A 144,179-nucleotide genomic window follows, 5' to 3' on the forward strand; every position below is an offset into this window, starting at 1 on the left:
CCTGAGCACAGGGATTCCAGCCCCTGGAACGCATGCAAGTGTTCCCTTTTTAGGGACTGGAACATAAGACCCCTGTTCTGGTTCTCCTTGTTTTCACAAATAAAACCTTCCCCCACCCACCCACCCCAAGTCATAGTTTTCTCAGGAAGCAGAGATAAGGAATGCTGTCCATTGCAGCCTGGAGACTGCTGATAACTTTCAGGGAAGGCAGGCTGAACACTCTCAGGCAGAGTAGAAAACAAACTACCTTCCTGCATGCTGGTTAAACAGACATAAAAGACAGAGTGCCCTGCTTGTTCTTCAAATAAAGCACCTAAATACTTGTCTTCAGGTAAGTGTGGATGTTGAATCATGGGAACCACACCTTGCAGACCTGCCTGATAGGTGTGAAAACGAGAAAGAGGTGACTATACGTACAAGCCCATCTTCTCCATTGCTGTATCACCTTATGTAACTCATGAGCTACATAACACTAAAATACCCTTCTACTGCAAGAATAGACCATGAAAAGCAGTTGCAGCTTTACCGCATGGCTATTCAGAAGCACTCTTTTGTCCCATGAGAGTTGTTTTTTTCCCTTGTTATCACCACTGGCACCAAAGCGTGTTCATATATAAACACACTTTGTTTCATCTCATTCAGCTTTAAACTCTTTCTTGTGCATTGTTTATAACTGTCTCTGCAAACAACTTAGTTTCCATCATAGCACTGTTCTAAGTCTGTATGACCAGCACTGAAATGAATGGTTACATACATGTACACTGCTGAAGACGGTGGAGTTTCCTCCAGATGCTCACTGTGACCTGTCTGTTTCTTCACTCTATCTCATTAGTAATACGTTGTTCTCAAATACCTTCGAAAACCGTTGACAGATCTTGTGTTTTTATTACTTGGATTTTTTATCAGTTTTAATTAAAAAGCAAAATATTCTAAAATAAAATTATCACCAAATGTTGCAAATATTATACTAAAATTTCCGTTCTTTTTGAGGCACATAGATAGTACATTTTTACCACACCTTAGCAATAAGCATTATAGAAATTGGCTGGATTGAACTGTTCCTGAATAGTTTTTCAAGGTGTTTGCCCAATACAAACACTTCATGTTTGTCTCCTATTAACTGTAAGGAAATATTTTATATCTACCTGAATGAAAAAAGAGGACTTTTCCCAACATTAGAGGAAATGGTGCTATTAAACCAATACAAGTGTAGTTCTTATCCAAGGCATTTCACTTTGCTTATAAAATACTGTATCAGAACATGAGTAATTTGACAAAAAAAACCCTGCCAGGCAAAGAATTAAAACCTATGAGCCAGAGATAACAGGAAAAATAATAGCGGGCGCCATGAATGAGTTCAAGCACAGTCTCATTTCTTTCCCAGCTATCAAAGAGGAGGAGGAAGAAAGGATTCGTAGCATTCTAGTATTGACTTCTGTTATCCAAAGATTACCCCAAGCAGCAAGAATTAGTCCTGTAGGATCCTTATCTGTTTCATTATCACCTTCTGGAGGCAACAGTGAAGCAGTAAAGAAAATCTTCTTAAGCTCATTGGTTGGTAATTGGGAATGCATGAGCCTCAGCTGAAGTGCAGGAGCTGTCTGGGTGGGGACTGCAGTTCACCATCTTCCAGAACACGATTACCAGAGGCATGCAAGTGCTTAGGGCAGCATCGGTTAAAATGAGCAAAAGAACACACTTGTCTCAGATACTGTGTTTGGTGGGTCATAACTGGAATGAGAGCATTGTCCTTAGCTGTGATGGTTTAAAAACACAAGTCAGGCATGGTTTACAGAGAGGTGGCATTCCTATTCCCAAGGAATGTAAAGGATGTCACTGAAAAAACAAGAGGCGCTCATACCTATTCCCACATCTGAAGGAGAAACAGCAAACCATGAACTAGGTACAGATTGGGAACAAGTGCTCTGAGGGAACTGCTCACACTTCGATTCATGTATCAACAATCCTATGAAAGTACACCTAGCAAGCAAAAGCCACGTAGATACAACCACCATACACTTTGCAAGGGCTGTGCTTACATACCAAACTGTGACTTGCTTTTCATAATCTAGGGCAACATTGTGCTTGCATTTGACAGCTTACTTGACTGTTTCCCTCACAGCAGAGCACATGTGCAGCAGCTGACCAAACTTCTTTGAGAAAGCTTCAATTCTACAAATGTGCTCGGGCTAAAAGTAAGTAAATCAGTGGTCTTACTGTCAAGAAGACTTGAAATCAATTGAGTGCAAAAGTGGTTTGCAGAATGGATATGCAGGGTGCCCTGATCATCTGGAAAGAGCAGAGGAGTATAATTAAGTCTCCGTTCACTCTCTGGCAACTGAACGACTAACTAGCGCCAACTCTTACAGACATTTCATATACATACACATATACGTGTGCGGCTTGTCGTGCAGGGAAGAAGTGGGAGGCAAGGTGCGAAGGTGGTTCGGGGAAGGTGAGCCCACAGCCGGCTGCCCACAGCCGGGGCTGGGCCCAGGCCCGGGGGGGAACGCGACGGCTGCAATTCCAGGTGCGGGACGTTCCAGTTCCCCGAGCGAACTTCCCGCCTTCCCGCCTCTGCTCGCCGCTTCAGCTAACCTGGCCGCCAGCCCGCGCTCGCCAGCCCAGGCGGCAATGGCTTGTATTCTGCGGGAGATGAGAGGCTGTGACAGGCGCGCAGGGGAGCGCCGCCGACATGCTCCTCCAGGGGGTCGAAACCGGCCGGGGCAGGGGGCCTCAGCTGCCCGCTGTCGCGACGTGGGCCCCCGTCTGTCGCCGGCTGCCAGCCGCTGGCCGCCCCTGGCGGGCGCCTGTCACTCCCGCCCCCGCCGGGCCGGGGACCCGCCGCCTGTTGCTATTTTTACCCGCACTGGCTGGGCAGCAGGAGGGGGGCGGCGAGCGGTAGCTGGTGGTGCACTGCCCGGCCCTCCCCCGCCTCCGCCCGTCGGCAGGTAGGGGTGGGGCGGCCCGGCCCTAAACAGGAGGCGGCGAGCAGCCCCTTTGCCCGGCCCGGCCGGTGCCCTGAGGCGCTGGTGTGGCCTCCCCGCCTCCGGCCCGGCGTCCGTCAGCGGCTCACTGCCCCGCTCCCCACAGCGGGAGGTGGGCAGGCGGCGCCTGACAGCCCGCGGGCGCTGCCCGCCGAAGGCATTTCCTTGCGGCGAGCACATCCTGCGGCGGCGAGGCGGCGGTAAGCGGCGGCGGCCGGGCACCCCCGGCCCCGGCTCCGGCTCCAGGCCTGGCGGGGGACGGCGGCGGGGGCCGCTGTGCCTCCGCTGCGGGCCGGTCGGCGGGAGCAGCGCTGGTGGGGCCGAGCTGCCTTTCGGGAGGGGAGGAAGGAGGAAGAACGGGGTTTAGCTGTGAGGAAGTGAAAGAGTTGAGGAGAGAAACGAAGCGACCCGCCGCGGGGGGCGGCTGCGGGCCGGCGGGGCTGCTCCGTGCGCCGTATGCGGCCTCCGGGTGGCGGCGGCGCGCGGCCGGCCGAGGGGAGCGGGCTGTGAGGCGGGGGCGGCTCCGGGCCGGGGCGCCGCGCCGTGCCTGTGGCGCGGGTAGGGCGCCGTGCCGCCCTCCCACCTCTCGCGGAAGGGTCGCGCCGTCGGTGGTGAGGGAGCTCCCGGGAAAGTCGCAGCACTTTCTCTGGGGACAGTATTTCTGTGGGGCGGCGGGACGGGAGCGGCCAGCTGTGGCAGGGTCTTGGGAGAGCCTGTGTCTCGTCAGGGTAACAAGACCCGCTTGACTTTAACCGCTGATGCGCCCCGGTCTGCGTTTAGCTCTTTTTTTCACTCTCGCCTGCACTTTCCAGCCATCGGTGCAGAACCGCGCGGTGTAACTCCTCCCGGGACCTGCTCCTTCTTGAAGCGACGCAGCGGCTCTTCCTGTGGGGGTGACACCGGCCTCCCCGCGGCAGCGGTTGGGTTGGACCTTACAATGCCCCACACTGGCGCAGCGTTGTTATGGCCCTTTAAATTCGCCTACTAAATTAACAAGGGAGCGATCTCTCGAAACAGCGCTCATGAGAGGTATGAAACAAATGTGGTTATTTATAGTTCAGTTCGAAAAGATTGAGACCTTTGTATGCTGTGTTGTATTTGGGAGAGAGGATAATATGGCAGATCTGCTGTCGGAGCCTTTAGCAGCGCAGGTGATAGGATTTGTGCCTGCTCTTAAGCCCAGAGAAATCAAGGAACATCGTGGGTCGAAGTTAATAAAAATACACATCTCCTGAATAGCAAATACCTGTGAGCTACCGATGAATATGATTATACTTTTAACACCTGTAAGTGCCGAAATGGAAATTTGTCACAACCTGTTTTATGGAAATGCTGAAAGTCATAGGTAATGTGCAAAAGTAGAAATGCTTGCAGGTGAGAAAAATGACAGGCTAGAAGGAATGTGAAACACATTCAGTGATACGTGGATGACTTGATGCTTTTTTTACTTTATAATTTGATTAACTGAAAAGTTGGATGTAAGTATTTTGGCTGCCGATATGCAATTGAATTAAAAGGAATGGCATTCAGAATGTAATTTACCTAGCAAGCTTTCTTTTACAAAGATTTTCTCAGTGGTAGAACAGCCCAATTTTTTTTTTTCAGGTCTGTATGGGGCTGACATAGAAGACCTCAGTCATCAGCATATTAATTTCTGTGGGCTCTATTAAGGAAATAGCAGCAAGTGTCAAGGGCAGCAAGTGAGCAATTTTCTTCATTTGATAGTTGATTATGAACTTGTATGTTTGTAATCAAGAATATAGTACCATTTTGCTGGACCATTTTTTTATTAATAGCCGATTTAATTTTCTTAACCTATTTGAGAAGTGACATAAATACTGGCTGTATTGGTAAATAATTAGGTGTGATTATTACCACAAAACCAAACTACTTGCTCAGAGTACATGGTGGAACATTATTCAGGGCCATGTCTGAAGCTGCTGACAGAATTGAAAAGTATCTTTTAGAAGTCAGCATTTAATGAATGGAAAATAAGAGTAATTTTGGAGTCAAATTGACTTCTGGACTTGCCCACAGCAAGCCATTGCTCCAGAAGGAAACAGCAGATAATAAGTAGCTATGGGATAAAAAGAATATCCTTGTAACAGAAGGGTGCATCATGATTCCAAGTGCAAGTTTAAGTTAAATTAAAACTATTTGAAAACAGAGAGCAACCTGTGGTATGATATCAAACAATCTTATTTCACAGTAGAAGCCAGGCCAAAAGTGTTGTTTGAAGCCTCAAATTAAAAAAAAAAAAAGATAAAGCTTGCAACTAGCAGCCCTATAGAATGATCTAATGGATGCTGTGTTGTGACACCAGAGCAGAGCAGAGTGTCATTTCATGTATGTTGATGGAAGCATAAAAGGACCAAGAGGTCACTCAGCAGTGACATATCATGACATACCTAACACATATTCTCATTTGTATTTTTCTATATATCCTGCTAGGTGGCTAGAGAAATCTGTTGGCATGAGTGAAGACAATGTAAGTCTTGGTCAGGGGTCAAACAGAGAGGGAGAAGTGGTGTTTAGTTTCGGCTTGCGTTCCAGAGCTTTGGCTGCAGGCCAGGGCTCCTCCTAATCCTTAAGTAGTATGATATTTCTGCTAAAATAATTGGTGGTGAAGTGCAGTCAGTACCAGTGCCCCTGATTCCATTTGCAGGGTTCAGCACTAATGCCACGCACAGAAGAGCTGAACCAGTTGTTTTTCACAAGACCTTGCTGTACAGTTGGAAGTTTTGCTTAGCTTCTTGGAGGGGAGAAGGAAAGCTGATTTACAGAAAAAAACCTTGTTGTCATATCGGCAGCCTGATGTGGAGTAACTGCACCGTTGCCTCTCATAAGAACTGCAAAGGTTGAGGAGGCTGGGGTTTTTCTGTTCAACAGCTCACAAGTCAGACTCATTTAATCATTGCTGTGTGGAAGTTCTGACTGCTTCCTTGCTTGACCCATCTTCTGAACTTGTCAGTTCTGCTGTGGATTCATGCACTCCAACTGCTACCAAACCAGGTGAAGAGCTGAAGGAAAGTGAAGGATTGCTTAGGTCAGTAGTTACCTGTGTTCTGAACAAGAGTCTGAAACTTTTGGCAGCATGTCTGTATTGAATTTAGTCCAGTTCGGAAGAAACAACAGAACAAGGATAACTCTTCAGTATTGTTGTAGTTTCTGCTTTATTTTTATTTGCGTTCTTCTGGCTTAGAACAATCTTTCTCCCTTCTTTGCCTTTTTTTCCTGTATTATTTTCAGTCCATCCCAAATCTGCCTGCTTTTCCCCTAGCTGCCAAAAGCTGTTTTCCAGTGCCCCACACTCCTAGGTTTTTAACACAACTTGTTCTTTGTACCCAACAAGATTTTTGTTCCTAACCTCAAAGCTGACCTGGCCCCATCTAACCAAATGGCACCCAGAGCCTGTGCTTTGTCCTGGTGATAAAGTCTTTGCTCTCATGAGAGTAGGTGAGGTTTGAGGAATGCTGTCTTGCATGATGCACAGATGCTTAGAGATGTACCTTCATACATGGAAGACCTGGAGTCCAGAGTGGCAGAAGTACTAACTTTTGTAGCTGTCCCCTTCATGCTGTCTGGCCATCACCCTGAATTCTCTCTGAAGGCATCCCTTTTAGTTTCTGGTCACGTAAAAAGATGAGAATACAACTTAATTTGGGAGCACAAGAGCCTGATGTGTATATACTTTTATAAAATGCAGTATCAGATTTTGCTAGATTAGGACAATCGGCATAGTGTTACATGCTTTCTAAGAGTGCTCCCCGCTTGTGAGAAGAGGCTTGATTGACCACAGTGAAAGAGCAGTTGAGGACAAAGTGCACATGTATGATCCCATGTGTCTTTCACACTAGTGAGTCTGTCTGGTGTCTCCTAGTTATAGAAGGTGGTGTTACATTTATTTGTGTGGTTTGTGTAAATATCGTATGTGCTGCAGCTTGCCTGGCTGTTCTTACGCTGATGGAGCAAGTACAGCTAAAACAAAGCAAGTTAAACAGTGGCAACATTAAGTACAGTTTGGTGAATATTAACATTTCCCAGACATAACAAAGCTGTTAGCTGGGGAGTGTCACTCAAGTTTGTGCAAAACTCAGCTGTGAGTGCAAAGGTAAAGGAGATCCTTCAGAAGATGCCAGTGGAGAGGAGAAAGAGGATCTGTCCCAGTTATGCCCATGAGCAATGGGAGAATGACTGGAGACATTCAGCCTATGTGCGAAGCAAATCCTGGCAGTCTTCTCGCAGCCCAGATTAACGGAGCTGAATGGCACTTAAAGCTGTCAAGGGAAGTTTAGGTGGAAGAAGACAGTGGGCAGCTTTACTTTTATACCTTTTCTGTTCCCTCTTGGATTAAAGGGGAAATAAGCATTCACTTTGAAGAAGCTGTTTTTGAGTTAGAGGCAGACGCTTGGGAGGAAGAGGAAGCTTGTTAAGCGTACTGTACTAATATGGATGGTAAATGGGTATGGCACTTGCACAGCCAAGTTTTTTAGATGGGATGAACTGAGTGGTGGCAACCAGAGATGGGTGAAGGTGCCAGTGTTGTGAGTGGTGTAGTCAGGGCAGACATGAATGGATTCAGAGCACAGATAATCTTTGGCCACGATGTATGCTTAATTTTATGGCTGGAAATAGGCCTGCTGAGATGAACAGTACTATTTTTAGGTCTAAATTAAGCATGTACATAATACCTCATGGTCATGAAGTAAAACCTAGTCCTTGGTGTAAACTTACAGGATGTTAATGCTGGAAGCATGCAATTGGTATAATTTCTGGTGGGATTTGCATGTAAACTAAGATAAGGATGAAATGGGGGGGAAACAAAGAAAGGATGGCTGGAAAAGGGAGATGAAACGTACAGAATGATATGGGTTAGATAAGAAGATCTTCTGATGGTACTAAACTTGTGCTCTGAGAAACTGCACTTTTAGCCACTCGTAATGTTAGGAAAAAACCCCTAGCTTTCTGACTTCTAGTTAACTGTTTTGATTTAGTATTAACTGTTTTTCTTTAGAAATAACAAATGTGGACATTGGCATATTTATGCTGTTGACTTTGCGAGGTGTTTATTTTGTTAAAATGAGATGAATGCCAAGAAGCTTTGCATTTATATTAAATACATTCCAGCAGTACATTGTTTGTTTAAATATGACAGAGTATCAATCTGGTTTTTTTACATACTGTTCAGTCCTTAGAGTTGGTATGCAAAGTACTGTATTAAATTGTGATATTTATTACTACCTGAGGCTGCAGTGCCTTGAAGGTCTGGGGTAAAAGAGCATGGTAGTGGTGGTAGTCCAAATGAAACTTACTTTCCTTGAAAAGCTGAATTAAATGGGGATGATACTGTTTATTTTTACATGCACTTCATTTAATTCTATTTTTTAAAGAAGAGTTCTGACGAAACAATTGAGAAATATGGTTAGAAAAAACGTGGTCATCATCCATGCAGTAGCTCAGTTTTCCTGTTTTCAACTAAGAATAGAGTTGTCTTAGGCTTTCTTATCCTGATATTATTAAGTATGCCACTAAATGATGAGAATACTAAAAGCTGAAAACTCAATTTTTATGCATTTTGAACTACACACCTTTGTAGTTATGAATGAATCCAGTCTTCCTTGCAGTTGGTGAGCTATTTTTCATTTTTGCAGTTAAGAAGAAAAAATTTGTAATAGTTCAGCAAAGGGACCATTTTGATTCTCTTTTGACACTGACAGATGCAAAACTATAATGGTAATTGTGTTTAGCAGTCTGTGTTGATAAGGTGTAAAAATGCTTCCCGAAGCCACTATCCTATATGATCCAATGCATTTGTATTCATCTTAAAGATGGTTGATTTCTTGTTTGTGAAGCAAAACAAAACACAAAAAAATGGAAAAAGAGCTGCAGTATAATTGAAATGTGGCATACAGATTCTGGATTTTCGTGGCCCTTTTTCCCATACCTCCCACACAGACAACACACACAGATGTTTACAAAAAGGCTTTTAAAAAAATTGTTCTGCACATCTAGAATGCTACTTATGATGTCAAATAGTGTCTTTAAAACCTGCACTATTGGATTCTTTGGCTAAATTTGGCATCCTTAGAACTGGTAGCATTGCTACAGAGTTCATTTGTCAAAAGATGGAAAAGTTTCAAAAAAGTAAATGTACCCAAATGTGGTTTCTGCAGTTCTTTTGTTTTTACAGTTTGCCGGTTACTGCAGAAACATTTTTTCCCACTCAGACATTTGCAAATTGGTTGCATTTTAAACACTTGTTCAGTTAATGAATTTCCATCTTGAAGTTTTTTTAAATCCTAGAATTTCCCTGATTTTTCAACAAGGTGAAGCACTGTTAGAAACTCAGTTTAAAAGTATTTTTACAAGGAGAAAGAAAGGACAAAGTTTAATGAAAACTCATGAGAAAAATACTGTTATTTTTGATCATGTTTGTAAATGAACAAAAGCAAGAAATACTGTGGCAACAGTAAACCTATGTCATTTATTGAATACTTGCTCAAATATAATTTAAAATGTTTCGTAAGAAGTTCTTGGGACTGCTCATGTTGTTTTTAATATGTCTTTTCATGGGAAACTCTCAGGAGGCTGAGGCTAAACAAGTGTCATGGCATTTAACCATAGGCAATTATAGGCCTGTCAGCTTCTCATCAGTCTCACACAAAATAATGTAACAGCTGAAACCAGGTTCAATTAATGAGGAGTTAAGACATGGCAGTATAACAAATGCCAATCTGTGTGTTTTCATAGACTGTATTTGCAAACCAAAATTGATAGAGAAATGAAATTACTGGATTTTATTACTATAAATACTAAAATGTAATAACAGTAGTGGTAGTAGATGCTAGGTAAAACATGGTTATAGTAACTTAGTTCCTTTTGATATTTTAAGAAATGGCAATTATACAGTATCAATGTGGCAAACATTAAATATTCCTGGCTGACTGATAGGCCTTAAAACGCAATCGTGAATTGTGAGTCTTCACCTGTGTTTTAGTGGGATGCTGTAAGGATTGTTGCTTATCTCTGCTATCTGACAAGTTTATCAGTGAACAGTTGACTGCTGCTAGCTCTTTCAGATGACAACTTCTGGGGTGTTATTTAATGAAAGAGTCTGGTTTGTAATAGCCCGTGATCACTTGGCAAACTACATGCAAGGAAGAAACTCCATGTTAGTAGCCAAATTCTTAATCATCTACCTATGAACAAGAAAGATGATCTCTTTTGTTTTCAAATGTGAAGGTGCCTCAGCAAGCACTGACTTCAATTATCATGAAGGTCAGAATAGCTCAGCTGAGTTCTTTCTGTGAATCTAGGATTGGAATAGGCCAGTGTGATCCACATGTGCCTGCCCATGAAACAGACACAGGTCAGAAAGAATGTGCGTTTTTGAATTTAGTTACTTACTGGGTGATTTAGCAGGGGTTGTAAAGCGACTTTTAAATCAGGACTGACTTTTTTCCAAGCAACATATTTAGTACTATTATGTTCGTTGGACCTGAAATCATAAGGCCTGATGTAGGGGAAATGTACTAGATGGGTCATGGTAGATGATCATTATGTCTCTTCTGATGGTAAGCTATTATGTATTTGTGTTACTGATAGTTCATTTTTGATACAGTTCCAGCACCTATATAATTATTTCTTCTCCTTTCAGAGCTCTTCAGTTCCTTAATCAACGGAACCGTCAATCCATGGAGCTGAAATATTGGTGAATTAGTCCAGGTTTCCTAAAGGACTGTAAAATGGAGCCAATAACATTCGAAGTTAAAAAGTATCAAACATCTAGTGATTTCTCTGCAAGTTTCAGTCTGCAGCTCGTTGGTTCTCTGCCAGTGCATTCCCTAACCACCATGTCAATGCTGCCTTGGATTGTGGCAGAGATCCGGATGCTCAGTACAAAGTCTTCCAAAGAAGAACCCACCGTCAGCCAAATCAGACTTTATGTTTCACCAGCAAGTCTGCGATGTGAACCAGACACAGGGAAAATCCAGCAGTGGGATCCTTTGATTTATTCAAGTTTGTTTGAATACAAACCACAGCATGTCCACAAACTGATTCACAACAGCCATGACCCAAGCTACTTTGCTTGTCTGATAAAGGACGGAGCAGCAAATCAGCAAAGTATCTGCTATGTATTTAAAGCTGATGATCAGACAAAAGTAAGTAAAAAGAAAAAAAAGATGGAAGCAAGCAATACTGGAGTTGCTTTTGTGCTGTTTGAAACCTTTCACTACAGTGTAAGATCACTAAAACTTGCCAATAAGCATCACTTTACTTGAATTTCTCAGTATGTGAAGTGATCTACAGGATCAGAGCCTGAGTTTCATTGGTTTACAGAACACTTTAATTTGGGATGTGGGCTGAAATCCTGGCCCTCAAGTCAGTGAGAGTTTTTCTGTTGATGTCACTAGTGCTAGGATTTCACCTTTAAGTCACTGTGAACTTTATCTAATCCTGCGGTCAGACCTCTCAAATTTCTGTTTTTCTGAGTTGAGACCTATGTGACTGGGAAACAGAGATACCTCCTCTTGCAGGAGGAGGAGGGGGTTTGGAGCATACCTCCAACCACAGGACACTGTGGAGACCTCTTCCTAGCTCTGTAATCCACAGAGCCTGGCAGGTAGTGTTGGAGAGTGGAAGAAAGCAACAGCGCAGTGCTGGAACTGTGATATGCAGGCTTGCTGCTGCATGGTGTGAGGCAGGAGTTGGGTGTGCACGTCTCACACTGTGGGTGAGATATGGCGCAGTCTGCAGTTCCTAGGAGCAGGTTGTGTCCTTGCTGAAAAGGTGGATTAAAAATAGTTGCGCTCTTCTTTTGTTTGAGAATAATGTGAGGCAATAACTTGTGAATGAGTAAGGTGAGTAGGATTTGGCACAAAGCTATTGTGATCTACTGGGGACAAAACAGTGACATATCTTTCACCTCTTGAGTGTAGACTCCAGTTACAATGCTGGAAAACAGCATCCTGCTACATGCTGCTTGCCTGACTCATGGGAGATGTCCTGCTTAACCACCTTGGAAGTATTATGTGAATATACACAGCACATGGGATTTATGCCAACCTGCCCAATAGCAAAACATTGTGTAGTTCCAAATCCATGGTCCCAAGCTTAGAGCTCAAAACATATGGAAACAGCTTTAGTTAAATCCCCCCAGATAAGAAGGCAGTTCCGGTAAATTAGAAGGCAAATATGTTGTAAATCATAAGCATTCAAGTGAGAAATGCTGTCAAGTTAAAATGTCAAATGTATGTGAGGCAGCAGGAATAATGAGCAGATGTTTCAGAACTTGGCATTGGATAGAAGTTAGTAAATGCATTTTGCAGTTTGCTTATGTGTTTATTTTTGCCTGTTATTTTTATGGGAATATAGTGAGTACACAGCACTGATCACCTCCAGTCATTTTCTTTTGCAACAGAGGATTGAAGCACTTCCTTTGTGTTTGATCAAATTCCTAGACATCTTTGAAATGAAAAAGAAGGAAGTAAGTCTTGAGTTAAATTTGTAGCTGTCTACATGTTTTTGGAGACATCACCCAGAATTTTTTGATACCTATTTTAACTGCTTAGCCCCAGATTTACACAGCTATCTGTCATTTCAAAAACTACCCTCTACCTGGTCTCTTAATTTGCCCTGATTGCAAAGATGATTTCTCTTGACGTTTTTGCAGGCTAGGTTCTTAATTTGGAGGTAGACATTCCATTTGTGGAACTATGTTTCAACAAATCTTACCTTCTGAAGTGAAGCCCTGCTCATTTTACTTAAATTCAGTGAAATTTCCGATTAATCTACCTTTTAAGTAAGTCCCTTATGCTTTATAGGGTGTTGTTACTCTGCTCTGAATATTGTCACATAACTCCTTTTAGCTAATTGCTGCTTGTGTATTTATCAAGAGTGAACTAATGCTACCTGTTTTGCAGATACCCAACTTGAAAGCATAGGAGTGTACTGTATACTTTTGTTACAAGTTGAGGGAGCTGTCTGTTAAAAGCAAGTGAGTTGAGATGAAGAATTTTAGCACTATGTTGCTTCATCGTATGTTCAGCTTCAGAAGAAAAACATTTTAGAAATTGGACCTTTGCAGCCTGTGTGACTCAGACTCCTGTGCTGGCAGTCTTGCTCCTGAAGGCTCTTTTTTATCTATTTGCTTCAGCTCTGTAAGAGGGACACAGTAGTCCAGATAGGTTTAGTCACAGTCTATGTGTTCATAATAACTCTTCACCCAGCCATCTTGGACATCCTGACTTCTGTGGTAATTGCACTTCATCTATTTAAAAAACAAAACAAAACAAACAACAAAACAACTGGTTACTAATTACAATAATATTGTCAATTGCAAGAGCCACAGTACTTTGTATCTGCATGGATAAGGATAAATCTGTAGTAGAGATTTGACAAAGAGTTCTCAGGTTAGGTCAGGTCTGACTGAGGATATGAAGTAGAAGGTACTTTGTAGGTATGCAAATAAGTCCCCACTTTAGGATAAATAAATAAAAAAAAGAGGGCAGAAGGATGTTTGTGGGGGAAGTAGAGTAGGAAGGTTAGTATGTTAAGATGAAAGCAGGTGAGCAGAAGACTAAACAGTCAGTAAAGGCCTTTGAAGAGGAGGACAAGAAACTTGAACTTCATGCAGACAGAGGAATAGCAGTGGAAGTGGTAGAAAGTGCAGAAAACCAGAAATGGTCAGGTCAGGCTTTTAGCTCAGCTTTGCAGATAGACTGCAGTCCATTAGCTGTAGTTGTGCTCCTTTATATTTACAAATTGAGCAACGACATACTTGATTAGTGAGAGATTATTTTACTGTTTAATACAAAAGCATTTTTTAACGCTAAAATCTAGAAGTGATGGGGGTGTGGGAACACATGAATGTTTTTCCTGCATATGAATACAGGGCTTTTAAATTCATTGTTGCTCCATTACCAGAATATCCACTTTAGAGAAGAAATCAGTAAACAGGTAATTAATACTAAATAATATCAGGATTGTTTGCAAGGAACTATTTGTTCTGCTTCTCTTTAGAAGTGAAAGAAAAGGCAGTGCCCTATCATGGGTCTTTGTCTTCACTCTGTAGGTTCTTGTGTATTTATTTCCATTGGGTCGTCATGGCGGTACACAGCTCACTTCCCCTACTGGTATAGCAGTAAGTAGAGAAGGATGAGAGAAGCTTTCGTGGCAAACTGCTCCTTGGCATGTTACTTGAAAACAAGCACATGCATATAGAGATCATTCCACTCCACTTAGTACTAAAAGGGTGGGTTTACACAGCCTAGGGAGAGCTTCTCTTATGGATTAGATTTCCCTTTCTAAGCAGAGCTGTTGGCTGTGGGATCTGTAGCCTTCCATCCTTCTTCGTGTTTAACCTCAATAAGTTTCCACTAATTACAGATAGTGGACTTGCTTATCCCTTCACCCTCATTCTATGGAGGTTCTGATGGGGCCTTATGGTTGGTTAATTTCTGCCTGAGGGTGGGACTGAAGCATTAATGCGTATCCCTTGTAGGTGCTCAGGAATGGAGCTAGATTTAATTATATTTCCTGCAGGGGGCTTATGAAGACTACTGATAGGTCATAGATGGGAATTATGCATACTGTGTTGAGTAATGAAGGTAGAAGCTGAGGAAAAATTAACTGTCCAGTTAATCTGTGCTTGCAGGTTAGGACCTTCATCATAAGACCACAGCCTTGTTGAACAGCTTGGCCAGAGTGCTTGGGTAGAGTACAAATGCAATGGCTTCAATGAAAACATACATGCTATCAGCGTGCGTATCTTCCCAGCAGTGTCTGATCTGATGCTTGCTTATGTTCTACAGAAATGTGATGCTATTGACATCGTTGTTGTTGAAAACTTACTGTAATTTTTGTAATACACTTGAGATGTGGTAGTTAGAAAGTGTTTGGAATTGTGGGTGAGGTGTGCTGTTTCCTTCATGAGCTCGTTTTCCACAAGCACAGCACCCCTTTCCTTCTGTAAGACCCCTTGCTTTAGCTTGTCGTTCACTGAGGAACAAAAGAGAGAGATAATGAGAAGCTAATCGTGCACTGTCATGTGATACCTCTCTCCAGCAGATACAAAATAGCCAAAACATTACAGAGGAAGAGTAATTTCTGTTCTTATTTTCAGTTTGGAACAGTAATTCCACATGCCATTATGTTGATCTTTCTTTAGTGTACCAAATGATTATTTTTTTTTTACTTAAATATGTTTAATCTTATTTGATGGATGTTTTGGCTGGCAAATGGAATACTGGTCACTAGTTTATCTGATAATGCCCTGGGCTAGTTTAGAAATAAGGCAAGTTAAGGTTGTCCTGTCCTTTCTTATACTTTTATATTTATTGTAAATAAAGAATAACAGTTCAAAAGTTACTGGTTTCACAGAAGTCTGAGTCAAAAGAGGGCATTCAGTACCTTAGCCTTTTCCACATCCTATGCTCCATTCAGCAGTAGGCCCCTATTTTCCCTAGTTTTCCTGTTGTCACCTATGTAGTTTAGAAGCCCTTCTTGTTGCCTTTGACATCCCTTGCCAGATTTGACTTCAAGTGGTCTTTGGATTTCCTAATCATGTCTCTGCAATGCTCAGTGTGTATATGTTCCTCTCAAGTTACCTGTCCCTGCTTCCATCCTCTGTATTCTCCCTTTTTATGTTTGAATTTTGTTAGGAGCTCTTCATTCATCCATGCAGGCATATTTTTCTTGTTCATTTGGGTGGACTGCTCTTGAGCTTGAAGGAGGTGGTCTTTGAATAGCAACAAGCTTTCTTGGATGCTCTTCCCTCCAGGGCCTTTATTCCATGGTGCTTTTTCAAGTAGACCCGTGAAGAGGCCAAAATCTGCTTTTCTGAAGCCCAGGGTTGTGATCGTGTGTTTTGCCCTGCTTTTCAGTATTCTGCACTCCACCATCTCATGGTCACTGCAGCCAAGACTGCCTTTGACCTGCATATTGCACAACAGTCAGAGTTGGAAGGGACCTCTGGAGGCTATCTAGTCCAATGCCCCTGCTAAAGCAGGTTCATCTAGATCAGGTCTCAGAGTTGCGTCCAGGTGGGTTTTGAATGTCTCCAGTGAAGGAGACTCCACAACCTCTGGGCAGCCTGTTCCAGCGTTCTCTCACCCTCAAAGCATAGAAGTTTTTCCTCATATTCAGATGGAACTTCCTGTGCTGCAGTTTGTGCCCGTTGCCCCTTGTCCTGTCGCTGGGCACCACTGAAAAGAGCCTGGCCCCAGCCTCTTGACACATTCCCCCTTAAGATATTTGTATGCATTGATAAGATCCCCTCCTCAGTCTTTTCTTCTCCAGGCTAAACAGTCCCAGATCTCTCAGCCTTTCATCACAAGGGAGATGTTCCATCATCTATGTAGCCCTCTGCTGGACCCTCCCCAGTGGTTCATCTCCAACAAACTTCCATGCTGGTAAACATCAGGTCCAGCAGAGCACCTCTCCTCATCACCTCCTCTGTCACTTGGGTCAGCAAGTTGTCATTGATGCTAGATTGATTATGCCCTGCTGTGTTCTTCCTCCAGCAGATACCTGAGTAGCTGAAGTCCCCCATCAGGACCAGAGTCTGCAAATGTGAAGCTATTTCTTGTAAACTGCCTCATCCACCTGTTCTTCCTGGTCACAGGGTGAAATAAATTCCTATATGCAGAGCAGAAGTCAGCAGCACTGTCACCTTTTTTTTAGTGAAGCAGGTGCTCAAGAGTGTTTGAAAGTTTCTCCTTTTTTCTTTCTGTGATAGGAACTGATGGTTTAGGGGATTTGAGGGACAGCCTGGAAACTTGAGCCTGATGTCTTATAAGGAGAAATACTTCTGTGACATTATCAATGATTGATGCAGAGCTAGAGTATGAAGAAATGTAAAAATTTCAGTTCTGATTTTGTAAGGGTTAAATTGAGTTGGGGTGGTGTTGGTCGTGGGTTTTTTTCCTTCTTCATTCTTCCCAAGAGTCTGGACACAAATTGTCATAACAGCCTGTAATATATGCTTGTGTTTATCAGAGCTGTTAATGCTCTAATAGCAAAACACTGGATGGAACTGTTCTTTTCTATTTTATAGAGAAGTGTTGCTCATGATTTAAGCAGGATCAGAGCTGCACGAGTCTGGTTGCTTCTTCTGAATCTTCATTCTGTAGCATCATAAATCAAGGACAGCTTTTGGCCCAGGAGCTGGGCTTCTGACAGCTGCAGGAATGTTACCATGAGAGTTGCCGTGCCTGTAGTGTTGCAGCAGACTAGGTCAGCTGCTTGAGACCTGAGCCTGTTCATTGACTTTACTTATGCCAGATCCGCCCCATAGCAGACACAGGTAAGTCCCATCTCCTTGGGCTAAGGCACTTTTTAAAATGTAGCGCTTGCCCTGTTACTGAGCTGCTTGGTTACAGCAGTGATCTTTCCTTTTGTCAGAGGTCTTGAGATTTTTGGTCCACCAATTGCTTAAACAGTTACTAAGTTTTTAAACAACCTTCACCTACTTTTATGGGTTATAATAGCTTATGCACTTAAGTAGATCATGCTGTATTACCTGGAATGCAGTACTCTCTGTTGCTTGTGACCTGATTATGTGCTGGAGAAGCTGGTTTCAGATAATCAACACTTAGCTCTCTGAGACTGCACAGAGCTGATGTTGTGAGGGAGCTTCACATTATTCATCTATAAAAGGAATGGCAGAGGCCCAGTGAACTCGAAAGCAGTTGTCATGAGGCTTAGCTTCATGACTGAGGATTCTTACACCACTTGTTTTTGCATTAGACTCTAAGATACAGCCTATCTCGGTTTTAATAGCACCATATCCCTTTCTTAAAAGAATTCAGGCAAGATAATTGTACAGATGGAGGTGATCTTTTCCTACTGTATTTTACTGCTTGATGAGTCTAGGGAGATTTAAACACAGTTCTTTTGCAAAAAGCATAAACACTGAAACAAAATGAGGTAACTGGTCTTATTTCAGTGCAACTGAAAGCTTAATTTGGCTGTTTTCTGCCTCTTATTCTTATGCACGGTTGGGTTTTTTTGATGGAATCTATGTAATTGAAAATTGCTAGCACTGCTTCTTGGCTTAGAAAGTCTCTCCTGTCTCCCAAATGCTAACTGGGGAAATTAATGTAAGAAACAGAAGGAAAAAAAAATCCAACAGAACAAATGCAAAATCAAATATGTATTTGTGCACTTACACAGCTAAACTTTGACCTACTTTATATACCTGACTATGTAAATCTTAAGTGTCCTATGTAATGCAAACAGCCAGCTGTGCTTTGGACTCACAATTAATCAGGCTTTATGCTTATCCTGAGCCTATAGCATAACTGTGACTACACCAGCTCTGTCCTGGGACCTGTTCAAAGGATTCATGTATGTGAACTCTTACTTCAGGGAGCTTTAGTAGCCAATGTCCCTGTCCCTAGCAGCACTATCCCAAGCCTTTATGGGGCTCTTGTCAGACCCTAAAGTGACTGTAACGTCCCTGTTCAGCTAAGTGCTCCTGTGCTCACCCTAATTTTATAAGAAATAATGTGTTATTTCACTCAACCTCATGTGTGATTGCCGCATAGAGGAAGTCATTGTGCAATAGCAGTTCTGTTTACTGACTTAAGTTGGAGATAATGTCTTACCAAAGAAGATGAAATTAATCACATGGTTTGTAAAGAGATGCCTATTCCCACTCTTAAAAAAGCAGCAGCAACATGAAAAATTATATTTTCTTGTGATCTCTTCATTCTCCTAAATCATACAGAAATTTCTGCTACTGAATGACTAATAAAACCTCTTACAGAATACTATACTGTTGAAGTCACAGTATCAGATGACATTGTTAGCATATTTTTTGACTTAAATTGAAAGTAGCTGTGCTTTACTTGTGCTGTCTTGTGCACTTTATTTTAGAGCCAGAATTTTTGCCAAGGTTATTTATTGTTCTTTCACTTTTTCTGTTGGGGATTGTAGCAGAAATATAAAATGGTGGAACTGAGTGGAACTGAGGCTAAAACATAATTAGCAGATTTGTGATGGTTTCTCATCTGACTATTGACAATTCCTTTGGTTTTACAAGGTCTTTTTTTTTTTTTTTTTTTTTGACACAAGATGCTTGTGGACTATGAAGTCCAGTATGGGTAATTTGAGCTATAATGGCCCAGCATCCTTGAGAGTTACAGTAGAGTTTCCTTCAAAATCTTCCTCCTCATGGAAAGAAGAGATTCCTTGCATATCTCCAATAAGAAACTTGTTCTTAATGTCTTAACCTAGTCTCAGTCCAGATTTTGGTGGCTTTGCGCTCGCTTGCTTGCTGGCTTACACATACCCACCTTTTCCCCTGGTCTTGAATTACACTGTGGCGTATCACTCAGTGAGGCAGTTCAGAGCAATTTCAAATATTCCAAAAGGAAAAGTGATACAATTTCAATTAAGTTAGTATCCTAACCTGATAACAGAACAGTTTCATGAGTACTTTTGTGAATCATGGAGAAGCAAGGCTGCACTATATAGAGCAGAGAGAAGGCTGGACCTCAGATCCCCAATTCAGTCGGTCTTAAACTGCCATGGGGTTTTAGTTCAAGTGTAATATCTGATGATACAGTGAGGAGATCTAACAGCTGTCCTTTGTCAAAAGAGGTGGTTCTGTTATTCTTTTCTCTTCTGATTTATTCCTTGATGTACATTGTTAGTGTTTTCCCTTGTGCTGGCATTGATGTTTGTCCAGCTCTGTGTTGAGTTGCTTTAAGGGCTAAGGTAACTTGAATTGCATTCTGCTCCAGACCAACTAGTTCACCTTAGGTGTTTTGTCAAATTCCAAGTTGACATAAATTTGGAAACTAAAGTGAAAACATAAAATAATTTGGGACAAATTTTTCCTGTTACTTTCAAAAGCAGATGATGGAAGTAGAGTGTAGCACTAGAGGTACTCTAAAGAGATTGGGCTGTGCAGCAGGAAACCTGATGTTCTTTCTTTGTATAGTGACATAGATTCTGAAAGTAGGGCTATGAGGATGGAGTTGCACAGGGGGACTTGCTGGCTTGCTTGGCCTCTGCACACAGAACCACCTAGGCAAAGTGTCAGAGACTTTGAAGTCTGTCCTGCTAGCACTGTGTGAGAAGAAGTCACTGTGTACCTTCCCAGTGAGTACAAAGGTGGAGTATCCTTGCTGTAAGAAGACATCAACAACATGGGAACAATCTGTGTGCTGGTAAATAATCTTCTTACAATCTTGTGTCTGCTGCTGTTATGGTGATGGGAATGGAAAGCCTTTAGTAGTACATTTCCATGATTTATACCTCACTGTCTTAAAATTACTAGTGGACCTGCCTTTGAGGGGTTGCCTGTGTTGTGAAATACTGTCATGTGACAATTTCTTCATTTTTGTGGGTTCACCCTCACTCTGACACGAACTTTCTGGTACTCATCCTGTGCTTTATTTATTTCGTTTTCTCAGCTGGGTTAATTTCTTTCTGCTTTGCTAAGCAATACCCTCACCAAGAAATGAATCAACCTCTGTGACCAACTTCCTAAACTTTGCAAAAGTTTGGTGATGCTGTAGTATTTAGATTTGATTGAAAAGCTTGAAACTCGGTGTGAAAGATGAATGTGAAAATTTGGAAACTGTATGGATTCAGCTCTTCAGTTGAGAAGCAGTGTTTACCCATGCATTACCCCAGTGCTGAACATACTAAATTCCCCAGCTTCACAAGCGGTAACAATAACAAAATGGTAACAGCAAAGTTGTTCAGCTCACCTTACTGCAAAGGTGTTGGATGCAATCTGCACAAAGGAAGTGAATGGGTCTCCTCATTGCCTTGCAGCCTAGTCAGACCTACAGCTTCAAACCAACTCACAGCCAGCTGAAAATTCTAGGCAAAAAGAATAAAAGAAAAAAAAAAAGTTGTGCCTGTGGAAATGTTCTGAGTGAGAAAGAAAGTGAGTCTAGAAACCCAGGTTGCATATACAAATCAAGAGTTCAGAAGTCCTGTTTGCTATATAGCAACATTGACTATTAAGCTGAATATATGATACTACAAAGAGGAATAATTAATGATGAAGTTATTCCTGCAGTCACCCACTGCTATGGCTTGGTGAAGTTAATTTAAGACTAGAGGATGTTTTGAAAAATGCTTCCTTATTGACCACCAAACACAAGTCAGAAAGTCTAATCTAGATTCAGTAGGTGGTGTTTATTTTTCATTTAATGATATTAAGGAAAATAAAGTACGTGCAGTTGTGATATTTTTAAATTATTTTATGGGTGCATGGTACAATGATAGCTGTATGCAATTTAAAGCTAGGTTTCTTTTAGAAGAGAAAAAACCCTGCTTTGAAAAAGAACAGTTTCTATAAAAACCTACTGTTATTAATACAGTGTTAAGTTTTTGTGGCATGTAATACAATAATGTATTATGGACAGTGTAATGTAGTTGGTGAAAAAGAACAATCAGAGTGTGTACAATCTGTTTTTAAACACGTGGGAAGATAGCTTTTGTCAAATATGTGAATAAACAAAGGCTGTATCTGTCATTCAGGTTAGCACAAACTCTCCAGACAGACTCAAGAGTGGTTCTGGCACAAATCAGATTGTAGGACTGGGTCCTACATCAGTGATCTTTCCTCAAGACTGGTAAAATCAAAACCTTTCTATCTTTTCTGCGTCACAGGTTTCTCTGAAAAACTTAGAGCTACTTAAACATGGACATTCATGTTCAGGCGACTGCATTTTCTTTTTTTTTCAGACTTTAAAATGGCCCTAATGGACAAGTTCAAGCCATCCACACTAAAATATGAAAATACCAATTCATAAATTATGATACTGAGTAAATCACCTTCCTGCAATAGCTCCTCATTTTTCCATGCAATCATCTTTTCATTTAGTTTTGCCTGCATGGGGCTGACGTTTATGCTGTGCCCTCAAGGTCATCAGATGTGAGCTCTTTAGCTGTAGTGGAGCAGAAAACCAAAGCAGAGGACACATATATAACTGCTGTATTTATTTTAGCAGCACAATCTCCCATCCTGTCATATGTCAAAGTGAATAATAGTAACAAATCACTGTCATAAAATCAGTGCTTTCCCTTGCCCAGTGTAGACACAGTTGTTCTATATTTCTGTTTTTTTACCCTCTCTGTGGACATCAAGATCCGGGAAGGGCTGTGGGAAATATTTTCCTAAAGAATGATTTGTGTGACTGGACAAATACAGGCTTAAATGGATATGTGTGTCTGCCCTGAAGGTTGATCATCGAGGATCTGATACAAGGATTGAGTGGATAATGCCAGTTTGTACTTGGTTTGTCCTTTGTATGGAACTGCTGGTTGATGTGGACTCCTCCTTTCTTTCCCACCCTCCCCCCACTTTTCCCAGAGTGACAGTAATTGAGATCTATTGCTGGTCATAAAAGAGCTTCGCTGCTGGTGATTCTTCTTGCATTGGGTTAAGTTTGATCCTACATAACTGATTGAATGCTTTTCATTTGCAAAATTCTTATTTCAGCCTTTAAAAGAACCTCACAAAACCAGCTTCACACATGCAAATGTGCTTAAAAATTGTATTCTTAGTGATCATGATGTACTGTGGTTTGTTGAGTTGCTTTGTTGCTTCAGTGCTGTACTTCAATCATAAGGTAAAGAACTTTCACAGGAAGAGAGAATGAAGGATAAAATTCTTAACTCTTGAGATTTCTGGAGGCCACATTTGGCACAAAGGTGAAAAATAGAGCTTGCAGCTAATGTCTGGCGGTGTAGGTTTATATCTAAACCTATGGCTAACTGAAATGGAGCTGTTTCTTTGAGAGTCTAAAAAGCAAATCGTCTGTAAACCTTCTGAGTCTTTGATGCTGAAAGCCTGTATGCACTTGTCTTCAGTGGAACTAGCCTGAATTTAACAGACATGCTTGCAATAATGACATTGAATGTGCTTGCAGCTGCTTGCTTGGTTAGCACCTAAAATACCTAGTATATATAATTCTGCTTGGTTTTATCTTTAGACTTTTTCCAATGACAGTTATGTTGTTCATATATAGGGCAAATGGTTTCAAATTTCTGTAATTAATTCATTGAGGAAGATTTTTAGTGAAACAGAAGCACTTTTAAAAGCAGATTAAAAAAAACCCTGATAACTGTAATTCATTAACATATTCAGGATAATTAACATAGTTGATTCAACACCACTATTAGGAAAATCGGGTTTCTTTCTTTGATTAAAAATGCAAATGAGAGAATGACACATGTCTAGGAAGCAATAATGTACTAAAGCCTTAAGAAAAGCAAAGCCCCGTTCATCACTTTTTGATTCTCTGCTGACTACTAAAATCACATTCTAATGTGCATCTCCAAGTACAAATAGCGTTGGTCCCTGCAGAGATCTCTAACCGAGGCTGGACTCAGTGGCATTTCTAGCAGTTGTGTTAAGACGTTAGGGCCCCTTTAGTTTGGCCTGCAGTCCAGGAGTGATGAGGCGCTTTCATTTTCCTGGTTTAAGTGCATATTTCAAAATGGCACAATAGCGGGTAATGATCTACTGGAACGAGGCACTCCGATTCCCGAAGCAGAACTGGGATTTATGAGAGGAAACAGTCGCATCTGCGGAGCTCTGTGCTGTGTTTCTGCTTTCGCAGAGCACCGTAAGGCATTTCTGCCAGTAACATTTTCATAGTCAGGCCCGTAGGAAGTTTCTCTAATTGCAGGAAGTGAACTTCATTGTTCTCAAAAGGGATTAGTCCCCAGAGCTCATAACTCCTTCCCCCCCTGCCGTCCTCCTTTCCCAACAGTTTGCAGATTCACCATGGTTTAAGACGAGGTGTTTAAGTGCCACTTAGTGGCTGTCCAGAGCAAATGTAAGATACAGCTGTAGCTGTGACAGTTTTCACCTCTCCTGCTCTTGCTTTTCACCAGCAAAGGAATTCCTCACCTTATCTTAGAGATACTGAAGGCTTAATATAAGACTTGTTGAAATCAATTAAAAGACCCTGGTGGGCTTTTGTTAAGAATTTCAATACCATTACTCCCTTTGCACTTCCCCCCCTCCCCCCCCCCCAAAAAAAAAAAAAAATTGTCCTTTTGAAGTTTTGTTTGGGATTTTGTTGGGGTTTTTTTGGCAATGAATGCCTGTAGAAGTATTGTAATGACTTGATATTTTATTATGCAGTGAGCTAGCACAGGAACCAACAATAAAGATGCTGTCTCTAGAACTCGAATACTAGTGTTCCTGGAGTTTATTCTTAGGATTAAAATTCACAAAACAAGATGTGCTTAACTGGGGTTAGTGTTTGGCATCAGCTGATGTTCTGGGACACCTCAGTTCCCCTCAGCAGAGTACCTGATAGATGTGAAGATATTATCTCTCAGTTACATTCTGAGCTTGATATAATATGCTTGTACCTGGATAAGGACCAAAGTTTCTCTTCTAGAAACTTGCAGGACTTCAGAATATTCTTTACGTATGTTATTGACTCTGCAATGAACTAGATACATCCAGGGGACAACAAACCTCAGAGTGTGTGCATTGCTTGCATGCAGGCTTCCTTTTTACTGGGAGGAGGTTTTCAGTGGGTTCCCAGGAACCTCAAACAAACAAAACATAGCTTTCTGATTTAGAGGTACATTTCTTATTAAAGTTACAGAATACAAACTGTCAAGGTCTCAGGATAAATCCCTTCACATAAGTTGAGACTGTGTACTTCTAACAAGCCATAAAAAAGCTATGTATGTGACAAATTTTCCTTACCTGGATAACCCTCAGTGATGTGACTTACACATATATGCATGTGCATGTCAGTCAGTTCTGGAAATCTTGATGCCAGCTTGAAACGTCATCTGAATTAGACTACTAGGCAGTATGTAGTCCCAACTGGGTTGTGAGCAAAACCAGAGCATGTGTATGGGGATGACATTATGGATCTACAGTGAGAGAATGTAATGCTTGATTCATGTTTGGCTTTGTGTATATTATAGCTTTTTGCATGTTAGAAACAAACTGGGAAAATGAATTAAATCTACTTTATATTTTCCTCATAGATTGTGATTGAAACCAACAGGAGACTTGAGAATTCATTACAGCCTGGGGTAAAACACCCTGCTCAGCTAACTTCTGAGGTTTACTTGCTCATTTGGGTCTTTGTGCCGGTAAACACATTCAAATATGTGAGCTCAGACTCAGAAGTTGCAGTGGTATCTGTACTCACCAGATAGTTTGAGTGAAGAGTTCAGCTGTCCAGCCCATCCATCCAGCTGTGTGCAGGTTTCTCCTGGAATGCCAGAATTTCTTATTGGTACAGGGAATGCCCGGGAGGGAGGAAATGGCAGAGTTGGCCCATGATTATTTTATTATAACTTTATTTATTTCAGTAGTGTATCAGAAATCAAATAATATTTTGGGGGTTTATTCCTTAAAATATGTACTCATTTCCTAGATTTTACCTACTCCAGGAGTCTTACATGAAATGATGCAGCTATCTAGCTTTTTCAGTGATAAGACATGGTTAAAGAAACCTGTAGTAAGGGAATGCATTTGGTCTTGGTGGATTGTGGTTGTGGGATAGCTGACTCGGCACATGAAGGCTTCCATTGTTCTGGCAGATGAGCGGAAGCTCAGTCAGCACATGTGGCTGAAATGTGCACTGGTGTCTTACAGTAATATATCCTGAGCTCTTTGAAGCGATACAGCTTTATCAAAACCACAGAAGAGCCATAAGGACAAAACCTGTTGCTATATTTTTAAAATCTCTGTATTGTGTGCCGTATTTCACAATTTTTAGGAGTCACAATGGAATGGGCTTAAAATAACTAAATGTGGAATGTCGTTTGTAATGAAACCAGGAGCTGCAAACTTCTGAATGGAAAGCTGAATCATGGGGAAAGTGTTTTTTCAGATTGTTAGAGACAGTATTTGAATCTTATTTAAAAGGTGGTTTATTACCATTTTGCAGCTTTTGCTGTAATTGAAAGACAGTATGACTTAGCCAGAAAAATATAAAAGCAGAAGAGCGAAAGAGTCCACGTCATTGCCAAAGATACACTTGATGTGTCAATAAGCCCTGAGAAGAGGGTAGGAAGGGGAGAAATAAGAAACAGTAAGTTAAAAGTAAGTGCAAGGGAACATTGCTGATAAAACTTTCCACTTGCAAGATAGCTGAGAAGGAATACCATCAACAGCACAACACAGCAAAATAAAAATCGTAGATAATTTAATAAAAAGACAGATTTGTATGCACCGTATGAAATGACTGTACATGCATATTATTACATTAGTAAGTTCCAGTGATATTCTCAATTCCACGTTACACAGGAAACATCTTGGGAAGGACTGTGCTGCAACTTGTAATCAAATGGAAGGTTGGTGACAAAAAGCGGTGTGGAGCGAGGGCCAAGCAGATTGCTGAGTGCACTTCTTAATCGGCTGTGAGGGACTGCTGTGGTTCTCAGCAGACTGCTGCAGTTCTCCCCCTGGGGTTTTGTCCAAGAGCACTGCAGCAGGGAGGTTATAATATGAGGGCAACATTACAGAAATTAAAATTTCTTCAACTTGATTCTGGAAAAGAACAGGACAATATGGTATTTGTTTCCTCTTTTTGTTGTCTACCTTTAAGATGCGTAAGGATATAGTAACAGCTTGGTCTGTGATTTTGGTGGATCCTTCTCAAATGAGTAGTTTTTACACATAGGTGCTCATCATATCTAAATAGCTTCATTGACTGTAGGTAAGTTTTTGACCCTACACCTGCTGAGAGATAAACCTGAACTGGTATTTTTTATTGTTAAGCTCTTTCCAGCAGAACTAAGAGTATTATGGGTTGGGGGCAGAATGGTTAACACTTAAAAGTTTTATTCTAACTGTTGATTTTTTCCAGTTTACTGAAATTAATGTTGCTTTGGAGTATTTGAACTACAGTAAAAATCCAGTTGAATCTACATATACTGTCTATGGGGTTTGCAGCTGCATTCAGTTATGAGAAATTAGTGCTGTTAGAAATAGATCTGTTAAGTAAATTGTGAAGAACTGAGAAGACTGGGTACTTTTCATGACTCTCCATACTGTGGAACTCGATATACTTTCCTAGTCTCCTACTGTTGCAACTGAAGTACACAAAATATATATGCTTAGGGTGGTGGGACTATTTTTGTGTTGATAGTTAATCATGTAAACAAAGAGCTAGGCTTTTTTTAATTTTTTATCAAAAATGCTTTTTTATATTATTCTTTACTAGAGTGTTGTAGTAGGATAAAGTTAATATGGACATCTTAACTAACATGCAGTCCCATGTAGTAGAAACAGACATTCATAGTATATCTATCTCCCATTGCACATGGGGAATTGATAAATCTTGTAATTGTTTTGTTTTTAACTAGTCAAGTGAAAGTTGTCATGTTCTATTTGCAGTCTAGTTCTCCTCAGCATTTTCTAGACTTTTGTTACTATGTAACTTACCCATTATTGGATGTAGAAATACTTAGTATTTAAACTTTTCTTTCCTGTTGTGAGGTAGTGCTTCTCCACAAAGGAAATGAGACATACTTTAAAATGAAGTGTCTTTCTTCCTATCTGAGTAACTTGGGTTAACTGTTTAAGTTTCAAGATCAAGGAACACTTTAAGTATAACCTTTAATTGCATTTCAGAAAATACTTCTTAATCTTTGAGAGGGTTTTTTTCTCCTGAGACCTTTCAGTGCTTGCCACAAGGAAGCAGTGGGAGGCTGGACAAAAGGGGTACAATTGTTTCATGGCCATATATCTGGTGCCAGGGGACATTAATCCCCATTTAATTCTCCCATCCTTCATGTCCTATTGTTGGGGGGATTTTAAAAATAAACAGTCTTACATCGTTAATATTTTTATCCAGTTGTGTCATGGTGTCTGTACAGGTGTGTGACATCCCTGTGTGGTGGCTGCTGCTCTGTCCCCCAGTGCTGCCTCAGCAGCCTGGAGAGCGCAGCTAGTTGTCCCTCAGCTTGGTGACACTAAGAAGACCGAAAAATATGCCCTGCAGGGAGAAGAATGGGAGGTATCCAACCGTTTCAGCCGCAAGCAAGACTTATTTGATAACCTCGAGTTCCACCTCTGTCTGTCACTGCACACTGGGATCATCCCCGTTTGTTTTGAGCTCAGTAATCTGCTTCTGCAGTTTGCCAGTTTGCTCTGCCTGTGCTCCATTCTTCCTGCTCCAATGTCACATAGCCAGAAAACCCTCTGTCACAAAATAGAATAAATATGTGGAACCTCTGATGTCTCTGTGTGGCAATTCCCCACTATGCACTGAGTTTCCCCTGTTGTTCATTTGCCACATTGTCCTTGTGAATTTTTTGGATCCAACTATTCAGAAAAAAGTGATCTCTTCAAAAGTCTGCCTGGATTGATCTGCAGATTCAGGTTGTGATTTTCTACTAATTTATAGAAAAATCTAGTCTGTTGATCACTCAGCAGTGCACATTTGATCTTGGCCAAATGCAGACATTATGATCATGCTTGAATGGAATTAGTCAGAACCCATGGCAAAGTTCCTGACAGCTTTAAGTTTTGGGGTTTGGTTTGGTTTTTTTTCTGTCTGTTGGAAGATGAAACATACTTAATCCAGCATAAAGTTTGCCAATCCAAAGTTTACTCATCAATGTTTTTGGAAGTGTTTGAAGTGGCAGGATGATTTCAGTCTAGATTAATCTTTTTCATCAGATAGCCGTAATGTTTATGAATGGGCACCAGGGGCCTAAAGCTAGATTGTGTTTATTGTTACACTAATTATGTATAGCCTTGGTTACCTCTCTTTCTTTTTCTTTGTGTTGCTTTCCCTCTGTACCTGGATTTTGTGCATACCTTTAGTATGTATCATGTTTGTTGGTCAGATAGAGCACACTTTTAGATGTACAGCATCAGCTTCTCTCCTGTAGCCCACTTCAGGTGTTGAAGGTAAAGCTATTTTTCTCTGTTACACCTGTCCTCATGCATTTAATTCCTGAGCAGGAAATGCCAATGTCACTTGTATCAAAGCATTTTAGCAGTTATAAATTTTGTGGCTGAAAAAGCAATCATCTATAAGCTAAAGCCTACAGGAGAGGTTGGAAAGGGCACCACTGTTGAGTCAGTACCCAGTGTTCTGGTGAGGAATTGTTCTCTTCTATCTGCTACATGGGGAGTGAATTGCATGTTCTCTCTGGGCACTGGCATGCAGTGTCTTGCATTTTTTGTATTTGCTACTGGTTAGCAGATAGCCAAAACACTTCAGTCTACACTCTTAATTCACTAACAGTACAAATAAGATGACCCAAAACGTTGTCATCTCTGTTTCCACTGAGTATCTGGAAACCACAAAGGAAGTAATCCCATTTCCTTTGGCATAAGCTGGATTTCATCTTTAGCATGGATGTGCAGCTCAGGGCAGTGGCTCCTATGCACTTTTCATCAAGGGGACAGCCACTGCCAGTCAGGTCTTGCTGTTGTCTCTCCTCAGGGGGCTGATGCAGATCTTGCTTGCTGAGGTGGTATGGTTTTGTGCTTAATCTTTTATTTTATTTTGTATTGAGAAAAAAGAAGTTTGCTTATAGTTTAGCCAAAAGAAGTAACAAAGCTCACTCTTCACCACAGTATCTTTTCAGAAGCCAGTTAGTCAGGCTCAATTGAGTCTTTAGATAAGATGAAATACAGAGGATTCTTAACTGTTTTCCTTCAGTGGATCCAGGTGAATCACTTGTATCTTGCATCATATGAAGGTGCTATAGAAGTCTGGGTTTTGCTTAAATAGGCACCTATGTTTTGGTGTCTTTTGGTTCTTAGATATAGTTGTATTAAAACATTATTACCTTTTGAATTCACGTGACAGAGTACTGTCACAGTAGTTTCAATCTTCTTAATCTGATAAAGTAGAAACCATCTAGCCTATGACTTGAAATGGGAAGGAATGAGACAACTCAAGGAAATCCTAATGAGTGGTGAAAACTTAGTAATAAAGGAATAAAAAATGTGGATGTTTTTAAACAAAGGCCAAATAATGAATAGTGGTACTTACTGGCAGGCATATTCTTCACTTGCATTTTTTCAGTTGAATTTACGAAGACTTCTTGTTTACAGGGGAAAAACAGATAAATGAAACTTGTAGCAGTGAATGTGGGCAGAGGAGATCATTCCTGAGAAGAATAGCTGCTGAAACATGTTTAAGTACAATTCAGAGGAAAAAGCTTCAAAAGGCAATGGGATCTGCTGTAAAACTACCACCAGAGTGAACACAAAAGCAACAGGAGAGGCCAGTTCTCGGGTAATACAGTTGCAGCTATACCCTTAATGCAACTTCTTGCGAGACTTCATTCTGTGGTGGCATACTGTGAAGACTTTCAAAAATATTTAGAGCCACTAAACCTGAAGAAAGCTGAAATCAGAGGAGAATGAGTCGGAAAATGTTCCTCTTTAGAGTTAAAAGGCTGACTGCAGCCTCCTTTCTTCTTAATATTTTCTTGTCTCTCTCATCACTTTCCTTATCTCCAGATGGTTTCTTTTAATGGAAAGAGCTTTGTTGGAGGAGAAATGATGAGGCTATTTGTCTAAATTTGTGAAGGACACCTGTAAAACTGAAAGATCATCTTTCCGACGATGTAAGCTTTAAGTTGTGGCTTTGAAGTATTTTCATTGCTACTGTTTTACAAACAGCCACAAATATCTTGCTAATATTTTCCATGATAACATGGAACAGTTCACGGGAATGAGTATTTTGGTTTGTTTTTTTAAAGATCATATGCTTAGATAAGATGGTGTCAAATGCTGCTTACTGTTTATGCAATACAGATGTTATTCCCTGGCCCTTATTTTTTCCATTTACCTAAAATGGATATATAGTATTTTTGGAGAGACAGTTACTTGCACAAGCCAAACAAAATAGAAAAATAGAGAAGTTCTGGTTTTAGAAAGTTGAACATCCTGAGAAATGAATGCAGTTATTGTTCCTACTACATTACTAAATCTATCTTTTTTGGAAGGTGAGCAACACAGGGACCTTTTCATTTACACTGAAGAATTCCATGCATTACCAAACGTTTTCATAACTGAACACTTAAGCCTAGCTTCCAGCTGTTTCCCAAATGCCAAAGAGTGCCCACTCCTCCTTTCTTCAAGGCTTGTTGTTATCCTCTCCATTTAACAGATGAACTAAAGCAGGGATAACAGTGATGTAGCATGCCTGAAAGTCATGTTGACAGCAGAAGCTGGAATTCATTCACTCTTACTCTTGTTTCCTAATTCAGTGTCTTCACCACAAGACCACTCTTCTTCCCAGTCTGTAGAAGCATGTAGAAGATTTCAGAGTTCGTCTAATGTCATACAGACATCACTGTAACAATTGCATGCAACAGGTGTAGAAGCTAAGTAGTGTGAAATGACATGCTGGGGATGGCTCTTTGAGCCAGTTGCAGTCAGGGTGAGAAGGCACATCTGACTGACATGAGCATTTAATGTGGATTCAGCAGAGATGTGTGTATTATTTAAAACTGTGAGAGGGTGTCAGTCAGAAAGAGGGAGCTGGAAAAACTCCCAAGCAGGCAGGATCTCCTCAGAGAAAGGGCAAGAAATAATTATTTAGAAATAATGTTGTTCACACTCAGTGTTAGAGAAATGCAATTCTAATGCTACCACCAAATAGTGGAGGTACTATACAACTGTAAGCAGTGCATAAATGAGGAACACTCTGCCTTGCTCTTGCCCTCAGTTGATCTATGAAATAAAAGCAGACTCAGTTCTGTACTTCAGATGATAATACTTCTAGTGTTCTTTTAAGGTGCCTAGTTTAAATCCCTGAGAACAGATGTTGTTATTCATGTTATACATCATGAACAGTAGCAGCAGTGACAATTTCTCTCTCTATTATGCCAATACACCTTTGGAGACACCACCAGAGTGAGCGTTGGTCATATTTAGTCATTTATGGAGCTTATGTCTAAGAACACCTGTGCAATCAAACTGTCCATGGCCACTGTTGTAATGACAGAAGGAGCTGTTGGCCATCCCTGTGAATCACCTCTACTTTAACCTGTGAAAAGCTATTAGAAAATTGAACTCCGTTCTCCTTTTATGAAAATGTGAAATGTATTTGATATGGGTTTAATTCCAGAAACAGTTGTGTAGGTTTTAAGTTGATTAAAAAGCAGACCGAGGCAGACTTTCGGCTCTCCAGCCATGAGGAGGTCACCATAAGTAAGTTGCATGCTGGTTTATTAGCTCATACATGGTTAGTGGCTCCCTCAAAAATGTTGCTCAGGAAAAGGATTTCAAATTCTCACATCAATTTCTTTCTCTGATTAGCTGTGTGTCTTTGAGCAAGCCAACGAAACTGGTCAAGATGCAATTTTGCAGGTGAGTAAACAAGTATTTAGCTAGTGTGTGCTAACATCCAGTGGCAGCAGTTTCCCTAGTTGCACCACCACCAGCTGAGCTGACCCAGGCCAGGCCAGAGCTGGGTATGCACTGCCACGCACCACCTCATGCATCCGCCACAGTCAGGTACCTCCGTTCTCAGTGATGAGTTGGCAGAGGTATCATACTTCACTGGTGCAGCCCTTTGTTTCATGCCCCCTTTTCTGGGTAGGTGTTACTGTTCTGCATCAGCATGCTAGTTTGTTGGTTTATGATTCTCTGTTCCTCAGGAGGAAGTGGGTGCAAGTGTCATGCTTAGGTATTGCGGATGCGACAGGTATGACCTAAAAAGAGCTGGGTTTGTGTTGCCCCCTCAGCCCACCATGGCCCATTATGCACCCAGCATTGGGTGAAACAACTCTCTGCCTCATTTGCTTTGTATGAACCGACCCAGGGCTGCAGGATCATGCAGTCTGGGGCAGGGTCCAAAACTGCTCCTTTTCTGCCACTGTGAGCTGTGACATTGGCTCTGCTTCTCCCCAGCGTGTGTGTGTGTGACTCTTTTGCTCCTGTGGTCGTTTAATAACTGTGGACGAGTGGAACAGTGTCAGCTCTAAACCTGGAGATTATTCCATTGGCCCTGGAATATTCAACATGCAAGTGCAAGCACATGCAGGATACTGTCCCAGTGAGGTGACTGTCTCAGTGAGAGTGTCTTTGGGCAGAGTGAAGAGCTGAATTTGGCACTTTCACATCTAACTTTGAAGAGTTGAATGTTATTAGGAAGAAGTGCTGAACAGAGCCTTATGTTTTTCTTTTACGATTTTGCAAATAAGAGTTCTTCATTTTGTTTCTGTGAGGTGATGGAAAATAAAGGGCTTTTTGTTTTAGACCCAATGAATTATTTCCTGTGAAATCCAAGCTTCCTCCCCCCCGTTCTGTGCCCTTCCTCCAAACTGAGGCCAGCGAGAGTGAGTTGTTTTCAGGCAGCCCTACAGCCACTGGGGAGGCGAGGTGTTCGCAGGCGGGGTGTTTGCAAGCGAGGTGTTCACAGGCAGTCCAGCCAGAGTGCCAGCAGGAGTTAGCACCTTCGCTGGCTGGGTGGCAGGTAGTGTCCCTTGGCCTGCCAGCAGCATGCGTACTGCTGACCGCTGCCATACCGCTGCTGATTCTCGCCTTCGAGCGCGTATTTCTGCAAGTGGAGCTACTGGTGTGTCATGTCAGATGCCGTTGGGTGACGTCCACGGGGAGCCCGACTGGAGGTGTAACATTTCGCGGTGGTTTCAAACAGGTGATGTTTGGCTCGATCCGTCAGCGTTAAGCGAGATTTGGATGCCAGCGTATTCCCAGAAAGTGACGTGGACCACGTGGGATTTTTTCATTTTTTTTTAATAGTTGCGACTCCTGCCTTTCGCGCTGAACTGCGCGGAAGCACCGCGCGGTGCGGCACAGGCGGCGGCCCGCGTTGCCCGCCGGCCGTGCTGCCGCAGGGCCAGCCCGCTCCCTTCGTGCCTCCCGGGACGGCGGCCGCAGCCCGGCGCGGGGCGCGGAGGCGGAGCGCGGTGGAGGCGGAGGCGGGACGCGGCCCCGGCCCTTCCTTTCCCTTCCCGCCCGGCAGCGCCGCAGCAGCAGCCGGCGCCGCCGCGGGGAGCCTGCCCGGCGCGGCGAGCTCACGGTCCCGCCGGCTGGCGCTCGGGCGCGGCAGCGGGGAAGGTTTCGGGGGCCGAGCGGGCTGGCTCCCCTCCCGGCGCATGAGGCGGCGGGAGCGGCGGGCGGCAGCCGGGCGGCAGTGGGGAGAGGCGGAGAGGAGCGGCCGCAGCCGGAGATCGCCGCCGGCCGCCGCGCCGGAGCCGGAGCTCGTAGGATGTCACCATTGTTCAGCTGGGTGGCTAAGGTAGGCGGCACCGCGTCCGCCGTCCGCCGCGCTCGGGGAGGAAAGTCCAGCCTAAGAGTTTGCAGACGTTCGCGTGTAATTTTAAGGCAAGTCAGCCGCCGCGGGGAAGGGAGCAGAGCCCCGCTGTATTGTTCAGCCGGGGAAAAGGAGACGCGCTCAAAGTGAACAGTGAAGGCAAACGGATAAACTCCTGGCTTGGCCTGAGGGGTTAAACACGAAGCTGCAGTTCTGGCCGGCTGCTCTGCCTTGCTCCGGATCGGTGGAAGGGGAGAGCGGTAATTAAAACTGCACAGAAGGTGTGGGCTTACTGCCTGCTGGAGTCTGACGCTTCTTGTGTGCTCTGGGGAGTGTGTAACAGCACTCCCACTGTTTGTTTTGGACTTTTTTCCTGGGTTTTGTCATACTCTGAATTTATGAAGAACAGTAACTTAGCTTTTAATGGGAGACCTGTCTAAGTACGACAATGCGTGTGTCCTGTGCTGGCTGCTACATCTGTGTCTAGGACTTCAGTAGGATTTTCCACTGTAACTGTGAAACCACATATGGATGCAAAGCAATAGAGATGGTTAAAGAAATCTAGAATATAGTTTTGAGCTGATGTTTAAAAAAAAATATTCCCCAAAGTAACAGTCATTCTGAATTTAAAATGAGCTGTGCATGATTTTCTGTTGTGAGGCAAAGTAGAAAGTGTAGAAAATGACAGACGAGTAGATGAAACAGCTGTTTGACAGGCAAGAACTGGAGGAATTAGCTGGGAAAAAAACTTTATCTTGAAGTGTAACAGGCAGCCTAGCCTGCTAGGTAAACCACATAAAGCCTGGTTCTCCGTTCGGTTTTGCCAGGTGTAAATGGTCAGCTGCTTAATCACTGTTATGCCTCTCTCTCCCTGAATCGGTAATGGGTGAAATACCTACTGTGGGAAGATAGTAAAAGGGAAGTGCTTGATGTGTGACTCTGTTGCGTTCATTCAGAATCTCAGATAGGATTTGCTTTATCCTGTTTCAAAAGGAGCTTGCTTAATTTTAGCCATGCCCTGGAAAAATAAAAATGTATCCTTTTTTCTTTCCACTTGGCTTATTTTGTCTGTCTAAAGACCTACCAGGTAGAGCACTTGTTAAGGTAGTTCCCTCTTCTGGCATCACTGTGGCTCTGTCTTGTGGGTGACATAAGGCCTGATTTGCTGTATTATCCAAGGGAATGATACCAGCTGATTTCCATGCCAGCTCTTACAAACAGGTCAGTCTCTTATACAGGTGGCTGCTGTCAAAAATGAGTGATGCTATTGAGTAAATACTTCAGGGATGCCACCAAGGGGTCGCCTGTTTCTCCCTCTCGTTATTCACTTGTCAACTGGACAAAGCAGCTAGTCAGAGAGGAGTTAGTCTTGGAGGAGGTACAAGGTAGAACTCGTAGCACACAAGGTTGGCTGCGTTTTTAGAGAGCATAACAGAAGCTCTTGCAGAAACACACTTATAGCAGCTTTCAGGAGTGCCTTCTGGGCTTTCAGAACTAATTATTGCAATGCTGGTTCCTTGCAAGTGTTTAGTTTTATTATTTTAATGGCCATTAATGATCAGCACTAATTTGGGAGGGAAAGCAAAGCAGTGTATTTTGAAATATAAAATGAGGCTTGTTAATAGGGAAAGTTTCCCTGCCTGCCAAAATCTGATCAGTAAAAACATAGGAACTACTGCTGTAGGCTTTCAACACAAATGCGAGCCTTTCCAGTTTTTCTAAGATGGTGGCCCATTCCAGAATGGGGAATGACTGCAGGATATGGTGGGGAGGAGACTACCTCCCTCAAAACAAAGCTATCCCCCTGCGTCTATTACTTAAAAATGTGTAACCCTCCCACTCCCCATCCAGTAGTGAGTGCTTAGTGTCAGCATGCAAGTCCCCAGGCCTGCAGATACAAGTGAAGTAGTTTACTCCCATATGCTATAAAATTGGTCCCTAATGTTTGTATAAACATTACCTTTTAATATGTCTTCATTACAGGTTTTTACGTGCTGTTTTACCCAGCTTGTCTTCTACCTACGCGCAGGCTCCTTGGGGATGAGTTTTGCAGTGCTGCCAGGCCAGGTTGTGGGGCCCATTCTGGGCTGGAGGATAAAGGCCTGCTTGAGTCCTACGTGGGCTGGTGTTGCCCACATTGGCCATATGGATGCTGTGTAAACCACTTGAGTTATGACTCGTTGCATAATGAATTCTTAAGTACTGACTTGTTTTAGTGTCTTAAAACTATTTAAATAAAAAAGAACAGTTATACCTGTTTTTCCTGCACAGTTTTATGCAGTCAGACAACTGACTTCAGGGAAACCTTTGACTAAGCACTTTAGAACATGGTTTGTTGAAAGCGTAAACTAACTTTGCACTGTTGTGGGTAGACAATACAGTCACTTTCTTAGAGATATATACTTCAATCTATATTCAGTTTAGTTCACTGCAATAACTGTTACTAAAGATCATTTTGAGGTCAAAAAACATCAAAGGTTTCAGTCTGCAAATAAAAAATAGAATAGCAGATTCTTACTGATTTATGGTGTACTTGCACACCATTAATTGATTAGTAGGAAACAATAGTACAGTGATAGTTAATAGTAGTTTTCTGTTTCCATCAAATATCAATACAGCTTTGGTTTAATTAAATCAAATCCCAAATACAAGTTTAGTGTTAGTTGTCTACAGTTGACTTCATTTTATAATGTAAGTTTCTGTTCAGAAGCTGCTTGATAGGAACCAGTACTAAAGGACTGATTGCTAAAGAAATAGAAAGTGAGAAACAGTTCTTAGTTTCTTAGTGTAATAAATTGTATAAATAGAAGATTTGAGTAAATGTGTCCTCAGATTCTCAGCTAGTTAAGGAATTTATACATAGTGTGTCTTTCTAGTTACAAAAAATGACTACAATATATAATACAAAAGTTATGTTTAGCTTCAGCTTATTTTGTCGAAAGGATTAAAACCAACAAGGAGCCAGTAAAGAAAACAACTAAGATAAAATGCAAAGCAAGGTTACACTATTTAAATCAAGGTTTCTTCTATAATGATTTTGCTGGTATGGATCAATCAACCTTGGTCAACTGCCTCCAACCTGCAGGACAGCAGGTAGGAAGGAGATGCTCCCACTTCCTTCTTGAGGGGAACTGAGAGCAGAAAAGTTTCTCACTGCAGCCCGAGGAACCTCCAAGAATGGACCACCAGCAGTGGCAGAAAAGGGTGGGTTTACAATGTAGCTGTTGCCAGCTAGCTTGGCTAATTTTGGACCTTGAACTGAGAAACTGTTTGGATTTATTCTGCTCTGAAGATCATATTTTAGGGTGTATTCACAATAGACACCTGAAATTCCCAATAGCAGAGGAAGAAGTGGGTTGGGTGTTTTTCACCCCCACCCCCTGAGGACTGTAGTGATGGGACAAGGGGTGATGGCTTTAAGATGGTAGATTTAAATTAGATACTAGAAAGAAATTCTTCACTATGAGTGTGGTGAGACACTGGAACAGCTTGCCCAGATGCCCCATCCCTGGAAGTGTTCAAGGCCAGGCTGGGTGGGAATTTGAGCACCCTGGCCTACTGGAAGGTGTCCCTGCCCCTGGCAGGAGAGCTGGAACTAGATGATCCTTAAGGTCCCTTCCAACTCAGCCCATTCTGTGACTCTATGACTGCTGAGTCAGAATTGCCTGTGAGCTTTTTTTCAGTTTGGGAAGCTCTCAAGGCACAAAAAAGAAAGTTTCTACATACGTTATTCAGTGCAGCAAGGCTTGGTTACTTGGCTTGTGCTGTAAAATGATACTGAAGTAGTAATTATAAAAATATTGGAAATGCCACTTTTTTTCCTAGGAATCCTAATATAGCTTAATATACTATTATAATTTATCTTGCTCTATTTTGCTGTTATTTCTATTTTCTAAATAATATAGTGCCTAGTAGACCTCTGTAGGAGAATTCATGAGAGTAACAATCCATGTCTGAGTTTAGGCCAGAAGCTACAAGGGAAATTAACTTGCCTTCTGGAAGAAAATGAAAAGGAATGAGAGACTGAAAATCGGGAAGCCCAAGAAAACTCCCCCTTCCTTTTTTCCTTTTTAACAGTGTTCTGAAAGGGTGATCTTTGCTTTTTTGCTGGTCTGTTTCAGGGTATATCATAATCCTTCACGAGGATGTTTTGTTCCAGCTATACTGATATGCCTCTTTTCTTTATTCCCTAGTTTCCAGCAGAGTTGAGCACCCTTGATTATCTTTAATCCCTCAGTGAATGACTTGCGTTTTAGCCAAACAAATTGAGTTTTGATCTCTTAAGGAGCCCTCATAACCAGGCGTTTTAACACTGTCTAAAGCCCAATAAACTTAGAAGTTTATTAAGCCTGTCTTACTTTTGAGTCCTACTTAGACTTACTACTAAGATGATATATTATTTAGGAAGATGAATAAAGGGTGATGGTGTCCTATGGGGTACAACCCATGTTTGTGCTGGTGCATTTACCCCGATAACCCTTTTCATAAATGAATTTGAATTCTTGGATACTGTATCAAGAATCAGAAAGGTAATAGAGAACTAGCGTCAGGGAAGAATTGGGAATCACTGGGGAGGGAGAACTCAAGTGCTGCAGTTTTGCTTGTGGAAGAATCTCCTTGAAGCCATTGATGCTGTGGGCAGGGCTGGAGGGACAGACCCTCGTTTGTCTCCCAGGCTGGATGCCAGCAACACAGCAAAGAGAAAGTTTAGATTTTTGCTGGAGCTGGGTTTTGGTGCATGAGTTCGCGCAGTGCCCCTGTCAGAGAACACTATGTTGCTCCTTAGTGTGTTTCTCCTGGTCAGTTTGTGCTGGGGGGAAAGTGTTGTTACCAGTTGATAGCTTTTACATAAATGTAGATTGTCACAAAACGCCAAGCAGTTGAAGAGCACTGTTTTCTGTATGCCAGTCACTCCCCACTTTCCCCCACGGGGGTCTGGGCAATGACCCAGGAATATGCACTCAGCATTTGAAATGAAGTCAGTCGTGTGGTGAAACCCCTCTGTTACTCAGCAGTTACGTTCCCTTTGGAGCTGTTCATTTTTATTCTTCATCCTTCCATTTCTTTTTCTGCATGCCAGGCCTGAATTGCACCCACTTTGCTTAGACGTCTCTGATGCGATGGGAGAGGGCCAGAATACGATCCGGCTTACACGGCTTTTATGTGGCTGTGCAGATGTAGTAGGGCAGTGTTCTCTGCATTTGTAAGGTACATTATGGGTGCCCTAATAAGGAGTAGGGCTTTCCATAGTAAAATTCCTGGCCATGTAGGTTGCAGCTTACCAAGGTTTTTCTCTTGAATCATTTATGCTTGTCTGAATTAATTTCTTATGAGTATCTACTTTCAGGTTCATATTGACCTTCAGATTTAACGAGCCAAGCCCAGTGAGGTAGCTGAGCTTGCTGTTTTGTACAGGTCCTGCCCTCTGCAATTCAAAACAGAACTTTCAGGCTCCAGTCAAAAACTGCTTTCCTTTGCTGAAAAACCACTGTTTTCGTGTGGTTAACATATTTTGGATCAAACCAATATAAAAAATATTAGTAAATCCTGAAGGATCAGAGAAAACTCTAGGTCCCATCCGAGATGGGTGGTGGTGCAGCTAAGGGTTTGTTTGGGGTTTTGCCATACATATATATATAGAGACACACACACACACGCAGCACTGCAGTTTGACTTTATTTGCTTTACATTTGATGATTTAAAATACTGTTTCACATCATAGCCTGCTTTTTTTGAAGACTGCTATAATGAAGCAGTCTTTTATGTGCACTAGAGTTGTTTCTGAGAACACAAAAGCAGCAGTTTGGCTCTGGGTTCCCCAGGTAGAAGTATCTTTAAGGGAAAAGTTGGGCAAAGCACCTCTTTCCTCAGAGATCAGCTCACAGAGCTGCAAGGCAATTCGCTTGTAATTTCCCATCATCCTGAATATAGAAGCTGCAACATTTCTGAGAAACCTCTGCTTTAAGGGGATGTTGGAACATTTTTGCTGTGCCAGCTAATAAATACCTAAGATTTTAAAACAAAATAGTTTAAAAGACTTCTTAAAGTTGAAGGAGCTGTGGTTGTGTGTGGTGTACAGAGGTTGACTAGTGACTTGGCAAGTAAATCTTCAATAGAAACACTGTTAATGGAATTGCAGTTTGGCTATACTTTTTTTTATTATCATTATTATTATTATTAGAAGCCTTTACAGCTCAGCTCTTCAAGCTGAAGTACTCATGGATGGCAATGACTGAGGAAAAAAATATCTCAGCCTCAGTTCTGTTAGTTTTTTACATATCAGTAAAGATATACAAAATATGTCAAGAGATGTGCCCAAATAGGAGCTTGCTTACTAATTTGTATGGGGATGTGAGGCAGTAGAGCTGGGAAAAGGAGCTGTAACTTTGAGAGCAGAAGCTGAGGCAAAGAATGATGTTAACCACAGTGTATTGGTCTTATCACTGATATTATTTGTACTTAGTTCTATCTGAATTGTTTTCAGTTATTCTTACTTTTAAACCAAATTACAATAGCAAATCCTGATATGAATTAATGCATAGATAAAAAATTCTAATAAGAGAGATTTAAAGTAAAATCTTGCTGAAAAACACGGTTTGCTTACTGAAAAGCAAGGGGGAGGGTTCAGACACCTTTACCCTGTCAAGGTAGACTAGAGCATTAACAGCTGGGTTTCTGCTACCACTTTTCTCTTGTCTCTGCAAGCTCCCAAAAAGCCAGGCCAATATTCCCAGATCAGCTGGTGAGGTATGTGAAAGCTGCAGTTATTAGTCTGGATGAAATCGCGTGTAGGTTGCATCTCCATTAGTAAGCAGCATACAGCAACAGGTAGTTCAAGGGCAGTGGCTGGTGCTGAGGTCAGGTTGTATACCTCATTCAGGAAAGTGGGTTTTACTTTGAACTAGCCCTAATTTGGTGCTGTGAACTGAATGCCTTTTTGCAGTGAAATGCACCACAAAATGAAGGCTTAGTTTTATTTAAATGGATGTCAGTTCAGGCACCTTAAGACAGCTCCACAATGTGGTCCGTTGCACAAGAAGTGGATTGGGAGAATCTACTCTCAGACATGCTCCTGGTCCAAATTAAAATACTGAAGTAGTCACACCTGTATAATACTTGAGAATCCACTTAGAGAAACTGGACAAACAGCATACAGCTTTCCAGTAGATGCCCCTGATGCAAGGGATGGGGGACCCATCAGAGAATTTTTGTTTTATTGGGATCTTGACCTTTTGGCTACTGTTTTGCAAGAATTTCAGGCCTGAAGAAGTTGTCCAGAGTTTCTGTAACCTAGACATCTGACTGTCACTAGCTGAAGAGAGGGCAAAATCATGTATTGCCTTCTGTTCTCAGGGCAGTGTGCGTGTAAGCACACGTGTTGATGGTCACATTTGAAAAACAAAACAAAAATTAATCTTGGCTGAAATACCTGGCAGCTTCTTCCCAACTCAAAAGTTGCTGGCTTTGGACATGAGAATGCTTCTCTTTGTGCCTTTACAGCATCATCACTGTAATCAAAAACTTAAATTTTTTCCAGAGGGAACATTTGATATGCAGTAACCAAACAGGATTTTCAGATGCAGATGTCCTGTGAAATTGCAGGTTTGGGGAGAAGAGACTACTTGCACGGAGTTACACATTCACACCCCCCCAGGTACTGAAAATGGCAAAGCTGAGCTGAGCTAAACAACCCCTTTCTTTTTCAGTCAAGCATTTTTTGGGTTTTGTGTGTTTATTTCAAGGAGATCTGTAACCAAATATTTTACTTTTATTAGATCTTAACAGTTTTCTTTCTGTGTTTACTGGACCATTGGTCTGCTGCTATAGTACCAGTGAGGTGAGCTCACTGAAGCCGTTGTCATGGAAATTTGGACGGTTAACACTAAATGTTTTGTGCTGGTTTTGTTTCTTTGGACCTTTTTATAGCTTCCAATCAACTCAGATGCAAGCTATGGATAAGGAGATTTGTAGAAGTGCTTTGGAATTTCAGATGGCTATGTACAAGAGGGCTGTCTTTAAAACACTGGTGGTAGTTACAGGAACTCAAACCAAAGATATGTGCTGGAATTTCAGATTTTGGGTGAGTCCTGCTGGAATATAAACTGTAGGTTTTATCATTCTGTGGAAGCGATTGCCATTTCCATTTGACATACAGTCATCAGAGGCTGACTTTTGTGGGCTTAAGAAAAATGATCTTTCACATATGAACACAGTTCATGGAGCTGATGCAGTGGTTTTTTTTATAAAGTGCAGAATCATGTACAGAATTATTTTTTTATAGCTTGTTATAATTCATACAGCATTTTTTCTCTTGTATTTCCAAAGATTTGATAATGCTTTAACGTATGTTTAAAAAACAACGCAAAGTGGCCCGGTCCACTTGTATATGAGGTGTGGCCAAAATACCAGCAGTCCCTAGTGCTGACATAATTTTTTTGGGAAAGAAGTTGGCATTAAAAGGAGTCTTTCCTTGAAATCTTTTTTCCTTCTTTTATTAATACTTTTCTTCAGCTAGTCTGTTAGTATGTCCCATAGTGCATCATCCTTGTATCCCCCTCCAGCTTCTCATGGAGATCCTCTAAGTCTGTGACATCTGTGTTTTAGAAATGTTGAATACTCACCACTCCCTTTTGGGTTTCCTCAGTGACTAAGTGTTTAAATATAGAATATTTTGGAAATATTGTGAAGGTCAGAATTCAATCACTCTGAAAGGGGTGTGACAGTATGAACTGTCCAGCTTCACTGCAATTCAGTGTTTGGTAGTTGTCCATCTAATTTACCATTTTCTAAAGAAACCTAGCCTTGGGGACAGTGGAAGAACAAAAAAGAATAATGGAAAATTTACTGTTGGAAGAGACTGGATAGGCTTAAAATAGCAATTTCATCACTCTGAAAAGAGAACAGATTCTGAATTTTTGTGTGTGAATAAAGTACAATGTGGATCAAATTTTGTATCTGTTAGGTGGTAATGCAAATAAACGGTAGGGGCTTAGGAAATGCTCTTGATCATGGGCTAATGTGTATTATTGAAAGTCTTTTTATATGCTCTTACTGGTATCTTTTTTGATTGGTTACAGTTCTCCACATAGTGTACAATCATGCAGACACTTTGTTTGGGAGGGCAGTGAGACTAGCTCTGGTGATTTCCAATTTTTTGTTTCCCATCAGTACAGCTAGCTTGCTCTGACCGTACTGATGGAAGAACATCATTACTATTTTAGCAAATATCTTGAGAATCTTGAAAATATCTTCCATTTTCAATTAGTCTGGTACTCTGTCTTTTCCATGCTGTGATTATAATGAATTTATTTTATTTTTTTTTTAATCCTGCATTGCTTTCTGGCATAGGAAAGCAAATGAATTTCTTCTTCTGTTGTTCATCAATTGCATCATTAGTATTTTCAAACTCCTTTCAGGCATTATGTGGGACTTGGATAGTGGTTGCTGTTATGGCATATATTTAAATAAACCAGATTATGCAAGTAAATGATCTGACTGCAGCTTTAAAGAAATGTTGGTAATAGTGTAGTATGGCTAATAGAGAAAGAACAGAAGGATGAATTTCAGCTGTTACTGTTTAGTTATAGGGTTTTCCTAGATGAGCATTGCTTCTGAGATCAATTAGCAGCACCTGCATAGGCCAGGTAATAGGGCTGAACTGAGATCACCAAAATAAAGTTGTTGGCACAGGCTGCAGATCTAGAGATCTGCCAACGTAGGTCTTTCGTGAATTTGGTACAGGGCATAAACATGAGAATTTTTGTCAGTAGGGAGGACCATCATGGCACTTGCATAATCTGGAAGCACTGCTAAAACTTGTCTTCTGGCTTTTTGTTCTTAGGTATTTCTAGGGTGGCACCTTGGCTTGGCTCTGGGTTGGCTATCAGGAGTGATCCCATAGCTCTGTTTGTCTTGATGGCACCTCTTACCTATGTTTTGACAACTCTTCTCCATTTAGGACTGAATGTGCAGCTTTATCTAAAAAGGACAGTGACATCTTGGATTTTGTGTTGGGACATGCAAATTCACTATTGACTGTCCACACAAGGAGCACACTGGGCTGCCCTGAAACAGTTAGAGTGACGAGAGAACAGCCAGTGAAGATGCCAACATTTAAATGAAGAAATGGGATCTGATTAAGATGACCAAAAGCGCAAACAAGTGAAGTAGTGCTGCGTAGGATGGTATTGCAGGACTGCCAGACATAGAATAGTCTATAACCCTGCTCTGCAACTGATCTGTCCTTACCATACATGATGGCATTTGCAGTGAAACACTGTCTTGCAGGCAGTCTGTAAGTGAATGGCACACACTGATTGCCTTCCTCTGAATACACGGTTAAATAATGATTTCAGGTGTCTAGTGTCCCATCTGTTTAACTTTCTCTCTTCACTTCTCTAGCGTGCTTGTGTACTTAGTGCAGACATACTGAGTCTCTTACAGTGACTTTCAGAGGCACCTGATGTAAAGATTTATGGAATAACCACTCCACAAAAGCATCTTTTCCCAAGCTATTTCTTTTTTCTTGCAATAGTTTTGTCAAATCTGGATGTGAGAAGAAAAACAGAATACAGAAAAGTTGAACTTTTTACTTACTGTAAAATTTTAAGACAGCTTTATCTTTTAACAGGAGGGAAGCAGGATCTAATTCATCTATCATCAGCAGGATTGGAAGTACTGACTTCTCAGGACAATGATCCTTGACTCTTTGGAAAAGAAATTGGCAACTCCCCTAGTGTGATCTGGCTGTACCTTAATGGAGGGGGGTCTTGAGTAAACAGCTTGCTCTTCCCTTTTCTGTCCAACAGCATCACACTGATAGGTTCCAGCAAATGCAAATTATCCTAGGAAAGGCAATGTGTTTTGCACTGTCCTTGATAACAGTTTAGTAACAATTTCCAAGAGAGTTAGAACATAACCTTTTCTTCACAAAAAGCTGAATAGTTTAATTCAAATTATGTAATAAGTGTTTTAGTGTAAATAGTCCATGGTGAATCATAGGCGGTCAGTAAGCTTTCTGTGACAAAATACAGTCTAATTCTGTAGGGTATTAACAATTTCTATACATGTTTCTTATGTAATAAGAGTCTTGCTAGAGGTTGAGGGCTCTTTAGGTGTATTGTTCTTCCTCCTCTTCCATTATATTGAATGTGCTGTACATTAGGAATGCCTGATAGTTATCAATATCAATAAACTTTAAATTAACCTATGTCAGTATCATAAAATGCATAGATATTCCGAAGATGACCATTCCTGTAGGAATCAAAGGCCAGCAAACATCTTGTGTTCAAAGGGAATTAATTTTCAGAAATAAATACATTGTTATTTTGGGTGGGTTACAATGTATTTTAGAAAAAAACTATAAATACAAACTAGTATCAACTACAGGAGTGGATTTCATAGAAGTATCTAGGTAATTGACAAGTTTGAATAATCTCATTAGACTTTCTGATGAGAAGCCGAAAGCCCCTAGACATTAGCAACCATTTGTTTTACATCCAAAAAAGGACTGAAACTGGTGAACTAAGTAACTGTTTTTCTTAAGTGGAAGTCAAGATGGGTTGACCTGAGGCAGCTGAAGTCTAGTATTACATGACAAAGCAGCAAATACAAGCTCATCCATGAGCAAATCAGTTCACTGGTACTTTATACTAGTCAGGCAGAATGCTGGAAAAAGCTAATCAGCTTCTGCACTCCAGTTCCCTTGGGGCCTTTGTAAGTTTAACGTTTTGAGTAAAATTCTTCCTATGAAAAATGTCTTCTGTCCCCCTGCACCCCTACCTGCCTCATTCCCCAGCAGTTCTAAGGAGGACTGTGGAGCACTCTTTCCTCAGGAAGTCTTGCTGTATTGCAGAGTAAGAGATGGTCTTTTACTCTATTGCAAGTAGACCCAACTTATTCATCATGTCAGTCAAAAGGATTCATAGGATGATTTCCACCTTCCGCACCCCTTGCCATGAAAATGTCAAAATAAATTTTGAGGAGAGGAGGATTTTGACACACATTTGTAACAGCTGTCTAAGAAGGTTATATCAGAAATAACTTCAGTTGTAATGAGGACACACATTGCAAATGGAGGTTTTTTCCCTTCTTTTTGGGAGTTGGATATTGCTAAAAAGGACTGAACAATGTCAGGTTTTATGTAATTGGAAAATATATTATATTCACTTCTGTCTGTTTTGCTAGCCACTATTTTGCCAGTTGTACCAATTTTCATAACTGTGACAGAAACCTGAAAGCAAAGGAGACTAGGCGAGAGCCTGTCTCCTATTGCAGAAATGGAATACAATCTGATAAATAACTCTTCCCCAAAATGTTCTTAGTAACTCATTTCCTGTTTTAAATCCTGTTATTGCCTTTCAATTTAGAGAAAACCAAAACCACAAACAAATCCCCCCTCAAAAACAACAAAAACCACCCTTGTCCTGAAAGCTTTCAAACACCATTGCTGTCTTTTTTCCATTTATAACTATGTAAAAATAGTCTTCCTTCTGTTTCCTGCCCCATTGTCTCTAACTCAGCCGCAGGCCAGCCTCAACCCTGTGAAGGGAGCTGCTTGCAATTCCACTCAAAAAAAAAAAAAAAAGGGATTTAATCTCTGTTGATAAGGAATGAGCATAGATGTTTCTAGCGATTACTTTGCATAGGTATTGCCTCCATGTTCAATAGTGACTTGTAAAATGTGAGCCAGGAATCCTGCAGGTGTGACCAGCAACTGGTGTTACGTCTTCAAGTGCTGTTCTAATTTGGGAAATTGTGTGAAAAGAAAACTTTGAAACAAAAGATGGAGAAGATAATGCTATGGAGATGTTAATGCACTATTTGAAATATCTGTTGACTAGCTTTATTTCACATTCACTGCTTAAAAGTTTATGTTACTGAATGAAGGAGCTGATGAAGCAGTACAAGATGAAAAGAAATAGCTTGTATCGTAAGGACAGAAGGGGGCTAGGGAAGAATGAAATAGTGAACACCATGTGATAAACCCTCCAAATAAAGGGCAGAGTATAGTTGTAGACTTCCCAAAAGTCGATTTTACAGGAATACTCCCTTCAGAGCCAGTTAGGTGCTGTTGCATTTGGAGGTCCACTAAAAGCCCATGGAGGCCTTCCATCAGCTGCAGTTTAGTTTTTGATCATGCATTTTCATGGAGAGGAGTTCAAAAGTAAGCTGCAGTCTGGGATATGGTGGATTATTTATGGAAAGTAGCCAGGTTTTTTGTATTTTGGGCTTCAAGTAAGATATGTCTTGAAAGCATGTAAAAGAAAACCTTTAAAGTGTATCAGCAACATCATGCATCTCTCTCAGGGAGGAAGCACCACCGCAAAATAGAGCGGGCCAACTTCATTAGAACACCAAGTACAATTATGTTCTATTTCTGAACTTGTTTACGATAATCTATAAACAGATTCTGCAAATATTTTTATTTTTCTTTTCAGAAAGGAAATGAAATCTTTTTGTGCCTCTTTAAATTGCATGGAGTGCTCTCCAACTCACATGACTTTGCAAAAAGTGTAACCTTTTCCTTCCAGCTGAGGAGTCATGAGGAACGTACTTGAGCTGAGATTTGTCTGTAATATTAAAAGGAATGTGATACTGTGAAAGTGGCATACAGTATTCGTGGCATCAATCTGCACTACTTAGTAACCTTGTAGAGGCAGCACTTGATGGATGTGAGAAGTCTAGTCACCTTTATGGCTTTTTATGATAATGTGTAAACTGTAAGAGTATGTGTTGGCTACATGGAGCTCCACTCTCGGTGTTTACTGTGTCAGAGTCATCTTGGAGGACAATAGTGTCACTCATCCACCACACTCCAAGTCAAAAAGAACTGGATTTAAACAGGTGACTCTGTTCTGCCCTATACAGAATATCCTTTGAATTTAGTGCAGTCTTGTTCATCAGCTTCTTATGTACATCCCGGGACAGTTTGTCTTAGCCCCATCACCCTCACTTATCCTATCCTCTGTATAATGCCCGTTGAAACCTAACTAAGCAAACCATGCCCACAAGTAGACACGCATAAGATCGCTTTTCCTTTCATAGGCCCACGGTGATGCTATTCAGCCGTTGAGCTTTCCCTTATCAAGGTTGAAAAAAAATCTCTTGTCTTGCCTTTGCAGGTCTGGTTTCACAGTCCTCCCTGAGCAGCACACCTGCAGTGCGGTTAGCCCCACTGGCTGCTAGCCTGGCTACCCCTCCCAGCCCTCTGGGTGTGCTCTGACTTGTTCTTCTTTCTCAAAAGACATCCACAAGTTCCCTGGTTAGATGAGACACCTAGTGCATTTTAGGTACTGTAGAGAAAAATGAGCTAGACTGACATGCACTGATGGTGAAGCTGCTGAGAGTGTCACAGGTCATAGTTGTTTTATGAGCAGTGAGGATACAGCAGTAAAGTTTTAGATCATACGCATTGAGATGTGAAGTCATGGAGCAAAGGTGAACTGTCTGTCCATGCACCCACCGATCTTAAGTATTTAGGGAGCTCTTGGTAAGAATCTCATTTTGGCTTTACCCGTCATGCATTCTTATGTATGGAAAAACTGACAGGAACTTGCAAAAGATGGTCATCATCCAAGGACTGGAGGAACTATAACCTTTCTACTTCTGTGAATTAAATCTTGGTTTCAAAGTGGCTTTGTGGGCAGACTAAAAGTCAACAAATAACAAAGGAAGAAAGCTAATAATGAAAGTACTCCATAGAACTGTTGATTGGGAGTCAAGGGGTGAAAATGTGGTAAATGAGAATTGAAGTTAATAACTGGAGAAAGTTCGCAGTGTAGGAAGCTGTAGAGCAGTCTCCAAACAAGATATTAGAAGGAATAACCCTATGAAGACACTAGAGATAAGACCTGAATATAAAAAGTCTCACTGAAATGGAAATTGACTTGAAAAGTTTGTTCCTTTTTTCTACCTTGAATTCTACTAATGCCAAGGAATAAGGAGATTCTTCACTTTTAAAACAACTTTTTACTTCAGTGAGATACTAAAGACTGGTTTTGTGCTAGAATTTTTTAGTTCATTCTTTAGTTAAACTAGTGGGCCACAATCCTCACAACAGAAATCTCAGTTGATTGTGTCTTGTTCTTTCTCTGTCAGCTGTAGGTTTCCAATGGAGAGGAGGAGGTTGTGGGGTCCCCATCATTGGGCTTACTTGCAGCTTGGCTCATTGTGACTCCCAGCATCTCATCTAAGTTTGAATTTGGATGTAACTTGAAAGTTTGCCTTGCTTTATGTGGGGGACTGCACTGTCAAGGCCACATCCAAATTAAACTATTCTGTGATTCTGAAAAGAGAAATTATGCAGTATCTTGATTAAAAAAAATAATCCTTAGTGAAATCTAGAAATTAAAATGCCAAACTTTAAATCCATTGAGAACACTGTTCAAAAAAAGTCAGTTGACCACTAGCATGGGTATAAGGTGATAAGGACAGGAAGTGTTGATCTGTTTTATTACTGCACAGCTGTTTTGCTAGAAGTGTGCTGAAAGCAGACCAACTGCTTTTTAGTACATATCAAACCACCAAAATTAAAAATTTTATGGTCTTTTAAAAATGCAAAGAAATACTTTGCTGTATCATCTTTTTATCTACATTCTGTATATATCAAAAATAGTTTTCCTTTCTTCTGTTCTACTGCTTTTACAAAGTATTCCATGATTGTAATATCTTATGGGTGACAAAAATATTGCCATCTGCCCTGGTACAACTAGATGGCTTCTCCCAGGATACACAGCTGTGGACCCTATTTTTCCTGTATCAGCACTCTTTAGTGAAATAAAGGAAGGGTATTAATAGCAAACGGTATGTTAGACTTCTTGAGGCTATTTTATTGAGGCTGCTATGGTGAGAAAAAAAGGCAAGTAAAAGCACTTAATAATTCCGATGTCCGCTCATATTTGAGTAGTCAGGCAAAACTCAATCAAAATATCAACTTGTTTCAAGAGCTTTGGGAAAGAATTTTAAGGCTGTATTCCAGCTGGGATGGCACGAGACCTTCTGAGGTCTCTCAAGACCTGACCCTGAAGGTTTTCAGTCTCCAGGAATTTCTGGAGTCTGTTGTTCTAGACCAGTTCCTGACAACACAGGTCTGTCTTATATTAAACAAAACCACCTGCTCCCTTGAAATAGTTAAGCCTGTGCTTGAGGCCTTCACAGACCTAAGGCCTTATGAAGGGACTGGTGGGTATAAACTGGTAGGTTTATACCGGTGGGTATAAACAATGCATAGCATCTAAAATCATAAATCATTCAACTTTTGTGGGTTTTTTTCCCCCCTGGTCCTGGTGAGTTGATGTGCTAACAGTTCTTTTTCTGTGGGACGCTTTGCTTTCATACCTACTGTGTATTAAAGAAACAGGGAATCTTTTTTTAGTCTGGTCTTGTTTACCAAAAGGCAGCTGTTGCATTCAGCTGTTACTGGGCTTTTTTCATTACAATAGTTTCTCACTCTTTCTCAAATCCACTATCAGGCTAAAGACATCTTACTGCATGCTAGTATGTAAACTTACAGGGTAAATTCTGGTTGCGTGGGGAATAAATTCAACTACAGTTTCTGTGAAGAGGAAAATTGTTTCTTCTTCAGATGCAGCAAACCTGTGTGTGCTTAAAAATTACTGCCTTCTCTCATGATTTGGTGCACAGCGTAGAAGCTGTAGCTGTTGTGTAGTAACACACTAATGTGCATTAGGAGGTTCTAGGTGCTGGTTTGTGTTTTGCTTGAGTACCCAAGAGTCAAGGCAGAAAAATACTTAGCGTTTCAATTCCCTGCTTTGTCTCTGCAAAATAAGCATTCTTATCATAGCAGAAATAACATGTTATATATTTAAAGAAAAATCACAACAGTCCAGTGTTAGCTTTAATAGTTATAGATACATCTTTTTCTAAATCTATTTCAGATGTGGAGTATCTAATTCAGAAACTGTAAATGCAAAAACTTCCTAATAGATTTAAGTTATGTCTTCTGTTTGCCAGTTCTGTTTGGCCCTGAGTAAGTGATGAGAAGGTAATGTTCTGTGTTTGGTAAAGTTTCATCATTGCTTATGCTGTTGTTCTGTGCTTAGTTTTGTGGGTTTAGGGAAATAATTTTAGCTCAGCAGCAGTTGTTTTTCTGATTACAGAAATAATCTTTATCCACTAATTACATATTTCATACTGAGAAGTCAGAAAACACTTAAGAATAGAAGTATGTTAGAAAAGAGAATTTGTGCAGTAGGAAGAAATCATACATGTGTGCAACAGTCCTCCTTCACTGTCTTAGCAAATTCAGATTAGTAGGCATAATTACCTATAGGTCTGTATAGGAGATGTTGGTATCTAAGTCACCAAGCAGAAATATGATGGGACCTCTGGAGGTCATCTATTCCAGCCCCTGCTTAAAGCAGGGTCACCTACAGCAGGTTACTCACGGCCATGTCCAGTCAGAGTTTGCATACAAGGATGGAGACTGCAGCCTCTCTGGGCAACCCATGCCAGCACATGGCCACCCTTACAATAAAAAAGACATTTTCTTATGTTCAGAAAGAGCCCTACAACCTTTAAAAAACTCCAAGAGACATTAATGTAATTCAGGAGCAACTTGATCCTTGTTGGTTGTTGATACAAATTAAAGAGCCATAAAACCTGATTCAGTTTATATCTTAATTAATTCCTGGAGGTTTGCAAGAGATGTGGTTACTGTTTGCCCAGTGGCATGCTGCTTAATCTGGAAAAGTTCCAGCTTTGGTTAATAAACGTTTGCCAGGATAAAGCCTACATTGGGTTTTTTTAGTGATTTGAAAAAACTAATATATTTATTTATATTTCACAGTTACAGGGTTTTTTTTCCTTTTGTTTGTAATGAGTAAGTTTACTTGATCTGCATGCACTCAGCATCCAGGTGTGTTTGCTGAGGGAGCCAGGGCCAGAGGTCACAACAGGAGCATGTGGATTCTTCATTTCTAGATACATGCATAAAAGGCCTGGAATGGTACAGGTAGATGAAAAGAGCACAGATCTTGACCAGGCCAAGAACAGTTCCAGGGTAATATGTATTTTGTTTTTTCTGATTCATCATGATGTCTTGTCTTTACTAATGAAAAAAGATTCATATTTAACATACACAAAGGTCACAGGAAAGTGAGGTGGTGTTGCTGCTTCGGCTAGAGCAATAGTCTTATCAGTTGCCTAATCAGAAGTAATAAAATTATATTAACAGGCTGTTAATTTTTTTAGGTTGCTAAGCAGGAACAGGGGAGTCAGTGTTTTTCAGTAAGTGTAGCACAGAAGCCAGCTGTTACTTACAAAGGACATAATTCAAGCCTTAGCATGTGTGAAAATAAATAATTAAATACTCCCCTTGGTTCAACAGGCCTGCTAGGTCTCCTCAAACATGACATTTATTAGCTACTGCAATGTCATTTTGTGTGATGTAGAGTCTTCCTCTTAACTACTGTCTGTTTATAAAGTCCAGCCACTGCTGAATAGCAATTGTGTCAATGTCCAAGTGTTTGGTGATGATAAACACTGACAAAATCAAACGCAGTAACTGCACACATATGATGGATCCCTAATGCCTTGTCTGAGCTTTAGCTCAGCTGTAACCTTTGCAGCACCTGCACTGCTGGAAATTCTCCTTATAGTCTTCAGCATGGGTGGTGCTGGGGGAGCTTAACCCTGCTTGAGACAGCCGTGCTGTTCATCTGGGTGAGAGCTGATGTTCCTGGGTTTAACGAAGTGAGCATTTTCCAGAAAATACCTCCTTCCTTTGCTGTCACCCCTGTAGCCTCAGCAAAAGCAGAGGTAGGATTGCACATTTCTGTGTGTATTCTGGGCAAATCAGAAGTAAAACTGTCTGTGGCTGGTGAGTCCAGACACTCCCACAAGAGTAAAACATGTTTATTAGAAAATGCTAAAGCAGTTGCAGCTTGAAATATGGCTAGAACAAAGTTTTAATTTTCACTGTCATTCTGATGGGTTATGCGACTAAAAATTGGTTCTTTGAAGGAGTATTAGGTAAATAAAACTGAGGTGATCTTTGAGCTCACTGTGGAGGAAATGCATATCGTTTAAGGTAATAGTTTTGTTATACCCTTACATTCTTGTATACGAGTAAAAAGTTAGATGTGAAGCTGCCTTACCCCAAGGCTTTCCCACTGGTTCATGACATAGCTGAGGACAGACTTCTGAAGTCATGACCCTGCTTTTCTTTCCTCTCCCCCATTGTCTGCTGAGTGAGCAGCTGATGACTCATGCCTTGCGCTCAAGGGTGAAGTAATGCTTCCTGAAATGTCTTACTTATTTTGTAATCTGTTACGTATTGTCTTAAATTCACTAGCTATATGCATGTGTATGTATAATCTGTCTATCAACCCATATATCCGTATCTATGTATCTGTGTTTCCTGGTCTATAAAAAGAATTCTACTGAGGTCTTTATGAGCGCCCAGAGTATAACCGTTCATTTTTCACTGTTCAAGCTTTTTTTTCTCCTCTAAGTCCTTTGCTGTTTCCTGCATTGGTTTATGTACATTACTACATTATGTTTAAGCATTACATAACCATGGGACATGTCTGAAAAAGACAGAGGTCATGTCTCCGAAGCATTCTTTAGGTTTAGGAATGCCTTTTCTCATAGGGAAGATGGTTCTTCTGGGCTGCTGTTTTAGTCTGCTGCTCCCAGACTTCTTTCTGTGCTATCTGCAACCAAGTATTTGTAAGTAAGCAAGCTCCAATTGATGCTTACCAGAACAAATCTGTTTTGCCAGGAAACTGGCGCACTTAGCAGGGATTTTTCCCAAAGTAATTTGGGGAAATTAAAAAGTTGGCAGAATTATCTGTTGTAATCATAGATGGTGACCCTGCATTTGTTAACGGCAGCAGCACAGGCTGCAGAAGAAACTTAATCCCCCAGGCCAGTCAAAGCAGTGGGATGTAATCAAGCATCCACCTTGCAGCAGCTTAGCAGATAGCATATGCATCTTCCTACGCTTTAACCGTATCAGAAACTGTGACTGTTCACTGTTAAAGTATATCAGATGGCAGTTCGGGTTTTGTTTATAGTTGCAACATCTGTGGGCTGCAGCAGACTCTTCTCTCATACAGATGCCCTGCAAGTGATGCTGTATGTGGAAGCAATATTATTTGAGTGTCATCTAGGATGATAGAGTAAAAATGAGTATCTACAATAATGAATGTGTTTTTTTAAAAAAACAGAGTTATTTACAGTTAAAAGAACCCTAAACTGCCATAAAGTAATATGCTATTATGAAGGTGAAAGCAAATTTGCAAGAGGCCTCTTAATCTGCATGACATGAATGTTGAGTGAGCGAATGGAGTGAAAAATAACAGAGGTAAATAACTTTCCCAATTAGTCTATGGCTTCTCTCATGCTCTCTGAAGTATTTTTACCTTTCATTGTGAGTTTGAATTTGTCATGTTATACTGGTTCCTTCAGGTGCAAAACTTTTACTGAAAACACAGAGCATTACAAGAGATGAATCTCGTGGTGACCTCCTGACCGGGAGAAAAATGAACAATTCATCTAGTCAGTGTTTAAGTTTTAAAATATGTCTGTTGACAAATACAAGATCACTTCAACTGGTCTTTTGGAAAACAAAACCAAATTAGCCATTCCAGAAAAGTAACAGCAGGGAGCGCCTCAAGTATTGCAACTTGTTTGTCATAAAGCATCAATGCTAATGTTGCATAATTTTTTTCCCCCTCCTGTAGGTGCCTGAGATTATAAGCTCTATTCGACAAGCGGGGAAAATTGCTCGTCAAGAAGAGTTTCAGAATAATCTCTCAGATGTTGAAGACCCTTTTGCCAAAAAGTTTGAGGTGCTGTTCTGTGGACGAGTGACAGTAGCACATAAAAATGCACCTCCAGCACTTATAGATGAATGCATTGAGAAATTTAATCGTGCAAGTTGTACAAAAAAATCAGATTTCAACTCGTCATCCCAACAACATGAAACTGCCAATAACTTTGGAGGCTTCTCTTTCAGCAACAAATTTCGGTCTGTCTTCCAGCCCTTGGTCAGTGAAGAGGAGGAGAAAAGGCCAATTAGGAAATCCTTTTCTCAGCCTGGGCTTCGTTCCTTTGCTTTTAAGAAGGATTTGCAAGAGGGAAGCCATAGAAGTAACAGCTTTGTCAGGTCTTTTGAAGAAGATGCAATTTCACTGAACCTAAAAAGTCAACTTATCTATGGACACAGTGTTGTGCAGCCAACAGACATTGCAGAAAACCGGACAATGTTGTTTACGGTAAAGCAAGATTTGCAGCTCATGGTGACATTTTCACATCTTGGAGTTTGGAGTGGCAAACACCAAAGCAGATGTTCTGACAGACGACAGTTACTTCTTTAATAACTTAATTGCAATTACCAGAGCTTAATTTAAACTTGCTTGTTTCTCTCAAAAGCATTACCAGTCAGTGTAAATTGTTTTATATAGTCAAAATAAGTTTTTTTAAAATAGTTTAAAACAGCACTACCTGAAACTTTCAGATTCTGAAGACAGCTTTTAGAAAGCTGCAGCAAGTTTGTAGGTAGTTATACAATTGCAAAATGGTGCATACAATTACTCTAGCTACTAACAGCAGAAATACATTTCCAGGTGAATGAGTTACCTGTAACTAGAGCAGATGGACCAAACCATGACTGGGGGCTAGTAGTCTTAATGTCCCATGTTAAGCAGTGTAATTCATAAAGGTGTTGCTGCTGTCAACATGCCTGTGTAATGATGGAGTAGTGTAGTAACTTCCTAGGCTACTCCACGCCTGTCTCCAATGCCGTTCTGCTTTTGTGTGGTTAGCAATGCGCTTGCCTTGATAGGTGAGCAGGAAAAGTATTTTTCAAGACCTGAGAAGCAAGTAAGGAATGTGTTATTTGCTCCTTTTTTAATCCTCATGATAGACGAGTTATATAAGATACGTTATGTATCTTGTATCTTATGAACATAATGCAAACCTGGAGCTGATACTGCGATGGCTGGCTATCATAAGGTCATCTTGGAATCTTGGATCCGTCAGCTGCTGTTTGGGCTGGGAGTTTTTAAGGACAGTAACAGAGTAGAGTAGGTGCAGTTACAGCAGGTGGTTTGGTTTTTTTTTTGAGGGGGCGGGGGGGGGGGGAGGAGGAGAAGTGCTGCTTTAAGGATTGCCAAAGTGTAAAAAGTAACACACAGAAAGAGGTGTAGTTAGCTATACCAGATTTTAAACAAAAGTTTTTTTAGAAACAGGCTGACATCAAGAGGGGGAAGTGGAAGAAGGTGGAGATAAATCTTGTGCCCCAATAAAAACAATTTACCCTCTTCCCTGAGCATGTATTTCACACAGAAAATATAGATGCCCTTTATAGAAATGACTAATTTTTAAACAAATTCTGACTCCATTATTAATTCATGGCATGTATTTTAGAGACAGGGAGGTTACAGAGGGACTGCTCAAGTCCACATCCTCTGACTCCAGTGAGCGCATTTTTAATTTATATCAAATAGATGCAACAATTTTCAAAAACACATGCAGCTTCAGCCTGAATATAACGTCAGTCACCTGCTGACAGGCTCATTTCCAAATTGTGGGGTTCTGTTTGTTTGGCTTTCTGTCTTGGGTTGTTTTTTGCCTGGGAAAATATTGGTTAGTATGCACAGTTGTATTCTTTTGCCATTCAGCAAGTGAAAATTCAGCTGAATATAAGGAAGTGAAGTAACTGTGGTTTGTGCTAGCAGCTTGTAGCAGAGCTGAGTTTGTTGGTTAGCCATCCCCCATGTTCAGCAGGTTCTGAGTAATAGTATGTATGCAGCACGCACAGGTCTTCAACTTTGCCTATCAATTTGTGTGTAGCTACATATGAAATGCTTAAAAGTAACTTCATATCCAGAGGAAAAAATTTGTTTGTATTTTCTCAGTTCAAGTTCTTACTTGACTTTGCCCCAGGATGGCAGCAGAGGTTGCTTGCTGTGTGAGGTGTGAAAAATATTCAGATGAGTTAGCTGCTGACTCTCCTCAACTGGCTCAGACTGTCTTGATTTTGGTATCTCTTTCTGAAGAACTGCTTTCCTAGCCAGTTTCTTAGGATTTTGGGGTTTTTTATATTTAGGCTTTTCTCCTGATTGTATTTGGGGTAGGGGGTGGGAGTGGTTGTTTTGGTATTGTTTTTTTCCCTTGTTCAGTTGGCTTCAAATGATCCCTGCTGCCCTAGGGACCAAGTGTGAAAGGAGTGTGTGGGGCTGAGCTAAGAAGGAGCCTCTTGCTGCAGGGAGGGGAAGGCAGCAGTGAACCAGAGCAGGCTGCTTAGTAGGTGTTGGAGGGAATAACCACATGAACATGTGCAAAGTCAGCCCTGGGGACAATACAAGGAAATGAGCAGGGGGTTGTGGAGAATCATTGTGACTGGTTGAAGTGAAAGAAAAGGTGGAAAGTGAATGCACAGGACCATTTTCAGATACACAGAGGTGACACCTCTCACTTGATCATTCACACGCAGGATTTGCCCCTTCCTTAAATTACTGGTATATTTGTGCTGCTGACATTTTTATGTGCATCTTATGGCATTTGTTGGTGGTTGAAGCTTCAGCAGGTTTGTCTAATGTTTGCTCATGAATGGATCCATATTCCATCCATCTTCCCTAAAATCTGATAAGAAGATATTTGTCCTTAGCAGACTCTCTGATGTGCTAGAAACTATGAGGAATTTAAATTTTATCTGTTAAAATGTTTCAAAGATGTTGTCAGAGGCTGAAAAATTGAAAACAATAGTTTCATTGTAGAAATGCCCTTTGCCTATCAAAAGTTAGCATCAGCTTTTGGTTTGCTGCTGTAGAAATGGCCTACAGATTATATCAGGTTAGAAAATACACTGCAGTAAGCTCATCTGAGTTAAAGCCTTTAAATTAAATGCTATGTGTATCTTAAATAAATAAAACTCTAAAAAAATACTTAGGTGGAATACAGGTAGAGGCATACACTTGGATTTAAATTTTAGGACAATTTCATTAAGTAGCTTTTAGGAATGTAGTATATGCCAAGACTGCAGAAAATAAGAAAAGGTAGTCTATTTCCTCAGTGCAAAGTTACTTGTGGTGTAATATTACTCTCATCTAATTAAACACTATTCTCAGTCTCTTGTCTCAAATGTGAAACTAAATCTTGGTTCAGTGATGTGCAGAGATCTGAATGCCAGATCAATGTGGCTTCAGTATTCTCTCTTTTTGTCTTAGTAATACACTAATTGGTCTAAATATACAGGTAGAAAAAATGTTGAGATTTGTGTCCAGGAAGCATTTTTATAGCATGACAAAATGAAGTGTAATGTTACTTGTTATCATCTTGTTATTTATTTTGTTCTTTTTAGATTGGCCAGTCTGAAGTTTACCTTATCAGTCCTGACACAAAAAAAGTAGCAATTGAAAAAAGCTTTAAAGAAATATCCTTTTGTTCTCAGGTAAGGTTGCAGTGTATTCTTTTTTTTGTTTGTTTGTTTAAATAGTCTTCACTTGTGAATGCTCAAGTACTTCTCTCTCCTAGGATTTCAAATGGATTCTCACCCCAGCAATTTCAGTAATTGCTATTGACAAGTTGCTTGTTAATCAGTAATTCTGTGAAACCGTCAGTCTTTTCTCATGCTTTGCATTTTAATTTCTGAGGTAAAAACTCACTTCTGTGTGCAGTGGATGAATATTAGGAGCTAGAAGGAACACCCTGGTCCGTTCTGGTTTGAGATTTCAGCGGGCGTGATTCACAGTTGTGCAAACCTGGGATTCCTTGAACCATATTTTTCAAGAAGTGATAATGAAAGGAGAAAACCAATATGTAAGAGTTATCTGAAAAATGCTTCAGAAATACATTTTTTTCAAGATTATATGTTGCATGTATGTAAAGAAGACAACCCTCTGCCATGCAGAGGTAGTGTCTTGATGCACTGAGGGTAAGCATGTTTCAGAGCCCCTTCATTCACTATTAATCCCTGTTCCTTATGCCACAGAGTTTGCTTCCCTGTCCTGCCTGTTGTTCTCGTGGCTCTGACTTAGATATTGCATGGATTATGTGAGGGTATCTAAAGATTTATTTTGAGTGGTGATGTTTCGAAAGAGATGCAACTTACACACATGAAGATGTGGTAATGGCATTGCATAGGTTACACAGGCATATGATTCACACTCAGCTACTGCAGCTGCTTAGCAGTGTGAGGGCAGAATAGTCATGGTCACATCAAGGACGTGGGACAGCTCGGGCAATTACAGGACTCCTATATGGGCAGCTGCACTAACTGCTGGCAGGTCCTGTGTACAGGAGCAGGGGACCGTCCTTGGAGAGTTGCTCAGCTGTCAACCTACAGGCTGAGCAACTGTTCATAAAGACATTTCATAGACCAGTTGCTTTTGTTAACTAACCAGTGTCATGATACAGGGATTTGTCTTTCATTAGCCGTTCTCTGTCTTGCGGGGCATTACTTGTATTTAGTTTGTGTACCAGATTTGATTCAGTTTAAGTGAATGGGGAAACTGAATGTAATTTATTAAACTAAGATGGAGTCCTTAGAGAACACTTAATTCCTTTAAAACCTGTTATAGATCAATTTAGGTTAAACCTCTGAGAAATTAACCTGAACTATAATTATATAAATAAAATTATATTTATTGAGGAATGGATGTTCCCACTAGTTGAACTAAAAATTTGCCTTGAATTAAACCAGTGTAGTGCTTGTTTCGGAGTAAACTTAAGCAGTTTGCATGCTGTCAGATCAAGAGCTTTGAAGAGAACTCCTTGATCACAGAAAAATCTTTATCCCCATGTTCCCTTAGGCCATCTCCTGAGGCAGGAACTAGTTAGGTAGACTTTGTGACTTGCCCTGAACATCAGCAGATGGTTGTGCTCCTCAGAACAGTAGGAATGAGGTTCTGATTTATTTCCTCCCTCCTGTCTGAAGAATGTGCTGCTACTGGGTAGATGTTATGTCAGTTGGACAAATACTGGTATTGGAGTAGAGAGGGCTTTTCCCCTAAGTATGTACATTACAGAAGACTTGATGGAATGTTCTTATGGACTCATCATGATCATAAGAGAACTTGAATAATCTTTTCTTGAGGGGAGATCAGAATCAGAATCAGTACTTAATTTCCAGAATGCCCAATCTATCAGTGAGCTATTATAATGGCAGAAAGAAGTATGTGGTCCTGGGGCAGTATCTGAATTAGCTTATCTGAAACAGCTAAGAGCATTTGCCAGCTCCTGGTACCTCGCAGTTTCATGGGCAGGGCCATGATCCCAGCTGGGCTCCTTCCATCGTAGCAGTTGGGTTGTCAGGAGAAGAAATAATCTTTCAGAAGAAGAAACATGGGCTGGGAGGTTAGAGAGGGGGCTCAGCGCGTTCTGTATACATCTCTAATGTGGGTGAAGGAGGGAGAAAGTCTGCAGGTTGCATCAACCTGTTCTTGCTTTATCACATAGCTGCCTCCTAAAATGCTTAGCCTGGACATCCAATGGAGCTAGAGTTGGAGAAGCTGCAGGTTTTACATCATTTGAATGTCCTTCTGACCTTTTTGTTCTCATGGCATATTAGTGCCTGATGTTTGTCTAATAAAGACTTTGTTATCTGTGTAATTGTCACACTCCAACAAACCAGGTATCTCCATATATGTTAAATTATTTTCCCTCATTCAGATGGCATGGTCTGAAGGTTTCTTGTTAGTATTTTGAATGATAAGACAATATTGTTCAGATTGCTTAAGCATATCTGATGCTATAATGTGTTCATTTTTGGGACACCTGGCCATTCTGTTTTATAGAAGTGTTCTTTTTATGTTTTTTAATGCTTTTAAAACTGTTTTCTTCATGATAAAAAGGCAAATAGAATATTCAGTGATTCTTGCTGTATTAAAAAGGAAAAGAACCAACAAAAAAGTCCTGCTAGGCATCTTCAGACTGTCTAAATTTCACTGAAATTTCTGATTTATTGTGACTTATCATTTTGATTTTTAATACAGCAGTTTATTGCTGCTCTTTACCCTACTATAATTGTTGTGCCATGACAGCTAGAAGGTAGTAAAAAGGTGCTGAATATAACAGAATTTCTATAAACAGGCTCTACCACTGTGCATATAATTCATCATCGTAAGTTTGTTTGGCTTTTTTAATCAAGAATGGTACACTGAGGAGATGTGCGCTGGGATCACCCAGCTCTATTCATCTGAAAGTCTTTTCATGAAAGAAAAAAACTCCCAGCAATTAAAAAACCTTCTTAGCATTTTCCCAGGATGTGCTGTCTATCTACTGTTGCAAGTAGATTGTGCCTCAATTTGCGTGCGTTTTTGGAGAAATAAATGCTTCCATGAGTTATCTTTAAGTAATATATTTAACTATTTTCATTTTTTAACTAGCCAAGCTTTTCTGTAGATGGAAAAAAAATTGTTTATCCAGTTTGCACTATTGCTTTGATTTGCTTTTACAAATGTAAAGCAATTGTTGACTGCTTTAGCAAAAGGGAAGAAAAAGAGAGCAAGCTTTTTTTCCCTGCTGTTTCCAATACGGAGTAAAATACATCTTGAATAGCATGTATTCATCCCTGTGTTTTCCAATGGATCTATTGTAATTCAGTCATTAAAAAATAACCCCAAAACCAATAAACAACCTCTAACTTAAGTGAAATTTAAAAGATTGATGAAGTCATAGATTCTGTAACAGAATAGATTTCTAATGGCCAGATGACTTTAATGTAGCTGGAACAAGATATATGTGACCTATCTGTAATGCTGTTGGGCTTTTCATGCTTTTTTAACTAGAAAAAATACAGGTACAAAACATTAAAAATAAATATGACTGGTTCTTTACTGTTATTTTTGTGGTAGGGAATTAGACATGTGGATCACTTTGGGTTCATCTGCAGAGAGTCTTCAGAAAACGGAGGCTTCCACTTCGTTTGCTACGTGTTTCAGTGTACAGATGAAGCACTGGTAAGTGAAAGAAAAGAAGAGCCTAATGGAATATTAGGCCCTAAAAGTCTTCTGTTGCTCCATGCTCTATATTTTGCCCGATGTCTTAAAAACCTGCTCCATTCAGAAATATTATTCTTTAAAAAATGTGACTAAAATAGCAGTCTGCAAAGGAACTTTAAATTTGTTTTGAAGGCGGAAGTTAAACCCCCCCTTAAAATACAATAAAACTTCCTTTCATTGCACAAACTAAGTTAGACCATATGCCTCCTTTTTTGGAAGGAGGGGTGTTTTATAATGTACCTATTCAGAAAATCAGGACTACACTACTGTGCTCTGGGTCAGGCCAGTGAGTCACACACAACTGCAGTAAGCTTTTTTTATCACAGACAAGAAAAGGTTTCTAGATAGAGGTAGTATCTGTTATTAGACCACAGTAATAAAAATGGGTGGCCTGGAAGAGATAAGACTTCATGATGACTTTTGTCTTGCTTAGGCAGAAATGACACAGGAACAGCTTTTCTTTTTAGTGGTAAGCACATTCCCAAACAACCAGCAGTATCATTTTAAGACTGTTGTGCTTGTGTTAAGGAAAACAGAAGCTCAGTGGAGGAGTGAAATTCTGTTCTTTTTCACTTTATTCTTTTCAGGTTGATGAAATCATGATGACACTGAAACAGGCTTTCACTGTAGCTGCTGTGCAACAAACTTCCAAGGCACAGCCCCAGCTCTGTGAAGGATGCCCTATGCAAAGCTTGCATAAACTCTGTGAAAAGATAGAAGGTGAGGTTTAAAGAACTTTCTAGTCAAATATATTTTCTAATGATTTTATTGGGGGACAGTCTTAAATGTGAAACTCTAAGGGAATGAATGCTTAAAAAGAGCTTGGGATTTGGGATGGACGGTTGGAAGTCTTTTTATGTAGAGGACTGCAATGTCATCTGTCAGGTAGTAAAAGTTAAGCTTCTTTCTTCTACTTTAGTTGAATTTTTGAAAGTTAATTAAGAGTCTTAAGTATTACTAAATTGCAGCTAGCTTGACTCTATTAACCACTAAACACAGAGCACTGTAGTTACAGAACTTCTCAAGAATATATGCTGCAATAGCTATGACCTGCTGTCCTATTGAATCCACTTAGGTAATGCATTACACCACCACTAAACATGAACTACATGGTTGTGCATGTTGATCTATGCTCCTTCATGAAAATACAGCGGTTAGAATTGTAGTTGTTGCCCAGAAAATGAGTTCCAAGACAAAAAAAATCTTTGCATTTCAGCAAATTTTGCAGTTAGGTTTTGTTCATTTAAGCGATGTCTGGGGTGAATAAAGGGCAACAGCAGCTTGTCAGATCACATGACAGTAGCTTGTTGGACTAAAACCTATCTAGTATTAATTTGATGAAACTGGAGAACTTCCAGAACTACTTTTCACTCTATTTTGGTCTTCAGCTAGCTATGATTTTTGAGAAATTTCTTAAAGGCAAATGATTTTTAATGCCTTTAATCATGCCATCTGGTTAATCATATCATGTGGTTCTGGAGGAGAAATGCCATGATCAGAAAATGAAGTACAAACTACTGTTTGCTGGTTTTTCACAGAAAATAGAGGAAAGGCATTTAATCCAGGATGAGAACAGAAAAAAATAATCTGAATGAGAGGGTAGTCTGCTTTAGACTATCAGTATTTTTCATTAGGAGACAAAGCAAGAACTTCACTAACGTGGAATAAATTTACTCTTTTTCAGAAGAGGCCATGGCATACAAATTGAAGGAAATCAATGGAAATTATATTTATACCACAAGCAAAATCCAAGCAGTACTGCATAAAACACCCAACAAAGTAGTATGCTAAAATGCAGTAGATTGTGGGTTTGTTTTGTCTTGTGTGATAATGGAATCTTCAGATGAGAGTATAATCCTGGTCTGTGCTGAGTAAATCTCCTTGTTGCAGAGTTCGTGTCCCTCATTTTAAAGACATGAGTTCAGTAGTAGCTTTAAATTAACCTAGAGTTCTTTCTAATGCCCTGTTATGAAATCAGTGCAGTGCATCAGCTCAAATAACTGAAGAGCTTTGGATTAAATTGTGCACATAGTTATGAGACTGATTAATTCTGACAAATTTGACCCTGTGATTTGTTCTTTTTTGTTCCTCTTGGTAGGGTTACACCCTTCTAAGACTAAACTAGAACTACAAAAGCATCTTACAACACTAAATAACCAGGAGCAGGCCTCTGTTTTTGAAGAGGTTAAGGTAAGCTCTTTGTTTCCTACAAGATTTTAAAGCAGTTGATTTTTTTTTTTTGCTAACATCACTGTGAAACACCAAAGTTATTTTCATTTTTTAATGAGTTATTAATATCTTTACTTAACAGACTGTTAACCACCTTGTGCTTTAATTTCCGTATATTTTTCTAGACCTGTTAAAAATGTGTGTTTTGATGAAAATGGCTCATTTTACTCATTTTTTTCCCCTAATACTACTTGTTTTCTAGGAAAATGTTGACGTCTCACTGGGTACAATGCACATTTTTTTATTTTTTTTGTGGGTGAAGGTAGTGACTTGTACAGTGAGAACATTTAGCTGTTACTTTTACCAAAATAAATCATTGTAACATTCCCAGATAGGAAATTTCCTGCCTAAAATGTATTCTAATCTTCATAGTTGTCAAACTAAGTAAAAAAAGTTTGGATTTCATTCAGAAGATAGAAAGTTATTTTAGCACAGAGGAAAGCATAGCTGGATTTAAGACAAACTATGAACATTGCAGGAAATGCCATTGGGCTTGGCATACTACTGAAGATTAGGAAATTTCAGACTTCTTAAAAAGTAATGTTTCCTTCCTCTCTTGAGTGATTTCAGTCTCTTTGTGTGTTTCCATGTGGCAGTTTATCATCCAGTACCAAATTTGGAAGGTACTCTGTGGAACTGATTCCATGAGCTAGGTGATTTCTTAGTATACAACAGCTGGCTGGCACTGTTGCCTTTTAGTATTCTGCACACATTTTAATGATCTAAAGCTTCTAGTAGTCACAGGAAACTGTTAATTGCTTCTGGTGAGAGTCTGCAAACAATTAACTTGGTAAAACCAAGGGTAAAGTATGTCTCTCCTGCCTGTCTTTTTCGGCTAATTTTTTCAGTTGGACTGCCTGAATAAATTCTTACAGCTCCGTATGTTATAACCATGATTTGCATTTTTAGATAACTGTCTTAATAAGAATATTAAGACATGCATTAATGACATGCTACCTTGGCATTAGCTAATTCATAGTGTATCCTCTGCATTACATCAATAGACTTAAAACAGCATATGCTTTTCAAAAGTTAGATTTCTGGGATCAAATTCTATAATAAATTGTTTTAAAAACATTTTCTCTTACAAATAGGTTCACCTTGTGCACTAGTTTTTAAAATACCTATGTCATTTCCCAAAAATGAAATGTCCAATGAGAATGATTTTTAGAAGGGTTGTGCAATCATAACTGCCAGACAGTACTTCATGTGTGCTACAAAACTCAGAACTACAGTGTTTTGGTTTTCTTTACAAAAATATTTTTTAAAGTCTGTATTTGCTTGTGGCAATTTGATACCTCTACAGTTGTCCTTTATCTTTCATGTAAATTTTGTCATGTATGAAGTGAGGTCACCTGTTTCTGTGGCTGGTTGAGGCTTTGCCTGGGACACCGGTGTCCTCTGGTGGACTGGAGTAGTAGCATTAACCATGTTAAACTTGTTCTTACATTAACAATGTATAGACAGTGACAAAAAGAAAAGAGTAAATATTTGCTGTTATACAAATATGTAATAATTGTGCTTGTGCTGTTTCCAATTAAAGAAATTAAAACCAAGAAATGATCAAAAAGAGAATGAGTTGGTTATCTCTGTTTTGAGAAACATGTATGAAGAAAAACAGAAGGACCATGTTCATGTTGGAGAAAAACAGGTAAGTAATCGTTCAATTTTAGCTCATGTAAGGAGGAGCTAGGAGAAAATCTTCCATTCCATTTTTTTATCTTTCCAAAGGCACATTTCCATCACTGGCTTTTGGGAACTTCAAACTGTAGGTGGTGGCAGACACTGGTTTTGCTTATGATACATAGGCAATTGTCATGCACCAAAACGGGCATATCTCAGATTTTGAGGTACACGGTACAGTCTGATGTCAGGCCTAGGAGAGAGCTGCAAACAAGGTAGACCACCAATTTGGTTCTTTCTTTCTTCTCACTGCAATGAAAATTCCATGTATGTGAGAGACTATATAACGAACTTGTAATTGCTCTCAGCTGGTCTGTGACATTTGCCATCCTGCTGTCTGTGTGAGTCAGTGTCCTCATAATGCAGTGGATTTGATCCTTGTTAAAGACTATCACATTTACTCAACAGCTGGAAGTTATTTCTTGTGTGCAAACCACCATTGAAGTGGCCTCAAGGAGGAGTAGCTGAGGAGGATTGCTGCAGAGACTGTCACCCATTTCCAAAGAGTTGCGCTATCTTTCATTCTGTATCAGGTTGTATCAGTGCTGTTTAACTGGCAATTTTTACAGCACAGTTACAATTTTTCGAAAGAGATGAATGATTTTGGATGCCTTGGTTTGTGGCTAACTTGAGACACCTCGAGAAGGTCTGCATTTAAAAGAGGATCAGCACCTATTCTATAGATCTTTCAGATCCAGATTTTTAACCGTTTTAAAAGTCTTGGCTGTCTCACCACTTCTGGCCAGTAATTCCATGGCTGCTGTTGGCTATTTGTGATATAAACTAGCAAATTAATATATGGAGAATAATTAGACTGCTGAAGAAATTGGAGAAATAGCAGCAAGCCTTCATATACTATTTCTTCACTTTGTTAATCTCTTCTCCTTTTACGCCCACTGGCTAATTATTGACTTCCCTGATAAAGCATGAAGAAAACTTTGTATATTTTGTTCTCTGATTTCTTGTCTTGAGCATCTCACCAGAAATACATTTTTAAGAAAAAAAAGTGTTGTAGTTATGGCATGATGGGAAGAAACATTGCTTGAGGTCCTTTATCGTACCTGAAATATTTTTATTTGATCTAATGCCAGCTGATTGTCACATAGTTGTCAGTCAGAAATGGCTTGAAAATTCTAAGGCCTGCTGCAGTCTGTTTGCTCAGTGCCTGAGCAAATTTGAGCAAATTGGTTAATCTGACACTTGCAAAGATGCCAGTGCTCTAAGAACAGAGTTGACTTGCCCTCAGTCCAGTCCATCATTATGTTTGCTCTGATAATTTGTCTCCCAAGCTGTGTAATAGCAGATACCTTTGAACATGGGCTCTGGCAGTGTTGTTTGTCTAAGCAGTCATTAACCGGTGACGTCATGATGTCCCTGCTCCCTTCTATTCTACATAGACATTCACTTTCATGCTTTTAATAATTTTTTAAAAATACCTAAATCAGGTGAGGAAAAATAAATTAAATGTGATACTAGTACATGGATCTTATTTAACAAAAATGACCTTCAAACTAAGTGTCTTTTTGTAAGAATGTAATAGCGGGCAGCATCTGATTTGCCCTTTGTGGATGAGATGAGTGAAGGTGAAAAGAAAATACAGAAGCCTGTAACTTTGTCAGTAGAATGCTTTAAAATAATAGCTAGACAGGACTCTATAGCGATGGTGATGATGTACTATTCAGCTGTCCATGTACTAATAGTTACGTAGATCAGTTATTCAGATCTCTGAAATTAGGGCCATGTAGAGAGAGCTACAGTGCCTGGCAGCCGCAGGATGTACCCCACAAAATAACTCCGAAAACTGTGCTCTGGCTTCTACTGCAGGTGTCAAGTTTGGGTGGTAATATTTGCGTTGTGGTGTCATTTTTGTATTCACTATATTAGTCTTCACAAGTACTAAAAATGGACTGAAATACTTATTTAAAAAGCAAAACTCTAAATAGACTGTTACCTCTAAGATGGAAGTGTTTCTACTGGTGAAATATATAGAAGAGTTAGATTGTTATACATTTTTCTGGCCCTTAGAAAGCCTCATTTTAATGTGGGGACACTTGATAGTTCTTGTTAATTATGAGCTTCATCAACTTTGAGTAATTTCTTGGCTGAAGAAAAGTAAATCCAGCAGAAATCTCTACTCTGTTACATTTAAACATTTAGAATTTGTACAAACAATTTAGAATTTGTAAATCCCTATCAAGATGGCAATTCTTCTGAAGCATTGCTAAGTATCAGTAGAGAAAAAGGCATGAAAAGCTAAGGACACCGGGAGAAAGTATTGTTTCAGGTTACAGAAGTCTTTGGACTGTTCACTGAAATTCTGCTCCATGCTGCTGAGTATTTTGCATTTATTTTTTTTAACACTTGCAGACTTCACAACCCCTTGCCGAGAATGCAGTAAATGAGGTGCCCAGCAGTGCTCCAAGATTCAGATTAGATATGTTAAAGAACAGAGCAAAAAGATCTCTGACAGAATCATTTGAAAGTATTTTATCACGTGTAAGTATCTTTGTGTTTATTGCCTCTGAACATAATGTCGTTGTTTTATTTATTTGAATGATATGAAAGTCATATTTGTTATCCTTCCAGGTTGTAGCCAAGTTGTTATTAAAGGCACAGTGACAAAAATATTTGATTGTACAGGTTAGAAGAAGACAAAACAAAGCAGGGCTTTGGTAGAGAGAATACAAAGTCCTGGAAGAAGGGAACTAATTGCTAGACAAGAAATAGTGTGTATAAGCATTTCAAAAAATTAATATGAAGTTGAGCATGAGAACTTAAAAAAAGCAACCATTGTTTTATTTCTCTTTCGGATTTAGAAAATTAAAAGAGTAATTATAATTGTTCACTGCTCTTTATGTAGAATGAAATGATTGGGGAACTGACTAAGCATTCCTAATGAGATAATATTTATTAGTGGCACAGAATGGATGAATAACAGGGCATTTGAACTTTTAAACGCTAGAGATTATTTGAAGGTGAGGGGTATAAAGACCTTAAGAAGGCACAAAGGTTATGAAGGCATTTATGAAATATCACATCAGCTAAAATTTTTTGTAAACAGTGTCTGGCAATACCTATTAGTGGGAAAAAAAACTTGAGCTCCTATGTGATAGTGATCCCCAGGACAACACAGAAAAATGTTTATCATAAACATATTGCTGAAAATATCTGCTGAATGTATACAGCAACAGTTAAGAAAACAAATCAGATGTCAAGTTTAAGCACTACTTTTAAACCTATGGGGTGTCTTCTCATTCAAATATTCTTTGTTTTGCACTCCGTGGAGAAAGTCTGAGGAAAATAATAGGAGATTTGGAAAAGCCTCTGCTTGACAAATTACTAAAAAAAAAATCAGACCTTCTGCCTTTTTAAAAAAAAAAAGAAAAGAAAAGAAAGAGAGTTGTGACAGAATGCTAAACAACAAATATTAGGTAACAAAAATTGGGCATTCTCATTTCTCATCAGCAAACATGTAAATTGAAGCAAGATGTAGGACAGTTTATTGGCTCATAGACATTCAACTTGTAGAGACAAAACTAGGCTTTCAAAGCTTATTTTAGACATCATATCTAACCTGTTCATGAAATGAATGATAGCAAAAGCATGTTCTCCCTGTTATGATTATGCATATAGAGAGGATTTTTAATATAGTATCTCTCTTCATTACTTCCCAGCCAGTGTTTCTAGAGTTGGCTCTCATAAAATCCTGCAGTGGATGTGTTTGCGATGTGAAACATAACATTAGTGTTGTTACACTAGGTATAGTAATTTTTGACAGTTTGTCCTGACTGGCATAAACTATCTTCACGTAAGCACAGGTGTATATTGGTTGCATTTTCACTGTCATGGTTGTTTTGATGGAAGTTCTTGGTTTTGGTCAGATCTGAGGCAAAACATTTTGTCTGAGCCTCAAGGAAAAAATAGTCACTATTGTGAATAATGGTGGTATTTTTTATTTTACCTGGAATAACAGTTCGAAGAAAACATAAGCCTTAACTTCAGAACATAAAGAAATGATACCCCTTAAGGTTAGAAAGATACCAGTTCCACAGTTATATTAGCACATAAGAATCCATCAGTAGGTTTCTTGATATTTCTCTTGGTTCCATTACAAACATTAGTTGAACGAATTATACAAAAATATTGTTGAACAGGTCATACAAAAATATTTCTGCTTTCTGATTTGTAGGCATTGAAATGGGTAATACCAGAACTTATGTTTTGCTGTGTATTAAATTTACATGGATTTAAGTCCTTTGTAATAGACAGCTTTTTAATTTCTTAGTGTCTTGGTAAGAAGTGCGTAGTGTGAAAATTTCCTGTTTGGAATACAGAAGGTACTTCAACAGTAGTTACAGTACATGTGTGCAATATATGATCGTGTACATGTCCTGGAAAGCACATCGTTGCCCATGAGAATTCCTTAATTCCATAAGGTCCTTTAAAATGTCAGTGACTGTTCTGAATGAAACCTCTGTTTCTCACAGAGGCAAAGGTTATTCTTAAGCATTTCAGGAAATTAAATTTGATACTGTCTTTGAAAATTACAGATTCTGACTGTGCTACACAAATCTCTTTCTGGTATGCCCTGTATGTCATAATCTTGACTGCTGGTGTGCTTTATCTCTACAGGGCAGTAAAGCCAGAGGTCCACTGGACAGTTCTGGTGCTGTGGATCTGGACAGCTCCATGTCCAGTACCTTAAGCAGCACAAGTAAAGTAAGTAAAGCCTGGGGTGAATGTACATATTTAGAAACTTCACGTAATATTCCCTGAAACAACTAGTCAGATGTGAAATGCAGTTACTAGCTATTCATGTAACTGTTCCATTCTAACATCTTGGGTTTTTTTAATTATTTTGGGGGAGTAGGCAAGCTAATGGATTGTGTGTGAAAAGAAATAAACCCCAGAATGCCCGAACAGTATGACAGAAATAGTATCATAGAGTATGGAGCATAGGTATGTCTTTTCTTCCTACCTGTAAGAGTCCTGCTGCCACTTGCTGATCCATAAGGTGTGTCTTTATTCCTGTGCTGAGTCCCTCTGGGGATGACAGGGCTGCATTCATTGCAGCCAGCCTCTTGGATCAGCCACTACCATTTGAGGGTTTTTTTGGAGGTTTGTTGGGTTTTTTTCCCCCAACTTGAAGCAATATTTTCTCAGAATTTACATGTTGGTTACCCAAATAATTTTTCATATATATAACATATTAGAAAGTGTATGAGTCCTCTGAGGGACAACTTGAACAAAGTCATTTCCCAGTTTACTCTGGTAAAAGAGATTCAGGCTAAGAAAAAGCAGTCATATGTCAATACAATGGTGATGTGTAAGATGATGTTATCTGTAGAATTTTACTGGAGATCTCCATATTTTTTTGACACAATATGGGGCTCACAGTAAATCTGTGTTTCTCTTCTCCAGAAGTTTCAAGTTGCTTTCAGGCTTTTCATTTTGTTCCCTGTGCTATAAAAGATAGCAGTGCAATTGGGTCTCCATTTAAATTAGAAATTCCTTGTACTTATATAAACATATATTTTGTATCTATGTATCTTATCGTGTGAGTCTATAGATGTGAAATAAAATATTATATAATGTAATCTGAATCTTGCAACAGTGTGCAGAAAACAAATGCAGTAATTACTATGCTGCTGATCCTGATGGGGTTGGTTTCAGCCCTGAAAGTACATACCATGAATGCAGGATTGCATTCATAAAAAACATAAAGGTAAAACACGATATCCCCCTATTCATGGTTAGAAAGCTTTTAGTCTGAATAAAATATGAACACTCTTCTTCCCTAGAGGTAGCCTAGCACTCTGCAGACTTGGATACAGCTATTGATTCTCCTCTAGTGCCTAGTCACCTAAAGACTCCTGACTTCAGGTAATCAAAAGTCTGCTTATCTTTTGGAAAGAATGGCCAACTCTGCAGGAAACACAAGGTGGACAGTGAAGAAAAACACATGGTTTTGGACTGAAAGAGGCATCTAGTCAGAGAATTCAAGTCCTTTGTGTGAATCTTCAGATAGATGAGAGGATGAGATATAGATAAGGACTATTATATATATATAGTTATATATTGTTAAATGGGGTGCTAAATATATAGTACTCCAAAATACCAACCATTTTGTTGCTGTCACTGTTACCCAAACCTGACCCTTCTGTTCTGTTCTGACTCCATTTCCTCTGAGGTGTATTCAACTTCCTGTAAAATACAACTACTCCCAAAATTACTTTTTCTCTGTAAAATGGAGGTGATTTGTTGTTCTAAGTGATTAATAGCAAAGACATAAAACATCAAAGATTCTTTCTTTGATCTATCATGATAAAAATGTGCAAGTTTGAAGCAGGTTTCTGTGGGATGTGAATGACATGGGACTGCAACCTCAAAGATTGATTCTAAGCCCACGTGTTGATAACCTTTTTTGCACTGCTAGGAGCCACCGTTGTGTGAAAAGGAGAAAGACAGACTTCCTGCACTTCCTACAGGAAACACTGTCAAGACCAGTGGATCAGTGGGTGATGTCTCCAGCGATGCAGATGATTCTCCTGTTGAGCAGTCCGTTACATTACCTCAGCAAAGCTTTCGGAGGCGAGCAAACACACTGAGTCATTTGCCAACGGAAAGCCAGGAATCTCTGGTACCTGTTGAAACATCACCTTCTGTTCCCCAGAGGAAACTCATGAGGTATCACTCAGTGAGCACAGAGACTCCTCACAAAAGAAAGTAAGACATTAAAAGCAGGCTATGATTTCATTTGTTGAGGGCATATTTGGGGGTGATAATTGCATACCAGGTATGTCCTCTTAATGGATAAGAAATGTATGGCAGCAATGTGTCACTCTTTGTAGGTTTGTAGGTATTCTGTTTAAAAACACTTTTAGCCCCATGTTCTCCACAGGGGAGAGAAAACATGAGATCTGTAGTTCCACCATTTGTCACAAAACTAAGTGTAAGCACAACATAGGATTGCTCCTCGGGTTTGATTATATTTTTGCAAGCAATATTAATTATTTTTTGTTATTTTAATCTGTAAGCAGTACAAATAAATACTACTACTTGTTGTCTATTTATAGAGAAAAATCTAGTAGCATTTGTGATGCTGAAAGCCTTGCTAGTTGGTGAATTCATGTGTGACTTTAAAATAACGCACAAAACTGACATGAATTGCCTAATTGTTGATAGAGTTGAGGCTCCTTGCTAGTTTTTAAATGAACCCGTGTAGATTTTACTTGCAAAAACAAGCTACTGCTTGCCTTCATGTTAATATTTGTCAAGCTGTACTCCTTCAAAAACCTGCCTCTACATCTCTAAAGTCCTCTTAACTTTGCGGTAGTTTTCTTCCCTCCCTCTACCTGGCTTTTTCCAATTACTATGGAAACATTTCTGTCTGTAGGCTTCTGTTTTAGTGCCAAAACTGCTCATTTACACAAGTTAGTAGATAGTCTCTGTGTTCCAGCTCATTTTTCCCTGCAGGAGGCAAGGTAGTAAAAAAACATGCCTGAAACAGGTAATGACAGCGAAAGAAAGAATTACAGTATTTGAAAGGAAACATAACCTGAGTTGCCTTTTTGTCCCTTCTTTGAACCTTTTTAATTCTAAAATGCTGGAAAGATTTTGTAGTGCAGTGTAGGACTTGTGTTGGTCTGTTATCTTCGTGAGAGTTGCCCTGATGCCTGTAGCTGCTTGTTCAATCAGTTATCTTACTGTAGGAATGCAGCTAAAATTAAGTGTATTTTTCATTTTCCTTGGTTATTTGTATTTGAGTTTGATCATACAATTTTTAGTAAGACCTGAGTGTACCTGCTCCCTCACATAACTTTAAAAAAAATAAATCATCGTTGCTTGCCTTTCATAGCAAATGTACGGAACCAGGGGAAATGGAAAAAAGGGAGGCCAAGTATACTTAAAGTTCTCAAAACTCAATAGAATTACAGACTTCTAACAAGTCTTGTACATTTTATGAGTGTTTTTGAACAGCTTACCTCAATTCATAAATTGTTTCGTAGTGTAAATAAATTCAGTTCTTCATGTAGCGTTTCACTTCTCATCCATTAGAACTCTTGATCATATGCCTGACTTTATCATAGACACCAAGGAGAGGCACGTATGAGGGAGAAGAAACGGGTGTGTCAGTGACAGGTTTTTGAGAGTTTAAATTTAGTCATACCCTGAAATGCCTTGCTGAAGCCTGTGAGTGTGTATCTGGGACTTTGCTGATTGGGTTAAGATGTTCAGCCTCTTACAATTACTGCATTAACTGTGACAAACATAGGAAATGGCTCATTTGTATATGTCAGGTCCCTCTCAAAGATTAGAGAAGGGATTTCACTTCCCCTGCCCTTTCCTCTCTTACTGTGTTTTGTTCTTTGTGCTACCTCAACTCCATCGCTCTGGCTGGAATCCTACTATACAGTTTGAATGAATCTGTCGACGAATCTAAAAGTTCTTCAGGTCAACTTGCGCGTTCTCCTGCTCTAGCTCGTCTTAATCCCTCGGCCTCTTCACCCAACTTTTTAAAATATCTAAGGCATAATTCAAGTGGAGAACAAAGTGGGCATTTTGCACAAAAGAGGTGAGCTAGCACCTGTACGTAGTTTGGGGTAGGTTTGTTTTGCTATGTCATAAATGTCAAGCTCCATATTGTAAATAATTAAAATAAATTAATATAGACCAAAGGTGGTAGATTTTTGTGGGAGAGGGAACTTTTTAACTCCACCACTGAATGTAGAGCTGCTACTTATGTAGTTTTTTGTTTTAATAAATAAAATTCTTTCAGACATAGACACATGACTTTCTCTAGAGCCAGTTATCCAAAGCAACTTGTCGTTATGCAGCAGACAGCAGCACTTCTTAAATTGTGTGAGGGATAAGTTGCCAAGAACCTGTGATCCAGCTCATTCTGTCCCTCCTGAATAATTCTGTTCTGTTCTGCTTTGGTCATGGTAACACAGAAACATTAATTTTTTGTGTCTAATGAAAAAAGGCAAATTGACTAAGTGAACTAAATGGGACAAGAAATAGCAGAACTGTGGAGAGCTGATACAAAAAAAACCACAAACAAACAAAATATAACCCCACCACCCCACCCCCAAAACCAAAACCCAAGAACAAACAACACCCAACTCAACAGCCCATGTATTTGTCTTGGTTATTTTGAACAATATCAAATGATACTTTTCTGTAGCTCCTTTCTCAGAACAAAATACCTATAGAGAACGTTGAGAAAAGGACATTAACCCATCATTTCCCTGAGAACCTGAAACAAGTAGCTCCCTAGAAATCTTAACCATGAAACACCTTCTTAACCTCTTGAGCTATAACTGCTTATTTTAGCTCAAAAGGCTAATGAGACCAAATGTCCTTGGAAGCACTGTCAACAGTCAGTGGCCATTGGCAAGCAATTTTTATTGCTCTTGCTGTTTATTGTTTGGCTTTGTTCTCCTGGGTAAGGTTTCCTGTTTCCCTCTGATACTGAGAAAATACTTGGCTGAGAACTTTGTTTCACCAGTTCCTTCAGTTGCATTTGCCGAGTACTAACTAGCATCTCTTAATTTAGCTTCACCTCAGAAGTGCAGTATAGCTCAGAGGAGGAAATGTGAGTCTACAACGTCCTCTTTACTCATCATTTTAATAAGACTTACTTGAATCCTGAAGCACATTCTCAACAGCACATTATTCCAATAGATTTGGTAATGATACTGCATGCACTGTAGCAACATCTCCTTCCCTTTCCCTGTTGTTTAAGGGTATACCATACTGCACCTCTAAGCAACAAGACTGAAAACAAAAATTGATAGGGATATCAAATGGGTTAATAAGTTTAAATCAATAGTCAAACTGCCCAATTTGATTGTGTTCTGTAAGTGAAATTACTGTGTATATGTGATGGATTTACAATGCAATTGTAAGTGAAACCTGTTTGCAGGACACGCTGCAGCCTTATCTTCTTCGTGCTCGGTACTAGCTACTAAAGAACAGCTTCACTTCATACTAGTGATTGTCTCAGAGTACACACACACACACACACCCCCATCCCATTTACAACTTCAGGAGACAGTGCTAAATGACATCCAGGTATATCATTATGGTTTATCAGAAGCAGTTCTTTCTCAAGCTTAGTTTTTCAGGAGAAAATTCACCTAGTCAGGTGTTTTTCTGTACTTGTTCTGATAAAAGGTCTTCCAGTATCATCAGCCAAGTAATTTTCTATGTTTTCATTCCATGGAGAAACTTTCCGTTATCTGAGTTGTTCTCACTTCCTTCTATTAACCTTCTTCTGAGTATGTGGGGGCTTGTTATTTTAAAAGAAAGAGCAGAATTATGTTGGCCAGAAAACTGTTGATGAAATTTCATTAGTGCTCCTGTCTGTTGCATAAATAGAGCGGCAATCCTAATGATCAGTTGGAAGGCTCAGCTTTTAACTTAAAAGTTCCAAACTTGTCTGAATAAAACCCTGTCAATGCTTTACAAAATGTTTTATGCCAAAGTCTTAGTTTTCATTTGCCAACACAATGATTATCAATGTCAGCTTTTCCTAACCTTTTCCCCCAAATTTAGTCAGTCACTGAAACTGATATTTAAGTAAATGTACAATGATAAAGTTGGCGTCAGTTCTTACTAGATTAAAGGAACTTACTTGAAACATGCATTAAATAGCAAAGAATAATAAGTTCACTGGAAATACATTTATTTACATTGGAACATTTTAGTTTGCCCAACAAAATATGTATTTCAAAGTAGCACTTTGTTAGGAGTTTCAGTTTTGACTTTGGTTTCCTTGATATTCAGGCCTTCAGGATTTAGCTGCTTTTTGTTTGAAACTTAGCAGTATGTATTGTTTTTATTCAGTGGATTTATACTTCTTTGTTCTAAACTGTGCTTTTCCCAACTGCACTCTCAGCATCTCCTACCGTACTGCCTTAAGGAAAAAGCTTCATTCTTCCTCTTCTGTGCCAAATTTCTTAAAATTTCTGGCTCCTGTAGATGAAAATAACACCTCTGACTTTAGGAGCACAACAAGGTAGGGTTCTCTCTTAAAGCCTGGAGGTAAAACTGTATTTTCAAAGGTTTCTTTGTCTGAAATATTTCAAATGCTTCTCACACTTGCAAAACCTGATCTGTGCAAGTTCACTTGCATGTATTCTGCATGTGATTGCTGTCAAAAGAATGGAGCTATCCCAGGCTCCTCCTCTGCCATGATTGCAGAACTTGGCCATTTTGATGCTGTAATGGTCATACAATTTCCGTCTCTGTACTTCTGTGATTACTCCTGCCAAAGGACTGTATTAGTAGTTTTCAGTTAAAAGAATATACATGGCTCATCCTAAGCAATGTCAGTGTCCTCAAATTGAAAGGAGAGGATGGCCCGTAAAACGCTCCTCTTGGTTGCTGCCAGAGCTATTTGAAATACATTTATCCCTTTCAGTTTCAACAAAGACTCATGCAACCATTTAGCCAATGGCTGGAATAAAGCAATGAATAGTTTAAAGATGTAACAGGTGAAAGTTGTTAGTGGGATTTTTAGTAGGAAAACAGCATTGCTGTTCACTATTTCATTTAATATTCTGAATAAAAACCTCTCTATGTAGTTTGTGGATTACTTGAAAGGGTCATCCAAGTTTCCTGGATACTGTTCCCAAGTTTGTTGCTTATTTCAGATGGTGGCTTGCTAACAGAAAGGTTAAAAGTTTTGTTCCAGGTCTATGTTTTAAAGGCATATGTTACATATCTAGTTCACAGAAGGCTGGAAGTTAAATTGGTGTTTATAAAGCTCCTTGATGTGTGCTGACAAAAGGCATCAGCAGTTCTTTGTGTCTCCTATGAATAAGTGCTAGGTTTTATGGATGGCATTTAAGCAGCAGAATGGTAAAGATACATTATGGTGTACATGTCTTTAACGTGTTTAATACACTGCTGCAAAGAAATCAGTTAAAACTAGAGAAAGCAGATTACACAGAGCTGCCAGCCCCTTTTGGTGAACATAAGTGATGTTCCTTGTGAGTGATGAGCCTTGTAAAAGCCTTGTAAAAGCCTTGTAAAAGCCTGCTGCCACAAAGCAAGCTTCACTTACCTAACGCTGTGAGCTTGGCCCAGCATATGCACAGCACACTGCACTGCTTAGTTGATGGTTCGCGTTGTTGTGTTCACTGAAGACTGTGTCACTGTTACTAGCTTACTCACAAGCCATTCTGTGTTACACAATTTTAGTGACTACGAATCCAAACACAGCCCGCAGGCCATTGGTGTGGACAGCCCTGTAAGGACTCGACGGCATTCATGGAGGCAACAGATATTTCTGCGAGTGGCCACCCCTCAGAAAGCATGTGATTCTCCCAGCCGATATGATGGTAAAGTCTGTGTTTTATTTGCTCCCATAAATGTTGTTAGTGGATGCAATCTGAAGCATGGATCATTTTGTCTACCAAGTGGGCATGTTTGCCTGATAATATGTTTGTACCATCTTTGCAGTTTCCCACCTACTTTTTGGTCATGTCAAGCTCATCAGCTATTGATTTTTTATTTTTCAGCTTCATCTGTAACATAGTTCTGGTTGTGTCAATTTAAATAATGAGTGAATAAATTATTTTAATGTATACTGTTTTAAGGACTTCTGGGGAAAAAATGTATCATCGAGCATGGCTCTAAAGGAGAGGTGGTGCTTCTGTTTCATATTTCCATGCTGAAGTGTAGAACTATGGACTAGAAAAATCCAGGCCTAGCAGAAGGAATTAAATTTCTTTTATGACTTCAGTTGAGTTTTGTAGTATGTACTTCATACCAGACTGAATTTGACCTCATGTATGCTGCTCCTCCAGTCTGTGACATTTACTACTTGAGCCATACTTTAGCCACTGTTGTCGTATTTATTCCCTGAATCACTGTAGAGCTGAAGAACCACAGCTTAGAAAAAAATCACTGCACATGAGCATGCAGGTGCATCATTTTATGCATCTCACTTTATGAACCAGATAGTGCAGCATATAGGCCAAGAATGCCTGAGAGAAGCTTGTTCTCTAGACAATGATCTCTGGCTACTGAAGTTTGAATTTCACAGCTTGAGCTCTGCAGGCTCTACCTTCTGACTGATTTCTAAGGCCACTTTAAAAGATATAAGAAAAAGTATGAGGGAACAGGAGGCAACAGTACATTATAATAAGTGTAGTAAAAAGTAACCATCTTAATGTCACTGATACTTTTTTCTTGCATCTTAAAGGGACACCTTGATTAACTGGACACTGCACATAACAAAAGTGTTTCTGTCAGTGCATTGCTTGCCGTGTATTTTAACTGGCGATGGTGTAAGGTGTGTACGGGCATAGATGCCTCAGTGTACTTCAAAATAAAGTGACCCTATGAGCATGTTGTGTAAACATACACGTGAAATGCTCTCCTGTACTTCAAGGCATATGAAGGAGCTGTTCAATCTCAGTTGTTCTGTGAAGCAACTGTTTTTTCAGGTTTTATGTGTCCTTTTGTGACTGGAAGTAGTTTACTTGTTTTTGAAAACCACAAAACCTTCCCATATTAAATAGGAGAAAAAAAACCCTAAAGTGCCTATCTAAGCATTTCCTCTGAGACATAATAGCTGTAAGATACAATCTTAACAACCTGCAGCTGAATAAGCAGAATAGTTGGAGAAACAAGTGTGGCCAAAATGGAAAACAGGAAGTTCTATTAATAGGAGGAGTAATTTAAAATATCTGGCCTTTTTCTTCACTCTTGTTTTCTTTTTCTGTTTTTTTTTCCAATGTACATATTCAATTTATGAACAGAGGGAGAAAACTCAGAGTTAGCAGGGGGTTATCATTTATAACAAGAATCGGGGTTTTCCATTTCTGTTTTCATGCATCTCCTGGAACATTTCTGGCAGTAAAGGATACTTACTCACGATCCAGTCTCTGAAGCCTTTAAGAGAGCTGCTGTACAGATGATCTTATGTTGGACTCACCACCACACTTAGTATTCTCTGTAGTTCTAGAGTAAATGTAACTGTCATTCATTAATCTTGTTCCTGTTTCTTTCACATTCTGTCAAGGAGAAGCAGCACATGCATTGGAGTTTATTGATTTGAAAAGTTCCCTTTAGTTTTTTGTGTTTTTTTTTTTAAATCTTTCTCACTCTTCTTAGACTAATTCCTTTGGAAACAGAATTTATGCAAGTAACCGATGTATCACCAAAAGATCAATTTCAGTCAAATTGGACAGAGGGCAAAGAAGATTTTAAAGACAACATGTTTTGTTGTATTCTGCTAAAGTAAGCATGAGGAGAGGGAAACAAGGGAACATTCATGAGTTTCCCTTTTTAGACTGTGGCTCCACTGACCAATTTCTCCATTCAAATGCAATAGCCCAGACACCACTCCAGGGTACTCTGCAGGAGACCAGTGAAAAAAAAAGCTAGGGATTTTTTAAAAGTTTGTATGTCAGCCCACCAAGAGACTGAGATCTCTGTGAATCAAATATGATGAAGTTTTTCAGGCTTAGCATAGGCTGCATTGCTAAAATTTGTACTAAAAATAAGATCCACCAGTATGCCTGAACTATGCATTGCTTTGACCACATGTGGGCAGGCACTGTCAACAAAATGAAACTGCTCTGTGGCTGTAACTTCCTAGAGTTGTAATCAGTAAATATGCATGTGTAAGATGTCACAATAAACAGAGACAACTTTAAGCTTTATACAGACAAAAATCTAGGTCCTGACATTTGTGATTCCATTTGTACAGGCAAGTGGTGAGCTGAATCTCAAGTTGCATTATGTTCATTGCCACTCCGTGTGGTTAACATGGCAGGATATGAAGGTGTATTTACTAAAAGTTTAAAATAAATAAATAAATACAAGACAACCCAGACAACTGGTACATAGCTTTTACAGAAATTCTGAGCTTAATCTCACAAGGTTCTGAACTTGAGAGATGTCTAGTGTCCTGAGTTCCCACATGAAGCTGACAGCACTTTGTGTCCCACTGTCTTGCACTTCTGGATCCTTTACTTCTTTAGGAGATGCTTGTAAGTAGTTTGAGCTAAAACTTAATTTTCTGTAGCTCAACTGGAGAGAAATGATGGATGGCTGTGCTTTGATGCTTGCATCATGTATTACCAGGCAGAGAGCATGCCATTTGTTTTGCAGACACCATTATTTAAGAGGATTTTATTTTATGTGAAGGAGATTGTTCATTTCTTACTAGTTCAGGAGTACAATGAAAAACCGTCCTAAATCAGTAGAGCTAAAAAAATTGCAAATAGATACACTAGAAAGCCATTTTTTCTTGCCAGTTGACATTTCTGCCTTGCCTGATGACTGGGCTCAGTCCAGCCATGCTCAGGCAAGGTGAGCGCTCTGAGACAACAGAAAGCCTAGGCTACAAGAAGACCATTACTCTTGGTTGTTATGGGAGCGATGTCCCATGTGCAGACCCTCCTCCTTGTGGGTGCTTCCCCTTTTCCCATTCCCTGCTATTTTCACCTGCTTTGTTTTTTCCCCTGACTTTACAATGAAGCACATCAGAGAAGCATTATGCAATTTGCCGCCTGGCAGGACAGACAGGTGATCTCTGGTGAGCCTGAAGATGCTGATCTCCAGTTTGGAGATCTAGAAAGGATTTTCTGTATAGGTGAAATTATCTGTTCTGTAGATATTTGTATTGCTTTCCAGCTGGTAGCTGGAGGGTTGCAGGGTTGAATTATGCTAGTTCTGTTGTAGCAAGCTACAGTTCAAATGTCCAACCTTATTTCCTGCTGCTTGCCACTTCCCATGGAATGGTTGTGTGGCTGTAGGTGGTGTGGAGCACTGGGTGGCAGCATTTCTCTCAATGCCACCTTGAGACACACTCAGGGTCTTGCCCTTTCATATTTTTCTGGTTTATTTATTTGTAAAGGGTGGAATGAGTGTTGTATCCTGCAAAGTGGAGAGATGGAAAAAGAGGAGCACATGTCACTTACAAAATGGATCACAGTTTGATCTGTTACAATACTGTTTCTTTTGAAAGAAGGTTTTCTTTAATGTCTTTTTCTAAAGTTTTTTTTGGCCTGTTTTCTATATATGACTATACAAAATTCACTCCGACTCTCCCACTCACTGTCTTAAACATTCTAAGTAATAAAAGTGTTTCTTCAATTCTTTGATTATTGCCTTTATACCTGCCCACCCTCCTTGCAGCAAAATCTTCATACTTCTGTAGAGTCTCTCTAACAAGGGCTGCATCCTGCGGCTATGCAGATGGTTTAGGACTTTCTAGTTCTCTGTCTTCACTGGTAAAAAGGTGAAGGGAACAACTTGGTGATCACTTTATAGCAGCTAAAGTATGGGCTCACACAAAATGGGTAATTAGTTTTCAGTGGATCAGTTTTCCAGTCCCACTCCCGGTATTACACAAGCACTAGAACAGGCACAGGGAGACAGGTAGGGACATGTGTCTGACAGCTGAGGGTGGGTGCTTTTACCGTGCTCAGAAGCAGGACACACTTAGGTCAGTGCAGAGTGATCATGAAACTTCACCTTGCACCGCAGCGCAGTGGGATATTTGCATACTTCTATTCAGCATCTACAAACCTCTGTGCAATGGACTGTTTTCACTACAGTTTTCACATATTAACTGTTCAGAATTGGTCATAGTGGGAGAACTGTTGTGCAGATTTTCAGGAAATCCCAGCAGAGTAAAGTCAAGTGCTAGATTTAAAGGGAATGTGAATAGTTTTCTGAAGTAAAGGGTGGGAAGGTGATAGTGCTTGCAATGAGCTTTCTTGCTGTGGAAGGTGTGCTGACAGTAGACAGCAAGATTTTTGTAAAAGCTGCGTCAGTTTTAGGTTGGAGAATGGGTGATTTGTTTTGAGGTGGGCAGTAGGGTGAAGTTACATGTTGAACAGTGAGAGAAATTGCAGTTTGGAGGACTGAGATGGTTGGTATTGCTTAGCTCAGAAAAAAGATTCAGATGGGAAAAAGGGAACTTTAGTCAGAACAACTACGTAGTATTTTACAACCCGACTTGCAGAAAATAATTCTCTTAGAAATCACAAGTATCTCTGTACAGGAAAAGACCCTTGATTTGTTCATTAAAATGAATCAGGTGTCAGTCTCTGGTAGACAGAAGTAGCAAACTGTTACATCCTAAATGCTGAAGAAAAGTTTGGATTTGAAGAACTGCTGTTCTTAAAACCAATTGTAGTTAGCACCTACCTGTTTATGTGCTTTGTGGTGAAGGTTATATCTCTTCCATTGTTTAAGCAAAACTATTTTAAAAATAATTTTGTAGTAGTATTGCAAATACTGTAAACTGTTGCTTTAGCATTCTGTAGAGTGCTTATGGGGTGTTCTTTACTTGTAAAGTGCCCTCCAATACTGTTTTAATGGTTCTTTTTTAGCAACAAAGTGATTATTAATTAACTAATGACTAGTTTTATGAATGCTGTAATAAAGCCAGTTGGTTAGACTTGATTACTCAGTTCTGTCCCTCTCAGAGCAAATATATGCTCATATTCTTGATTTGCAGCATGAGAGCTTGACTATAAGCAGTAAGTACTTATATATAATGTGTGATGGCTTCTGTGCTCATTGAAATATGAGGGCATTTGTATCTCAGGGCTTGATAATATTAGTAAATGGGGTGAATTTTGAGGTGGTAAGTTTTAAAGAAGCTCTTGGCTTTAAAAGAAAAATCGAACTCTGATAATCAACTGTATCCAATTACACAATTTTTCAAGAATTCCTCATTCAGCCATTGCCTGAAGTTGTAAGTCAGACTAGAGGGACTTGTTGCTTCTTGTGATTCGGTATCCAAAGGTTTCTGGTAACAAAAGGCTCCTGGTCATGTTACCACATTTGGTTATGAAGTCAAATATTCTAGACATCTGTGTAGAATAATAGGAATATTATAGCCTTTGTTATAGAAGTTTGCAGTTCCTCTTTAATTTTGTGTCATGTATGAAAGAAGGTGTTGCACTACCTGAATGGAAGATCTGAACAGAACTAAGGATGTTGTGAAAGTCCTTTCTTTTGGGCAATTTAACCATACACGACTGTGAGGATCTCGTGTTTGTTTGCTAAGCTGAGTTTTATAATATTTAAATCAAACAAGGAAAAACAGTGTAATGCAGAAAATAAAATGCTTAATGGAAATCTTCCATCCACATTGTCACCATATTCTGCCTGACTTCTTAACCCTGGAGAGCAGATGTGGCTGGTAAACACTGCATTTAGAGAGTCTTGCGTAAACAACTTAGTGAGAGTGGTGGTAATGCATTATATTTGAGCCTCCTCCCTATTAGCTTCCTATAAAAATAAAAAAAGCCCTTCTTTTCTATATAAAGTGTTGCAGTTTCTAGTCAAAGATGAATCTTTTTATTTTGTATTTGGTATTTCAGGTTGGTTACACTAAGTGCTTCTGAAAGAATGTTTTTTAAATTTACACTTTTAGGTGGGTTTGTCACTTCTGTTGTTTTTTACTTTGTGTGTGTGGTTTCTCTTAGTGGGTTTCCTTTTTCTTCTTGTTTTTGGAAAGCTTTGTTCAGTACTGAGGTTGATTGACTAAGGAACTATTGATCAATTAAATTTTTTTCTAGTCAGTTACAAATGAAATTTCCTAAAACATAAGGTTTAAGGCAACATTATAATAACTCACTCTTGAAATACTTTAAAGTTGTCCCACAGGTCCAGCAAACACTCTGTATTTATTGTAGCTTCTTCTGGAGCTAATGAAATTTTCTGCTTGTATCACTACCAGTCAAATGTTGTCTGGTTTAATTACTGCTGCTTTTATCCACCAGCATTTCATTTAAAAACTTTCCTTAGTGTGGTCACTGGTAGTAACATACAGTGATACTTTCTTCATAATCTTTTGTACTTTGTTTTGCATGTGAGAGCTTTGTGTAATGCATTTGTTGATCCTTTTAGGGTGTAGACATACTCTGTATCTTAGGATTGAAGCACTGCCATGTTAAGCCAAAGAGATGAGTATAAATGAATGGATCTGCTGTACATATTCCATCTTGGTCCATTGTTCCTTTCGTGGGTGGTATGAGTGGTGGGAGCATCAGAGCAGTGCTTTTGAGGTACGTGTGGATCACAGAATCATAGAATCATATAGTTTGGAAAAGACCTTTAAGATCAAGTCCAACCATTAACCTAGGACTGCCAAGTCCGCCACTAAACCATGTCCTTAAGCACCACACCTATGTGTTTTTTTTAAAACCTCCAGGGATGGTGATTCCACCACCTCCCTGGGCAGCCCGTTCCAATGCTTGGCCACCTTTCAGTGAAGACATTTTTCCTAATATCCAATCTAAACATCACCTGGTGTAACTTGAGATCATTTCCTGTTGTCCTATCTCTTGTTATCTGCGAGAAGAGTCCTTACCCCACCTGCCTATAACCTCCTTTTAGGCAGTTGTAGAGAGCAAGAAGATCCCCCTGAGTTTCCTTTTCTCCAGACTGAACAACCCCAGTTCCCTCAGCAGCTCCTCATAAGACTTGTGTACCAGACCCTTCACCAGCTTCATTGCTGTTTTTTGGACACTTCTGGATGCTCTGTAGTACATTTGTGCAACATTTCCATCTTCTTCATTAGCAGTTTCATCTGCAGTTCATTACCTTGCAGAAGTTCTCACAAGCACAGGAAAGCTGGTGGCTTTGCCCCTGAAGTACACTGTTTCTCAAGGAATACTTGGTTTGGACTCAGAGACTTGTAGAAGTGCACTGTGCAGAAGAGTAATTCTGAAGAGTAGTCCAAGTATGAACTTCCAATGGGAAATAACCTATGTGTTAGTAAAATGTAATAGTAGTTATTGAGTCAATTTCCTCAGTCCTGAGCCTTAAAGAGGAGAAATGTGGTGGGCTTGTAAAAGTACCATGTGTGGAGGTAGAATTTTTATATGGAAGCTGCAGGGAAGGGAGCAACATATTTGGAAGGAGTACAGGTCAAATGTGGAATAGAAGTCAACAAAAGCTGATCAGGTTGGCACTTGAACAGGGAAACAGTCTTTCAGTGTGTGCTGAAGTGTTCAAATCCTGCTTAAGTGCACTTACTAATCTCACAGAAGTTTTGAATGCTGTGCATTACTTGGATTTTAGTACATGGCAGTTTGATTGGGTGGAATGTGAGCTACCACTTATGTTCAGGTGAATTGCTCTACTATTTATCTTTGCTTTCTCTGCTATCCTCCAGGTCATTTGTGCATAATAATGAAATACTTTGTTTCTTGTTAACAGTATTTCTACTCTTGTCTGTTTTGGATCTGGAAGCCAGATGGCATGTCTGTTGATCACCTTGTTGTACATTCATGCACATGGGTTAGTGGTGGTCTGGTTTTTTACTTTGCTTTGAGGGATTACCTGCACATTCCACCTACCCCCTCCTTTACCAGCCAAACAGCTGATGCAACTCCGCAAACTTTAGGCAGGCCACCTGAGCAGTTAAGCAGGTTCATTTTGATTTTGGTTTCTGTACATTCTGCCACATGCCAGCATGGAGATGGGAGGGAAGGCAGGTTGTGAATGTGTTGCACTTTATTAGAGTAGACTTTAGACTTCCTGTTAAATTTCCACAAGTGATAAGAAGAAAGAAAGAAAATATAGAAAAGGAGCTGCCATTTGGAAGGCAAAATCAAGCCTAGGACTCTTCCACAGAGGAATTAGAGGTAGGGTTGATAGTCATAATTGTTCAGCCACCAGAATTTTGTAACCTTTCTCTTTCATAGCCTTAAGCATTGTGAGATAAACTTCATTTAGTGAATACTGGTTTTATTAGTTTGGTGAGTAACAGACAAGAAATTTTCAGCCTAAGTGGAAGCAAGACCATAGTCTTGAGGAGTTAATGGTTTGCAGTGGCTCAGGTGTCGCCATGGTTTGATCACTGGAGGACAATAAGTGAGTAACATCTCTGATAAATTACTTGATGTTTTGTTAAGTTGGTGCTTGAAGACCAATCCACAGAATTTTCACTGAGAAAGTAGAATGTGTACATTAAAGACAGGAAGATTCTAGGCATTGGATATGTTCATTCTTGCTTTAGGAATGCAATGTGTTTAATCCATTTCCTTGCATGTGCTTTGCCAGGGGTTTAGGGTTTTTTGCAAGTAGGCAACCATAAATTTCTCTGTAGATAGTCTGATATTTTCTAACACGTACGTGTGTATATACATACAACCAGAATACATACCTGACTCTAAAAGAGATCTGTCGACCACTGGGAGGATGTGTAGGCTGAGAAGGGATTTTTTTTCCCCGAAGATGTACATGCATGCATTCTATATTGAATGCTATGAGAATGTAAGAAGTGAATAGACTACAGAGAGTGTACAGTAGATAGGGGTGTTCCTGTCTGGATCACTTTTACATTTTTGCATTGATGTTTGGTGACCATTTTCATTAATTCCCCTTTCTTGTGCTACTGTTATTTTGTGCATGTAATGTAGCCTTAATGAACAACTTTCCTTGAAGATGATCTTTTTTTTTTGAAGTTTATTATTTTATTCAAGCAAATTAAACTAGTTCTACCAGCATTGTCCTTAAGAGCATTTCCCTTATAATATTTAATATGCACTAAGAAAAATTGAGTTGAAAGCTACTATATGTAGTCATTCTACATGAAAATGTACAGAACATTGTTGATAGTGTAGTATATGCATCAAAAATTACAATTGAATCAAAATAATTTTCCTTTCATTGTCAACACAAGTTGAGAATTAAGTGTTTCTTCTCTACCTGATGACATTTACCTAAACCTCTCTTATAATTGCAGATCTTAGCCCACAGAAGTCTTCCCATTTGCCTGTAAAGAAAATAATTAAATTGTTTCCCAGTTTCTTTTAACGGATGTAATATAATTTCTTCATTGTATTGATATTTTTCATAACCAGCTGTATTTCTGAATGCATCTGTCGATGTTTCATACTTCTCTTTGCAACAAATGGTGATTACCTTTAAAGTGTCGAGTATTTGTCCTTTGCCTAATTCTGATTCCCATTAATTTTGTTGTTCTCCGAAATGCTGTCAATACCTGAAGCATGGGTATTTGCACTTACATCCAGAGTGCAAGTTTGTAAAGGTTTAATTTGTTCTGCTAGTACAATATGTTGCATTTATTTTTATATGTATGTTTTAGTCCTTGAATTTAACTCTGTTAAGAAGCAAATAAATGTTGTGTGAGGAAACAAGTGGTATTTGGATCCACCCTGTTTGTCTTTGACTCCTTAAGAGCCAACAGCTGTGAACATTTCCATTCTTAGTCATCTGAGCTCAGTTGTTTGAGTGCCTTTGAACAAACAAGGAAGGAATAGCTGCATACGAGCCATGTGAGTCAATATATGGTAGTATTCAGAGCAGAATTTGAAGGGGTGAAAATTTTCCTATTTTGTTAGTTTGTAGAGATGAGATAATGTCCGTGTATTTACTTTGAAATCTTTATCACTATGCCATATGATGATAAAGAAATGGACTGCTGAGCTATCATCAGAATAATTGTTTCTGGAGTGCCCCTTCTCCAGGAGCTATTTGAAATAGCATGCACAGATGTACTTGTCCTTAGCTGGAGAGTCCAGGGAATGGTTTTTGTTGCACTGATTTTTAAAGCATTTTCTTGTATGTATAACTGGTGAGCTTGTCCTCAGGGAGACATTTCACAGCCATTCTATTTAGCTGAGGAAGGGCTGTTGCAATGCCTTTCCAGTTGGAATTTGGTAGGAAGGGATGAGTGGTTTTGACTGTTCATTTTAAAGGTGGTGACTTGAGTAATTTTTCTTCTAGATACAGGTTATATCAAAGACTACTGAGCCTTCAGAGAACCTTTATAAAACAAATCAAGTAATGCTACAGTAGGTATTAAGAAAACAGAGTAAAAGAACTTAAGCTTATTGTGTTGAGAACTTCATTAAAAATGGTGGTGTTTAACCTTTCCCTAAAAAGAAAAGATTTTTCAATTTGCCTGAGATTTTAGTGTTCACTTTCTTTTATAGTGTTTTCAGTCCTCCTACAATTACCTTGCATGTTTGACAAAAAGAAACGTTTTTGTGATGGACCAGCTGAAGCCAAAAGAAAAGGTGCAGAAGGTTATGATATGGTTAAAAATCAGAAGTGAGAGCAAACATGTCTTAGGTGCCTGTCTTCATTTCTGCATGTTTACTTTAAGAATTGGTAACCATCCTATTGTATGGCCTTAGGTGGTGGTGTGTTTGTGCAGCTAAGGGTGTGTATTTTCTTTGTTAAACACAGTTTAGAGATTATACTTTCAATTACGTGGGCGCTATATGTGATTTTATCTGCCATTTGAATCATGCCAGGTTTCAGCTGTAGGTTGTATTTTTGCAATTTCTTGAACTTACCTTTTCCTCTTTTCCTTTTACTTCTGTTGTTGGAAAGCTGTAATTAGCAAGGCATGGTCTTGGTGTATGGTACAATGTTTTTATCAGGTTATAGAAAAAATATGTTCCAGACTTTGACCTACATCATGGTTTAACCCCACCTGGCAACTAAGTACCATGCTGCTGCTTGCTCACTCCCCCTGCTCCCTGCCCCAGTGGGATGGGGAGGAGAATCAGAAAGAGGTAAAACCAGTGGGTTGAGATAAGAGCAGTTTAATTATTGAAATAAAGTAAAATACTTCAATAATAATGATGATGATAGTGATGATTGAAAGGAAAAAGAGCAGAATAAAACCCAAGAAAGACAAGTGATGCACAATACAGTTGCTTCACCACCCACTGACTGATGCCTAGCCAGTCCTCAAGCAGTGATTGGTGAGCCTTGGCCAAGTGCCCCCAGTTGATATACCAAGCATGATGTTCTATGGTATGGAATATGCCCTGGCTCTGCTCCCTCCTGGCTTCTTGTACATCTCCTTGTTGGCAGAGCATGGGAAACTGAAAAGTCCTTAACTTAGGGTAAGCACTGCTCAGCAACAACTAAACCATCACTGTGTTACCAACATTATTCTCACACTAAATCCAAAACACAGCACTGTACCAGCTGCTAGGAAGAAAATGAACTCTATCTCTGCCAAAGCTGGAAGAGCCCATGTGATTCTTCTCAGAAGCAGCTTGAAACTGTCATTGGGAAACCTTGCTTGGTATTGCTACCTCTTATATATATGTGTGTGTGTGTGTGTATAGATATGTATGTATGTATATATATATACGCAATCTTTTAAAATGTGTCCCTTCATTCACCTATTCATGAAATCTAAGTAGTTCACAACAACTTCTCTCTTTTAAAGATTACTCCGAACTGGGAGAACTTCCACCCAGATCCCCATTGGAACCAGTGTGTGAAGATGGCCCCTTTGGGCCAGTGAAAGAGGAAAGGAAGCGGACACCCCGTGAGCTTCGCGAGTTGTGGAAGAAAGCCATTATTCAGCAGATACTGCTTCTCAGAATGGAGAAAGAAAACCAGAAGTTACAAGGTTAGTGAAGTTCTTGATTACACCCTACTGCAATGTAAATTCACTTTTTGGTTTTCTTTGTGGTCTTGGCAGTGGATTGGACCAAGCCTTAATGAAACATTGTAGGAACATGCAGGCATCTGTTTAACAGCATCTCCCTCAGCTCTCATTAGTGTAGGTGACAATTTACACTTGTTTTTTTATCACTTCATCTTATTATTTGTGTACTTGGACTTAATTAGTACTCTTAGTTTTACCATGGCTGCAGTTTTTTAGTCTGGTGTTTAGAAGTTCTGACAAGGAGCTCGGCACAGTCACTCTTGTGAACTGAATTCTTTCCTACATTTGCATGCACAGGTCATTGTCTAAGTGTTGGTCATTGCAGTGTTCTGTTTAGCCAATCTTGAAGTTGAATTGAAGTTCTTGAGCTGGTTGTGGACTTAAAACTATGGGTCTCTGCAGTGGTACACACACTGTGCAAGCAAGGTTGGTACAGAGTAGTATGACTTAGATCAGTCAGAAAGCTAATAAGAATGAAGGAATTTGCAGTTCTTCTTAACCAAAATTTTCTGTGTATGAATATGTAGCTGCAACAAATCTGTTGTGGTGGCAGTTTATACACATAAAATGCAGCCAATTAAGAATACACATCTTATTGTAGCAGCTGCATACAGAATCACAAGTGATTGCCCTTGAGAGCTGCTCCTTTGAAGATATGAATGATGAGGATGGAAATGCTTACCTGGCTGATTTTGGATGTTCGGGAAGGGAGTAGGCACTTGGACCCTCAAGGGGTGAGGTACCTGGCATGAAAATGGCAATTCTTTGCCTTTGTGTAAACTTGAGGAAGGATTGTCTTCCAGGAAGAACTGTGTAGAGAAAGGTCCCAGCTGTGTGAAAAGGTCAGTTTACCAAACACAAAATCCTTCTTTAAACTTGGGCTAAGACTCCTAACTGGAAGGAGAAAACGCCTCCCTCAGACATCAGATATGGCCTCCCAGAACACTTAACCCACCTTTAGGCTATTTACTCCTAGTAGGATAGTTCTCCTATTTCAACCCTGATATCCGAAGAACACCTGATACCTGAATTTCCCAAGAACTCCACAGGTGACAGGCACATTCCCAGCAAATGTACTCGCTAATCCAGTAACATGAAATATGGTGATGGATACCAAATATACAATGCCCTTGGCTAAGGGGCCAAGACCATATGGAGAAAGAGGTGCCAAGAGCAATAATTTATACAATCCCTTCAGCTTAGAGCAGTGCTGTCAAAAATGAGCTTCTGTCAAATTGTTCTGTAACTTGGAATTTTTATGGGACATAGCATTTAGAAATAAATTTTCTCTGTTTTGTATATTTACATTCCTGATTCATTATTTTTTTTTTTAAATTCTCTTGTATTCAAGTTACCTGCATCTGCAGCCTGAAACCAAGTTTTTGGCAACTGCAGGACATTAATATCAATAAAAGTTATAACAAGTTTAATCAGGTGCTCCAGTTTTGTCTCCCCACAAAAAACAATTGCAAAACCGTCACAAATTCACTAAGATGAGCATGTCTAAAGCTAGTTAGTGAGTGAATGAGACGAGCGTTGGCATGACTGAATACCCAGGCTGGGCAGCATGCACTGTGCAGTAAGGAAGTTGTCCTAGGTAGCTGCTGCATGCAGAGCTCAGACGGTGAGACAATACTTGAAAAAACGGACGGCTGTGCTGCAGTGAGCACAGCTTGTAATGTAATGCTACATTTTCTGATGCTTTTGTCACTGGGAAGTGAAAATAAGTATTTTACATGTAGTAATAATTCTTAGAGTACTACTGTTTAATACTGAACAAAATATTAAAATTAAATGTACAGTATGTTGCATCTTTACTGATAATGCTTAAGTGTGATATTGAGAATCGGGTAGTGTCAATATCTAAATAAGTTTGTTGATAAAGCCATATTCTCTTCTTAGTCCTTGCATGTCACTCCTAGTGTCACATTTTTGCACATGGCATAGGACAACGGAATAAAGCAGAAAAGTCTGAAAAGACTGAAAAGTTGCCAAGCACCAGAAGACACTTGTTTGCAGAGGATGGAATACTGAAAGATTTCTCTGAATTTGTTTTCATACAAGTTGAACCTTCAATGTCATTTTTAAGTTATCCTCATACAATGGCACCTGGTTTTTAAGGTTTTTTTTGATATTCCAATATGTAAATATGTTGTATTTGACCTGAAGAAAATGTGAAGAAGTTGACAAAGAGCTTAGATCAGGGGTCCTCAAACTACGGCCCGCGGGCTGGATACGGCCCCCAGGGTCCTCAGTCCGGCCCCCGGTATTTACAGACCCCCCCGCTGGGGGCTGGGGGGGGAAACCAAGCAGCCGCAGATGACTGCCTGCCCCTTCATCCGCGCACCGGCCCCCTGCTTAAAAAGTTTGAGGACCCCTGGCTTAGCTACACGGATCCGCTTTCAGTGTGGGCACACAGCTATAATAAAACCATCAGTGTTTGTATTTACGTAGGTCTATACTTAAACACTGAATATAATCTACAGGGAAAAATCAAAAGCAACCAGAAACGAGGAATAAAAAAGCACTTTAAAGAGCAAACTTGAAGTGCAGCTGTCTGTATCAGGATGGGTAAAGCATGTGTCATTACCCAGCAGCCAAAGTCGTGCTTTAAAATGAAATACACTACTTTGAAGTGAAAAGTCAAAAACAGAAAAATGTCAAAATGAAATACTATGAGGTCTGGACCTTGCAAACACTTAGGTAACAGCATAATCACATAAATAACCTCACTGAATGAAATTGTTCACATGTGAAAGCAACTACAGGATAAGGAGGTCAGGTGGGCACTTCCCAAATATAAACAGTGTTTTCTTTTTTCCATTTTTAAAATCTAAAATCTTGTTTTAGCCAGTGGCAGCACAGGACTAGATAACCCTTTGTGACTCTCAGAATCTGATAATCTAAAAAACCTTAATTGCAGATACAGATCTCAGAACAAGATGAGCTTAGTGTGTTGGTTATCTTAGTGTCATTATGGGCCATGTAAACTCAGGTGCTTTTTAACTCGTTAGTAAATTTATATAAACAAGTTGAACACACAAACAATGGAGGATTAAAGTAGTGGAAGATTACATCCTTTTAACATAGATTGCCTCAAGACTGTAACACACAGGAGTGTGATTTTGTGAGTTCATACTGTGAAATCATCAAAAGTAGCAGTAGTCTTATGATGTATGGCAGAATGTCCTCAAAATGAGAGTATCTTGTTAGCATTACAGTAAAGCAGCTTACAACAGCTACAACAGTGAAGTTCTGTGAATACATCGTGGCAACTTAATTAAAAATCATGGTCACTTCCTGATACACTATTTCATAAACATGGTTCCAAATTGTGTTATTTGTAATTTTCTCAGTGGGTGTTATTGAGAATCATTTTTAAAGTTCTGTTTAATACAATAGAACCTTTTCAGTCATTTATGTCTTTTGAACCTGTGCTCTGCTTATCTTTGCAAGTAGAGAGCCGCTGACCATATCCCAGGACTCTTGTTCTGAAACTAGGTGCATTGAGTCCTCAGCCACATTACAACCCAGCTAATAAATTGAAATACCCATTTTGTTAAATGCTCCACAGACTTACCATAGTCTGTGTCATTCCTTAGTGCTCTCTTTTTAGCTTCATCTCAGTTTCCTTACAGCACTTTTTTTCAGCATTTCCTGCCTTTTAGGAATGGATGACTGACATCTTTCTATCTCATCTGCACTGCATCTTTTTTCTCCACCTCAGCTGAAAGACCTCTTCTGTTTTTTCAGTCTTACGACCTGCACAAATTCATCCACTATCACAAAAGGTGCTTTATTTTTTAGTTTACATGAATGCCATTAATAAACCCTTTCTTCCAGGTACATTCTAGTACTAAAAAGGCCCCTTAGAAACAACACTTAAAAGCTTTGCCAGGAGTCCCTTTGAAATTCTCATGCCACTTCCAAACTTGTGAATTAACACTCAGTTACAGAATTCATTTTCCTTTTTGCCATGGTTCTTTGATACCTTCCCAGCTATTGATAATTTTTTTACAAATCCCTTGTAGATAACATACAAAGATACAGTACACTATTCTTATAAATTGTAGTCTGAGAAAGTCACCAATACGACAATACATCTCTGCTCCAGGAGCTCTGATGATCTAAAGTGTCTTATTTAAGACTGACTTATTCATTGACCCTTGTTCTGATTTCTTCAGTGGAGACTTTAAGAGACCCTCATATATATAATATATATAGTGTTTATAGTCCTATTTGTGTTCAGGGTCCTGAAATTTTCTATACTTGAACTTTCAAAGGGAAGTATATGTAGTCTAGAAAAATGGACATATGAATGCTCACCTTTAAAGTAATTTTTTAACTTTGTCATTACTATTATGGAGCTGCATGTATAAGAAATAGATTACGATATTGTTTTGGTGTAGGTTTTTTGCACTATTTTTTTTAAGAGCTGGGAAATTGAAGAATCCTGTTAGGAAAATCTTGTGTTTATTTCATTAGTCATCACTTTTTTTAAAAAAAAGGCAACAGAAAACCACCCCACAATCACAAAAATTTAGACACAGAATGTTTCAGAATTAATAGAATTTAATTTTAGGTGGATTGCATAATGAAGTTCTAAGTTAAAATAATCCATTTTACAAACAGCAAACTGTATTAACCTGTGCATTCATGATATTACTTCCTAGCTTCAGAGAACAATTTGCAGAACAGACGTCTGAAACTTGACTATGAAGAAATCACACCATGCTTAAAAGATGTAACTTTGATTTGGGAAAAAATGTTGAGTACACCTGGAAGGTCAAAGATTAAATTTGATGTGGAAAAAATACACTCTGCTGTTGGGCAAGGTAAGCACAGTTTGATATTTTGAGTTGTTGAAATGCATGTAAGTTGTGTTAGAAAACGGATAGGGTGACCTCTTAACTCCTCCTTATAACCAGATTCTCACTAGAGCTGTTACTCAGGTTGATGACTAAACAAGCAACAGTGTTCAGTATCTTCATGGTTATGCGTATGCAAGTAATAGTCCCTTTCAGTGGTAGGTGCAGTTGTATTACAGGAGTTCCAGTACTTGGTATTCATTTTTTAATAACATTTGTCCTTGCAGGAAAGTTGTACAGTACCTCAATGTATTATAATTGTTGCAATCTGATTTTATAAATTAAAAGATATAATTAAAGAAGAAGCCTGGATAATGCCAAAGAAATGACTCTGTAAATAACTGAAGTAACTGTCTACACAATTATCTGGAAATTCTATCTTCCAGCCTGGGCAGTATGTGTGTATACAAAGAATATACATGGATATCTCTGTACAACTGCCTTTTTTCTGAGTTAAACGATGCATCGCACCTGCAGACACCACGTACAGTCTTCCTCATAACTGCAGGGCTGAGCAGCCAGCTCCTCTCTCCACTGCATCAAAATACAGCCTAAAGAAGTTTTTTAAATATTCTAAGAAACCAGGTTTATTAATGTTATTTGTGCCATGGTTGGACCTGAAGACCTTATGCCAGGTGCTGTATGTAGCCGATGGTGAAGATGGCTACTACAAGGAGCTTTTTATAGTTCTATACAAACATTTCCAGTATGTAAAGGAAGTGTCAAGAATTCACTAGAACAAGTTTAATATTTACAATATTGCACCTGCCTCTATGCAATTAATCAAGCAAGTTAAACCAAATTATCCATTTAAGATGACTAGGTAAGTCTAGTTTTCTAACAATATCAAATGCCCTAAGCACAAACCTCTGCAGAGTAAGGAAAGCTCAAACGGGTTTCCTTCCATTCATGTAGGTAAATGTCTCTGCCCGGTCAATATTTGAGCATGAGAAAAACTTGGTTTCTCTTCATAGTCTAGGGGTGCTGGCCTGTGTTAAGAGTTCAAAATAAAAACTTGGAGTGATGCAAAATAAGTAAATAAATAAATAAAGCCCTGCTTAGTGGATTTCTGGTAAGAAGCGCATACATGTAGCCAGTTGATAGGGAAATTATCCCTAGGCTTGATGCGGCTATTATGCTTGGTTCTCTACAGCCCAGTTGTGTCAACATTCTAAAAGTGAAGTGATGTCAGATTTCATGCATATACAGAAATGAAAAATGCATTTAAATTGAGCTTAGCAAGTTGTAGTTTAGACCAAAACCATTAAAAATAACTTGAGTAAGCAAGGCAAACAGGTAAGAAATGAAGGTTTCAATAAGCATGAGGCTTAAATTAGGATAACAAATATGTAGTGTTGACCTGTAATGTTCACTGTAGAAGATGTTTAAATATAGTGCATCTTTAATTTAGAAAATAGTAAATGAAATACTTTATTTTACATGTACGATGCAGCATACAGAGATAAACTTAATAGCGGACTACTTCCTTAAAGGGAAATTTTAATTACTTCGTAAATTTGCAGCTGTAAATGTGCACTGTTAAGCCAGTTCTACCCTATGTGACACATTCAACCTCACTGAAGTTAATGGGATTTTAGATGTGTATCTGAGGAGGAAAACCTGACTCATTTGGTATCTGAAACAGCACTTTCCCTCACTGTTTCATGTTGGAGGATTTTCAATAATTGGGTTTAAGTTCCCTAAAGTAATTTGCAGAAATGCTCTCTAAGTACACTTGTGATGTGGATTCAAATATTATACATTTTTACTAGCATTTCATTTTCAAGCAGTTGTCTCTGGGTTATGATAGTGTTTTAAAAATAAGTATTGCAGAGATAAATTCATATGCTTTTGTGCTTATATGAGAGAAGGCAGTGAAATTACTATGTTTTGTTAGCTTTCTGTGTAAGTTGTATGCTTGAGTCAATTTTGATTTGTCTTATTGTTGCTATCCGTAGGTTACATATATACAAAAAGAAAAAAGGAGTCCAAAAAACTTTAAGCCATAAGTTACTTCAAACTGTAATATCTAGTTCCAGTATATTATGGATTAGACAGAATACTTTCCCAAAGAACAGTGTATTGATTTCTTGTGTAGATGATTTAATAGTGTTGGTCTTGTGCTGAATAAAGTATGCGTGTAACAGTAACTTTTCTGTAACTTTCAGAGCTTTGCATATAGGTAGAAATGAAGGCTATTGTCACCTATGTGAAATAGTTAAGTAGCATCATCCCTTTTTATAGGGAAAGAAATTGAAGCTTTAAAATTTTTTTACAGGTACCAGTCATTCAGCAAACCAATAGCAAAACTAGAAATACAATACTTGCTTTCTGATTAATCTGCCTTCCTTTGTAGTCTTTAGATCACATCTCATTTGTGCTTGTTTATACTTTTTGTATGTGTGCATCCTGCTTTCTTAAAACTTGCTCCTAACAACAGTGTCAGTGCCATATTAGTGAAAGATGTTAATTAGTTCTATCACGGTGCTTTATTGTGTACTTTACATTGAAAAATGGGAGATGAATATGTAACTTTTCAGAGACTAGTATGGCAGTTTTTGCTGCCTCTTCTATAGTACTTCTCAAACTGGATGGAAGCGGTAACCTTTTAGACTTAGGCAGCTCCCCCTCTAAGTTTCTACCTTAAATCTCTCCTGTTAGGATGCTGATATATTTTATTGGTTGAGGAAGTATAAGCACTGTAGTTTGATCTGCTTCTGTGGTCTACTGGAGATAGCAGATAGGGATCTGTTTGCATATCTAGCAGATAAGGATCTTCAGTTCCTCAATCCTGTTAGCTCAGCTATAGCTGAACCCTCAGTATGAGTACAAATTACTTTTTTAATGACCTTCTTCTCTCAGGAGTACCACGTCACCACCGTGGGGAGATCTGGAAATTTCTAGCAGAGCAATACCATCTTAAACATCAGTTTCCAAGTAAACAACAATCAAAGGACATACCTTATAAGGAACTCCTAAAACAACTAACTTCTCAACAACATGCAATACTTATTGACCTAGGTAAGTAAAGTAGTGGTCTGAAATTAAAGTAAGGGTTTCATGATCTCTGGAAGAGAATTAAATAAAAGAAAATAACATACAAAAAGCCTCACCATTTAGTAATAGGTTGTTGGTAAGAACTGCTTTTAATCTGGTGTAAATGTAAATCTGTTACTTGAAATCATTAGGAAAATGCAAAATCTGCATTTCAAGCACAGAGGGCCTTTGCAACATGTGGTGATAAGTTAGCTAGATGTGACTGTAATGCATCTGTATTTCAGATATTGACAGTGGACTCCACAGGCCCATGGAATACAAATTATCAAGAAAGGAAGTCAATATTTAAGTGCAGACTGTTGAATTGTGTGCTATTCATTCCTGATGTCCAGTGTTTGCTGCCTCTGTTAAGCACTTTTACTTGAAATAATGCAGTTTTGCTTTTTGCTATTTTTCTTTTTTAATGGATAATTGCTAGCAGTTGGTATTTTTTACTTGGATGAGAACAATAACAAAATAATCTTCTTCTAATAACAAAAAATCCCAACTGTTTTTAAGGCAGGTTATTCACGTTGCCTGAGCTGGCTCCTGATTTAGGGACAGTGAATTGATCTGTGGAGAGACATACACTATAGTCCATTGAGTTTAGTAGAGAGAGGTTAGGAACCAAGGCTCTTAAGTTTGAAGTGACTTGTAGATGGACTTCAGGCAGGCTTTTGGTCTTCTTGATTAGAGTTCTCCATTTTCCTTCACATTTATTGTTCAAAGCTCAAAATTTTTTTGCTAGTATTAGAAGGAAACATGAGAAGGGAAATCTAAGTGGAATGAAATGGTTGTTTTAGGGTAGGAGCAGAAGAGATCCCTCCAGATATTGTAAAAGAGCAGTGTTCATATACCTCAAAAAATTATGCCATTTGATTTTTGAGTCAGATATCCACATGTCTAACCTTTGCCCTGGCAAAAGTATTTATTTTTGGATGTAAACCATCTGGTGCAAGTTTGTAACACCTCACTGGTATATGGATGAATTGGAAGGTTTAACGGATAATCTACAGATTATCCTCATGCTTATAGAGTTGTGGATATTTTTGAAGATACTGTTTTATGCTCCCTTGGATATTTTAATTTCATTTATTGTCTGAGAAACCAGGAGCTGATGCTTTTCCAAGAGGATCCCAGCTCTTGCGTATAGAATAATCCCACACTGAACTCTGTGTTCATTATGCTCTTTGCTAATGAAGGCCAAAAAAAATAAAGTCTTCTAGAGTATTATATAACTTGCGACAGGCTTGTGTTGTGGGGCTTGTGGTTTGGGTCTGAGGAGTTGTGTGAGGCAATTTAAGAAGTCTGTAATCACTAAGTTTGATTTAATTAATTTGCCATAAAAAAATTATGAGGGGAAGTTACGCACTGCAAGTAACCAGTCATGTGATAGAATGATAAAAATCTATGTGAAAATCTGTACTTGGTTTGATCTCAGTAGTTAATACCTTTTGTATTATTTTCAATTACGTCTTTTCAGTAAAGAAGTAGTATGGTTGTCCCATCATACTTCTGCTCTTTCCAACTACTCAAACACTATTTGAGTATTTTTCATTGCAAAGGAAAAAGGCTGTACCAGCTCTCTTCCACATGGAAGAATTGCCTGCAGAGGGATCATCTATACCCAGAGCTCTCCAGGGCACACCTATGTCTTAATAACTCAATGTGCAGGCTCTCTTCAGCGGGTACTGCACTGCGAGATTTGCCAAGTTAGGATGATGATGTAAGCTTTATATGGTAAATGAGAATTTTTTCTTCTTTTTGTAACACTTGATAAAGTGAGTCAAGGCAGTGCATAGAAAACAAGAATCTGGCAGAACAGGCATGTTTCTGCAGGAACTAGTGTGAGCTGAGGTGAGGAGGGTGATGGCCAATGGCTTCACTTTCCCCTACTTGACAGGCTTGCCAGGTTTCAGCTTGGTGCTGGGAAAGCAACTCTCCAAGGAGCCTTAATTCCAGCTAGGAATAGCCAGTTGCAATGTAGGTAAATTGTTTCCTTCCAGACACTGTCACACCAATCCTAGGAATTCCCCTGGATCATGCAGCACCAGAAGCAGTCTTTTGTTTTTGAGAGAGACATTTATGTGCAACCAGAGATCATTTGCTAACAGGTACTTGTTACTCAAGTCAGCATACTTGGTGTTGATACCCCAGCAGTGAACACTGGGATTCTGTCACACTGAAGTGCCTCAGTAAGGGGTGAATAATCTGTACTGGATTAGTGAACTGAACACATTCAGCAGAGGGGAAAGGGGTGGGACAGCTCCTGGACAGTAGGGAGCACAGTCAGTCTGAGTTTGGTTGGCTCACACAGCAGACTGGTGCTTGCTAGCTCAGCAAGCTGTTCATGTTTTCTGCCTGGTTCTGCACATCTATGCTTTCCCATCTTAGCTGTGTGCTCCGCTTGAAGTGCACATGCATGAAATGACTGCATGTGTTGGCAAATTGCTAACGTCATGGTGGTTTTCAGGCAATGTGTTGTTTTAGCCGGAGAGCCATTTGTTAGCCCATTAGCTGAGGGAAGGATTGGACCCTATTATATCAGTAAGATGAAACTAGGATTCTGAAGACTTCCTAGTTTCCTATTGATTCCCACTGGAATAGAGTAGTGCTGCACAGTATCAAGACCGCGTAACTGGATAGGCAGCTAGAAGGAATTTGCATGTTCTGACCTGTGTTCCTTCAGGCTATCAGAAGTGTTGTCTCTTAAATCTTTACGAATCCTTCTGAAAGCGTGCACTTCTCCCTTGAGAGAAAAACTAATGTTCTTGCAACATGTGGTTATAATATTTAAAAAAGCTTTCCCGGGTTAAGCTAAAGAGGTCTTGCTAACACGGTGTGAGCCAAAGCTGTGGTAGTATTGCTCACACTTAGTTGAATCAATGCATCTTCAGCTGTGAATAGTGCTTCCTGAGAATGAGGACAGCAGTGTGCATCTGGATGCAGAGGGTGAGGTACAGCAGCCACTTTCCTGGCCCAGTTTACATGTCACAGTGCTATTTCATTATGGGGCAAGAACAAAATCACAATTCCCTGAAGGCTGTTTTGTGTATTTCCTTCTGTGGCCCCACTTGGACAACGACTGCAGTCACTGGGAATTTCAGGTCCTGAACACCAAAGTCATGTTCAGTAAATTGATTTCCTTTCTCAATAAGGTAGGGTAAACTGACTTCAAGATGCTGTCAGTGTAGGAAACCACTGTACTCATCACGGAGTGTTTGCTGGACACAGTAGAAAGTTATGTTTTGTTTTATTACATCTCAAAAATGAAGTAGTAAGTACTTGCTTTCTCATTCTGGTGCTGTTGAGGTACCACAGTTCATTCAGAGTCTCTTTTCGGCAGGGTCAGGTGTTGTTTGTGCCTACATAGTAAAAGCCAAAATTCAGGGCACTCAGAAACAAATCAGCTTGTGAGTTTAGCAGTTCTGTGTCTTCTCCATTTACTGTTTTTTAGAACTTCTTTGCTTTTTTATTCTTGCTCAGCTTGTAACTTTTTTTCATGACTTCCATGAAAGGAGCCTTGTGTAAGTGAGGCAGTACAGGTCTGTCCTTAGACCATACTGTAATAACTTGTTATTCAGGCAAGAGGATTCCTTTGCAAAGGAGCACAAGCTCCCTCTCCTAGGAAGCTAGAAGTATTTCTTCTGTAACGTTCAACTCTGTGACAGCCTGGCCAGGGGAGACCTGCTCAGGAACTGAATGCCAGTATCTGGGGGTGACAGGCTAGAGCACCTACCAGATAGCAGGACTCTGCCCCAGGGTTTGTCTTCTTGAAGCAGGAGCTCTGATATTATCTGGCAGCACAGCAGCATTCCAGGAGCTAAAGGGTGGGGTAGTATTTAACAAGTGGGCAACCAGAAAACAAGCTCCACTTGATACTAGAACAAAAGTAGTATTCATGTTTCTTCTTCTTTGCGGTATTTCACAGGGGAAATCTGATAGGGGGAGGGTTTTCTTCCTAGAAATGAAAATAATCCCTTTTGGAAAATTTTTTTGGGGAAAAAAATTTGTAAAAGTGAGGCCTGTAATGTCTCTGTTCCCAGAATCACAGAGTGGCTGAAGTTGGAAGGGAGCTTTTGAGATCATCTAGTCCAACCCAACCTGTTTAAGGCAAGGTCATCTAAAGCAGGCTGCCCAGGACCATGTTCGCTCAGGTTTTGAATATTTCTGTAGATGGAGACTCCACAACCTTTGCGGGCAGCCTGTGCCAGTGTCTGGCCACCCTTACAATAAAAAGATTTTTTTTCTTATGTTAGGTGGAATTTTCTGTATTTCAATTTGTGCCCATCATCCTATCCTGTTGGTGGGTACTAGTGAGAAGAGTGTGGCTCCCTCTTCTTCATTCCTTTCCACTGGATATTTGTGGACATTGATAAGATCCCCCTGAGCCTTTTCTTCTCCAAGCTGAACAGTCCCACATCTCTCAGCCTTTCTTCAGAGGAGAGATGCTTCAGTCCCTTTGTCATCTTAGTTGTCCCTTTGCTGGATTCTCTCCATTATGTCCTTGTCTCCCTTGTACTGGGAAGCCCAGAACTGGATGCAGTACTCCAGATGTGGCCTCACCAGTGCTGAGCAGAGGCATAGGATCACCTCCCTTAGCCTGCTGGCAGTGCTCCTCCTAATGCAGCCCAGGATACCATTAGCCGCCTTTGCTGCAAGAGCACTTTGCACATTGGTGACCACCAGGACCCCCAGGTCCTGCAAAACTACTTTCCAGCTGCTGGGCGACACCCCCATCAGATACTGGTGCATGGAGTTGTTCCTCCCCAGATGCGGGATTTTTGCACTTCCCTCATGAAGTTCCTGTTAGCCCATTTCTCCAGCCTGTCAAGGTCCCTCTGAATGGCAGCATGACCCTCTGGTGTACCTGCCATTCCTCCCAGTTTTGTATCATATGCAAACTTGCCGAGGGTGTACCCTGCCCCATCATCTAGGTCACTAATGGCCCTCCCTAATCAGAGATCAGCTAGAACAAAGGCTATATAGGCACCCTGCCATCAAGGGCAGCTGTCAAGCATTGGTTGGAAGCTGCCAGAACTACATCATCCTTACCTGCCAGCGGCAGTACCCTCAGGGTCCCAGGAGTCCCCTGGTGTTCTCTGAGGAAGTATCCAGATGCTCAAGAGCTCACAAAGTGCAGTCTGTTGGCTCTCATGTAATATATATATAGCATGTATCATAACACAGACATAGCTACACAATTCTCGATATTGTAAGAGCTGCAGAAAAAAAATACAAATTGGCTTTTTACTCACTGGCTAAATATTGTAGGTCAAACTAATTGTGTAAGTCACCTAGCTGGACTGGTTTGGTTTAAGGACATATGGGTCCCAGCTCCATGTGAAAGTTTGCAGATAAGCCAGTCTGGGGTGGAAGTCATGATCTCATTCCAGAACTGAAGAACTGGAAATGGCTCAGTTGTGTTTCTATGGCTTTACAATTAGCATAGTTTACCTTAGGCTGGGATTTAAAGATGCTTGACGAATAGATCCAAAGCCCATTGCTGCCAAGAGGAAGTTTTGCTCTGGTAACCGACTCCCACTCTCCAAGCACTTCTCACTTGTGCTGGTGCTCATGGGCTGCCTCCTGGAGCTGACACAGCTGAGTAACAGGGCAGAACAGCTAACCCCATGTAAAAGGAGATTTTTCTGCCAGGCTAGTGGCATCAGCTCATGGAAGAATCTGAGCTTCTTGTTGCAGGAAAGGAGGAAGGACCCATAAGACTGGGAAGGACCAAGGCAAAGAGGGAGGTGACAAGAGACACATTTACTGGGGGAAAAAATACAAGAAGAAAAGAGAAAGGGAAGGGGGCCCAACCCATAGAGCTTAGATGTTCTGAGTCTGCCTGCGTCCTAATAGTTGTCTAAAAGCTAAAACTTCTTACTCATGAGAAGGGGACTGGGTGACTTGTCAACCTACCATTACAGGCAACCAGTCCCTATAAGCCCTTTAACAAACTGATCAAAGGCTAGTCTTAAGAACCAGTTACTCAGCTGTTCCAAACAACCGTCTCCATCCCCCTGACAATTTCTAAGTTCATTTTGCAACTACTATAACAAAACACTAGTAGAGTCTAAAAGTCAGTTGTTTTCTATTGTTAATGTTCTTACGGTCTTCCTGTGGTTGAATCAGAATCTACCTTTCAAAAGAATCTACCTTTCTGAAAGACTGTTTAGCTTGATAACATGGCAAAGTGAGGGGGTTTGGGTTTTGTTTATTTTTTAGTTTAAGTCGCTGACTTCAGCTATTTTCACAGGGCGCACGTTTCCAACACATCCATACTTCTCAGCACAGCTGGGAGCTGGGCAGCTGTCACTCTACAATATTTTGAAGGCTTATTCGCTTCTCGACCAGGAAGTAGGATATTGCCAGGGCCTTAGTTTTGTAGCAGGAGTTTTACTACTTCATATGAGTGAAGAAGACGCTTTTAAAATGCTGAAGTTTCTCATGTTTGACATAGGCCTGAGAAAACAATATCGTCCTGACATGACAATTTTACAGGTATGATTTCAGCTTTTATAATTAAAGGATGCTAATGTTAAATCATAATAATGCAATATAGATAGCATTGTCAAAATCTAGACTTGAACTTAAATTCATTTCTCAAAATGGGGAAGGATAATCTGGGAAAAGAACACATCACCTTTAATGCACTAGTTTCAAATTAAAAGTCTACTGGGAAAACTGTGAAAACCATAAATAGGAACAATTCTGTTACATGTTGTATGAGGTTCAAATAACCCTGCAAATGAGCCTGTCATAAGCCCACAGGTGACCCATCCTGGGTCTTTTAGGTGGCTTTTGATTATTTCTTTTCTTCACACAATTCCGTCCAAACATCAACTGACAAATATCTTTCACTGTTTCTGTAAGTGTGAAGTGTGAAGATGAGCTTTGCTACTGTGATCTTTAGTCTCTTTGTTGTTATTCCATGCAGATCCAGATGTATCAACTGTCTCGACTTCTTCATGACTACCATCGGGATCTCTATAACCACCTAGAGGAACATGAAATTGGCCCCAGCCTCTATGCTGCTCCCTGGTTTCTTACCATGTTTGCCTCCCAGTTTCCCCTTGGATTTGTAGCCAGAGTCTTCGGTAATTCTTCATAAAACTTGTATCTGTTATTTTTGAGGGTTTATGTTTGGCATGCTGGTATTAGGAACAGCATTATTATCCAGTCTGCTTCAGGCACCCAGGAGAAATATTTTACTTCCTATTGATGAACAGAACAACAACAGATGTCGTCTTATGGAGCATGTAGTATTTACAGTAAAATGGAAAGAAAGAGGAAAGCATATGGCAGTCCCAAACTGTCCTGTCTTTTCATCCTCATTGTTACCTTTTCCTACCCTGTAACCACTTGTAGAGAGGATGTAAAATTTGATGCCATGAAGGCATGGTGCTATGACAATGTCATTCAACACCAACAATTAGTTAGTTTCAAGCTGAAAAGAGATGTAACAAAGGCATAATCTGAGAAATATGTCCATTTACTCCATAATCGTCTCCAACAGAGTCAGTGGAAAATTTTTTTGAGAGTTTTATTTGTAACGCATACACCCAGAGATGGCCCTTGCAGTTTAACCGTGGGTTTACCCTGCAGAAACACTGGGCTTTTAAACTAGTTTTTCTTATCCTTATGATTTTAGCCTGACTGATAAACTGACTTTCTGAAAATGTTTGGAAGCATATGGAGTTTAGGCTCTAAAGTAATTTCTGTTACCTATTTTTGGAATCTACAGAAGCGAAGTTATCTTTTTTTCATTAATTTCCAATTAAGAATTTACCTTGATGCTATCTTATGGATGTATATTTCATAGGTTAATTGTTCAGTATATCAGAAGATGCTTAATTTCCTTTTCACTTCTCTGGTTTTGCATTTCATTATATGGTACTGAGTTGTCCATGATGAGCAGGGTGGATTGGAGCTTTCCACCTAAATCTTCTCTTCTAATGAGGAACTATTTTTCTCAGTCAGTCTCACTTAAGAGATGTAGTGAAACAATAAGAAATAATGAATATAGATTCCAAGAGCCAACAAGAATCCAGGCCTGTTTCTGCTTAAGGACATGCTAAAATTAGTGCTAGAAGAAATCATGGTGAACAGGATGGTGTATAGCTAAGTAGCACTACATGTCCTGTGATTAGCATTTTAAGTCCAGGGAAAACAGCATTTTTAATTTTTTTTCTGGAACAGTTCAAAGTAGGCTAACATACATGGTAAGTATCTAGCTGTCAGTAATAAACTGTAGGAATTAAGTTGTGCTGTATATGAGTTTCATACACTGAGTTTATAATCATCTTTGGATTATTCTGAATCATTCATAGTATTGTACTTGATAAAAAGGGTCTTTGAATTGGACAATTGACTGCAGTGAGGGTATAAAAGTGCCTTGTGTATCCAGTATGTTTGGATTTCTGCCCTAATACACAGATTAGCATGTTATCTGTCATTGGAGGATTGTAGGGCTTTAGCAAGCAAAGATTTTACATTAGAATAGAAGGCACAGATACATGATTTTCACAGGTATGATTTTGGGTCAAGAACAGAAAATCATGTATGACTGAAACTGTCACTTCTTTAAAATCTCTAATGGTTTTTATGGAGGAAGTCCAGTATGACCAACATTTGCAGTTTTTAATGTTTCAAATATTTAGTAAGTATTTACTGGAACATTGGTTGACATTAAGTCGAGAACATTGGACATTCTTTTACATTAGAAAGCAAAACCTCATCTTCACCCATGCAAAAGACTCTGAAACACAACTATAAAGCTAAAAAAGGCTAGAGCTGTCACTTTGATAGCAGGTGTCATTAGCAGCATGGCAAGTTAGGATCTGATCAGTTCTGACCTGTGTGTTCATGCACTTTTGCAGAGCATAGTGTAAGTTTTCATCGCTCACTTACTAGAACTTTTGGGATGAAAGATTATTGCCTTTTAATGTTGGAGTAACTCATCTATAGGTTACTAAGACTGTAAGATTGCACTGCCATTGTCTAACGTGGTATCCCTGAACGTCTGAAACGTGAAGCCCCACTGCTATTTAATAATTGTTACAGACCACTTCTTTAGATTTCCATAGAGTGTACGTTTAGCAAGTATCTTATAAGCAATATGTAAAAGAAGTAGGCTTAGAAAAAGGTGGAGCCAAAGGCTGTTTTATGAGTCAAATAGCAAAAGTCCTTTTCACTGTTTAATTATCTGCCCAAACTTTCAACGCTTCTCCTGAGCAGGACCTAATGAAAGTACAGTGTTAACAAAGATGTGTTCTTTAATACCCCTGTTTACCTATTAATGGAGGAGACTTGGTAGAATAATGTTTATTTTGTTTCAAGATTGTAGATAAAAGTTGGGGGTTTTTAATCCTGTAGGCTGCCAATCAGGCTAACATTAATTTGGGTAACTTCACTGTACTGTTGTTGGCTGGCAGCCAACTTAACGGGAAGTGTGGGGAGTGAGTAACAAACAGGTCTTTGTTAAGTACTTGCTCTTTTAAATGAGAGAGGGATTTCATCTATGTATTACCCGCTCAGCTCATAAAGGCATTCATTAACAACTTACAGGTCACCTTGAGTTAATCTACGTGTCTTTATGGGGCAGGTGCAGAATCATAAATCTGCATTATTTTCAGCTGTGTTTTTTCCACTTTGTGTTTCCTAACTGTTCTTCAGCATCCCCTGTCCTAATATAGAGCTTTCCCTATAAAACATTTTCCCACAGTTTTCAGTTTCAATAGAGAATTGAGGCAGACGCCTGCTGTTACCACTTTTCAATCATTCCTGCCTTTGGACTTCACATTGAATCAAAGTTTAAAAATTTTACACCACTTTTAGGACAAATGGCAGCGAAGTGCAAGATTTATGGTTAGTTATTACTTATGCTTTTCTTTCTCAGAGAGAAAGAGTGAGAAGTGAAATGAGTTGCAGCTTCAACATTACAAGCAAAAGAGCACAAGGGGGAATTTCTTTCTGATACAAATTTGGAAGGAGAGGTTGCTTTTACTAAAAAAGGCAGTTAGCCAGTGTTTTTGTATGTTCTTTGCTACATCACAGATACCTGTGGTAGTAGTTGCTTCCCTTGCTGTGTGGTGGGTTTTTTTTTTTCTCTCTTTCTCTTTATTCTCCTTTCTTTTTTTTGTAATCATTAACACATACTACTTATTTGATGTCATTGTGCTACTTTGTAAGTGATTGTGCCTTCATTCACAGCTTTGAATACAAAGGAGGGAAAGAACAAGACAAGAAGCACTTTAAAAATAAAAACATCTTTAGGAAGTGTGGAATAAAACCACAGTATCTTCTCTTCCTTTTCCACTTTTGTCAGTGTTGTTTTGTATGTTAGATGCTTTTGCCTGTAGCGAGTCCCTCAGTAAAACCAGGAGCAGATTCTGAGTTACAGTATCAGGAAAGTCAAATGCAGGGCATTGCTGTTTGTACTGTGGACAGATGGATTTGTGAAGATGGGTTTCTTGTCTGATGATTTCGTTTCAGTCTTCTATTTCTGTCCTCTGTAAAGGCATAGGCAATTTGTAAAGGAAAAGAAAAGAAAGGACGTTGCATTGAAAGGTCACTATATACTGTGGTTTCACTGTGCTTGAATGTATGCCAGGTGCTGGCATTGCAGGGCCACCTGTAATGTTAACACTTAAGCTGTATTACTAAGATTTCAGGGTGGTTATTAATGTAGTTAGTAGAATATTAACATAAGTGGTTGAGATGTATACTAAAAATAAACACATGCACGTGAAACTTGAGGCTGCTGGAAAGTGCCCATCTAGCCTTATACTCAGTGTTGTATTAACTGAGACTTTGTAGCTTTCTCCACCAGATAAGAAAAGAACTTCAGGTCTTTGGTTGTGTCTTATGTGTAGTTTGTGTTAGGGTTTTTAAATGGCATTGGGATAAGAATTCTAATCAAATTCAGATTCCTGTTAACATCTCAAAAGAAAAAAGCCCACACTACTATTACATGCCCAAAAAGTGACAACACTGACAAACTTGACTACCTGGTTTACTGTGTACCTTATATTTGAATTGGATTTTTTTGGTGAAAAATCACTAAACAAATGAATCATTGATTGTGTTAGTCAAGTGTGCTGTTCACACTGCTAATTGTGATCCTACAAAATTTGTGAAGTCATAGCCACAGTAACAAAAGCAGGTGTCTGGCACAGTATATCTAGCCTCCAGATTGCGTCTATGAGTTGTTGTCCTTGGACATTTTACTATTTTAATATTCTTGTTAAAAGATGTGCTTACTTGATGTACTCTTTTTTTCTTTGTTTTCACAGATATGCTCTTTCTTCAAGGTTCAGAGGCTATATTTAAAGTGGCTTTAAGCCTTTTGGGAAGCCATAAGCCCTTGATTCTGCAGCATGAGAACCTAGAAACTATTGTTGACTTTATTAAAAGCACTCTTCCCAACTTGGGTTTGGTACAGATGGAAAAGACCATTAGTCAGGTATGAAATAACCTGAATGTATAAGTAGTATGCAAAGGAATGCTCTTATTAACAAGTTCTTGACAGAAAAAAACCATAACAATGTATTTTGTTACTTCAGGCTGAGAATTCTGTTATTGTAGTTCTGAAGATGTTGAAAACTCTGGGAAGCATATGACTTGTGTGGTACCCCTGCATTCGTACATCTACGTGTTGGTTATGAAGCCTTTAATGAAAATGAGTTTACTTTTGGTTTTTTCGATGTGTGTAACACTTTGTTACCGGCAGCAATATTACAGCCCATATGCAGTGCATTCCACAAAATAAGCCTTCTGAGTTTTCTTGTCTCCAAAGAATCTTGCTCTCCAAGTCTCATTTCAGAAGCAAAAATTGACTTATAAGAGCCTCACAAATGTTGACCTTATTTAATGAAATTAGAAGCTTCCCTATGTTGACTTTGTCTGTACTGGCTTTCATGGTGCTGGTTCAGTGTGTTACAACAGTGCCTTTGTATTTCTGCCAGGAGTGCATGGGGCAGTGCAGTCTCTTGCAGTGAGCAGTGACTCTAGAGAGCAAAAACTGCGTGTCCTTGATGTACTTTTTTTAAACGGCAGACAAGAAAAATTATGCAGCATTGCTAAGCTAGCAGAAGACTCCAGGGAATAACTATGGAATTTGAAAAATATCACATATTATTGCAGTTAAGGCTTGCCTATTTAGAAACCCTAGCTGTTACACTTGACATCTGATTTGCAGCAGGCAAATAGAAGATGGGGTTTAGCCTGTTTTTCTGAAGGCCTTTAGTGGTCCAAAACACAGGGGCTGTACTGTGCAGATCTGCAAAGCCTGGGCTTGGTAAAGAAAGCAGACCAGCAGTGCAGTACACTGCAGAGTGCTTGTGAGGGGCTCCCATCCGATCCCTGGTAGCAAAGCTTCCAGGGGACGTGCACTCCAATTAGGATCAGAAAATCATGCTTGCTACTGAAGGAGAGAGGGGAGCACTAGAAAGCCTGTGTGAGGGGAAGGAAAGCAAGTGATGTCTAGGTGGCCGGGGGGATCATGTGTTATCTGCCAGGCTGAAAACCTGGAATGCACAGCTCTGCAGAGACTGGCAGTGTTTAGGCAACCTGCAGAAAAGCATTGGCTTTGACGAGGAGGGAGAGGGTACACTGTTTAGGCAGCTCTGACTGCTCTGAATTTAAAGTGGGCGGGTAAAATTGAGTTGAGGAGGGAGCAGTTCCCCTGCTTTGATCAGGGCTGCCTTTGAAGAGAGCAGCTGTTTGACCAGCCCTGCAGTCCGCACACAGCTCCTGGGCTAATCTCCATCCTCCTCACACCTTCTGCAATGTGGCCTTTGGCTTACATGCCCTAACGTGCCTTCAGTTAGATGGTTTTCAAGTCAAGCTTTTGATTTGCCTCATGTTTCCCCCCTTTCACATTTGATACTCTGGGTATGACGGTAGGGATTTCCCTCCCTTCTCAAGAATACAGAGGCTAGAAGTGGCAGAGGTCATGAGAGGAGCTAGCATTCTGCCCTGCTGAATTACACCCATTGTTTTATTGAAATTCCAGCAGTGTGTGTTCTCCAGAGATGCTCCAATCTATAGAAAATGAAAGTTCCCTGTGTGTAACCAAACTCAAATTAAAATTGTATTGTAACCTTCTGTACTTAGATGCTCAGTAGATGTGTTGCTGCTGCTATACAACTATGAGAGAATTTCTTATAGCATATTTAACAGTGGTCAGAAACATTTCATAAACTGATGTTTTCTGTAACTATAACCAACAGTTAAAATTTTGTAGACAAAGCAGATAAAATAGGAAATAATTCCTGTTATTTCAATGGGTATTAAGATAGGATTTGATATTTGACTCATTTCTGAAAGGAATAAAGTACAAGGGTTTATAACCCTTGAACTTCTATTCTTGGGCTATTTTCCAGATTAGTTTTTAAATCAACTTCTGTTTCTACTGTGTTCTGTGATTGGCACACTTGTCCTTTTAATTTACTACCTTCTTCACTGCTTTCAGAGTAGATAACTAGCTCAGGGATGTTAGAGTCATACTTCCTGAACAATTTGAAGGCACATGTTTGCCAAAATTTAGAAAAAGGAAAACACAATAGCAGGTTTTTCTCCTTTGGGTCACTCTGTGCACCTCAATTTATTTATTTGTTTTTTAAATAAAAGGTTTTCTTAATATTCATGTACAAGACTGAGCACTCATTTTGTTGATTCATAGTTAAAAATAATAGAAATCTGCTTTGACATTGCATAATGTTTCCATTAAGTGTATTAGCGTAAAGATGGATTATTTCATTTTCTTTCAGTCTCTAGGAGTACCATAGATTCATAAATAAACCTAGCAATGTTTACTGGTTTTCATTTAAAGCTTTCATTCTACTTAGCCTTGGGCACATGGGCTTAGACCACACTTTTCTAAAGTGACATCTAATTCCAAGTATGTCTAGGAGGGTTTATGCCAAACTGAGATGCATTAAATTTGAAATCTAAAAAGAGGAATATCCTACGAAGTGTACGCTTCTTGAAAACTTTAGTGTAAGTGATTTTGCTGAAGTCAGGCAGCAAATCGGTAGCGAAGTTTTTAAGCACAACCAGTGCCAATGTATTGCACTTTGCTGCCTCAGTCTTGCTATTTCCAGAGCAGGAAATGTGAGTGCCAAAAATTAAGTCCTTTATTTGTATACAGTGATTAGATGTCTAAGTCTAGATCCATAGATTTTAAAGCATTGAATGAGCTATGTTTTTAATATGCGTGGCGCCTAATAATGTCTTCATATGCAACAGGTGTTTGAAATGGATATTGCCAAGCAGTTGCAAGCTTATGAAGTTGAATACCATGTGCTTCAGGATGAGCTTATAGATTCATCTTTAAATGACAATCAGAGACTGGATAAATTAGAAAAAGCAAACAGTAGCTTGCGCAAACAAAACTTTGATCTCCTGGAAGAACTGCAGGTACAATTTATATTTCATATTTAATTAACATTCCAATTTATCCACGTTTTCAGAAGAGACTGTCCTACACCAAGGCACAGGCGAGACTGGCATTTGGTCCAGTGACTTTGAAATGTAGACACGCTCTTTCTTACAAGGTGGTGTTTGTGTTTTTTTTAAAACTGTTACCCAGATTGCTTAGACAACATGTGAAATAATAATTTCTAATGTATGGTCAGTGCCTGTTCAGTCTGCAGCTTTTTCAGAGGCACTACAACTGATCTCTGTAGGGGGTATTCTGTGCTTAACTCTTCTCACCTTTCTGACTGCTTTATAACAGGAGGACATTTGTTATAAAATTTTTGACCGTGCATTTAGTTTGGTAGAGAAAGGGAATTCAAGGGTAAGAAGCAGACATTTCAAGCCTCTTAATTATTGTTAAAGACATACACTTTGTAGCATAGTAGGTGAGAGAAGGAGTTCAGGTTTCTCAGCCATTGGTCCTGTATCATGACTCAAGCTGGCTAACCATGCAGACTTAGATTGCCTCTCCTAACAAAAATTTGCTTAAGCTGCAAATTCTGATCCTGTGAAGATCTGAACCCGTTTCGCGTTCTAAGATGAGCCTTAGAGAAATCAGAAGAGCTACTCCTCTGCAAGATATTTGATAAAGCTTCAGGCACATAGGCAAGGAAATTGTTGAATATAGCATGGAGGAGAGGGATTTGTGGGATGAGACTCAAGATGTGATGTGGTATAGATACCTGCATCAAGGGATTTTTCACCCACTCCTGCCCCTAAATATTCTGCAGCCCTATGCAGTTTTTTGCAAAGTTCCTCTCCACCTGAGTGCTGGCAAGTCAGCACCTAACATCATAGTGAGGAACTTAACTGTCTGTGGTGTTGGAGCAATGCCTTTGTCTTGGAGGTGGGCTTCATCAGCCTTCATTTCCTATGTTGAAAGGTGACCCATTGCTGATGGATGGAAAATGCATCACCAAACAATGTGGGCGTAGTTTGTCAATATTTTGACCCAAAAGACTGAACTTTTTAAGCCGCCATAATTACATGAAGGGCAGTGAGCTCATCAGAAAAGCAAATACTTCCCTGAAAGCCAAGACCATCCAGTGCTGTTATCTTCAAATGTTATCCGTTGCTGAAATTTCCAAACAGATCTCTGCTTTTGTCACAGTACCTCAGCTACAGATCTCATGTGATGAGTTTGAAGGTTCTAATACTTGGCCACAAAGTAGAATGCCCATATGTGCAGCCTTTCAAAGGAGAATTTTGGGAATTTTTTGAGATGTATTGTCCAGTTGCATATTGCACAAAACCCCCTCCTCTCCCTTTGCCTTCAAATCTGGCATTTGTTGGACTCAATGTCAAGATGAAATGAGGATACAGCTAACAGGCTGGGTTGTCTTTGCTTTGCAAAGCAAAAGTGGAATTTAACAAATGGCTGGCCAAAGATGTCTCCCAGCTGACCCGTACAGAAGTTTACCTTAACCTACAGTTCTTTGGTACATAGTTTGTAGGCTTAATAACTTTCTAATTTCATTGCTTTGCATTATATTCTGAGTTTAATCAAAGCAATCAGGTTAAGAGGGAAGTTTCTGGTTACTGGCAAAACCATAGTTCTAGTCTAAAATACACAGATCTAGTAACATTCATACTTGCATTTACCTTTGCAATTTTTCATCATTTTGCAAGTATTTTATATGTATTGATGTATCTTAAGCAATAATTTAAAGTTGGTTGTAAGTTATTAATGAATTTCCTTTTTTTCCCTTCCTTCCTTCCTCCCCCTCCTCTTTTTACTTTGGAAGGTGGCTAATGGAAAGATTCAAAACCTTGAAGCCACAGTAGAGCTTTTATTGACCAATGAAGGCAAATTGAAGCAGTCCATTCTCAGTCTTGAGCAGGAGCGAGCAGCTTTGCTGAAAGCAGTGGAAGAGATGCAGAAAAAGATCGGTGTTGATAGAGATGGAAAGCCTGTACTTACTAGACAAGAACACATGGATGCTGACTTACATTCACAGCTGTAATGGAGCAGAGAACCTGAGCAATAAACAAAGGGAAGAACTGGGTCTTTTTGTCATAATCCATGGGGATTTGACATTGTCACCTTCATTGTACATGCCTTACTGTATGTAGCAAAGCATGATATGGGCATGGTGGCTTCCCATATCAGAGAAGCTGGTTTCATGGGGAGAAGGCTCGCTCTTCTTAGTATGTAGAAGTACTTTGAACAGTAAGATGCCACATAATAATAAGCAGGGGAAACTTAGTAGTGCGTGCAGTCATACACAATACACTGTAAAGATGTCATGGATTCTTCCATAAGTGCTTCTAAACCTAAGTGCTTTGTGTTTGTCACTTATCTTTTTTGTGTGTAGATCACCCTCATGTAAAATAGCATGTCCTTTAGAAGGTCCTTTGAAGACATACGGCAGCATAAAACCTTTAAATGGATGACAGCCCTGTTGCAGCTCTGTGGTGGTAACACCTACAGAGAGTTGTGTGATAGGACTCAAGATATCTTTGACAGTGGAACTCCCCTACGGCTTGACTGGGTTCTGTTAATTATGTTTACGCTTCAGAAAACTGCTTCCTGATGCTTGAAGATGTCAATCTATTGGACTTCAGAGAGCTGGACTTCATCATATGTAACTATGCATAACTGGGGGGTTGCCACCTCTTTTTGTAAGTACATTGTTATAGTACTTTTTTTGTTTAACAACCATTTAGTCTATTGTTAGATGACATTATCTGATAAACATACTGTATATAGTAACTGCATTATGCTTAACAAAATACACTGACATTGATTTGGTGAAGCCTTTGCATTCACCACATGAAGATTTGGTGATTCTTGCAACATCATCCAAGGATTTGTATTCGGACACTTCACGTTTCATCTTATTTATTTCTGATCTGCTGTGTGATGTAAGACATCCTTTTGCTGGGAAATTAATGGCAACTGTCATATTTTTTCCCTTTATTTGATACTCTGCACTCACCCATTCTCTGGGAAGTGTTATTCCTTAAGACTTTTTCTGAAGTAATAGAGGCATTTCAAGAGCTTCATGTTGTTCCAGGTATGTTTAAACTGTTTCAGAAAGGGTATGGCAGTTTGAATTAGGACACAATTCTTTTTACACTGCATCTTTCCAGTGAGATTACACATGTGAAAAAAAAAAAATAAAATTCACACTTTCCTTAATACAGTGAAAGTAGTTTTCAGGCCAGTTAAAGCACCACTTCTACAAGTGCAATAATCTCCATGGATAGCCAGTTGTTTGGGTTTGCTTCAGAATTAGGAACAATGCCACGGTTTTGTTCAGTCCCCAAGCACAGAGTTAATAGGCATCAGTGTTTTGTGATAGTAGAGATTCACCCAGGAGTTGTGATTTTTTTTTTTTTCTTAAATTGATGTTTTTAAAATTTCAAAGCACACATCTTTTCCTCTGACTGGCAACGTAAAAAAGGTTTTGTTTTGCTTTTTCCTTTTCTCATGTAATCCCCCTGACACATTGTGGTTGTAGTTTAATAGGAGAGCTGTAACATTCATCTACTGTGCAGAACAAATACCTCTGTGTAGGTCAAAAAGAAAAAGATAATTTACTTTTCAATCTAGAAGCTTTGTTTGACTCTGTCATGTCTTAAATATATCTGGTTCTTGCAAATCCACTCTGTCTTCACTTAGTATTGAAATTCCAGATAAATGAATTATTATTAATATATTTATCTCTTAGGCTTGTTTTTTTATTTGCAAGTCCATATTGAAGTTCATGCTTCGTGTTGTCATAATGGACCTCATACTGTTAAGGCACTCAGTAATGTTGCATTTTTACAGCATAGTCCCATAATTCATGCCCTGGCTTTTTAACAACAGCAATAAAAATAATAATAATTATGCCTACATCTATGTTTGTACGTTTTTTGACATTTAAAAACAAAAGCATAGTTGGTGGGGGTGACAGTTCAGAACCATGTAAGATGAGACTTTCCCTGAAAGTACAGTACCATCTACAGTGGTTATTAATGAAAACTTTTAGTCCTCAGACTCTTCTAAACATGCTGAGGATCCACTTGTGATATTGGGACCTGCATCTGCCTATGTTGACTAAAGTGAAGTATGTTCCACATGACTCCAGAAATGCACTCTTTTTTGTGACATTCTGCTTCTCTGCCAGTGTGAGTGGAGGACTAATTCTAGTTCAAAGCCTTTTATTGAGAATTTGTGTAATTCCAGGAGTGACTTAGATTAGAACTGAAGTCACTCTTCTCAGAATGCACAAATGTGGTAAATAGGTGGCAAGCAACGTTTTGCTTTTGTGACTCTACAGACGTTAACTTTCATTGTACCGGAGAGTTGAATTTTCTGTGGGTACAAATGAATTTTCCATTTATACATATGCAAATTAATACCTTTTTGTTAAATATGTAAATGCCTGGCAAAGTGGGGCAACATACCATCCACTGGTCTGGGCTTTGAACATGAATGAAATAGTTGATTTAAGTCTTTCTGCTGCTTACACTGAAGCGGATAATGTGGTGTGTTGCTTCAGTGTGTCTTTTCCCATCCTGTGCTGATTTTTGTCACCAGACCTCTCCAGTTCAAGTGGAAGACTGTGTAGGAAGGTAATATCGCTTACCCAGTTCCCAGCTTTGGAATAGCTTGGGGCTTTTTCCTTCAGAAGTATAAGAAAGAAGTAATAAAGCCCAAAGCTAGTTCCAGATACTTGCATCCTTCTCCAACTACACTGTAGCTGAACATCCTTAAGGATGTGTAAAATGAGATCTTCTGTTGTCTGAGTACCAGCAATTGTATTCCCCATGAGTGGTAATTTCTGATTCAGAGAATGTTCTAAAAAAACCCTGCAAATCCATACACTGGCCCTCAGCTGGAATCCCAAATGAACCGCTCCTGGAAAATCCAAGTTGAAATAATCAATGTTTTCTCCATCTCACCTCTACAGATGAAAATCCCCAAGAGTGATGCTTAGCTTTTGAAGGAAAGAAAAAACAGTTAAGAAGGAAGGAAGGAAGGAGTTCACTTGTATGTGCAACCTAGGCTTCCAAAGGTGTGTGACAAAGGTAGCGAAGCGTGCAGTGTGAGCATGCTAGTGAATGACACCGATGCAGTAGTCCAGAGAGTTTAGCCTAAAATGTGGGAAGAACTAATGTTGGCATATGCAAGAAGAAAAAAGAAGTCCCTCTAAAACCGTAGCAGTGAACAGCGTGGCATAGCTGGAGGACCTGCTGCGATGTGCTGCGGTCACCTGGTTCTGGTTTTTTCCCAACTAGTGCAAGTGGTAGTTTGTGGTAGGTGCTTGTGACTCCCTGTGCTTCTGGCTGTTTGAAGTACTTCTATATTTTGCCCTATTGTTTATTTCCAGAGATCATTGCTTAATACAGAATCTGAGAATGGTGATACAGTGCCTGTCATGTGGGAAGGTCAGAGCACTTTCATAAAGGCACTATCGTAGGTCTTCCTTTGTTCAGTGTGAGAATTGAGTCACAAAGGAGTTCAATGACTTGCACCAAATCTGTCAGTTTCTCACAGGTTGCTGACACTGAAATCCAGATCTTCTAAGTTGTGGTCGAACTGTCTTGCTGGTTGTCTGAAAGATTGTTCCAGAAGGTCTGTAACATAGTCCTGTGATGTTCTGCCGAAACAATGTAAAATGGGAAGTGCAGTTGCTGGAACCATGTCCTTTGCTGACAGCTATACTTCCCTCCCAACAGTAACTCTCTCAGTCCTACTAAAACATACTGTCTCCTTACCAGGTACCTCCTCTGCAGGTACCTAACAACCTCCAGCTCTTACCTGATACACTGGAGTAAGTGCACTGCCAGCAGTCCTGAGTAGCAAGGATTGTAGTATAGCATCACAAGTCAACCAATATTCTTGGGATTATTTTTTTTTCAAACATAGTCATCTTGGATAAGCATTACTATTACTTAAGACAAAGTCATGAAACTGCAGCTAGTAGGACCATGTATGAAGGACGGTAATCTACACAGAGCAGAGAGGACAACGTAGCTAGTGCTTTTTCTCCTTTGGGATCTTGCTCCACCATTCAGTGGAGCAAGGAGCTGAATTCAACTCTACCACAATAGTTGCTGTTAATTCCACCGTAATAAAGCAGCCTGGTGTGTCAACACGGCAGAGTACAGCACCTCTTCTTAGCCAAGTCAGCTGGGATAAAGTACTCAGTGCGTTGCCCTCTCTCCTGAAGGTCTGGCTGCTTAATTAGATAATGCAAGTTAGATAATGCAGACCTCTAGCTTTGAGGCACTTCCGGCCTCCAACAGCTTCTGGCCTCAATACCTGCTAGCTTGCAGCCATTCAACAAAAAAACGGAAGAAGCCAGCTGCTCCCCACCCTGCCACCATCTCTTAGGCACTGCATTTAAGCTGAAGGTCTCGTGCTTGGTCCCTGCCTCAGCTATGTTGCAGCCACACTTGCATCTCGCCGCGTACCCTTGCTGATCCCAGCCTACAGACTTGGCTTCCTGCCTCACCACCACAGCCTTGTCTGGTGACCTGGGCTGCTGACCTGCCTTGCTTGTCTTTTTGGGGCATTGTGAGACAGCCCCCTTGTCAGTACGTTGCCCCCCCCTTGCCTGCCTGCCTGTCACGCTCAGCTCCTGAGCAGTGCCTACCGTTGCTGCTCCCCAGCACAGCCCCATAGCACAACTACAGTTACATGTCTGTGTTGCTTCTGATTCCAGTGCTGGGCTGGTCAGAGCTTGTTCAGGTGTCTCTGCATGCCACTGCTCTTCACTAAGCAAGCGAGCCACTTGTCTTAGAGCTTGCTGGGGACCTCCAACACAATGGTCGGTCACGCAGTGTGAAAGGGCCCTTACTAGTCTCCCGTCTATTTCACAATACCGTGCTCAAGTTCTTTTCTCCTTCAAGTGGTGCACCATGTTTGCATACAGTGTTGACACCAAAAAGAATACATTTTGACTACAGCTGGATGAATGCCATGATTGCTTGAGGCACCTTAGATCATTGCACAGTATTTATAGTGTCACACCCTTGTGATGTGAAGTAATTTTTCTTTAACAGAGCTTTTACTACAGCACCTGTGTGGGAGGGAGAAGAATGCTGGCAGCCAAGGTAACCGTCAGGAGTGCAATGCAGGCATTGCCTTTGGAAGGCACATGTGTGGCTTACACCCACTAAGTTTTACATAACCTAAATTAGGGTGGATCACTGGGTACTCATTTGCTCATGCAGTTGCCAGAAAGTGTTCTTTCCATCTAAACAAACCTGAGGCTGCTAGAATGCAGTGCCACAAAGTAGGCCTTTTCAGCATAACCCAAAGCAACTCAGTAAGTACTTTATTATATAGACTCTACTTACTCCTTTGTATAAATTTATTTTTTTCTTCTGTCCAATTGTATCATATATTTCCATGGTGTTAGAAAAGCTTTGGGGCTATAGATCCTAAAAGATGATGAAACTCCTCTTACAGAGAGAACAGAGATGATTAAAGCAGGGGTTCTGGAGAAGCTTGCAGTAGCACCCCATCCCTGGCTTTTCTCGTGTGACATTTCAGAACCCCAAAGAGATTTTATGAAATTTTCTTGATATTTCTAAAGTGTTATATTTCACAAGTAGAAATTGCTGCTACAGAAAGAGATGGAAGCAGGATTTTGCTTTTGATTAGGTGTAAAATGGCCAACAAAGATGTTCTGACAATGGTCATATTGGTCCCAGATTCAACTAGATGCCTATTTCTTTCTGTCACTGCGTAGCACTCTTCTGTAATACCTTTCCTTTTGTTAACATTTCACACTAGACTGCTTGTCTACAAAGGAGATATAAATACATTTTTCATTTTCCAGCTAAAAGCAGAATATGATAATTATCTTTTGTATCTGTCTGTTCTTCTGTTACTAACAGGGCAGCGAGTTTCTAATTCTCGCTAGTTACTCACAAGTCAGTCTAATTAAGATGGTCCTCAGGAAGAAAAGTCTTGCTACAACTTGATTTGCCCTACTCCTCTTGAAAATTTTTTTTGACTGTTTAACTAGTGTTTAAGAAGTTTCAAAGTTCTGTTTTCTCAGATATTTTTTTTCATGTAAGCTGTTATAGAATGGATGAATACTTGGAACACTCCTATAGTCTTTTTCCTTGTTTCCAGCATCTGATATTTAGAATGTTGTTGGCTCCATAGACAGGGCAGGTACTCTTGCAGTGTCAAAGATTTGGAGTTGCCAAGGCAACAGTTGACTCAAAGAGTGCGTTTCTTCCTCATATTAGTTAAGATGAGCTGAGTAGCTTGAAGAGTTGGCCACTGATTGGGACCTTGAGCTCATAAAGCCAGATTCTTGATGGGATTAATGGTACATGTATGTCTCCCCAACTCATCACTTGCAGTTTTCTCCTAGAGCATATCACAAAAAATCTGATCCCAAAGCAAACTAAACAAAACCTGAAATGTGGTTGTATTTAATTTAATGTATTTAATGGCCTGCTACCTCAATTATGTCTAGTATGTTTTGGTAAGGAATCTCAAATGATGCTTTCAGTGCTTAGAGACCGAGGTAACAGGCAGATACAAAGGAGCAGTGAACCTTGCAATTGGCAAAGTAGCAATATAATTAACAGTATGCAAGTAAGGAATAATTATGGAGCCCTTAGCATTCTGTACAGTAAACTTGTCAAGAAAGTTGTTAATAAACATTAGGATCATTTTGAGAGAAGGAAAAACTAAGATGCTTATTAAAAATGGAAAGAGATGTACTGTCAAGAAGAGAATACGTAGGGCCAGCCATGATAAAGCCATGATATTTTCAAGACCTGCAGTCGGACGTCTAGCATACCATAAAGAGGTATGAGTGCAAATATCCATTGAACTGAGAGGCAGTACAAATCTAGTCATAGTGAAATAATCTGGATAAGCCTCAGAAAACTTTCATGGTTTTTTGCAGTTCCTGGTCGAGTTCATAGAGGCAGGCCTCAGTGCAAGCAATGTTTCTCTGATGAAGAAAATGTGCTGTTCTTTCCAAACAGTGGAGAAAGTCAGATAAGACCGGGTCACATAACCTAGTCATCTGGTCAGGAAAGGTGGCTTCCTGCTAGACTGCAAAATAAAGGAAGACTTTTTAATACAGAAATATCCTCCAACAGCCTCTGGCATGTCTCTGGAATACAGTGTCGTATATCTTCACGGTGCTGAGAACAAGCTTCAGTTTCAATAGTACCTAGAAACAACAGTCAAATAACAATTAAGTAGCAACTTCCACCCATGGGCACTTTCACAGTATGTAACCTCGCTGGAGCTGAATTGAAGACAGTCCATGATGCTGGTCTGTTGTCATAAGGCCCCTACTTGAAAGTTTTCTTGGTGATACCTGCCGCCTACCTTACCTTTAACAACAAGAAAAAGGTATTTATTCACAAAATTTGGATTTTATTGTTAGACTGTCGAATTTGTGACCTTAACTTCGTTGCTTGACACTAAGCTGCTAAACTACATCAGTAGGGTAGAAAGATTGCTTTAATGCTCTGTCTTTGCAAGGAATACAATAAAAAGAATGGTGAGACAGAAGGTGTGTATGTGTTTTGCCCTACCTATACAGAAATTATATCTGCAGAAACTGCAGATGGCTCACTCAGCTCCTGCAGGATTTAATGGGATTGTGTGACAGAGTCATATATTACTGCTGACTTTAATGTCACTATGTGCTAGTTTAGGTAGGCTGGCTAGTGTGAAAGGTGCCATAGGAAGCCATTATCCATACTCTGGTAGCTGCCAAACTCTGTATGGGGTAGGAAAAATAAGCCTGTGTTAGCCTAAATCAAGCATGAATAAACAGCATGTTCTACCCTCCAAAGATCTTTAAGCATCCAAAATTACTAGCATTTATTTAATTTTAAAAAGCAACATTTTGTTTCTCTCATAATTTGTTTCAAGCATCTCAGTTCCAGAAAAGAGTACTATTTTAACTGGAGCAGATGTTTACAAGACATTACTAAATAGGTTCAGATTAAGGTAACAATTGCTTAAACTTGTGGACAAATTAAGGAATATATATTTGGACATTTGAATGAAACTGCACTGATTATTATTTGCTGAGTATGCGTCCCAAGTACAGTAAATTCTTGTTTCTCCTTTTTAAAAACTTCATGCCTCAACAAAGGATAAAACTTCCATTGTCAGCTTCTGCTTAAAAAAGAAGTAGGAAGTTCTGTGATTAAAGGAACATGAGTGTATGTGAGAGAAGGAGGAAATGAGAGTTTCAGAAGCAAAGAGCTGACAGTGGGGGTTTACCCAAACCCTTTGTATGACCTCCAAAGAGATCCCAGCAAACAACATGCGGTGTCTTACTGCTGTGGCCTACAAATTTCAGGAATTTTTAGTCACTGTAGTGTGATCTCAGAGAAAAAGTTAAAGTATACTTTCCCTTGAAAGCCCTTTCTGTATTCCCCTCCCACCAGCTACTCTGTCTTGCAACATGAGGTTGGGACATGCACGTAACACAGACACAAGGTAAAACATGTGCAAGCTGTGTTGTCTGTCACTTAACCACTATGTCATGATGACCAGTCAAGAGGAAACTTCCATGACTGGGGACTAAGGTACTTGCTTCAGTCTGTGGGGCCTGTTCTGTACTGACTCCAATCCTGTGCATTTTGGTGGAGCATATCTTCTGAAAAACAATCAGAATTGATCCAGCAGGCATCAGGAGATGAGGATTCTTCCAGTTTCCATGACAGCTTGATCTAGGAGAGAAGGTCAAACAAGAACGAAAGGCTGAAAATTACAGCCAACAGGCATCTTTTTGTGATCAGGCAGATTAACCACTGGAACAAAGAGTTCTTAAAAGATTTTATATTTTCTTCTGCATTGCCTTTGTTACTGAGTATGGTTTCTGCCCAGCAGTTGCTGGTATTGCCAGCCCTCTCACCTGTACTAAGGAAACCAAGGGCATAGACAGTCTGAAGGCTTTTTTGCATGCCAGGATCTTTTTTTCTCAATCAGCGACTGAAGGATATATGTTAGGCCGTGTCCCATTCCCGATGTCTGGTTTCAAATCCAGTTCTTCCCTTCAGTTCCTGATCCTTGGCTACTCCTCCACACTTCTCTAGAGGTAGATCTAAAAAACAGCTGTCAGTGATCTCAGATATACTGAACCTACCAAATGGAGTAGTTCATTTCACCCAGAACCCACGCCTTATTGCTCTGTTTCCTAGCCCAGTTTATTAGTTTGGGCTCAGTGCAGTCCTGATGGCTACAGTTACGTGATTCCCAGTTTGCAGTTAACCGATGCTCAGCAATCTTGCAATACAGAAGGAGCTCACTTGTATTAGCCTACGCCAATCCATGGAGACATACTTTGAGTGTTATCAGGTCAACTTCAAGGCTTCTTGACTAAGGTACAATGAGCATGCAAGCACTGTAAAGAATTTTTCCAGACCTTGACCATTTATGTCGTGGGTTTCTGTACCACTTTCCATTTTCATAGTTGTTGGAAGACGGGCACAGAAATTGAATGTGATGCTCCATTGGTTGTCTTCTGCATGCCCCGGGTTAGTCCTCCATTTCGGTGTTTGTAGGTGACGTTAGATCTTGTCCCAGCACACCCTGGGAACTCATGTTATATTTGGTAGCAATGACTGTGGCTCCTAAGGCTTTTTCAGTCATGGCCATTTTCCATCATCCAGACATTTATTCTGTAGGTGTGGCACAGATTCATCATTCCTAATTGTGTAACTTTTCACTGCATTAGAACATTTGATTTCCATAGGACTGCATACCACTGCAACAATCAAGACAACTCAGAAGCCTTCCTAAGCTCATATCTTCTAAAACAGGGGTCCTCAAACTACGGCCCGTGGGCCAGATATGGCCCCCCAGGGTCCTCAATCCAGCCCCCGGTATTTACAGACACACACACACACACACACGTGCTGCGGGTTGGGGGTGAAACCAAGCAGCCGCAGATGGCTGCCTGCCACTTCATCTGCGCACCGGTCCCCTGTTTAAAAAGTTTGAGGACCCCTGTTCTAAAAGATCATCTGTGGGGAAAAAACTTCTATATCTGCATTTCTCATCCTCCTATGGAAGTTTGCAAGATTCACTGAAATTTCCAGTCTGGAAGTACATACATCATGATCACCCAGCTTCCCCTGTTTCCTGCCCCCACTGCTACATGTGTGGGCAAGGCACTGGGCTGGGACTGGCTCATTAACTGAACATTTTAAAGGTAGGAGCAACTTTTGAATGCAAGCAGCTCAAGAGCTGCTAGTTGTGTTAATTTACCAAGCCCCTGAACCTTCAGCATATACTAAGGTCCTTGCTAGCTACCACACTTGGAGGCAAAAAAGCAGTTACGAGTTGCACTGGAGGTCAGATGGAATTGTGCAAAGATGTGCTGCATGTGCCACAAAATAAGCCCAGGATCATTCTCTTGCTCTAATTTGTTAGGCCATTTGTCCTAACTATTTTCTGACTGTACTGAGAGGGAGCGAGCTTTTTCCTGCTCTCTCCAACCGTCTTTTGCGGAAGAATTTTAAAGCTCCAGGCAATTAACCTGGCTATATAGACATTGCTGTTACTGAAGGAGGTTTAAAAACTAAACAGCTGTCATACCCAGACCCATTACAAAAATCGAACTGATTACAATATAGACTTACACTGGGCAGATGGTAACTATCTTCTTAATTGCAAGTTTTAAGGACTTTCTGTCTCTCAGATCTAGCATGTTCTGTCTATGTAAGGGAAGAAACACCAACATCATGAAGTATCACCCTGCTTCATCTTACCAGGAAGAGAAGAAATTTGATTTTAAAAAGAAAACCCAGAAAACTTTTGGCAGCGATTTAAACTACTTTTTTGTTGTTGTTGCTTCATTTTACTTTTCTTTTAGTGCCTGATATTAAAAGACCCAAATTATCCCCAGGGAGGTATTTAATCATTGATTCCAACAGGAACAGGATGGTACCCTTATTATCCCTACTTCAGATAACAAACTGCCTCTGTGGGAGGGGTTCCTTTGTTGTTGCGGGGCTGGGTTTTTTTACGTGTTTATTACCCTTGGAGTTTAAGACCTAAGCCTATAATCTCCAAAGCAAAGCAGCGATTGTGACCCTAAGCGAAGGAGGTGCTGTAATGCTGGTGTTCGGTATTATGCAAGCTGCTGAGTGCTGTGCTGTGTAGAATGTTTCCATCTCCTCCAGACATCAACTTCCACCAGATGTAGTTTTTCTGAATGATATCAGGTGTACAGGAAAACCAGGAGAGTAGAGACGCTGAATCACGTTATTGGTATAGCTTTTCACACACGTGCATGTTGTTCTAGGCAGACACCTACTACAGATGCAAATGTGGCCCTAATCTTGGGTGGATTTAAAAGCCTTCACTGACCTTGATTTTTCTATCAAACTTTCTACTTCGACTTTTGAGTTCTGTATAGTCATTGTCCCCCAGAGGGTTGTGTGTTTTCATAACAGTTCACTTTTACCTAAATCAGAGGGGGTTTGGCCACAGGGATTGATGAGCTAGCCAAGTACAGAACCACAAACTGGTTTCAGCTACAACGCTGAAGTAAATGTGGCAATTGGGAAAAAAGCATGGAAGGGCAAGGGCAATTTAGATGAGACCAGACAGCTTTAGGAGGGTTGCTGTGCATCCTGCATGCTCTGTGCTTCACTGGGGAGGCCCCACTGAAATGCTGGCTGTTGTGCCAAGGGCTGTCAGGGGAAGCAACTGGTAGCGCACATTAGAGAAACCTGATAAACAAATCGAGCATCAGAGAGAAACAGTAGAAAGGGCAGGGTGGAGGCGGAGGAAGCGACAGCCCTGTCACCAGCAGTCCTGTCCTGCCACTGCTGGCCGACTGATGGTCGGCATCTGTCCTGCACACATAAAAGTGCTGCACAGTGTTCAGTGCCACAGACATCAAACCGCCTGCACGTGAGAGGATGAACATGTGAAAGACAGCTGGTGGGACCTAATGTTTCCGGAAGAAGTCATGTGGCTGAGTCTGCCTCAAGATTTCCATTTACACCAACCTGAAAGATGAGAGTACGGGTTTATTTGTACTGGTTAAATTCAGGCTCTAATTTGTACGTAATTTGTATGTAGAGAGTAATTGCATTTTGTTTTCTCTTTCCCAAATAGAGATTTAGCTGCTTTGCCAGAGTGAATATCAAACAATGTTTCCTTCCGAAAATCTTAGGGAACTAAAACTTATCTAGAGAGTCTTGTTTTGGTTTCCTGCACTTACCACAGTTTTAGTATTACTGACCTACAGTATGACTCAAAGACTCTTTTACTCTTCAGTTACAGCAGTTAGCTAACTTCAAGCTTTGATTTTCAAAATAAATATTTAAATTCACTTCCTAATTCTGCATTTGTGCAAGAGAGTCACAAAGTGTGTATTTCTGCATTAATTCACATCAGTGGTGAATCAAGTTCTCCACTAGATGGTAATGTTGTTTCAGACGATTTGTGTTGAGAGGCGCTTCTCTGCCAACAGCTCCAAGAGGAAGTGGAAGCCATGAGATTTGTCCAAGGAATGATCCTTGGATGATTTAGGGAAGAAAAAAGTTTCCGTTTATTATAAAAACATTTTTTTGTTTTGAAAAGGTTTTGATGGAAACTCTGTATGTACTGTAGTTAGTAGGAGCATGGAAGTCTTAGTTCATGAAACAACTTTGAAAATGTCTAAAAACAATGAATTAACTGTCAGAGAATGCAGACAACAAGCAGAACGATTTTTGCTTTATGTCCTTATCTGATACCTATCATTGTTGCTGAGTGACTCAAAATCCTTCCTTTGTTTCTAGCTACAGTTTTGCTGGGAAGTTGAAAAATACTTTTCTCCTCCTTTCATGGCAATGCAGACAGAAAGGCAAAAGACCTTTTCTGCAGCGGTTCTAGAGCCTCACCTAGCTCTATCAGTGCAATCCTTGGGGTAAAAGAGCAGCTGCACTCCTCGTCACCTGCCTCCTGGGGCTTGTTTCAGCCAGGCTGGCATATTTAGATGAAGTATGAACCAGGCTGTACGTGCAGCAGAGGCTCGGGGCAGGCCCTGGAGCCAGTCACACCCGTACCTGCAGGTCTCCACCGGCTCTCTGCAGTGCCGGTGGCACTGTGTGATGGGTGATACAAGACAGCATGCCATGTAGCACAGCCATGTAGCTCCTAGCAATGTTAGGCCACTGCGGTAAAGTGTAGGAGCAAGATCAAGGAGCAAGTACCTTACACTTCACAGTGAATGTGGGCTGCAGCTGGGACCAAAGGGTGGCCTTTATCACAGAAAAATAATTTACTTTATTTGCAGTCAGCAAAACACAACCACTACAAATGAGAAAACACCAACACGCCTCACAAGAAATACAATTTCTGTATGTGTTACAAGCAAACAGCTGCAGGCTTGCTCCTATGCCATATCTCAGGCCAGCGCAGCTCTGGAAAATGTTTTAATAAGTCTTAAATATGGTTTCCACCTTAGATCCTGACCTAAGGTTTCCAGCTTCTATACTGGGATTTGTCATGAAATTCTGTGACTTTTTTACATTAAATTTTACCTCAGTGTGCTGACAGATCTAAACTGCTATATTACAAATACTAACCTAAAATTAGCTGAGTTTGTTTCTTAGAGGTGATCCACCAATGTTACAAATTAAAAGCAGAATTATGCTATTTGCATACAATAGCGTGCTCTCCACTAGCACTGGCTGAGACCATCACCACTTAACTTACATCAGGAAAGAGAGACCCTGTCAACACTGGATCCTCTGATCACATGAGACTCAATTACATACACTTTAAAGTTCATCCGTGCTAGTTTTATTTTTAGTAATAAAGGAAAGTTTAAAAAAAGACTTTTCACCTTTCACTTGAAGCAAGAGAGTAAGAACGACACCTCCAGGAAAAATTCAACAGAGGTTTGATTTAAAGTAACAGTTCCTGATTTTGATAGTTCTGCTACATGGACTCTATTAATCATTGTTAAAGGATTATTCCGGCCTTGGCTACAGAGGTGGCTGTGGCTACAGATAAAGTTATGGAAAGGCATAATTTGGATTGAAAGAGGAAAATGTAATGCTTCTGCTTCAAGTTTGTGTTAGTATTCCCTATCCTGTAATCCTTGCACAGAGCAGCCTGATAGAAACATGGATAACTGTCATTTTTGCTTTAAATCAGAGAAACAGAGACTTTACCCCACTCTCAGGAGACACGAGACAAATCTCACACTCTGGGAAGTCTTTGCAGACCCTTCTACGGGCATTGCCCATCTCTGCAACCCTGCCTTACCTAGGGAGGCAAAAGTTACAATGAGAGGTGATGGCTTTAATCAGAGCTAACACATCTGATGACTTTCAGGCTCAGGTTGTTCAACTGTCCGGATAGGCAGCTACAAAATTGGAACTGAATGAAAGTTAGACACACTTGCTCTTATCCCTTGTATACCACACTGGTTACCCTGAACACTTTTACTGACCTGCCCATCAAAGACACCTTCTCATGGCTGCGCTGATTTCTGTCTCCAATTGACTAGCAAGCACACCAGCCAGAAGGACCTTAGTTAAAAAAAAACAAAGGTGATGTTAATTCTAAAGTAGTTTCTTCACCTTGCAGATCATCTGAATACAGAAAGAGAGCAGCCTTTTTGACACTCTTTGCAGAGCAAACCTTCAGGCAAGTCTCTGAGCCACCCATCTTCTACACACAAAACAAATCTCTGTCCATAGTCAGCGACAGCCCAGTAGCTCACAGGATCCACTCAATGTAACACAGTGCAAATGATCACCAACCTGACTGTTAGCAGAGCAGCTAAATGTGCTTTTCACAAAGAAAACATGCAAGAGACCTGGGAAATCTCTTTTTTCTTGCTTTTTCCTAATTCAAACGTGCTGTTGTACCTTGTTCTGAGACATCAGACCACGTTGGATGTCAGACTCCCAGAGGTGAGGACAATATTTGACCCCACAATTTTCTTCTGAGCCAGGTTTTTGGGGGCTGAACCTCATTCATATCGCTGACACATGGCGCTGCTGCTGGGTCACTGGTGAGTTTGTAGATACACACAGAGAAAAAGGTCTGAAAATGCAGATGGTTTTGTTTAAGTTGAAATGTATCAGATGTTTGTGTCACATTGAACTCTTATTACTCTCATAATTTTTCAATATAAAATCTGATTTAATATTGGGTGTTGTAATTTGGCTATTAAAAAAATCTTATCTAGAGAAAATGTTACAATTTTCATTTACCACCCCAAATTAACATCCCAGCAATTTTATGTCTTACTGTTGGAAAAAAACTAGTTAGAAAGCATTATTCCATTTCTCTGCTCTTCTATAGAGCTTTTCATCTGCAGATTTTCAAGCGCTTTAGAGAGGCTAACCCCATTTTCCATATGTATCCCACAGTAGTGGAAACACAGCGAGTTTAAATGTTCCTGTCTGGGCTCATCCCGCTCTGCAAAAGCAGAGGCACAAGCGAGACAGACATTGGAGAGCCCTTAGCCCCGCTCAGCCACTCTAGCCCCTAAATAGCCCTGCCTTTCCTGGGTATAAGCTCCTAGTCAAAGTGCAGAGCACAATGGCACTGGGCCAGGAGTGAGAAGCTGAACTGTAGTAGCAGAAAAAATTAAAAATTATTACCAGGTTGGGTTTAGGGTGGGTGGTGCTAGGACATATGAATAAGCAGCAATCTGCATGCAACCAAAGTCTTTAAAAAGTACTTTTCGCTTTTGGCTATATATTAGCTGTCTAAAATATACGCTTTAAATGGAGCACGATTAAACATGTATTTTAACCTTTAGAAAGATGGAATATTTAGCTGTTCTTCCAAGAGTGAGACCTAAAACTAAATGACCCCATATCTATATTGCTGCTAGATCTGCACTGCAGTCATTGCTTAGTTTCAGTGAAAGGTGATTAACTTCCTTTGTTCAAATTAATGTATTTCTACCAAAAAAAAAAAAAAGGCAACCAAGGACCCTGATGCTAATGCTTTTTCCCATGCAACAAGAGAAATATATGCAGCACCAACAAGTAGTGAGAGGCAGGGCAAGGTGCTCCTGGACAGCAAACACCCTTCGCCCAGTGCAGGGGTCACTGTGCCCTGCTGAGATGTGTGAGAAAGACAAGGCAAGGACAAGGGGCGGTGGGACCTCAGCTTTAACGAGCAGTGCCCAGCAAAATTCTGTAGCTTCACCTTTGGTGTGAGCAGCAGCGGCAGACTGGGAGGAGAGTAAAGCTGTTAATGCCAGAGGGGTGCCTTGGGGAAAGCATCAACATGTGAGAGCTGCTGGGCACCGCTGAGACATGACTTAAATTGATTTAAGCAATCTGGTTTCCTCAATTATTCTCCTGTGTCACTGCTTGTGTATCCTGGAGAGAAACCACCTTGCAGCACAGCACACACAGGCTGCACGGGTGACAGGATTTGCCCTGTCCATAGCTTTCTTTGCAGAGCAAAGCACCTGTTGGGGTGAGGCAGGAAACACCTCTGGAAAAGGCAGACCACCAGACCTGAGCTTGATCTGCTGAGAACAAGTGTGGCAAGATCCTGTGCTGTGTCTGTACAAGGGACCAGGCAGACTCCAGGGAGAGGATGACATGAACAAAACTTCTCGGGCTGTTCATGGGAATGGAAAAGGAAACATGGCCTAACGTAACCTCGTGGCTTGGCTTCCCCCAGGCTAACCGCCTGTTTCTGGAGGACTTCGCAGCTGGAGCAGAGCTCGGTGGTCCTGCTCTGCATTGCTATCCATACATAAACCAGCATAGGAGTATCTGTTTAAGCTCCTATCATTGGTGTGCGAGATGGATACATCACAAGACTCCATGGGTCACTGGAGCAGCGCAGCTGGCCAGCTGCAAGCTGCACCCCAGTGCAACCCATTTCTATGAAAGATGCTGAAAAACTGCTCCCTCTGTTCCTAACCCCAGTGCATCCTTGCTTCACCTGTTTTGAGCCTCTTCATCCAGGTGACCCCTATGCAATAGGTAAAAGAGCTGAAGACGAGCTGAATACCTCACCTATAGCATCTGTGTGCTGTGAAATGTGAGGAGGACTGAGGGAAGAAAGCTTGTACAAGTAAAAGATGGGCTAATGAAGCACGACAGCTTAGAAATTAGTATAGGCAGTTGGGGCAAACCTCCTGCGGAAGATCTGAAATGGCTAAAACGTGTACATGATGTGCTGCAATTTGCTTTTTGATGCCGTTAGGTAGCAGTCTGTAAGGCTATGAGTAAATACCAGTGCTGATTAGGAAAATAAATGCATAAATTTGATGTGCAGGGATTTTAAGGAAAAAAATGTGCTGATGATGGAACAGGTACTCTCTCTCTGATCTTTTTAAACCTAATAACCAGAACAGGCAGGAAGCATTAGAGCAAAAGCAGGATTTCCTCCTAGTAAATTCAGTTTCCCTCTTTTAGTCTAATTACATTGTACTAAGCAATGCCATCCATTTTTTTTAATTACAGACTGAGAAGGTAAATAAAAGAAAGAACAAACAGAAAAAAAACCCCAACAAAAATAAAAAGAGAAAGAAAAGCAAGAGCATATGCAATTGCATTGCCTTTAGCATGTGAAAAAGCGCAGCCAGAAGTGGCTCGGGGATAGACCGTGTCTTAGGGCTGTGTACAGTTTGTACCAGAGCCTGAGCTGTCTTTGCTGCACTCCCTCATAGCAGCTGGTGCACAATGAGTTTGGATTACTTTCTATGCATGCCTGTTTGTACCTACTAATGAAAATCAAGCCTAAAATACTGTGTTTATTCAGCTATGTCTTCTTAATTTAGCCATTGCCAACCACCTGATCCTGCTGTGGATTTCACCTCACTCTAGTTGTCTGATCTCACTACACTCTAATTTTCCCTTTTTTTTTTTTTCTCTGCAGAGCTTCCTGTTCATCCAGATAAATGTTATTTGCTGATGATCTTTCGCTAATATTTTAGTTGTAGGCTCTACAAAGTTTTTTGTTACCAAGAATCTGTAAATTAGTTTTTCCTTCCTCTGCTGTCCCCTTTATGTTTAGGGCAGTGACCAACATAGCCTTTAAAATTGCTTTTTCAGAGGGTTTTTTTCTAGAAATGCAGGCTTTTGCAAGGGGCCACAGGGAGAAGGGTAATGGGAACAGGGGGCTGAAGTAGAAACAGCTCAATTCTTATCCCCCTGGGAGAGAGCACCATGCAGGACACCCCAAGCCAGTTGCAGAAGGTGCAGTGGGGCTGAAGTTTCGGGAGGTTTGTGCTGTGAATCGGGCCGCTGTGACCCACTGGCAGGTGTGGCTGGTGTTTATGGGAGCAGCGCCTTTTCTATTGGGAGCACCAGCAGAATGCAAATGTGGAAAAATTGGCAGGAAGGGTGTGCTGGGGCAAAGCCAAGAAATCACATCCGCCCTGGAGCTGCGTGCCATGGGCCAAGCGTCAGAAATTGTCCCAGAGGGTCAGGCAGCCCCAGCAGTTCTGCATTGCTTCATGAGATAGGCAGTCACTTGGCAACAGCCCGCACCCCATTCACAACGGCAGTGCGTTCCCGTCTTCTCTCCTACAGCCAGGACAAGGGTCAGGAGGAGAGAGGCAGCCTTTGAAGGGAGGGAGGCTGTGGCTCACCCCAGGCTGTGGCAGGTACTGCAATCGGACTGTAAAGGTCACCAGGTAGCTTCCTGAATATGTCATAGAAACAAGGCTGGCAAAGGGTGCACGCACAGGAGCAGAAAACCTTGAACTCTTGTGTAAATTTAGCAGGGAATATGGAAAAGCAAACACAGAGAAGCCCAGCAAAAGCTGTGGTGGTTAAAGCTACCTCTGAATAGCAGTTTTTAACCAGAGCTGGTCATGAATTTTGCAACCAAATGCTTTTCATCAGATATTGCCTGCACTGATCAGGCTCAGGTTTTTCACTAGCACGTGTACATATTGAACAAATATTTTCCCCTTTCCTTTTTTTTTTTCCTTTTCCCTTTCTTTTTCTTCATTTTTCTTTGAAGAAAGAGAGAGAAAGAGGAGGGCTTATAAGGACAAAATAGGCTATTTGGTCATAACATCCCGTTAATTCCTTTCCTGCCAGCAGCCAGCAGTGGGGTGATTAGAGCTCTCCACTGGGATGAGAAAAGAGCCCAAGTCTGGATACACCCCTGCCAGCTCCAGGCCAAAGGAACAACGCTTGCCATTTTCCTTCCCAAGTGTTTTCTCTGTGATAAGGAATGTGTTTTTCAGTGGTTTCTGTGAAAGCTCCTACACTTGCTATAGAAAATTGTTCATTTTACAAAAAAAATTGTTTCTTTTTTTAGTAGTGGTTCCCCTCACCTTGGGGCAGGTGGAACAAATGGCTGGCTTGCTAGCCCAGGGAGAGGGCAATCCGTGCTGAACCCTTCAGACCAGGCTTTTGGCTAGTGGGGTATCCTGGTTTTTGTGAAGTCCTTCAAAAATTCTTGGGCTACTTCCAACTCAGGATAGGAAAGACTTCGAAATTTTGTAGTTTCGTGGGATGAGGAAACTATTTTCCACCAGACACTATTCCTCAGAAAATATTTAGGAAGCAGCCAAGGAAATGTGGAGAGCAGGTAAGTCTTCATGTGTCGAGCTTGCTTTTAGCACGGTCAAGAAATGGTTGGGTTTACTTCACTTCAGGCCTTTTAACATTATGCCTGTCTGCTGTGTTGGTCTATATAATAAAGCAAGAGTTCTCTGAAGCATTTGCAGCCAAAGACTGTGATTCCAAAAATGGAATGGAAGGATATTTCTCTTTGAGACTGGGTTGGGAATTGTTGGGATCTTGAGCTTAGGACAGAAGGAGGTAGCCTAACTATCTGTATGCAGCTCTGCAGTAAGATAACTGTATATCTTACGGAAATATGTTGTAATGGTGGTGTGTTTAAAGGCAAAAAGTCTGCATGAACAAACATTTGTGTCACTGCTACTTTTGCAACTAATTTACTGGCAAAGTTTCTTGAGGCAGAAACTGTCGGTAAGTCATGAATGAAGTCGCTGGCAATTACAGATGAATTAATATTAGGGTAACTAGGAGCTGTATTTGGAGATGACTTTGAGGAATTTGTGGGTTTATCCATCTATGTTAAGAACTTTGTGAAGTGTTTTGATACATCATTACTCTGGAGATACTATCTTTTTCATTGGTGTTTTGATAGTTCCAGTTCCAGGTGAACCCAGAGGTGGAAAGTTTAACAAAAATGTTCTTTTAAGATTTTTTACTTCTCTCCTTTCATATCCAGAAAAATTTTCACTTCAGTTTAGCTTGAGTTGACTGTTACTTTTATTCAGATGAGTTCACACTTTTTGAAAGGGTAGTTAGTAAAAATTTGTTTATGACACCATTAATTAATTAATAATTCAGTGTGTGCATTATTTATTTTGTACATTACAATAACCTCTTTGCTTAGACATTCCCCATTTGTTGGCTGATGCCTGTCTTTGAAAATGAGTTTCTAAATGTCAATAATTCCAAATCAGTCTGGTTCCAATAGTCTGCATGATAAAAGATTGTGTTTTGGTTAGACGGATAATTTATTCCTGGACTGATAAGCACTAGGCATGGTGCAATCACTCTGCAAGGTTCTTGACATGAAAGCTATGTCTGTGCTCTATATAGTTTCTTTTGATGTTTTGGTTAGCTCGCCACAACATTACTAGCTAACTGCCAATGTGGAATACAAATATTTCTGTGGCTTCTCCTCTGAGAACAATTTCTGCTGTAGGTTGCTAGGAGGGAAGCTTGGTCCCTCCATAAAGGACAGTGACTTATTTTCCACATCCTTTTCAAAAAGCATGTGTGAAGATACAGCTCCTTGTGTGTGTTCCCCTCTTGGGTCTGTTCCTCTCCTCCATATAACTTCGTCAGCCTTGTGGTCCCTTGCTTCTTTGTCACCATAAAATTTATGTAAAGGCAGTAGGGAAGCTGGTGGCTAAGGTGAAGGGAAAATAAGTGGCTGAGAAAAAGAAATGTTTTGGGTGTTGCGGAACAGAGTGAGAAACAGGAATGATCTGCAGTGAGAGGAGAGAAGGGGGGAGAGGAGGGCAAGGTCATTGCTGTGCCAGGGTAAGAAAAAGCTGAAATCTGTCTTCATCCCAGTGATTGCTTTGGACATCAGCAGCCATCAGCAGAGTAGCAGTACAGAGAAAAAAATAAATGCCCTTTTTCTAACGTCATCTATTACAGTCGCTGTATATTACAACCAGAAAACTGTTAAGTAGCCAGTGTATTGTAAATGCACAGTTAAGCATCACCCTTGTGAGAACACCTGTAAACCTTCTGTTCAACAGAGCTCCATTTTCCAGTGTAATTCACAGAGACTTATCTATGTAAAGACATGCTGGAGCAAGTCTCCTGTTAATATTACTTATCTAAGAGACACCTAGGGCCTCTGAGATGATCTTAACTCATCTTTTTCTTAGAGTATAGTTTGATGTCTACCCGAGCTAGATATATCTTCTTTAGCACAAACCTTTATGGTCTTCCATTTTTCTCTGTTCCCTGTGGACTCCACTCCAGGGCTTGCCTGCTAGCTCTGATACTGGATTCCCTGAGACAGTGACTAATCCATTTACACTTTCTTTAATAGTAGCTTTAATGTATCTCTCATACTATACTGTGCTCTCATTTGTTATCCATCCAATCATTCATTAATGACTAAAAGGTGGAGGGATAGCAATGTTTAGGAGTATTCTCATCAGTTCCTTTGTGGTCCCCAATGCCTTTGACGTGTTCAGTAAAATTCTCTTTACATTTGTGTTCACAGCTGAGGTTTATTTCCATACCACTTTGAAACAGTAAAAGCTGCAGGTTCTCCTCCAGTCCCAGTACCATTATTTCTTTTTATGTCATTGGACCAACTCAGAAATTTTCCAGCCTGAATGACCCTACTTTTGCAGTCTGTGTGTTTTGCTACATTATTCGGTATCCTCTTTATCTTCACTGCCTTAATCGGCTTCCTGCTTTGTAAATTTGCTTGTTTCAGTTTCCTCCTGTTGTCAGTGCTTGCAGTCACTCGCCATCATGTCTGGTCAATGATTCAGATATCATCTGCGAAATCTAGGTCTTGCAGGGGTTTGGCTGATGTTCACCATATCCCTGTCAATGGTATTCCTCCATCTGTACATGGAAGAAGTAGCAGGAATGTTCAAAAGCCTGTTTATCTCACAGTACTCTCTGCTTTGAATGACTGTGAAAAAACTGGTTTCTCAATTGCAGAACAAAAAAATCCTGGGCTATTGACAAACCTTCAAATGTCCCAACTGTCCACAGATCAAATGTGTTCTCAGAGTTTATAAAAAGTATATGTTGATTTGAATGCCATGGGGTGCTCTGTATAGTAGATGGCCCTAACACAATCTTACCATCCTATTACTATTTCTGTATTCTGAGTTTGACATGATAATTTCAAAATTAGGAATCCACTGATTGTCTCAGATATTCCAGAATGCTCTTGACAAGAACATGCATGACACAGAAATAAGCTTTCTCCTCCAGGCATTTAATCAAGATACCTCCTTCTACTCATGGGCAACATTTTTTGTTTTGTCCAATTTATGCCAAAAAGTTCATTTGTTGCAGCAGTAGAGGTTGGACATCCTGTATTTAACAGCTCAGCCACGATTCATCCATTCCACAGACTGAATTTTCATTATGCAGGGCTAGAATGGCTTTCCACAATCCACCATATTTTTAAAACCCAGATCAGGAGAGAAGCAAGAAAACGAGGAAATTTACATATTAGTAGACAGAGCTGTTGTTTTTTCAAAGTCTTTTAGTTCTGGATTATTTTTTTAACGTGTAAATGTTTAACATGATTTATGAGGAACATTTTGGCCTTCAAAGCCTCTCATCCTGCCAAAGCTTCTTCTCATGCAGATATGACTTTCCTTGTCTTCAGCTGAAAGGGACAGAAAATGGGAATGCTCAGCAGCTGGCAGGAGTGAGCTTTTAATTATTAGCAAAAATGAATGTCTCACAGCGCTCCTTGCCAGGTAGCCAGTACCAGCTGTAATGACAGCTTCTGGGGTGATGCTGGTTGGCATAGATTGTATACCTTGTTGAAATTTCTTTGTAATATTGTGTAAAAGGGTGCCTTCTCGTGTTCCAGTGTCATAGTTAAGCTAACTTCCTTATATCCCATCCATTTGCTAATACATGGCCCCACTGTGCTTCTTTTTGCTTTTTACTCATAAGACAATTTCAGGCAAAAGTGCTTTGGGCATTTTCCACTGACAAACTGGGTGTGTTGGCATTTCCAGGGACCATCAGCAGAGTCAGTCTGTGCCAGTTACTTATGTGACTGCTCTTCTTTGTGTGAAGCCTGAATGGGGTAAGTTTTTTCTCCATTAAGTGCTCCTCTCAGGTCCTGGTTTCACACCTGGTCACTGTCTGAACCTGCATGAGAAAGTCTTGCTGGGGGAGCCACCACACTGGCTTCCCTGAGCTGTGTGTCTCAGTGCAGGTAAGAGCAGCCAGCTCCTTTGTACAACACCTGGGCAGGTGTTTCTCAAAAAAACCAGAGCTACCTTCACAGAGATGGCCACACATGACCATGACATGTGGAGATGAGATTTCACATGAGATATTGCTGCAGCATTCAGCTCAAGCTGAGTTCGCTTCGCAGAGAGACTTCCAGCCTGGCATGCCTGCAGCCAGACCACAGCTCCTCCCGCATGGTTGCATAAGGGGACAGGAGGACATTGGCACTGGATGTGGGATCTGGCATAACGGCAGGGGAGGAGGGCGAGGATTTGGATCAGGTGTGGGAGCAGACAAGGCAGCCAGAGAGACTTCTCTGAGGGATGAGGAAGGCAAGGGGAGGAGGGACAGGAGAGCCTGGCCTGCCCCGAGGCAAGTGCAAGGTGGAGCGGGAGCATATCTTTATCCCAACTACGATTTCCATCCTGAACAGCCCGAGGTAGCTTTAGTGAAGAGATAATACTTCTGCTGTGCACAGTGAGGAAACTCACCACTGGATCCAACTGTCCTCTCATTATTTCTATTTAAAGGAGGTGGATTGGCCCGCTGCAGGGAAAATGGAAGGGGATGCTAGGCAGGAAAAAGGCTCTGCTCTCTGGTTGGTTTTAGTTAGGAAATATGTCATAATGGGTTTCAATTATTGGTAAAAATGGACTTCCGTGATAAGAAGTAAGACAGATGAACCTTGTTTTTGTAAGTGGTCAGGTCCTGAACTTCTCCTGAGGTGTTTCTCCCTCAGGAATCTCCTGGGAGGAGTCTTCTCTCACCAGAGGCAGCGTGTCCAGGCTTTCAGAGCCTTGAAGGAGGTCGCCTTCCCCCAGCACCAAGCTCCACAGATCCCTGGCGGGTTTGTTCCTCGGCTTCATGTTTGGTTTGGAGGCAAACTGAGGCCTGCCAAACCCGAGGGCTGATGCTGAGCTCTGTGTTGCTGTCTCCGCACCGGTGTCAGCACCTGATGGATGTGTCCATGTCGGGCTGTCCTGCTTTGCCACCTACAAGGATGGGTGAACAAGTAAAGCGCAAAGCACCAACCTAAGCCTGCATCTGCTGACGTCAGTGTGGATTTTCATGTTGACTTGTGAGATTTTCTGAAAATGCCAGATTTGTGTTTACTTTGCTGCCTTGTGTGAAGCGGAGCCTGTCAGAGGACCAACTAGCAGCCGCAGGGAGCCTGGAGGAATAGTGAGCCTCGCTTATGTACGAGCCAGGTGGGACACAGGGTGGGGTGGGAAGCTGGGATCATTTTGACCTGATGAACCAGATCATCTGGGTGCATTTCAGCAGGGTGTATCCATGCAGGTTGATGCTCAGCCCTGAGGCAAGTGCCTGGAGCCATGCAGTTTATCATTCAGTTTCTGACCTGGGGTCAGATGCCTTCAGTGAACTAATCCCTCTAAGCACAACCCTGCCTGATTAATTTGAACGTCAGTCTGGGTGAGCCTGGTGAAGGAACAGTAGTGTTACAGTGTCATCGCATTTTCACTTGGAGGATCCGGTTTGCTTTATTCACATGCCTTTTTCTGCCATTGTAATTACATTGTTTGTTTTGAAGGGGGTTGTTTTCTTAATCTTTGTCATCTCCCAGAAAAAGGTACATCTTTTATTTCTGCTATGATCATCACAAAATTGAACTGAAAGCATGGGACCAGATTCTTACCTGTTTTATCCAGGAAACCTTTCTACTGAACCTGAAGTCACTGGTCTTAAGTGAGTGGCTAAGAAAACAGCATCAAGCTCAGGGTTCCATTTCTACACATATCTGAAGAGTCAAATCCTACTTCTGCAGAAACCAGTGGCTAAACTTGCCCATGGTCTTCAAAATGTCAAAGACTGAAAGTATCAGTCAAATACATATCAAATATATAGAATTTGATGTTGAAAGTTAGCAGTTAGTGTTCTTGTGAAGTGCTCCCATAGCTTTGAGAACCTCAACCCATCCTTCCCTTTTGTGCCGACCTGAAGACGAAAGGCCTCAGGAACCTCCTCTGTAGCTGTACTTCAGCAGTAATCCCAAGGAGCATGTTTTCCTTTATTTAAACCATTAGTTTTCTACCACGGTATCTACCTTTTTAGAGGTTAGCCTCCTTTTGTGCTAGGTGCTGTATAAACACAGCGCCTGATCTTCTGCCATCCAGCAACAGACTGACAGTCTGTTATTTCCTTTACATATTAGTAGGCAAGCCCGTCTGATATTTCCTTTTGTAAGAAAGTAAAGTGATATGTTCTTTCTTGGGCTAAGTTAATCATGTTTCTTCATTCATACATTCTGACATGTCATGGAATGCCTTCTTACTACAGAGCATGGCTGATTTTTTTCATAGGTTTTAAGGTCAAAAGGGTCCATTTTGACACCTTCTGCAAAATACAGACCACAGAATTTCTCCCTGTGATTTCTGTATGAGGTCCGGGAATATCAAGAAGAAATAAAATGGATTCAGCCTTGATATAAAGACTTCAGGTGGTGGACAATCCAACAGAGCCCTCACTAAGGTCTTCCAGTTGTTAACCAGCTTCACAATTGAAGCTTTGTACCTCATTTCCCATAGCATTTTTTCTAGCTTCAGTCTTGCATCACTAGGTCTTACTGTAAGATTCAGTAGGTATTACTGTGAAAAACATTCTCTCCCCATAGAGATGGGGTTGTCCATATTATCTTTGATAATCTCAACTGATTTAACTCCTCATGTTCATCAGATTTGAAAAGGATGTTATGGTTCTTTTGGGGGGTCCTTTCCAATACCCTTTAAACGGCAAACTACTGGCTTTTGTCGCTTGGCCAATGTAAATAAGATTATGTGGGGCCTCTCCGGTTATCCTCTTTAGAGAATTTTCGTATCGAAGATCCTCCTTAAGGCAGCTAATTCCTATATGTGGAAGCTTAAATAATAGCTCTGCCTATTTATAGCTATGTTAAGTTTTCCATTTATTTCCATCTTGGTCTTGTGTGTAAGCCTCTGCCATGCCTGCCATTTCTGAGCAATGAGCACACTGGGAATTCATGTGACTGCACACTGAGAGAGGAACGCTAGTACCTCTCCCACTACCTTCCAGGTTTTGTATAGGCACAGAAAAAATGTTAACGATACCACTAGGAATAAAGAAGAGGAGAAAAGACAAATTAAAACAAACAATTAATTATTCAGCTAAAAAGCAATGTTTATTTTGAAATTCTAATCCTGACTTAACATTCAGCAAACCTTTATGCAAAATACTTTATATAATAATGACCATTGGGATGCAAGCCATTAGCTGACACAACTAGAAAAGAACTTGGTAACGTGAATGTGCTTTGTTACCATCATAGAGGTCTCAGTTCAACTGCTTTTGTACAGGTGTCTAGTACCACCTGAGAACACTATAAGGTATCCACCTTGTCCCCAGCTATAGATTTCTCATATATTCATATCTCATGACAGATTTCCCATGTGTCATATCTGTCAGCTGTATGTGGGTATCTTATGTGCCCTGGGACCTGTTAAATGGCACTACATGCCCAGATGCAGACAAGGAGGTAAGCCATGCACCTCTTTGCTATTTAATTTAAATGATGTACTGGTTACAAATTACTACCTTGTTTGGGTTTCTTTCATCCAACAAGTCTGAATTGTTTGCCATATTCCTATGGAGTCACTATCATGGTTTTCTGGAGTCTGTATGGTATAAAGTGTGTCAGTTTTTGCAAACTATTATATCATCAGTGAGTTGAATTTTGTAACTAGTTACAGCAAAGCTGCCTTTAAGTAAATTACCATTTCTTCTGAAGAGAGACTACAGAGAAAATGAAAAATCCATTTTCATTTTAGCTGTGAGAGAGCATAGCATAAAATTCAGTGACAGCATATAGGAAAAAGAGCTGCACAGGAGGAGCCACTGAAAAGCTGAAAAGCAGACTAGGTCTCTGAGCAGATATGCATTAGATGTGATCTTCATCATCCTAACGTCTCTGGTCATGGTAAGGTACTGTGTAATAGCGATGATGAATTGCTTGTTAAGCATTAATTTATAAAATCATATGTCTGAAAAAATTTATGTGAGATTGGATAGGGCATGAAGTGAGAGGATCTTCCTGTGCACACATGAGTTGGCATAGAAAGTGGATTCAAGGGGCTTTGGGACAATTCTGTAATCCATGAGCGTTTTGTGAGAGAAGAAAAGGGAGAAAAATGAGAGACTCAACCCACTAATCGTATGTCCATCCTTGGCATTTCAACTACACTTACATTTTGTCGCATAATCTCTCACAGAGGTTGTTATGTCTGTAGCCAAGGACAAATGGACAAACTGACCCTTCAGAAAATGTACTCAGCTGCTGCCTGTGGTGTTCAGGCACGCCAGCTCAAGCACAGGAGGTATGCATATTCCTAAGCCCCATGAGGTGCCCAGGAATGGAGAGCTCCAGAGTTCTGAGTTTGGCTCTAACATCAACCGAATTTCTGAAGACCTCGAATTTCAATCAGGAATAGCAACAACAGAGCCCACAAGGACTGCGGAAACAACAGGGCCGGTTTGCCAAGGGCTTCGAGCCTACCTGTAGAAATCACATCACTGGTTTAGACGGAGTGCTGAAGAACCTGCCAAGCTCTTGATATCTGATTAATATCAAAGAAAGATAGGAGGGAAGCATCTTCAGTTTCTGCTGTATCTGAAACAACCACCCTTGTGCTAGAGGCTTTGAGTTTTTAATTTGCTGTCCTATCACTACCCAGAAGGGTGGGTCTGGGAAAGGTTTTCCTCAGATAGATCATCAGCAGATATGGCTGAGATTGTTCTTGGAGGAGCCCTGCAAGGCAGGCATAAAGAAGGAGCTGATTCTTTTGCAAGTCAAAGGTGTGATGTATCACCACTTCAAATGCTAAAGGAAAGGCTTTCAGAAATATGTGTAGAATAAATGGTGGGGATGAAACAAAGCAGTCTTTACAAATCTGGACCTAAGCCTGGAAGGTAGGAGGCCCATAGCTCTTACCCACTGAGCTAACATTGCCCAGTTGACTCTTTCTACAGCCTGACAATTCCCCTCCACCAACATCTGCCAGTTGATCCCTTTGTCTCTTGGTCTCAACCTAGTCAAGCTAACTCAGTCTTCCTAGACTGGTCCTCATCACATATTCCTGCTTCCCTTCAGTTCAGTCCACACTTGTTCAGCCCATATCCATACAATCCAGTGGTACAGTCACAAGTAACATTACTGACTTGTATTCTGATCCAGTCAAAAGTAAGAAAAAAGTATTTATAAAATGCATCAGTGTAGCTATTTCTTTCAGAAAACTGTGTCAGAATGAAAGGGCTTTGGGAGAAAATATCAGAATACAAACATTATTTTCAACAAAAATCTCAAATAAAGTCAGTACATGCCTGCACAATGGAACATTAGGACTAGCTGCCACCTAGTCCATTATCAACATTTTGGTCACTCATCCCCAGTATGGCCTCCTGGACAACTGAAAATAAACTGACTAAGGACCAAATCTGACAAATAAATGTCTACTGCTAATATCTTACCTACCATGAACTTGTTTATACAGGCAAACATATCATTATTTACCTGCGGGTTGTTTAAGGATACGACAACAAAGAATTGCATTAAGAAGAAAGACTAGGTTTCATTTGGGGTTATGAAAAATTTCTGCATTACCCTAAAGCAGTCAGGACTTTGTCTATACACTTACTTGATTTAGACTGAGGTTCATAGTGCTGATAGCTGTCGTATTTATTCATTACTGGGTTTCTTACAGGAATTCTGAAATAGGAAAATTTAAGAAGGTTATTAGAAGCAAGAGGTGCATAGGGCTGATGTCTTCCAAAAAAAAAAAAAAAAGAGGAACGAGAAATGGAGTCATTTCACTTCCTAGAATATTGCAAATAGTAATTCAGAACATGGTAATTTCAATTATGAGGATATATTG

The 144,179-nt window shown here is 40.2% G+C and overlaps 1 protein-coding gene across 10 annotated transcripts; it reads left to right on the forward strand.

Annotated features, from left to right (window-relative positions):
- Nucleotides 1–1,266: 1,266 nt before the first annotated feature.
- On the forward strand, nucleotides 1,267–116,737 carry TBC1D1 (TBC1 domain family member 1). 10 transcript variants are annotated; one of them, XM_056351666.1, is made up of 24 exons: nucleotides 1,267–3,187; nucleotides 3,800–4,016; nucleotides 4,593–4,687; nucleotides 10,645–11,149; nucleotides 54,904–55,437; nucleotides 58,527–58,616; nucleotides 62,020–62,124; nucleotides 62,754–62,886; nucleotides 64,265–64,356; nucleotides 65,939–66,046; nucleotides 68,446–68,574; nucleotides 70,711–70,797; nucleotides 72,515–72,804; nucleotides 74,495–74,653; nucleotides 76,982–77,101; nucleotides 78,289–78,428; nucleotides 90,284–90,469; nucleotides 95,182–95,343; nucleotides 98,239–98,397; nucleotides 104,672–104,916; nucleotides 105,353–105,512; nucleotides 109,710–109,879; nucleotides 112,666–112,836; nucleotides 114,642–116,737. In XM_056351666.1, exons 4-24 carry the CDS (start codon nucleotides 10,733–10,735, stop codon nucleotides 114,858–114,860), a joined length of 3,876 nt encoding a protein of 1,291 aa, XP_056207641.1. In that variant the 5' UTR covers nucleotides 1,267–3,187; nucleotides 3,800–4,016; nucleotides 4,593–4,687; nucleotides 10,645–10,732; the 3' UTR covers nucleotides 114,861–116,737. The 10 variants fall into 10 exon arrangements, with proteins under 10 accessions (XP_056207641.1, XP_056207633.1, XP_056207676.1 ...); XM_056351658.1 differs by lacking the exon at nucleotides 4,593–4,687; XM_056351701.1 differs by lacking the exon at nucleotides 4,593–4,687 and having other exon boundaries at nucleotides 72,515–72,765.
- The last annotated feature ends 27,442 nt before the right edge of the window (nucleotides 116,738–144,179 follow it).

Source organism: Falco biarmicus, chromosome 1 (genome assembly GCF_023638135.1).
Source record: "Falco biarmicus isolate bFalBia1 chromosome 1, bFalBia1.pri, whole genome shotgun sequence".
Classification (NCBI taxonomy): domain Eukaryota; kingdom Metazoa; phylum Chordata; class Aves; order Falconiformes; family Falconidae; genus Falco; species Falco biarmicus.

Coding starts and splice junctions, on each gene's coding strand:
- TBC1D1 (XM_056351666.1), top strand. CDS start 10,733: ATGGAGCCAATAACATTCGAAGTTAAAAAGTATCAAACATCTAGTGAT. Junction 78,429..90,283: donor TTCTCCCAGCCGATATGATG/GTAAAGTCTGTG, acceptor TCTCTTTTAAAG/ATTACTCCGAACTGGGAGAA. Junction 109,880..112,665: donor TGGAAAAGACCATTAGTCAG/GTATGAAATAAC, acceptor CATATGCAACAG/GTGTTTGAAATGGATATTGC.